The sequence below is a fragment of the Sciurus carolinensis genome, chromosome 11, assembly GCF_902686445.1.
Source record: "Sciurus carolinensis chromosome 11, mSciCar1.2, whole genome shotgun sequence".
NCBI lineage: Eukaryota > Metazoa > Chordata > Mammalia > Rodentia > Sciuridae > Sciurus > Sciurus carolinensis.
The window spans coordinates 76,461,646-76,604,253 of NC_062223.1; the positions used below are offsets into that span (position 1 = coordinate 76,461,646).

A 142,608-nucleotide genomic window follows, 5' to 3' on the forward strand; every position below is an offset into this window, starting at 1 on the left:
CTCAACTGTCCTGAGACAAGTCCCTTAATCTCTTGATGCATCAATATCTATCTATACGATCAAGTGATAGTTCCCCGCCAGGATTGTTCTGAGGAATAAAGTGATGTACTGAATATTAAGTATGGTGGCCATTCGATAAAAGTTGTCAATTACAAGGCTATCGAATGTCAGGTTCACATTGGGTCAGTCAGTTTTGAAATCGAGGTCAGAAGTCAAGATTTCCACGTTTTGTGCTAGACGCTGGATGTGCTAGACGCTGGAATGAATTAATCAGACGGATCTGAGTCCTTAAGGAACTCGATCAAATATGAAGCACAGATAGTAACAAATAAAAAATATACATGTATATATAGTTCAGCAGATGAGATGCCAGAACTGTGTGCAAAACACCCGAGCAATAGAGATGACAACCAATTCTGCTTGGAAAAACAGCAGTGAAGGTGACACTTAAGCCGTAGTGAGGAGTGGAGTATAGGGAGCATTTTTCGACGTTGAGTCTCGGAAGCTGCCGGAACCAAGGTGCTGCAGTAGTGGAGTGATTCTCGGTGGGATATTGTTGCCGGACCTGATCAAGGCCGTTCCGTCAGCATTTTCAGACGCAAAGGAATCGCGACTGCTGGGAGGGAGCTTCGATTTGCACCTTTAGAGATCGCAGCAGCAAAAAATGAACGGAACCCTGGGGAAGGTAACCTAGAATCCACGCAGGGCGCTGGGGAAAGCAGTGGGGAGAGTAGAGCTAGAGGATGGCGGCAGGCAGGCATCCGGGTACTAGACCTTGGGAGAAACAGGCCTTTCCCAGCAGTCTGTGCGGCGCTCGCTGTCAAAGGGGATGTAGTGCTTCCTCCGCCTCCGGTGCAGTTGTCTGCACAGGCCTAAGCCACGCCCCTTCCACGTGCCACCGTAGCCACCCAGTGTCTGGGAAGGGGAGAGCCCCACAAAGGAAAAGTTGGCACCGAGATATGGTCACCAGAAATTGTCTGATCTTGAACAGGTCATTTTAAATTTTATTTTGCATTTAATCACCTTCCAGAATTTTTCTGCTGAAAAAATTTTGTCTTGCTGAATTGGTTGGGACGTGAAGCTACCTGGTGATTAAGGGAAGAGTAATGATAAACTGCATTTTACTTTCAAAACCTTAAGTATCTGTCATAGAATCGTGTGAAACACCTTTCTTAAACGCATTCCACCCCTCCCACTCCCCGTATTGGGTATTCATCCTAGGGTGCTCTAACATAGAGGCTACCTCCCCAACCCTGTTTTGTTTTGTTTTTGAGACAGGTAACTGAGCCTTTCTTCGAATTTGCAGTCCTGCCTCAGCCACCTGAGTACCTGTAGTTAGAGTAACTGGGCTTACTGACATGCACCACTGCCCTTGACTGCCCATTCTTTTAACAGATTTAAGATTTCAGTTGGGTGGGCTCTTTTAGTTGTATGATGCTGCTTAGATTAATTTTTTTCTTGCAATTTACATTAAAAACTTATTTTAGGCATTAAATTGTAGAGACCATATCTCCATAATACAGAAGTCAGCATGCTCATTGCTGTTCATGGATCTGTCTCATTGGCGACTACTTTTCTGCTATGTTTGCCTTGGTTCTGTGGAATGCCCTCCGGGTATTTTTCAAGGAATACTATTTCCTTCCATTCCGTCCTCCAGAAGAACCCAAGGAAGTCTGTCCTTAAGGCCATCGTCTACAATACTAGGACTCCTCCAAGTCCAATTGTTCCCTTCCAGACTCTTTGATTTCTTACTTTATTCTTTCATTCTGCTCGATCAGCTAGTCTTCGCATTATTTTTCTTTCTTGAGAAGGATTCTCACTGTATTGCTTAGTCTTGTCTCCATCTTGTGAGCTCAAGTGAGCCTCCTACCTTAGCCTCACAAATAGCTGGGACAATAGCAGAGGACCATTTTGCCTGGGTGTCATTATTTTTGAAATGCTGAATTCCTGATTTTTTTTCAAAAATTTTTTAGTTGTCAGTGGACCTTTATTTTATTTATAATGCACTGCTGAGAACTGAACCCAGTACATCACACATGCTAGGGAAGCACTTCATCACTGAATTATGACCCCAACCTTGAATTCCTGATTTTTGATCTCGTGATTCCTTCTTACTTGGAGTACTCTCCCCCTTGGCACTACCTATTGAAGAGAAGTGGGACCTTGGAACCGAAAAACCTGTAGGAGGGGGTGCTACTTGCTTTTTAATAGACTGGGAACACCCCTCTTTAATTATTGCCTTCTCTTTCTTCCCCATATCCTTGACCAAGGGCAGCAGCATGGAGGTTAACTGTTAGCAACCCAGAGTGCTGAGGAGCACAATCTTGGGGGTTAACCATTAGAAACCCGTTGTTCTCTCTTTGACAACCAGTCATCACCCTCTCTCCACCTCCCTCCTTTATTACCTACACTGACTTTTGACCTTTGTGCCTGCCTCAGTTTACTGAGGAATGTGACATATCCTGTACATGTAGACCTGGTGGGGCTGCAGGCAAATTGCTTTTTGGCAAAGAAAGCATGTGGGGTCAGCATAGTGGGCCCATTTTATAGAATTATTCTCTTAACCTCATATTCCCACCATTCTCATCTATCTGTCCCCCAACAATGTGACAGTCCTTGCTTCAGTCTGTCTTACAATGTTAGTTAATTCTTTACACTTATGAAAAAAAAACTCATGAGATTTGTATCCGACCTGGGTTCTGTCTCTTGTTAGCTATATGATCTTGGGCAGGTTATTTAACCTCTCTGTGCTTCAGTTTTCTATCTATGAATTGCAGATAATGATGCCATTACATAGAATTGTTTTCAAGATTATAAAGTAAGTAGGAGGAAGTACTTTGTAAGGTGCGAAGGATAATGTAAGCAAAATATTGTTATTCTAAGGTTAATAAACTGCTATCTATTGCATGATTTTATTTGGTCTTCCCAATAGTATGAGATAATCCTGGTAGACACAAGAGATGAGGAAACTCGAATCAGGAGGATTATAAAACTTGTGTTCCTAACTGCCAGAAGAATCTATGCAGAGACAAACTTTGATGGATCAAAGACCTAGGATTTAGACCAGAAACTCTGCAAATGCTAGAAAAATATAGGGTCAAGACTCCAACATAATGACACAGGTATCGACTTCCTTAATAAGACTCCTGGGACTGGGTTGTAGCTCAGTGGTAGAATGCTTGCCTAGCATGTGTAAGGCACTGGGTTCAATCCTCAGCACCACATAAAAACAAAAAATAACAAAAGGTCTGTCAACAACTAGAGAACCCCTGAACCCCTGAACCCCTGAACCACTACATGCCTGACCCCGTATAGGCTCTAGTGTTTGAGGATACCCACATGGTATAGGTTTTGTCTGTGACTTTGATTTTTTGGTAACTGTGCAGTCCTTTTTTTGCTTCCTGGCTCCAGAGCTCACAGGACAACTATTTTTGTAACCCACTGTGGCAGCTGTGTCCTCATTCATTCATTCACTGGCATCACTAAACCTCCTCTTCCACTTGCAGAGCCAGAGCCACTCTTCATCTACTGATTGGGGGGAGGAAGTATTTATGGATTCAGTCTCAAAATAGATTACTTTTGTCCTGATAAATAATGCCAAGCATAGCAGAGGGAAGGAAGCACATTTCCCAGAGCTGAAGAGTTCACACCACAATTTGAATGTCTTCCAGAAAGTTGTCAACTGTTTAAGTCTAGCTTTTAGATAATTATATCCTTAGCTAGAGACTCAGAAATCTGAACAATTAAAATGAGGAGAAAGCAGACTCATCTGAATCTTTCTATCCGGTGCCTCTTCAGTATGAAATGACCCATTTAAAATATATATTCGATTCACTCCGATTTCCATTGTTTGTCATGGCTAAAAAAATCTTGACCAGAAGGAACTTCTAAGTTAACTGTTGTAACTTTGAGGTATGCGGCCTGTGATAGGGCAACCACCTGAGATCTCCAAGGGCTCTCAGTTCCCTGTTATGCTTGTTTGGTAGGTAAAATTTTTTTTTTTTTTTTTTTTTTTTTTTTTTTTTTTTTTGCGGTGCTGGGGATTGAACGCAGGGCCTTGTGCTTGTGAGGCAAGCACTGTACCAACTGAGCTACATCCCCAGCCCGGTAGGTAAAAATAATGCACAATACTTGCAAAGTCTTTGGTCTGTCATTTAATTGTGCTTTTTTGGATTAATCTATGCGCTTTTTGCCCTTCATTCTGTCTGCTCATGTCCTTCCCTATCTTAATGGCCTCACCTTCACTAAGAGACTTTTCCTAAGTTTGATCTTTTGCACTTATGATTTCCTAAGTATCACCCCTTCATTCATTTGAGACATGTTATAGAATAGTGGAGAAATTATAGACTTTGGAGTCAGAGAAACTGATAATCCTATATAGGTTTGATAGTAGCTGTGTGACCTTGAGTAAGTTACTTAATTTCAGTTTCTTCCACTATAAAATGGAGACAGTAATACCTCTTTTAAGGTTATGATTTAGAGACAGGGTAGGTCATGAAGAAAATAGATATTAGTACTTAGTAAATGGTAGCAATGATTATTATCCATTTACTACTTTCTAATTATTTATTTAACAAAACAAACTTTGATTATGAATCATTGCTTGAGAGGAATAAAACATGACCCTAGCCTATGAGGATCTCTATGCTACATATGGATCCTTGGGTGAAGTTAAGAGTTTTAGTGAATTTCTTAAGTAATATGGAAACTTTTTGTATATCCATGCTCTAGGCATTTGTTTAGGAAGAAGTTTCATGACTGAGCAGATCCTCAGCTATGTCTGTAACACTGCAAAAACTAAGAACTTTCGCCATATCCACCTGAATATTCTGCCAGGTGTGCTCATTATTCATGACACCTATTTTGACTTCACGGAATGACTGTGATATTGCTTGGCTCTTTAAAACAAGTATATCATTTCATCCCTCCAAAAAGAAACCCTATACCCCTTTGTTGTCATTCCAGCTCCCAGACTCTCTAGCCAAAGGCAATTGCTATTATACATCTTTTCTCTATAGATTTGCCTCTTCTGGATGTTTCATAGACAATATCTGGTCCTTTGTGATTGGCTCTTTTTGTTTAGTTTTTTTTTTTTTTTCTTTTTCTTTTTTTGGTACTGAGGATTGAACCCAGGGGTACTTTACCACTGAGCTACATTCCCAGCCCTTTCTATTTTTTTTATTTTGAGACAGGGTCTCACTAAGTTGCTGAGGGCCTCACTTAGTTGCTGAGGCTGTCCTCGAACATGCTATCTTCCTGTCTCAGTCTCTCCAGCCTTTGGGATTACAGGCATGTGCCATCATACCCAGCTTCTTATTTACTGTGTTTTCAAAGTTCATCCATGTTGTTACATTTTGTTTTTATATTCTCTTTAAAATTTAGCTCAGTAAGGCTGGGGTTGTAGCTGAGTGGTAGAGTGGGTAGCATGCATGAGCTACTGGGTTTGATTCTCAACACCACATAAAAATAAATAAAATAAAGGTATTGTGTCCACCTACAACTAAACCTAACACCATAGTCCACCTAACACCATAGTTGACACATAAAAGCCTTTTTAAAAATAAACTTGTTTTAGAATACTTTTAAATTTATAGAAAAACTGCAAAGATAATAGAGTTCATATATATCCCAGTATACTCTATTATTAATTTTTACGTTAGTAGGGTACATTTTTTTTTTTTTTTTTGCAGTGCTGGGGACGTGAACCCAGGGTCTTGTGCTTGTGAGGCAAGCACTCTACCAACTGAGCTATATCCCCAGCCCAGTAGGGTACATTTTTAATGAACCAATATTTGTCTTTTAATATGTTTTCTTTTTTAAGTTGTAGATGGACACAATACTTTTATTTTATTTTTATATGGTGCTGAGGATCAAACCCAAGGCCTCATGTATGATTGGCGAGTACTCTACCACTGAACCACAACCCCAGCCCTGAACCAATATTTAAACAATTTTTTTTGTTTTAATTTTTTTTAGCTATCAATAGATTTTTTATTTTATTTATTTATATGTGATGCTGAGTATCGAACCTAGGGCCTCACACATGCCAGGCAAGTGCTCTACCACTGAGCAACAACTCCAGCCTTAATGAACCAATATGGATATATTATTATTAACTCAAGTCCATGCTTTATTCAGATTTCCTAAGATTAAAATGATTTTTTTTTCTGGTCCAGGATTCCTTTTAGAATATTACATTATGTATAGTCATCATGTTTCCTTCAGTTCCTCTTGACTGTAACAGTTTCTCAGATTTTTCATTTTTGCATAATGGGCTTTTCACACATACATGTTGAAGGAATTGTTATTCATAGTGGGCAGGATTTTCTCTTTATTATATGGAACCTTAAGGATAGACATTTAGTATTTGTTATCTAGTTCATAAAAAAGGCCTCCTGTATGTTAAATACTTCTTTAGTAACTATACTACTGAGCGGGGCATGATGGGGCATGCCTGTAATCCCATGTGCTCTGGTGGCTGATACAGGAGAATCACAAGTTTGAGGCCAGCTTCAGGAACTTAGTGAGACCCTATCTCAAAGTGAAAAACAAAAAGGGTTGGGGGCTGGGCATGGTGGCTCATGCCTGTAATCCCAGTGGTTCCAGAGGCTGAGGCAGGAGAATTGCAGGTTTGAAGCCAGCTTCAGCAACTTAGCGAGGCTGTAAACAACCTACTGAGACCCTGTCTTAAAATAAAAAATAAAAAGGACTGGGGATGTGCTCAGTGGTTAAGCACCTGAGTTCAATCCCTGGCACCAAAGAAAAGTGTGGGGAGGGGCCTGGGGGTATAGCTCAGTGGTAAAGTGCCTCTAGGTTGAATCCCCCAAAAAAGACACTACTGATCTTTCAAATGGGTGCTAGCAGGGCAGGATGAGTTTTGGTGTGTGTGTGATGGGTATGGAAATCAGGGCCCTTGTGCATACTAGGCAAGCTCTGTACCACTGAGCCATGCCTCCAGGCCCCAGAGTGAGATTGAAATAAAGAGGGAAAGCTGCCACTGCTGTCACCTATCATTATTATTGTCTTGTCACTGTTGATATATTGTAATTATTATTGAGAGAGACAATGTGCTATAATAGAGGCATAACCTTTGGAGTAAGAGTCCTCTTAGCCTCTTCTCAACTGTAATTTTCAGACCTCACTTATAAAATTATCTTGTAGTGTTTGGGAATTAAAGATTTTAGAAAGCCCATCTTATTATGGCAGATGCATAATAGATACTGATTAGTATTAGAAAAACATAGATCAAATTGGAAAGGGGAAATAGGATGGGAAAGAACTTTTTGTTTTTGAGCATTTAGGAGAGATCATTACCTTGGTTGCTTGCATGTTTGGTATTAACTGTAGTCTACCTTCTTTGCTAGGTTTTTTTGGGTTTGTGTATTGTGGGTTTCCAGCCTCTTTGCAAAGAAGTACTTGAAGTCCTGTACAAGGTTAAGATTGTCCTAACATGACTATTTTGCTGTAGGTGCTGTGCCTGCGGAACAATACCATTTTTAAGCAAGGCTTTTCTCTCTGCAGGTAAGGATATTAGTAACAAATATAGTTAACAGTAGCATTTGTAGTTCACATAGCATTTTTCTTTCTTCATGTCCACTTCTATGTCTACTAAGCATCTTTTTAAAAAATATCTGTTAGTTGTAGATGGACACAATATCTTTATTTTATTTATTTTTATGTGGTGCTGAGGATTGAACCCAGTGCCTCATATGTGCTAGGCAAGTGCTCTACCACTGAGCTACACCCCCAGCCCTACTAAGCATTTTTAATCTGCTACCATCTTACTTCTTCCCCATTCTCAAAGGCAGTTCCAGTCATCTGGTTATAGATGAATGGAACTATTAGTTCTCTTATTTTATACCCAATTCTTCAACAAAACCTGTTGGCTCCACTTTTTTTAAGAAATATTTTTAGTTGTAGATGGACACAACACCTTTTATTTATTTATCTTTATGTGGCGCTGAGGATTGAATCCAGTGCCTCACACATGCTAGGCAAGTGCTCTACCACTGAGTCACAACCCCAGCCCTGGCTCCTCTTTTGAAATAGAGTCAGACCTTTTTTTTTCCCCCAATGCTAGGGATTGAACCCAGGGGCTCTCTACAACTGATCTGCATTCCCAGCCCTTTAAAAACAGTTTTTAAATTTTGAGACAGGGTCTTGCTAAATTGTTGAGGCTGACCTCAAACTTGTGATTTTCCTGCTTCAATCTCCCAAATTGCTGGGTTTATAGGCATATGCCATAGTGCCCAACTAAATCAAACTAATTTAAAAAATTTTTTTAGTTGTTGCTGAATCTTTATTTTATTTATTTATGTGTAGTGCTGAGAATCAAACCCAGTGCCTCATACATTGTAGACAAGAGCTCTACTACTGAGCCACAACCCAGCCCCTAAATCAAACCATTTCTGACCTTTGGTTTTTAGTCTGATGCTTTTTGGTTTGCTAAACCACTGGGGACCAGCTCTTCATCTTCACATCACTTTTGCTACCATCACCCTTTTTCCTAACTGATCTCCTTGTGTTTACTTTTGTCTTCTCTCCTTCACACTAAAATCAGAGTGATTCTTTCAAAACCAAGTTAGCTCACATCACCACTCTTCTGCTCAGAATTCTCCAGTGGTATCTCCTCTTACTCAGAATAAAATGTACAATCCTTACCATTGCCCACAAAGCCTTACATAATCTGCTCCCTCATTTTATGCTAGTTATTCAACTTTGACACACTGATGCCTTCCCATCCCTGGATGATCTAAGCACTTTCCCAGATTTTTGCACATTCTTTCTTCAGATATCCATATGACTCACCCTCTGACTTTATTCACGTTTGGGCCTGAACATCAGCTCATCGGAGAAGTCTTCCGTTACTACTGTATGTAAAATACCTCTGTCAGTCTCTGTCCCTTTACCTTGCTTTATTTTTCTTAATCAGATATTACTCTTTAATGCATTTTATACATTCTTCCCCTGAAGATAAGCATCATGGTGATAGAGATTTCATTAGTTTTGTTTACTGCCTAATTCCTAAGACTTGGAATGAAGTCTGGCAGTGAACATTTAATAAATATTTGTTTAGGGAATGAATCAACTCTCATAGTGACCTGGTAAAATGGGTGATAGTATCTGAATTATTTACATAAATAATTGAGGTCCAGAGACATCAATCTCTTTCTCTAAAATGACATAGCTAATATGAGTCAGAATTAGGGTTCAAACCCAAGTTGTTGTTTTACTGAACTGCTTATAGAGTATACCCTCCCCAATGTTTTTCTCTAGATACTCATGAAATGCATTTGGTAGTTTATTTCTCTATTCAGCAGATATTTATCAAGTGTCTTATGTGTAATAGGCACAGGATATAAACAATTAATTGCTTGTCTTCCTGGACATTCACATGACTTGATGATTTTATGAGTACTTCACATTTTGTTGAATCCTTTTTCTTATTTCCTTTTTGTCTCAATCTATTTTTTCATCATTAGCAGTCAGCTACTATTTGATAATCAACTACTAAGACCATGCTGGTCACTTTACATGTTACATATTATTCTCTTTCCTGTACTCTGGCTTCCAAATGCAGTATGACTATCATTACTGTTTTTTTTTTTTAGTTCTGGGGACTACCACAAAGCTATATCCTTACCCTTTTTTATTTTGAGACAGGGTTTTCTTAAGTTGCTAAGTTGCTTGGACTACTCTCAAACTTGCTATCCTCTAACCTCAGCCTGTCAAGTAGTTGGGATTACAGGTGTATGCAATCACACCTTCCCTCAGACTGTTCTAATAATGCAAGGCTTTTATCTTTTTTCTTCTGGGCTTTGGCAAGAACCACCTCACTTGTTTTCTTTTCCTCAGTCTTACTTCTTCCTGTTCTATCACTCACTTGCTTCCTATTCCAAAACACAAGCTCAGATATCACTCCTGTGCCTAAAATCTGCCAAGAGCATCCCATTGCCTAGAGAGAGTAAAGACCAAACTCCTTAGTATAGCATATGGGGTTCTTCATGACCTGGCCTCTGAATACTTCTCCAACTTTATCTTTTTACCCTGCCTCCTTCCCTACTACTTAAATTCCACTCAGAGCCTATTGCTTGCTGTTCCCCAAACATACCCTTTCATATTTCTCCCTAGAATGCCTTTCTTGCAAAGCTAAATAATTAACAACAGTTCCTTTTTATTTACTTATTTATTTCTGTGCTGGGGATTAAACCTAGGATCTTGTACATGCTAGGCAAGTGATCTACTATACCTCAGCCCATAGTTCCTCATTTTTGTTTTGTTTTGTTTTGTTTTGTTGGTACTGGGGATTGAACCCAAAGGTGCTTAACCACTGAGCTACATCCCCAGCCTTTTATTTTTTATTTTGAAACAGAGACTTAATAAGTTGCTGAAACTGTCCTTAAACTTGGGATCTTCCTGTCTCAGCTTCTCCAGTCGCTGGGGTTACAGGCCTTTGCCATCGCATCCATATATAGTTCCTCATTTTAAAAAACTCAGTTCAAATAGTTTCACCTCTTTGGTAGAGGTGACTACACTTTGCTTTGTATGTCCTATTGAATCCTTTTTTTTTTTTCTTTTGCAGTGCTGGGGATTAAGTTCAGGGCCTTGTGCATATTAGTCAAGCATTCTACCACTGAGTCACATCTTCAGTCCTCCTGCTGAATCTTGTACATGTTTCTGTTCTGGATCAGTACTAGCTTGCATTTATTTCCATACATCATTCCCATCCTTAGGAACTGCCACTTTGCCATCTAATAATAGGGGCTTAATAATGTTTGTAGAAGGAGGGAGTGAGGAAATATCTAGCATTGGCCTATCCTTACTGAGGCGCATACAAGTTTTGGTAACTTTGCAAATAAATGTGGATATCTAATTGTGTTAAACGTACTTTCTCCTTCTCTTTAGAGTCAGAGCTTTGGGAGAGAATTCCTCTTATTCTGCAGGTAAGTGGTTGTTTCCTTATGTGGTCTGCCTACTTTAGGTGACCTTCTAACATTCTATAATAATTTTGCCTGGAAGGATGCCTAACACATATTTGAGAGAGTGGCAGAGACAAAGCCCCACTCCTTGCATATAATAGAACCATGAGCAAAAACTTGAAGTAGATGATTACACAAATGGTATGCCTTTACGCCATGTACAAACAGAGAAACAACATGTATCCCATTTGTTTACAATAAAAAAAAAAAAAGAAAAAAAAAAAACTGAAGTAGTGGTTAAGAGCAAGTCTATAGTTAGTTTGTATTCCACCTCTAACATATACTAATTCTGTGATCTTTGGCTACTTCTCTGTAGCTTGGTTTTCACATTTTAAAAAACGGGGATAACTAGTAAAAACCGCAGTGAACTATTGGAAGATTCAATGAAATAAATTACATAATAACAGCAGCTAACTTTTTAAAATGTTCATAAAAATGATTACATGTATGGTGTAACTTTTAATTGTTCAAAAAAAGTTAGCTGCTGTTGTTGTTATTAATACTATTACTGTTTCAGACCTATCTTTCTTTTTTAATTAAAATATTTTTTATTTTTATAGACTGCATTTTGATTCATTGTACACAAATAGGGTACAACTTTTCATTTCTATGGTTGTACACAAGGTAGATTCACATCATTCATGTCATCATACATATATATAGGGTAATACTGTCTGTTTCATTCTATCTTTCTGTCCTTCACCCCCTTCTACCCCATTCTCCTCTACACCATCCAAAGTTCCTTCAGACTTATCTTTCAAGCCCACAATCTACCAGGCTAAGGTTTTTCTCCTAATATTTTATCCAGAATTAATGTCCATTTAATCTGATTGATTCAACTATTTTTTTTTTTCTTTTATGTGGTGCTAGAGATCAAACCCAGGGCAGGACCTCATGCTCAGAAAATGCCCTACCACTAAACTACATCTCCAGCCCAATTCAGCTAATTTCTTTTCTTTCTCTCTCTCTCTCTCTCCCTTTTTTTTTTTTTTTTTTTTTTTTGTGGTGCTAATGTGAACCCAGGGCCTCATGCATGCCAGGCAAGCACTCTCTCACAGCCATATTCCCAGCTCCTAGCTCAGCTAATTTCAATCTCTTGACCCAGTTACTTGCCATTTTTGCTTTGTCTATCATGTGGCAAATTTCAAAGCAATTGTTATAGTCTAATGCCATCTGTCATAGGACTAAATAGTGTTAGAGATAAAGGTTTACGTAAGGAGTGAGGAACTAACATGGACTCAGTGCCTGCTAGACAAGACAAGAGGCTTTTTATATGTTAATTATTTTAGAGAATAGTAACTTTGCTACTGGACTCAAAACTCAGTATCTCAAAATATGGGTTTTAACTTATTCATCCTTTCAGTAAACATATCTTGTACCAGGGTGTTTGTTAGGTGCCAGTGATATAAAATTAAGAAGATATGGTGGGCTGGGGAGATAGCTCAGCTGGTAGAGTGCTTGCCTTGCAAGCACAAGGCCCTGAGTTCAATCCCCAGTACCGCAAAAAAAAAAAAAAAAAAAAAAAAGAAGATATGGGACTGGGGTGGCTCAGTGGTAGAGCACTCACCTAGTATGTGTGAGACACCGAGTTTGATCCTCAGCACCACATAAAAAATAGATAAATAAAATAAAAAGTATTGTGTTTATCTACAATTAAAAATATTAAAAAAAAAAAAAAAGAAGAGGGACTGAGGCTGTGGCTCAGTTGTGGAGCACATTGGGTTTGATCCTCAGCACCACATAAATAAATAAAATAAAGGCATTGTGTCCATCTACAACTTTAAAAAAAAAAAAAAAAGGAAGAAGATATGGGCTAGGGCTGGGCATGGTGGTGCATCCCTGTAATCTCATGACTACAGGCCGAGGCAAGAGAATCACAAGTTTGAGGCCAGACTTAGCAACTTAGTGAGACCTGTTTCAAAATTAAAAAAACAAAAAACTGAAGGAAAACTGAAGGCATATCTCAGTGGGAGCACCCCTAGGTTCAATAGCCCTAGAACCCACCCCACACACAAAAAAAAAAAAAAAAAGAAGAAGAAGAAGAAGAAGATGTGGTCTGAGGATGTAGCTCAGTGGTAGAGTATACTTGGAGTTTACTTATCTTGCGTGTACAAGGCCCTGGATTTGATCCCCAGCACCCCTAAAAACAAAACAAAAACAACAACAAAAAGCAATGATATAGTTAGCCCTTGCCATTTAGAAGCTTACAGTCTTCTTTTTAGAATATTTTTTAGTTTAGTTGTCAATGGATCTTTTATTTAATTAATTAATTAATTAATTAATTAATTTATATGCGGTGCTGAGGATTGAACCCAGGGCCTCACACATGCCAGGCAGGTGCTGTACCACTGAGCTACAACTCCATCCCCAGCTTACAGTCTTATAAGAAATAATTTTTCTCTCCAGAATAATACAGTGAACACTTCAATATCCACCACTTGGATTTAACTGTTAATATTTTGTCATGTTAACCTTCCTTATCAGATATGATACATCATCCCTAAATATTTCAGCATGCGTAGGACATTCTCTATGTACTGTTAAAGAAACATAATGCCATTATTGCTCTAACAAAAGTTAATAATAATGCTCTAATATCATCTAGTATTCTATCCATTTTTCTTATTGTCCTTCAAATTTCTTTTCTGGGTGTTGTTTTTAACCAAAAGTGAGTGAAATTTCACGCCATTTGTCACTGTTAATCTAGAACAGTACTGCCTCTTTTCCTCTCTGACAATAGTGATTTTTTTCAATACTGGAGATTGAATTTTGGGCCTACACATGCTGGACAAGTGCTCTGGTTAGCACTAAACTACATCCCTAGGCCAGGAGTGATTTAAAAAAAAAAAAAATTTATGATTCTGGGGATTGAACCCATGGGCACTGACCACTGAGCTACATCCCCAGTCCTTTTAACACTTATTTTGAGACAGGGTCTTGCTAAGTTTCCCAGATTGGCCTTGAATTTGCTATCCTCCTGCCTCAGCTTGCAGAATCACTGGAATTACTGGCATGTACCACCATGCAAGTCCAACAGTGATATTTTTGATGAAACTGAACTACTTGTCTTAAAGAGTGTCTTGTCTTTTGCTTTGTCTGTTTTCTCACGGCATGGCATAACATGTTCTTCTGTCCCTCTCCTACTAGCTGGAAGTTAGATCTAAAAGCTTCAATTCCAACAATTTTAGCAAGAAAATGTCATAGCTAATACTCTAAATTTCATATTGAATTCTATCAGGAGAATTTTTAAAAACTAAGAATATATGATTATAAAATTAAAAAGTGGCCAGATGTGGGGGCACTGTATTTCCAGCTATTAGGGAAGCTGAGGCTGGAGGATCATAAGTTTGAGGCCAGCCTTGGAAACTCAGCAAGACCCTGTATCAAAATGTAGAAAGGGCTAGGAATGTCAGTGGTAAAGCACACCTGGGTTCAATGCCTAATACTGAAAAAAAAAAAAAAAAAAAGTAAAAAGCATTTCTTTTTGAGACTAGGGAGAACATACCTGCACCCACATCACACACACAAGAAGATGCTAAAAAAGATTATTATGTAACATTTTGGCACATATCTTAATAGGTTGCTTGCTCTATCTCTGCCATGACATTTTGTATTTTTTGCTGTGTGTGTGTTGTAGTAATGGAAACAAATGATATATAATGCTTTATAATCTTCTCTTTTTACTTAATTTATGGTGAACATACTTATACCAAAATAAATGTCTGCATCTTTATTTTGAATGGCTGCTGTATTAAGTGGAACAATTTTGGGGGCAAAATTTTGAATTTGAACACGTTGAATTGGAATGCCTGTGAAGATATTAAGTAGTCCATTGGATGTGCTAATCCTTAGCTCAAAATGTAGGTCTGGATTGAAAACTATAAGTTTGGAAATCATTATATTGTTGATTTTAATTGCAACCATGAGAGTGAATGAGATCACCTAAGGAGAAAAGGCAGAGAACTGATTGGGCCCTGAGGATTAAAGATGTTGAAGAAAGAACATTAAAGATGTGAGAAAGATGGCTAATGAAGTTGAGAAAGGGCGGCCAGCATGGAGAAAACCAGGATAGTATAGTTTCCTGGCAGGCAAGAGGAGTGTTTCAGGAAGGAGTGAATGCTCAACTATGCCACAGTTTCAATTTCTTGTGTTGAGAGATCAGGAAAGATATGAGTTTAACAATATTGTATGCATGTTAGCATTATAGAGATCATTGGTGACCTTAGGGAGAGCCATCTGTGCAGGTAAAACGGGTGGAATGAGTTGACAAGTAAATGAAAGTTCAGGAGTTAGAGAAAGCAACTATAAACAATGCTAAGAAGTGAGACTGAATTGGAAAAGAAAACAGTGGCCAGAGCTGGAGAAGGATGTGGGGTTGAGGGAAGGATTTGTGTACATGTGTGGTTATTTCTCTATTAATTCAATTTGAAAAATAAAAATAGAGGAAAGCAAAAATGGTCATATGTTCAAAAGCCCCAGTATTGGGAACTATTAACATTTTGTCAGATTTTTGTTATCTTTTGTTTTGTATTATAAACAAAACAAGGGTTATATTCAAATCTTCTTTATTCCTGTCCCTTAGTCTCATCTCTTATCCTTCAGCGAGAGGCAGACTTTGTTTGAAACAGGTACATATTCTGAGGAAGGATTTTTAAAAATTACTATTTAAATTATCAACTTTTAAAAATGTGAAATAAATATATGGTAAAAGTAAACATAAACCATACAAAAACAGTGTATGATGAACAATTAAATTTTCTTTATCTTTTCTTGTTAGTGGTATCTGCTGATATCAGTTCTTTATGTCTTTTTTGTGTGTGTGCTGAGGATTGAGTCCAGCATCTTGCACATTCTCAGCACACACTCTACCACCGAGCTGCACTCACAGTCCTTTTGTGTTTCAGGAAAGTTCAATGCACATGTGAAGATATATATTGTGTCTATGTATGACAGTATCTTAAAGCTGGACATTTAGGTTATTTTTAGTTTTTTGCTATTTCAAAAAATGCTGAAGCAACCATTTACATATACTTTTGTAAACTTATTCCTGTACATTTATAAGAAATTCCTGGAACTGAAATTGCTGAGTCAATGGATTATGAATTATAAACTTTGGTAAGTTTTACAAGATTGCCCTTTAGAAAAGTATTAACTTACATTTGTATTTTGTGGCCCAAGCCAGTTTTTTTTTTTGGTACTGGGGATTGAACTCAGGGATGCTTAACCACTGAGCCACATCCTCAGCCCTTTCTTGTATCTTATTTAGAGACAGGGTCTTGCTGAGTTGCTTAGGGCTTCACTGAGTTGCTGAGGCTGGCTTTGAACTAGCAATGCTCCTGCCTCAGCCTCCTCAGTCACTGGGATTACACGTGTGCACCACCCAAACCAGCTTTTATAAAGCGTTTTATTTAATTTTTTGCTAGGAAATACTATGTCACATTGTTTTAATTTGCATTTTTTGAGTTTGTCATATTTGTATGTGTTTATTGATCATTTAAATTTCTTTCCTTATGAACTTGAACTGCCTGTTTAGATTTTTTCCCCATTTTTCTATTGAATTGTTTACTTTTTATTTTTTTATTTTATTTTTATTTTTGGGACTGGGGGTTGAACTCAGGGGCACTCGACCACTGAACCACATCGCCAGCCCTGTTTTTTATTTTATTTAGAGACAGGGTCTCACTGAGTTACTTAGTGCCTCACTTTTGCTGAGGCTGGCTTTGAACTCATGATCCTCCTGTCTCAGCCTCCTGAGCTGCTAGGATTACAGGCATGTGCCACTGCACCTGGCTACTTTTTCATTTTTGATTTGTAAGAATTTTATAGATTTTATATATTAAGGAAATTAGTATTTTTATGTTTTATATGCTTTATATTTTTCCCAGTAATCGTCCTTTCACTTTGATTTTTGCAGAAGTTTACATTTTTATATAGTTAAGTTGTAATATTTGATTTCTAAATTTTCTTTCATGCTTTCAAAGATCTTCTCTACTCCAAGATTATTCTTAAAAATCTTTTGTATTATTGTCTGGTATTTTATTTTCCTTTAAATAAGGTGGACCATCTGGAATTAGAAGCTCTTTCCCCAAAATGGGTAGTGAGTTGTTTCAGCATTTATTCATTTTTTTTCTATTGGTTTGAGAATGTCACCTTTATTATATACTAAGTTTTCATATAGATATGTGACTGTTTTTTAACTTTTTTTCATTATTCTGTATTTTGGATGCCAGTATCAAACTTCTTTAATATTTTTGATTACTATACACAGTTTTGTTTTATATTTTAGTACCTGTTTGCTACCTAATTCTGAGGTTGTTTTTGTTGTTTTGTCTTTAAGGCCAAGATCAAATGGCATGTAAAGTGCTATTGAAAAAGATCTAATAGGGATCTTTTTGGGAAAAAAAGGTAGGGGATAATTGCATAATATACTAAAAAATGTCCTATTTGGAACAATTCAAGTTATGTCCAAGATTTTGCAGTGTAAACAACACTGTGAAGAACATTCTTGTACACTAATTTTTGTGCCCTTGTCTGATTTATTTAGGATACATTTCTAAAAGTAGAACTCTTAGGTCAAAGGAAATGTATATTTTTAGAGCTATTGATGTATATTACCAAATTGTTCTGTAGAAAGATTGCATCATTTAATATTACTTTGATATTTGAGAATCTTTTTATATACTCATCAACACTGAGTATTATTACTTTTAATATTTACTAATATTCATGTAAAAAGGCTGTTTTTGATTTGCATGACTTTGATTACTAGCTGGTTGAACATATTTTCATATATTACTGGTCATTTATCCTTTTCTTTGCTCATTTTCAGTTGTGCTCAGGAAATACCAGTCTCTAGAGGACTTCAAGACCTAGAATAACTTAACCAGTCTTGGCTTGCCAAGATAATTTTGCTTGAGAGAAGATAGCTTTTTTTACTTTTTTATTTGTTATACCAGGGTTCAAACTCAGAGTCTCATGCATGCTAACCATGTGCTCTACCACTGAGCTACATCCCCAACCATGCCATTTTTCAAAGTTTTGTTTGTTTGTTTGTTTGTTTTTGTACTGGGTATTAAACCCAGGTCCTTATGCTTGCTAGGGAAGTGCTTTTACCACTAAGCCACATTCCTAGTTCCTTCATATGTTCTTTGAGATATATTTAACATCAGAAATTTTCAAATTGAATTACAATGATGTTCAGAGAAAAAGAGTAAAAAGCAGTGCAGTTTCTACCTTTATCCATCTACTCTGTGAATGGGCCCCGTGTATCATCCCAGCTGCTTCTATCCATGGATGGGCCTTGTGCTAATCAGCTTTGCACCCCTGTGACCAAAATACCTGACAAGAGGGAAAGTTTATTTGGGTGCTCACAGTTTCAGAGGTCTTGTCCATAGATAACTGAATTCATAGCTCTGGGCCTAAGGTGGGGCAGCTGGTCATGGCCAAAGGGCATGGCAAAAGAAAACTTCTCCCTTCATGGCATCTAGGAACAGAAAGAGGGGGGCAAGAAGGGACCACAGGGCAAATGAACTCCTCTAGGGTTTCAGTGACCCACCTCCCTCTGGCCACCCCACCACCTGCTACAGTTACCCCCCTATCAGTCCATTCAAATTAGTATGAACTGATTACATTACAGCTCTCCCAATCCAGTCATTTCACCTGTGAACATTATAGCATTAACACAGGAGCTTTTGGTGGATACCTCATCTCTAAACCATAATTGGCCTAATACTGATAACCATATTTTTCTTACTAATTTGAGCACAATAGAAAGATAAAAGTAAGTATATTAAAAAAGACCTAAAGAGGCTAAATGAGTGGTACTTAGAGTGCTCTCATCACAGTGTGAGCAAAAAGGTAGTCAGAGAGACATGGTATATTCAAATCCAAGTAATTAGAACTAAAAGGAATATGAAAATAATTTTTAAAGAAAAAAAGCAGGCCAGGGAGAAATTTGCTAAGGACAAATCATTGCAGATTGTCTTCGTAAACTAACTCAAGAATTATTTATGGGGCTGGGGAGATAGCTCAGTCGGTAGAGTGCTTCCCTTGCAAGCACAAGGCCCTGGGTTCGATCCCTAGCACCAAAAAAAAAAAAAAAAAAAGAATCATTTATGGGAGCTGAGGTTGTAGTTCAGGGGTGGAGTACTTGCCTAGCATGTGTGAGGCACTGGGTTCAATTCTCAGCACCACATAGAATAAATAAATAAAATAAAGATATTTTGCCCAAGTACAACTAAAAAAAAAAAAAATCCATTTATTTTATTTTATTTATTTATTTTTTTAATGTATACTAACCACATACATTGTCAGGTGCTGGCATTGTTTCTGCCCTTGAGGGATTTATAGTCTAGCAGATGGAGAGAATATCCTGTAATTAGAGTCTTGGCTGGGGCCGTCCCAGTTTTTACCCCTTTCCCTAACCTGCATAACCCTGCTAAAATTGTTTGTTCCAATTTCGAAAGGGAAATAATTAAAACAAAGTTGTCTATTCCCATTCTAGATTGACAGGTTTAATTCTGGTATACATACAAGGAAGGGGAGCCATGTGGAAGAAATCAGTATGTGCTTTGGTAACTGAAAGTTTTTCAAATCCTGTTTTTGAGACATTAAGTTTTGTGTCTTTGTCAGTGAAGAGTGACCTTTTTTCTCAGGAGGTTGCGATGTTAATGTGACAGTAGGAAACCCAGCTTAGTAACTCAAGCAAAGGAAAAGAATTCAGTTGAATGTACTGGAAATCAGAGGCTTTCAAACTTACACATTTTAAAATTAAAACAACCGGCTAATTAAGCAGTTTAGCCAATGGTAGTTTGTCACAAACCTTTCATTTAAGGGGGAAAATGGTTAATTTAACAGTGGTTTAAACCAGCTTTTTAATTAACCAGCTGCTCTAATTATAGGAATTGCCTTAAACTGAATTTGAAAACGTCTCCTTGCCAAGGAATTCCTGCAGATGAGACTGACGCAAGCATTTTGCAGCCCTTTCAACTTTAGATGTATCATCATCTCAAAGATCAGTTTTCCTTCTGCTTTTTGATATCACTGGTGGATGATTGAGTGTCTGTGTACTTAAAGATAGTGACTGGCGACTCTGTATTCTCTCTCTCTCTTTTTTTTTTTTTTTTTTTGTACTGTGGATTGAATCCGGGGACGCTTAACTACTGAGCCACATCCCCAGTCCTTTTTATTTTTTATTTTAAAACAGGATCTGGCCAAGTTGCTTAGGGCCTTGCTAAGTTTCTGAGGCTGGCCTGGAACTTGGAATCCTCCTGTCTCAGCCTCCTGAGTTGAGGGGATTACAGGTATGCACCACCACACCCAGCTTGAATTCTCTTTTTTTTTTTTTTTTTTTTTATTGTAAACAAATGGGATACATGTTGTTTCATTGTACATGGCGTAAAGGCATACCATTTGTGTAATCATAAATTTACATAGGGTAATGTTGTTTGATTCATTCTATTATTTTTTTCCCTTCCCCTACCCCTCCCACCCCTCTTTTCCCTCTATACAGTCCTTCCTTCCTCCATTCTTGCCCCTTGAATTCTCTTTTTTATTTACACAAAATGTTTTATTATGTAATCCAGGCATGAGAGCTGTTATAGTGAAGTAAACTCTTGATCTTTGTATGGTTAGGGAAGTAGAAGAGTTTCACAGAGATGGTGACATTTTAGCTGGCCCCAGAGACTGTGTGGAATTTCCCTGTTAAAAGAGAGGTACAGTCCTTGTGTAAGGGGACAGTTCAGGAAGGCACAGAGGCATGAAAACTGCAGGGTTTATTCAGAAAAATCAGTATAGCTTTTTGGCTGAAAAGCAGGGTTTTCAAGACCTAGGAAATGAAATAGTCCTATAGAATCAGTGTTCTTAAATGCTTACCTAAAACTTCCAACTTTAGGCAGTGAAATACCATCAAATATTCAAACATTGAAAAATATGGCTAAGATCTCTGTCTCATTCATTATTGTTTGTGTAATGCCTGACAAATATGAAGTACTTTAAAAAAATTATGTGTGCAATGTATAAATGGTTGAATTTATGAAAGAACATAATTGGATTTGTGTTTTAGAAGAATTTGTCAGTTCTAGGGAATGGAAGAGGGGTGCACATGGGTACAGGAAAATCAACAATAGTTTTGCTCTGGTTTTTAATTTTCCTTCCATCTATACTCCTTTCCCCTACTCCTTTCACATAGCAACCAGAAGGATCTTTTAAAAATATACCAGGCACAAAGGTTTCCTGTTTATTGTTGTTCTGGATGAAATCCAAACCCTTAATAAGTCCCAATATTTTTGGTTCCAACCCACCACTGACTCTACTCTTTCGTGTGTCTCTCTCTGCTTCAGTCACTATGGTGGCCTTTCTGCTTCTTGAATATGCCTAGGTGTGTCCTGTAATAGGGTCTTTGCACCTGCTGTTCTTCTAGCTGAAATTATCATCCTCCATTTTTTCACCCAATAAACTCCTATTTGCCTGTTAAGTTTCTTATTTTATTGTTTCGAATGTATAATACATGTACACAGAACAAAATTTAAAAGGTGCAAAAGAAGCTAAGTAAAAAGTTAGTCTCAGGCTGGGGTTGTGGCTCAGTGGTAAAGCACTTGCCTAGCATGTGTGAGGCACTGGGTTTGAGTCTCAGCACTACATATAAATAAATAAATAAAATTAAGGTCCATCAATAACTAGAAAAAAATGTAAAAAAGAAATTAGTTTCGATGAGGCTGTAACTCAGTGGCACAGCACTTGCCTATCATGTGTGAGGCACTGGATTTCATCCTTAGCTCTGCATAAATATAAATAAATAAAATAAAGGCACAATGTCCATCTACAACTACCAAAAAAAAAAAATAATAATTAGTGCCCTTTTCCTTGTAGCCACTTCTTTCCCTGCCTGAAAATAATCACTATTAGCCATTTTATTCTGAATTCTGGTCTCAGTTCAAATGTCATTTTTTCAGAAACCCTCACTGATATGCCATGCTGAAATAGATATGCTTATTGTGTCATCATAGCCTTCTATGATTTCTTTTTTATCATTTATTGCAATTTGAATTTTATATTTATTTTGCGACTATTTCACTAGATTCCCTGCTCCCACTAGACTGGAAGCTCTAAAAACAGAATTTTGTTGGCATTGTCCACTGTTGTATAAGTACTCAATAAATCAACTCTTCCTAAGCCTTGCTTGTTTCTCTAGGTTCATCTCTGAACATCCTGTTCCTCATGCTCTGCTTTGAAATTCTCTCTGGCTCTTGCCCTCTCTATACCATGTATTCATTTTGCTAAATCCTGCCAGTCCTTCAAGTTTTACTTAAAAACCACCTGCTCCAAGACGCCTTTCCTGATACCTCAAGTCAAGTGAAGTGCTCCTCCCATGTGCAGACCCTATCATAAATAGACCTTATCACCCTACGTTGATGTACTCGTTGTCTCTCTAGGTGATAGGTTCTGTATTGTAGGGACTTTGTTTATTGTTACAACTCTGGCTTCTGGTGCAGTACTTGATACCAGTCAGGTCTCCATACATGCCAGGTTGGTTTAACTGCACAGTTTTACAGTTCTAGTGTGTGTCATTAACATAGCTGTGAGTGTACAATTGTCACTGGCTGCCTGGATGCATAATAAGTATTTGGTGAATGAATGAACATACTGGAGAGTTGAGTGCTTTTTTAGGAGGTCATATTTTGAGGTAATAAAATTGTGTTAGGTAGGGTTCATTTTTAAGGCTCTGGTCTGAGGATCATTATGTACCCATCAAGGAAATTTGGATATCATCTCCTTGGGTGGGGTCCCAGGTTGAAGGATCTAGAGCTCAATGCCTCAAAGGTCTTATATTCAGAGAGATACAATTGGGGCAGCAGCCAAGGACATCTCATTTATATTTATTGTTCTTTGGGAACTTCTGGCTGAAAACACCTCCCTCAGATGGGTGTGGTAGTACACACCTATAATCCCAGCTACTGGGGAAGCTGGCTCAAGTTTGAAGCCAGCTCAGCAGCTTAGCAAGGGAAGAAAGATCTCTTCATGGTAAACTCTCACTCCTCTTTCAAGAACAGAGTTATTGTATCTTCTGAACCCATTCCCCTGAACCCTGCACCCCTACCTCAAAAGCAAAGTTAATTTTCCCTTTGTGTACCCACAACATTGCTCATATCTCCATTTAAGTAATTTGTATACCATAAGATAATTAATTATCTGCTTTCCCATCATCCTTCCGTAGTAGACCTTAAGTGTTTCAAGGGAAAGTAGCATATTTTATTTGTCTTCATAATCATCCCAGTGTCTTCATAGTTGTTGGCATGTCAATGTAAATATGGACTAGTCTATATCTTGGGAAGGATCCATAATGTCCCTGGGTGGACTTGATAAAATAATGTTGATTGTAAGTGCAGGAAAACTCTGAAGCCAGGACTGCCTCTGATTGATCTGGCACAGAACTTCCTTGGAAGCCCATTTTAGAAAACAGGGGCCTAGCTGGGTGTGGTGGGTGGTGTACGCCTGTAACCCCAGCAACTTGCAGCAGGTGGATTGTGAGTTTAAGGCCAGCCTTAGCAATTTAATGAAATCAAATCTCAAAATGAAAAAGAAAAAGAACTGGGGATGTAGCTCAGTGGTTAAGTGCCCCTGGATTCAATCCCTGGTACCAAACAACAGAAACAAAAATGAAACAAAAAACAAGGGCCTAAAAATACCTTTTTGCTTGATGTCAAACTTCTCAATATCATCCTGTGTTATGCCTGACAGAGTGATGACCCTGAGGAAATGAGGACAGGATCACAGAAGCCAGAAGAAAAAAGAGTGGGAACCTAGGGTTAGTACTTCTCCAGAGAGTACAGAGAGCAGAAAAGACACAAACTAGCAGACTGGTTCCAGTGCAGGGCTGGTTCCAATGAACAGGTAGAGATAAGGAACAGAGACCAGAGCCAGGAAAGATCAGATCTAGCCAGATTTTGTATTCTGGAAAATCAGTTGTTATGATAGTGGTTATGGACACTGGCTTTTGTTGTTGTTGTTCACTTAACAATATATTTTGGATATTGTTTTATATCAACACAAATAATTCAAAATGGATGATTTCTGTTTGTGATGCTGGGGGTAGAACCCAGGAACTTGTGCATGTTAGGCAAGTGCTGTACCATTGTACTACATCCCCAGCATTAAATTTTATAGAACTCAGTGATTCTTTTCTTTGCTGGTTATTTTTGCTGCTTGCCTCTTTCTCTATACAGTCCTGACAAAAGGGTTATTGCCTATTGAGGGATAAGAAGAGATGAGAACCCCATGAAAATGTATTTTGTTCTCCTTATCCCAGTTACTTTTGTAGGAGAGAATTTCTCAAAGAAAGATGGGTGGTGGGAATTGGATATATTCCATGGGCTAAAGGGAGAGAAAAGGGGTACAAATAGAATTTGTCCAGAATCAAGAAAGACTTATGGTTATTTAAACAAACAAGATGCTCTCTGGCCTCTAAATATTCTCAGACATGATCTTTCTGTCCTTGGAAGAGCTTAGAAACAGATTTGTTTTTATTTTCTCTTTTAGGTGCCATTCTACTGGCTACCAGTCGGCATTATAAGACAAAGCCCACTCATGGCATTGGAAGATACAAGCACCTAATTAAAGAACAAGAGGTAAGGGGTGAAGAGAGTCCATTAGAAAAGGAGATGTGCAGCTTTTACAAAGACCTGAAGATCACATGTGCATAGGTTGGGAAATATTGGAGCTAGAAAGTAAAGGGGATTGTCCCTCAGTCCTCTTGTTATTTAGTTTGGGATTATTCAGATTGGAGATATTTCTGTAAGAGTCCAATCTTGTCCCTAGGCCAGATTATCACAATAAAAATAAAGTGGTTTGGTTTTATTATTTGTGATTCTTTCTTTTTTCTTTGGTATCAGGGATTGAACCCAGGGACACTTAACCACTGAACCACATCTCCAGCCCATTTTTATTTTTTATGTTTGAGACAGGGTCTCACTAAGTTGCTTAGGGCATCACTAAATTGCTGAAGCTGGCTTTAAACTGGTGTTCCTCCTGCCTCAGCCTCCCAAGATGCTGGAATATTTGTGATACTTGAAAAGATATCCTATTAGTTCAGTATGGAACTCAGAGTAGAAATTATAATATAAGTTCACTTTAGTTGAATGAATGATGTGTGGTAAATAGAGATGCATTTCTATTTTCAGCTGAATATCTAATTTTATAGTATTTGCAGATGTAGACTGTGGGTGTGCTTCTTGAATCCATTGTTGCTGATAACTGGAAGTTAGTTCTAAGTATTGTACAATTATTTAGTCCATTTCTTGGGCCCCAACCGCATAATAGCTGCTGTGGTGGTTAAGTTTCTTTGTGCATGCAGAGGAATTTGTAGTGGGGTAGACATGACACTAGCCTGAAAGTCAGAAGAGTTGGCTTTGAGTCTCAAGTCTATCACTTTCTGTAAACAGAACAGTTGGAAAGATTTTACTGTTGTACTTGGGAAGACTTCAGCATCTTTTGGTTCTTTGGCTTATTTAATGCTCCTCATATTCATGTATATCTCCTATTACTTCTCTGTCCTTGGCAGGGGTCCAACCTTCTGTATTTGGGTGTCAGAAGCCATTAAACTTGAGCATCGTCCTTATATCAAGGAATTTCATGAAAAGAACATTCACACTTGAGACCTGTGTCAGGCAGGTTTCCAGTAGGAAATATATGCCCTTTGAAAGTTGTTCCTTTGTAATGGAACTGAATTAGGAACTGAGTACTGAATTAGGGACCAGGAAATTTGTGTTCTAGGCTTGGTTCTGCCACTTTTATCTTTTTGAATTTGGGTAAATTAACCTAACTCCTAGGAATGATGGGGTCTGAAATTATATGTGGAATGTTTTCTGTTTGTGATTTTTTTCTAGGAAGAGAGTCCATAGCTTTTATCTGAAAAAATTTTTCCCCAGTGTTTTGAATTGAACCCAGGGCCATGTGTGTGGGAGATAAGCACTCTACCATTGAGCTGTATCTCCAGTTCTCATAGTTTTTATCAGACTGTTCACAAAGATTAAGAAATTTTAGGTTAGCACATCCCTAAGAGCCTTTCAACTTAGAACCTTGATGCTATAAAATATTTACTGAGCATTTAGTATATGCTAGGCCCTGTTGATACCTTGCTTGTTCAGAGTGGTTTGAAAAATCATTTTACAAAATGAATGAATAAGACCTGGTTCATGCTTAGAGGGAAATTGTAACAGCAAAGATACAGATTATTATGCTCCCAGGTGGTAAGTGACAAGTGCTAAAAGGAAGATATAAAGTGCTATTAAAATTCAGAGAGAGGAGTGATTTACACCCTTTTTGAGTTGTAACATCTTAGAGTAAGTTGTTGGAATTGTTTTATTTTAGGACATCCCACTTCTAAAAGTCTCACATAAATTAGCAGGAAAGAAAATTAGGATTTTTGTTGTTTTTGTTGTTATTATTGTTGTTTTGTGGTACTAGGGATTGAACCCAGGGGTGCTTTACCAACTGAACTTCATCCCCATCCCTTTTTTTTTTTTTTTTTTTTTTTTTTTTGGTGCTAGGGATCGAACCCCAGGCCTTGTGCTTACAAGGCAAGCACTCTACCGACTGAGCTATCTCCCCAGCCCCCCGGCCCTTTTTATTTTTTATTTTGAGATAGGGTCTCACTAAGTTGCCCCGGCTGTTTAAAGCTTGTCATCCACCTTCCTCAGTCTCCAGAGTTGCTGAAATTACAGCTACCACATTTGGCATTTTCTTCCTGTTTTTATAAAATTCCTTGGGATCCTCCAAGATAATTTTTTAATATACTTTTTTATAACTATTTTTATTTATTTATTTATATGCCATACTGAGGATCAATCCCAGTGCCTCACACATGTTAGGCAAGCACTGTACCACTGAGCCACAACCTCAGCTCCCCTCTAAGATAATTTTATGCATATGCCATGCTCTGACCTGCTCCTTACCTTGGTCTAAAAGTAAGTTTAATATCTTCTGTCCTCATCTTTCTAACCTCTTCTTCCATCTCACAAATACATGACTTAATTGTTTTAGGCCTCTTGCTTTCATTTACATTGTACTACTGTTTTAAGGCCTCCCACATACTGTTCCATCTGCTTGAAAGACCTTTTCTTTTTCACCTGGCAGACTCCTACTTAACCTTTATATTGGGACACAAATTAATCTCTCCTTCTGAAAACTCTTCTTAGATTCTCTGCACTGAGTTATTTTTCTTACCATGAGCTGCCAAAGTTTTCTGGGTTTCTTCTGTCCCAGGACTTACTATGTTTAATTGTCTAGACAACTATCTTCCCCTTGTAAGAGGCCTTGTCTCTTCTCTGTATCCTCAGTGTCCAGCACAGGGTCTGATATCAAGCAGGGGACAATAAATATTGATTGAGCTGAAATGTGATTATTGAAGCTGCCTCAAGGTTTTGTAAATCAGTGCTGGCAAACATGACTTGCTGTCTGCAAACAGCTGGCTCCGGATGACCTTGTTGTTTAAAGAGAACGGTGCTCTCTTTCCTTAGGGCTGTAGATTTTTCTCTGATGCCTTTCAGTGTTGCAGAGTGGCTAGCATAGTAGTGGTAGAGTGGTGGAAGCTGTTCCAGGCTCCTTACTTCCTGTGCAGGATAGCACAGTGAAAGCTTTTATCTGCCAGCTCACAGAGGTTCTGTTCTAAAAGTCTGTCACTTTTACTCTTCTGGATACCTGGACTGGATAAATTAGAAGGAATCTTGCATAGCCTCCTTTTCTTTTCTTTCTCCCCCTCCACCCCAAGCCTAGAACCAAGAAAAAACAATAAGTAGCCAGATTTCCATTTTTTCCTTTATTGATCTCATTCTGGCCCTATTTGAGCTCAGCATCCCTAACAAAAGTTAATTCTATACCCAGCACTTGTTCCATTTCTTTTCTTTAATTTTGTTTTTGTTTTTGTTTTTTATTTTGGAATAATTTCAGGAAAGTTGCAAAGATATTAGGGAGAATTCTCTAATATTAACATCTTATGTTACCATGGCACCTATATCAAAAGTATGAAATTTAGTATTGGTATATACCATTAACTAAATTATAGTCTTCATTCAGATTTCACATTTTTCCACTGATTTTTTTTGTTGTTATTGTTGTTGTTGATGATATTGTTCCATCAAGGGTATCACATTGCATTTAGTCATTCTGTCGTCCTAATCTTTAGCTGATGACATTTTCCATATTTCTCTGACCACAGTACAATTAATCTAGCATGTGTGATTTTTACTTAATTTATAGCAATTATTTTTCCTCCATCATATTTTTTCATCATATTCTCTTGGCATTAGTCAGTTTTTTTTTTTTTTTTGTGGTACTGGGGAATTGAACTCAGGGCCTTGTGCTTGCGAGGCAAGCACTCTACCAGCTGAGCTATCTCCCCAGCCCTAGTCAGCTTTTTGTTGCTGGGATAAAACACCTTTTTGTACTTTCATCTGACTTTATACAATTAAACTGGGCAAAATAATCTTAGCAAATCCACATTTCCTTTATTTATTTATTTATTTATTTATTTTTAGGTACTAGGGATTGAATCTAGGGGCACTCTACTACTGAGCTGCACTCTAAGCCCTTTTGTTTTGAGACAGGGTCTTGCCAGATTGCCCAGGTTGTCCTTGAACTTGCAATCTACCTGCTTCAGCCTCTCAAATCGCTGGGATTATAGGTGTATACCACAGCACCCATTTTAATTTTTATAGAATGTCTTATAGTAATCAAGATAATTACTCCTCTTAGAAACTTTATGCTCTTTTTACTGTTAACATCTAGATGTCTGCCATTCCTGACACCTATTTATTTTGTTGTAGCACCCATATGTAAATCAGCACTCGTGGCCACAAGTCTGTAAGGAAACTGGAATCATTCCCAGAAATGTCAGTTTATTTTTTTATTATATTTTATTTTATTTTATTTTGGTGCTGGGGATCAAACCCAGGGCCTTGTGCTTACAAGGCAAACACTCTACCGACTGAACTATCTCCCCAGACCATGAAATGTCAGTTTATGACAACAGTCCTTGTTTCCTGGGAACAAAAAGATTGGTTTTGCTGGTCTAGTGACTATAAGGTTAGACATGGATTACAGGACTGACTTAGGGAGAATTGTTTTATACCAGCATCTGCATTTTCCCTCAAGTCTACTTCTTGTAACTTAAAAAGAAAAAAAAAACCATCATTGAGCATTTACTGCATGTGAGGCATTGTGCTGAGTATTGACCATGCTCAGGTTAAGGGGACTAGGTATCTTCCTACAAAAAGCTTAGTTTACTGAGAAAGTTAGTCCTCCAAAATGTAGCTGAGTACATGTGGTAAGTACTTTGCAGGAGGAATAAACTCAATAATAAGAGATTGAGATACAGAAGTCATTCTATCATGTTGTATATGGTAAATACAATTATATCTGTCAGATTTCAAATGAATGAAGCAGTTCTCCCTGAGAGTCAGCAAAGGTGTCATGGAGCTTAGTGCAATAAACATTTATCAAATGCCACCTGTATTCTTGACACTGGGTATGTTAAGTTGAACCAAACACTCTTCTAGGAATTTTTAGTTGCTTAGGATAGCAGATAACAACACTGGATATAAAGAACATAGGAGAGTTCCTTTGGCAAAAAATAGTTCCCTTCTATGAAGACCTGATCTTTGACTGGGCCTTCAGAGCCCCTAGTCTTCAGCCCACTGGGAGTCTCACCTTGCTTCACCTGTCTGCCAAATTATGACCAAGTCAGCTATTTAGGGAAGTTCATAATTTGATATGAATAATAGTAATGATCCCTTTCCATTTTCAAAATGCTTTCACATCTGTTACCTCACTACCTCCAAACACCGGTGGTCCTTGAGCTGAACCCCTCTTCAAGTTTAATAACAATCTTCCCTATTTTAAAAATCATTAAGTGAATGAGCAAAATTATCTAAATTTCAGATTTATCCCATCAGTATTACTTGATGAAAACAAGTATTCACAGAGAAACTCAGACATATTTTCATATTTTTTGAGATGAAGAGAATTTCATTTATATAATGTAACCATATTTTCTGCTAGTAAAGTCTGCTTGTTATGTTTCAGAGGCACATTGGTAAATATTTTATGGTGTTTCACTAAGAGAAATGTGATTTTTTAAGGCCTTTTGCAAATTTGAAAAACTTTCAAGGCAAAAAAGCAGACCAACTGAGGAGCAGAAGTGATTTCTGTATGAAGACACTGCTAGTAAATGACAACTAGAACCAGAATTCAGTTCAATTTTAACTCAACATTTAATATTACTGAGCTCTAGGAATAGAAAGATGAATGAGACATCGTACCTTCTTTTATGAATTGAGATGATAGTTGGGCTACCATAATAGAAGACCCACCATAATAAGGGCTTAACTATAAAAGTGCAAGTGGATACTCCATCCCTCTTCTCTCCCATACTTCTACTGCTTTTCTCACATAGATGGCTCCTCCCTCTTCAGCTATCATGTCCACATTCCAGCCATCAGGAAGAGGAACAGGGAAAAAGGGATGTGCTGCTTCTCATTAGGAGTATATCCAAGAAATTACACATTAGCACTTCTGCTTATATCCCACTGATCAGAATTCAGTCACACAACCATACCTAGCAACAGATTAATTGGGGAATGTCATTTTTGTTATGAATGGTCATGTGCCCATTAAAAATCCAGCAGTTCTGATATTAATGGAAAAAGAGGGGTTAGATATTAAGGAAATTGATAGGCTCTGCACACTGTGCTTGGAAAAAGAGAGGTTAAGAAAAATGTCTTAGAATTAGGCAAACTAGAGTTAAAGATTCAAGCCTGATGTTAAACTTGTGTGTCCTTTTACTTTTCCAAGCCACAATTTCCATGACTTGGAGTAGGAAAGTATGCTTCCCAGTGTTGCTGTGAGGAATAAGTTAAATGAGAAAATTTTAAATACTTAAGTGTATTTAAAGTGTCTACAACATGGTGCCTGTAAGTGGTGACAACAATGGTGTTATCATTAGGACTTATTTTTATGATCCTATAGCATTCTACTCTTCTTTTTCCCAACAGATTGCAAGCTTCAGAGAGCAAGGACTATGCTGTCGTATTTACTATCATATCCCTAATACTAACCTAAATGTGGCTCATCACCAGTAGGCAGTAAACATTTGTGAAATGAGTAAATGTGATAAATGATAGCACTGGGTATGGGAGAATGCTGTGGGACCACACAGGAGAAATACCTACTCAAAATGAGGAATTAGGGAAGGCTTTTTGGAAGAACCTGAGCTGAGTCTTGAAAAATGAATAGGAGTTTCTCACAATTAAGAGTGTGGGCTGGGGAGTCAAAGGCTTTGCAGGGAGGGCAAACATTCTGGGCAAAGGTGAGGAGACATTGATCCTAGAAATGGAGTCGGGAAACTTTCAGCATTTTGTTAATTCTGGTATTTCACATGGGCATTTGGGAATGAGGAGAGATGAGACTGGAGAAGTAGGCAGGTCTGAATGAATTGGGGATTGAACCCAGGAGCACTCTACCAGTGAGCTACATCCCCAGCATCTCACTTCTTTTTTTTCTTTTTTTGAGACAGGGTATTGCTAAGTTTTCCATGCAGGTCTTGAATTCACGATCCTCCTGCCTCAGCACTCTTACTACTCCAAAACAAGTAAATTACATTTACTGAGTAACTACTCTCATGTGTCATGCCTAAAACCCAGGGATAGTGACTTTTCACTGCTTGTTCAACTGTACCTGCCTGAAATGGTTGTTTTTGGGTTCCCCTTATGAATTTAATTGCCATGGTACAGTCAAGGTAGCTTGTGTTAAAGTCACCTTACACATGGGAGGTAGGCTGCTTTTTATAATTAAATTGAGAGAACGTGTTCTTTTTGTGTATGTGTCCCTCACACATGCAAGGGGAGTATTCTACCACAGAGTTATATTCCCAGATATTTTATTTTATTTTATTTTATTTTAAGGCAAGGTGTTACTAAGTTGCCCAAAACTTGCCTCAAATTTTTTATCCTCCTGCCTCGGCCTCCTGAGTAACTGGGATCGTAGGTGTGTACCACCCTACTCAGCTAGGATGTGTCTTTCTCTCTGTGAGGGTGCTGGCACTGTTTTCTACTTCTTTGGAGACTTTCCTTAGTGTGGTTGAGCCAGCATTTTATACACAGCAAGTGCTTATTAATTTCTTCATTCTGCAAAACTTATCAAAAAGATATTGAGAACATGCTTACCTCTAATTTATAGTACTAATAATATCCTATCTGTGTACATTACTTTTTTCTTTCTTTTTTTTTTTTTTTCCTTTTTAGTACTAGTGATTAAACCAAGGAATGCTTAGCCACTGAGCTACATCCCTAGCCCTTTTTGTTTTTTATTTTGAGACAGGGTCTTGCTAAATTATTTAGGTCCTTGCTAAGTTGTTGAGGCTATCTTTGAACTTGTGATCCTCCTGCCTTACCCTCTTGAGTCATTGGGATTACAGGCATGAACCACTACACCCAACTGTATACATTGGTGAAAATACCAATTATTGAGTACCATATACCAGGTGCTCTAACTATTATGTGCCAGGCTTTAAAAACATAATTTCATTTTACAGTATTACAAGTGATATGTTTAATTTAATCCTCAGAATATTCTATGGTTGTTAAAGCCCCTGTTTGAGGAATCTGAGCCACAGCAAGATGAAATGACTTTCCCAAATGACTTGCTCAGAATCCATCTAATGTTTTATGCTATTTCCATTTTATATAAATTCACTATATTGAGCTTCACAATAACCTTTGCTGTAGCAGATGAAGAAACTGAGACCTAAAGTGGTCACCCAGTGTCATAGAGTGACTAAGCAGATAATTAGGATTTGAATTCAGATTTCCTTTGGCTTCCATCTGAGTCTGGTGCTCTTGATGCAGCCACAAGTTGTGCCACCTTGCCACCCCAATCAGAGTCAAACCTTCTGTTTGTATGTGTGTGTGACATTGAGTTATAAACATGCTCACACAGTTCATTGTGGACTGTTCAGAGAAAGACCAGCAAATCATTCAAGTCCCCAGTTGTAAGTTTTATTATTTTTATCACCAGAACTTTTGGAAGCTGAATATGCTGCAGGCATATTGGTCTTTTTGTCTGAGGATTAGGATGATGCAATTCCTTTCCAATTTTCACACCCTAAAGAGTGCCACCTATGGCTAGGGATATGGCTCAGTGGTAAATACTTGGAGTACTTGCCTAATAGGCAAGAGAACCTGGGTTCAATCTCCAGTACCACAAAGAGAGAGAGAAAAAAAGAATGCCACCTATTGTAATAGGCAGATACTTTCACCTTTCACTTTGAAAGAAAGAGCCTGGGGTTAGGCTTATAGACCCAGTTTCCAGCCCCGAATAGACATAAAGTGGTTACCTTTGCCATTTCCTTACTATTGTAACCTTATATATGTACATATATATGCTTATCTATTATAACGTGTGTGTGTGATAACGTGGACATTTCTGTAGAAAAGTGGTAGTTTATCCCATGATCCATTTGGAGGTTCATAGTATAATACTGCAGGGTCTTAAGAATGGCTACCATAGTCCATCCAATAATTAATCCAGGCCAGTCATAGAATGCCAAGGTTTGATGGTGGACAGTAGCTGGTCTTCCCTACTCCCTTTCTCCTAGCCTTCCTTCTTTTCTGCCTGGCTGTCTTCCATGTATAGTCAGTGTGGGCTTCCCAAAACAGCCATGTTTCATGTACATCCCTTGCACAGATATCTTTAATAACTCCCTATGGCATCATGAAGGTATGAACTCAGTCAGTAGGAACAGAGGAGGGGATGGATGTAAGAAAAATTGTACAGGTAAAACTACAGAAGCTAGAATCTGATATTATATGTAGTTAAGCTCTTGCTGGCTATGTTGTTCTCTGGCTCAGAACTGATATATAATAATATAACAATGGGCCCCTGATGATGTGAATCAGTCCAGACAAATCTAGGCCAACATGGAAAAAGTAAATAGATGCCAAGAGGGATACTGGAATCAGCTTTCTTTCTTTGTTCACCCAAAGCAACACCTTCAGAGAGCCCTGGCATTTTGCTAGGGTAAGAAAAACCTCCTAGGACTTCAGGGAAGCTCCTCCCTTCTCTGATGGAAAATTTCAGCCTCTCCCCATTGCATTTATACTTCAGAATTCTTTACAGCTCTTACTGCAGTATTGTCACAGTGAGAAGTCCTGTTGCTGCATTTGGTCATGGGCGTGGTGGGCTATGAACAAGAGAGAGCAAGGCCCTGCACCTTGATGGTTGATCTCTAGAGATTGGCTTCTCACTCATAGCAAGGTCTAGCATCCTGGTCTGGTCACCATTGTTAAAAACTTTTTTAATGCAGCTGGGTGTGGTGGCACATGCCTATATTCCCAGAAACTTGGGAGCATGAGGCAGGAGGATTGCAAGTTCAAGGAGAGCCTAAGTGAGTCAGACCTTGTCTCAAGATAAAAATTAAAAAGTGTGGGAATGTAACTCAGTAAAAAAGAACTCCTGGCTACCCACCTCTGCAAAACAGACAGACAAAAAACAACTTTAGTGGATGCAGTTAAAAAGGTTTAGGCTCTATCCTGCGTGCCTGTGTGACTTGGGAAGACATTCTGAATTCTCATGGCTTCATATTCTGTCCCCACAGATATGAAGAACTAGGACAAAAATCATTTCTCTCTCTCTCACTCCCCCCCACCATTACCCAGTACTAGGGATCAAATTCTGGGCAAGTTAATGTTTATTGAGTGTTTAAATATGTGTCACAGATTGTATTAACTACTTTACGTGGTATTTTGTTCAATTCTCAGAACATCCCTGCGAGATCAGGTTTATTGTCAGTATTACTAGCCTTGTGAAAGGAATATTTCTGTGTCTTCCCACTGCTTCTGCCAACTGGGTTCCTGCCCTCTTAGGCTGACCTGGAGAGTAGCAGTGTGGGGACACCATTCCAGATGCTCTGTCAGAAAGAGCTCTGCTGTGGCAGCCCATAGGCTGCCTATGCATGCCTATAATCCCAGAATCCCAGCTACTCAGGTGGGTTAAGATATAAGTAGAGATAGATTTGGCTATCTAGATAGCCAAATCTAGATAGAAGTGGCTTAAGATATAAGTAGAGATAGATTTTTTTTTTCTTTTCCTTTTTTCTTTTCTTTTTTTTTTTTTTTTTTTTTTCCTTAGGTACTGGGGATTGAAACCAATGTCTGAGCATGTGCTTTATTATTCAGATACATCCCCAGCCCCCATTTTTTTTCTTTAAAAAACTATTTCTACCAATAGTAAGACTAAATACATCTCTATTAGGACAATATGACTTTGTCTCAAGGATAGACAAATTGTCCAAGGGAATAAAATAAAGACTATAAAACAGATCTATATATCTGTGGATACTTAGTGTGTGACAAAGGTGACACTGCAGAGCAGTGGTGCTCTATCATTTGGGCTAGATGATTTTGAGGAAAAAAGTGACTTTTTTTTTTTTTTTTTTTTTGGTACTGGGGAGTTGAACTCAGGGACACTTGACCACTGAACCACATCCCCAGCCCTTTTTTATATTTTATTTAGAGACAGAGTCTCACTGAGTTGCTGAGGCTGGCTCTGAATTCACAATTCTCCTGCCTTAGACTCCTGAGTAGCTGGGATTACAGGCATGCATCTCTGTACCCGGCAAAAAGTGACTCTTGATTCCTGTTTTGTACTATATACAAAAATCACTTAAGAATGGATTGTAGTCTGAGGGTGTAGTTCAGCAGTAGATCATGTGCTTGCTTGGGGCCCTAGGTTCAAGCTCCAACACTCCCCCCCCCCAAAAAAAAAAAACAAAAAAAAAAACCACCCCATAAATCCAAGTGTAAATGTTAAAATAATAAAGCTCCTAGAAGATAAAAATAGAAGAATATATTCATTGTCTTAAGGTAGGCAAAGATTCCTTAAATAGGACATTAATAACTATAGACATAAAAGAAAAAATGATTAAATTGTACTATATTAAAATAACTCACTCTCATCAAGATACAAAGTAGTGGGCTGGGATTGTAGCTCAGTAGAAGAGCGCTTGCCTAGCATGTGTGAGGCATTGGGTTTGAGTCTCAGCACCACATGTAAATAAATAAAATAAAGGTCCATTGACAACTAAAAAATATTTTTTAGAAAATAGTGAAAAAGAAAGCTATAGGGAAGGAAAAGATATTTGCATATATGTGCAAGTGCTTATACCTAGACTATATAAAGAACCTGTACAAATCAATAAGAGAAAGACAACTCAATTTTTAACATGGATAGAGTAATTAATTCAGTGGTAGAACACATGGTTAGCATTTACAGGGTCCTGGGTTTAATACCTAGCAAGTAGAAAATCAAAATAAAATAAAAATAGACAAAATACATGAATAGGCAGGTTATAAAGACACTATCCATATGGCCATATATATATGAAGGTACTCAGGCTCAGTAAACATAAAGGAAATGCTTGTCAAAACCTCAGTACATTGCCACTACATATCCACCAAAGTGGCTAAAGAATACCAACTAACCAGAAAGCCTGACTTTTAAGTTTTAACAAGAATGCAGAACAATTAGAACTCCTATACACTGCTGGAGGGGGACTAAATTGAAAACTACTTTGTAAAACAGAGAGTATGTGTTAAGGATGAACATATGCAGACTTTACGGTTTAGTATTTCAGTTCCCAGATGTATTCCCAAGAAAAATGCGTACATATTTTCGGTAAGATGCTTACAAGAACATTGGTAGCAATGCTGTTCAAAATGGCCTCACACAACCCACATTCCCACCAACAGTAGAAAGAGTAAATAAATTTTATTATATTTGCACAGTGGACTACTAGATCATTCAGAAAGAAAGAACCATTATTGTTTTGATACAATGCATGACAAATTTTACCAACATAAAAGAGAGTGTACCATATCATTACATTTTCATGAAATTCAGAATTAGGCAAAATAATTATATGGTTATGTAACTCAGGCTAGTGATTACCAGTTTGGGGAAAGGCAGAGACCTTTTGGAGTAACAGTAAAGATCTATATTGTCTAGAATACTGATTACACAGATACTTTCGCTTTGTGAAAATTTATTAAACTGTATACTTATTTATGCATTTGGGGGTATGAATATTATATTACAGTAATAGCTTCCAAAACAGATTTTTTTAATTAAATTCTTTTTTATTTTTACAGACTGCATGTTGATTCATTGTACACAAATGGGGTACAACTTTTCAATTCTATGGTTGTACACAATGTAAATTCACACCATTCATGTAATCATACATATACATAGGGTAATACTGTCTGTTTCATTCTATCTTTCCATCCCCCACACCCTCCCACCCCATTTACTTTTACATCATCCAAAGTTCCTTCATTCTTCTCTTCCCCTATCACCCCCAACTCGTTATATATTGTCATGCACTTGTCAGAGAAAACATTCGGCCTTTGTTTTTTTGGGCTTTGCCTATTTCACTTAGCATGATATTTTCCAACTTCATCCATTAACTAGCAAATGCCATCATTTTATTCTTCTTTATGGCTGAGTAACATTCCATTGTGTATATAAACCACAGTTTCTTTATCCATTCATCAATTGAAGGGCATCTAGGTTGGTTCTACAATCTAGCCATTGTAAATTGAGCTGCTATGAATATTGATGTGGCTGCATCATTATAGTATGCTAATTTTAAGTCCTTTGGGTATAAACCGAGGATTGGATAGCTGTGTCAAATGGTGGGTCCATTCCAATCTTTCTGAGGAATCTCCATACTGCTTTCCAGAGTGATTGCACCAATTCGCAATTCCACCAGCAATGTATAAATGTGCCTTTTTCCCCGCATCCACGCCTACACTTATTATTGCTTGTGTTCTTGATAATAGCCATTCTAATTGGAGTTAGATGAAATCTTAGGGTGGTTTTAATTTGCATTTCTCTAATTACTAGGGATGATGAGCACTTTTTCATATATTTGTTGATCACCTGTATATCTTCTTCTGTGAAGTGTCTGCCCATTTCCTTAGCACATTTATTGATTGGGTTCTTTGTATTTTGGGTGTAAAGTTTTTTAAGTTCTTTTAAACTTTGGAGATGAGTGCTCTGTCTGAAGTGTGTGTGGAAAAGATTTTTTCCCACTCTGTAGGCTCTGTTTTCACATTATTGATTGTTTCGTGTGCTGAAAAAAAACTTTTTAGTTCGAATCTATTCTATTTATTGATTCTTGCTTTTATTTCTTGTGCTATGGGAGTCTTGTTAAGGAAGTCTGATCCTAAGCCAACATGATGGAGATTTGGGCCTACTTTTTCTCCTATTTGGTGAAGGGTCTCAGGTCTAATTCCTAGATCCTTGATCCATTTTGACTTGAGTTTTGTACAGGGTGAGAGATAGGGGTTTAATTTCATTTTACTGCATATGGATTTCCAGTTTTGCCAGCACCATTTGTTGAAGAGGCTATCTTTTCTCCATTGTAAGTTTTTGGCACTTTTGTCTAGTATGAGGTTACTGTACTTATGTGGGTATGTCTTCGTGTCTTCTATCCTGTACTATCATTCTTCTATCATTGATCCACCTGTCTATTTTGGTGCCAATATCTTGCCGTTTTTGTTACTGTTGCTCTATAATAGAGTTTAAGTTCTGGTGTTGTGATACCTCCTGCATCACTCTTCCTGCCCAGGATTGCTTTGGCTATTCTGGGTCTTTTGTTCTTCCAGATGAATTTCCTGATTGCTTTTTCTGTTTCTATGAGACATGTCATAGGGATTTTAATTGGAATTGCGTTAAATCTGTATAGTGCCTTTGGAAGTATGGCCATTTTGATAATATTAATTCTGCCTATCCAAGAACATGGGAGGTTTTTCCATCTTCTAAGGTCTTCTTCAATTTCTTTCTTCAATATTTTGTAGTTTTCATTGTAGAGGTCTTTCACCTCTTTGGTTAAATTGATTCCCAAGTATTTTATTTTTTTTGAGGCTATTGAGAATGGAGTTGTTTTCCTCATTTCCCTTTCAGATGTTTCATTGCTTATGTATAAAAATGCTTCCAAAACATAGTAGATTTTAAGTTTTTCTTTTGTTTTATTCTTTTGCAATGCCTTGGATCATGCTAGGCAAGCACTCTATCACAGAGCTATATACCAAGCCCCCAAATTTTTAAATATGGAAGGAAAGCAGTTAAAAAGACTTCTTCCCACTATGGTCTGGCCACCCAGGTCCCTCACAGGCAGCCAGTTTTACTAGTATTTTTGAACATCCTTTCAGAGATAGTTTTTGGATATCCAAGCAAATAAGTGTATATGTATTTATATAGACACACAAATAGATACATCTGTTCTCTCCCACCCACCCTATATATGTGGCATTATTTTGAACACACTGTTCTACAGTGTGATCCCATCATTTAATGTGATTTCATCATTTAATTATTTTAAAGGTCTTTCTATATCAGTATATAAAAAAAGTTTCTGCCAGGTATGGTGGCACATCCTTATAATCCCAGCTACTTGGAGGATGAGGCAAGAGGATTGCAAGAGTTGGAGGCCAGCCTTGGCAACATAGTGAGTGACACTCTGCCTCAAAATACAATTTCAAAATAGGAACTGGGGAGCTGGGAATATAACTCAGTTGGTAAAGTGCTTGCCTAGCATGTGTAAGGCCCTGGGTTTAATCTCCAGCATTATCAAAAACAAACAAATAAAAAAGGAACCGGGGATGTAGTCTAGTGGTAGAATGCTCACTTAGCACGCTTGAAGCCCTGGGTTCAGTCCATGGTACCACATGCACAGAAGAGTTTCTTATTTCTTCTTATAGCTGCATTCATTTATTTAACAAATTTCTCTTGATGGGCATTTTGGTCAGATTATTTTCAGTTAAGAAGCATTCTTCATCCTGATCTATGTTGTGTTAAAGATCTTTTCCCAGGGTTCATTTCAACTTTTTATAACAATCTGCACAGGTTCATATGTACTTAGGCAATACCTTATATAAAAGACAAAGGTAAAACTATAATAATTATTCTACCTCTCAGTTCTCAACTAGAGGGCTGTAGGTTGTGGAATTTCAGAGCTAGGAGGTCTGCTGAGACTCCCCGCTGTTGATCTCTTCAAGATTTTGATGAATGCGGGGCTGGGAAGATAGCTCAGTCGGTCCCTGGGTTCGATCCCCAGCACCCAAAAAAAAAAAAAAAAAAAAAAGATTTTGATGAATGCTAAGGATTCTCTCCTTGGAAAAGCGTACATGTAAAATTTTGCATATACATTTTGCAGCTCATAGACCTCTTAATTCATCTATGGAGTCTAGATTTAGAATCTTTGAATCTAAACTGAAGGTGTAGCTCAGTAGTAGAGTGCATGCTTAGCATGTGCAAGGCCCTGCATTTAATCCCCAGCACCAAAAAGAAAAGAATCTTAATCTGACATAACTCCATCAATTTGCAAATTGAGAAACAGAGCTAGAGATGGGAAGTGAGTCTCAAAACAAGGTGATGGCAGAAGACAGTCATGTGTATTCTTGTTAAAATAATGCCAGCAATTTTCTCTCTCCTGATGTTTCAGCCCAAACTGTTAAGGGAAGCCGTCCATTCCTTCCCGAGAGAACTTCAGCTTGTAGGTAGGGTAACCTAAGAGAAAAATGGTGAACAAATATATTTGAAAGACTGAATTTTTTAAAAAGATCCAAATGGTATGACTGGAATTTCTTGTACAATACTTTGATAATTATTTTCTTTCTCTTTTGTTTGTTTTCTGTTCAGCCCAAGAAGAAGGGAAAAGTGGAAGTGAGACCCATTAATTTGGGGACAGATTATGAATATGGGGTTTTAAACATTCACGTAACTGCATACGACATGACCCTGGCAGAGAATTATGCCCAGTATGTTCATAACTTCTGCAACCATCTCTCCATCAAAGTCGAGGAAAGGTATGAAGGGCACCTTTGGATGGATGTTCTTGATGTAACTTGCTCTATCTTTTTCATTAAATCAAGTTTTTTGAGAAATAATTTACATGTAGTAAAATTCACAGTTTTTAGGTATATCTTTTGCTACAATCAAAATTTAGTAAAATTTCCCATATCCTTTGGTATAGTCAATCTCCTTCCCTTGCCCCACTCAATTCCCTGGCAACCACTGATTGATTTTCTGTCCCTGTTGTTTTTAACTTCTTCAGAATATCATGTAAATGGAATCACACAGTGTATAGCTATTTGTCTGGCCTCTGACTTAGCAAAATGTGCCTGGGAGTCATTCATGGTTTGCAAGTTTTTATTTATTTATTGTTTTTACTTTTTGTAGTACTGAGGATTGGACCTTGGCATGATTTACCATTGAGCTACATCCCCAGCCCTTTTTATTTTTTATTTTGAGATAGTCTTGCTGAGTTGCTGAGGCTGGCCTCAAATTTGTAATCCTCCTTCTTCAACCTCCCAAATAGCTGGGATTAAGTTTTTTATTTTTTTAATTGTGGTAATATATATAAAGTTTATCATCTTAACTTTTTTTTCTTTTTTTCTTTTTTTTTTTTTTTGGTATACTGGGGATTAAACCCAAGAGCACTCTACCCCTGGGCTACATCCCCAGCCCATTTTAGTTTATATTCTGAGACAGGGTCTCGCTAAATTGCCAAAGTTGACCTCAAATTTATGTTTCTCCTGCCTTATCTTCCCGAGTCATTGGGATTATAGGCATGTGACACCCACACCTTGCTCCAGCTTAACTTTTTTTTTTTAAGTTGTAGATAGATACAGCATCTTTATTTTATTTTATTTTATTTTATATTTATTTATTTATTTATTTTTATTTATTTATTTTTAACTGGGTTCTAAGGATTGAACCCAGTGCCTCACTTGTGCCAGGCAAGCACTCTACCACTGAACCATAGCCCCAGCCATCTTAACTTTTTAATTTTCATTTTTGCAGTGTTGGGGACCAAACCCAGGGCCTGGCACATACTAGGCAAATGCTCTACCACCCAGCCCCTTAACTGTTTTTTAATGTACAGTTTATTACCCCGCATAGTGGCACAAGCCTGTAATTCCAGCAACTCAGGAGGCTGAGGTAGGAAGATCATAAATTCAAAGCCAGCCTCAGCAACTTAGTGAGACCCTGTCTCAAAATAAAAAATAAAATGGGGGCTGGGGTTATGACTCAGTGATAGTGCACTTTGCCTAGCATGTGTGAGCCACTGGGTTTGATCCTTAGCCCTACATATAAATAGAATAAAATAAAATCTATTGATGACTAAAAAATATTTAAAAAATTAAAAATAAACAAAATATGCTGGGAATGTGGCACAGTGGTTAAGTGTCCCTGGTTCAATCCCTGGTACCAAAAAATGATATGCAGCTATCACCACGAACCATCTTCTTAACCTTTTTCAAACCTTTTTCATCTTGTAAAACTAAAACTCTCTATACTCATTAAATAACAACTCCCCTTTCCCTTTCCCCCAGCCCCTACTATTCTATTTTTCTGTCTCTTCATTTTGACTGGTCTACCTCATATAAGTGGAATCACACAGTATTTGTCTTTTTGTAACTGTCTTATTTCACTTATAAAGTCCTCAGAGTTGTTGCATGTCAGAATCTTTCTTTTTTAAGGCTGAATAATATTCCACTGTGTTTATATTTCACATTTTGCTTATCCATTTATCTGTTGATGGACACTTGGCTTACTTTCCTGTTTTAGCTATTGTAAATAATGCTGCTATAAACAGGTATACAAAAAAAATTTTTTTTTTTTTTGGTACCAGGCATTGAATTCAGGGGCATTTAACCTCAGAGCCACATCCCCAGCCTTTTTTGTATTTTGTTTAGAGACTGAGTTTTTAAGGCCTTGATAAGTTACTGAGGCTGCCTTTGAACTCATGATCCCCCTGCCTCATCTTTTCAAGCTGCTAGGATTACAGTTGTTCACCACTGTGCCTGACTCATAGGTAATACAAATTTTTACAAGTATTTTATTGCTGAGTAATATTCCATTGAAAGGTTAGACCCTAATTGGCATACACATTCATCTGTTAATGTACATTTGGGCCTTTCCAGTTTATTGGTGATTATGAATAAAGCTGGAATAAGCCTTCTCATATACATTTTTAAGGACCATAGGTCTTCTTTTTCTTGGCTATTTAGCTAAGAATATGATTTTTGGATTGTTTGACTTTATAGGAAACTGCCAAAATGTTTCCTCAAATGGCTGCACCATTTTGTATTCCCAGCAGCAATGTAAGAGTTCTAGTAACTCTTTGTCCTGGTCAGCTCTTGATATTGTCAATTTTTCAAAAAGTCCCTTAAGCTGGGCACAGTGTTGCATACCTGTATTCCAAGACACTTGGGAGGCTGAGGCAAGATGATCACAAGTTCAAGGCCAGCATCAGCAGTTTAGGGGGACCTTGTTTCAAAATAAAAAATGAAATATAAAGGGCTGGGGATATAACGCAGTGGGAGAGCTCCCTGGGTTCAATCCCCAGTACCATAAAGTAAATAAATAAGTATAACTGTAAGCTTATGGCCCACAAATGACGGAGGAAGGAGATGGGAAGCAAACTTCGGATCAGCAAGTTTTCCTTTTTTCCGCAGCAAAGTCCATCCATCAGGCATGGGAGGTTCCCATTTTCCGGGTATAAAGCTGGCGCCCGAGTTACAGAAGGAGTCTGGGTTTTATAATTTCACTGGAGACTGCGGACGTGCAGTTGTGACAGTCAGGGGCTAGTTGTACAGTTTAGAACTTCAACTTAGGAGGGTAGTTGTAGAAAGGTTGAAACTCGTTGTCTGGGGAGATAGCAGTCCAGATCCTGAGGGATGAGTACTCAAATCTTGCCCGTTGTTTTACTTTCTCTGGGATCCATTGTTTTCCAGAGTTTCAATATTTGCTGTGCCTCCATTTAGGACTAATTTGCGATGAGGGAAGGTCAAAGTTCAGGGCCTAGCATTCAGTATTTGCCTCCTTCCTTCTGGATGCATTGGGGACGGGAAGGGGTAAATGTTTGCTTTTAGTGGAGATGCTGGGGATGAACCTGGGAAGGAATGAAAGTTTGCCTTATCCCCTCAGGACCCATTGTTATTGGGAAAGGGCACACTGGGAGAGGTTTAATGTTTGGCCGATTTCCCTCCCTCCTCCCAAGCTACACTGTCCTCCATTTTTCTTGGGGAGCTGTCTTGTAGGAATTGTTTTCCATAACCCTTCAATAGGTATGTAGTGGTATCTCATAGTGATTTTTTTAATACTGATTTTTATTTGCATTTCCCTAATGAATGAGCATCTTTTTATGTCCTTATTTGACATCTATATATTTTCTATGATGACATATCTCTTCAGACTTTTTGTTCTTATTAAAAATTGCATTTTTGGGGTGCTGGGGTTGTTGCTCAGTGGAAGAGCACTTGCCTAGCACATGTGAGGCTCTGGGTTCGATCCTCAGCACCACATAAAAATAAATGAATAAAATAAAGGTATTGTGTCCATCTACAACTAAATTTTTTTTTTAAAAATTGCACTTTTTTGTTATTGAGTTATAAAAATTCTTTATCTATTTTTAGCTATCCTTAGCTGGGCGTGGTGGCACATGGCTATAATCCCAGTGTTTGATCATCCCCAGTACCAAAAGAACAACTACAAAAAATTGATAGTTTCCTTTTTTTATTTATATTGTGTTCTTTTTAAGTGTGTGTGTGTGTGTGTGTGTGTGTGTGTGTGTGTGTGTGGTGTGTTTTTAAATGTGGCCCTAGGGATTGAAGCCAGGACCTTCCACATGCTAGGCAAGAACTCTACCCCTGAACCATATCCCCAGTCCATTTTGTTTCTGTTGTTGATATTGTTTGTTTTGGGTATTGGGTATTGAACTCAAGGTGCATTACCACTAAGCTACATCCACAGTTCTGATTTTCTTTTGTTTTGAGACAGGGTCTTGGTAAGTTGCTAAGGGTCTCTCTTAAGTTGCTGAGGCTGGCCTTAAACTTCCAATCCTCCTGCCTGGGTCTCCCAAGTTGCTGGGGTCTGTGCCACCATGGCCCGTTTCATTTCATATTTTATTTTGAGAAAGGGTCTTTCTAAATTGCCCTGACTGGTCTAGCACTGCGATCCTTCTGCCTAAACCTCCAGAATAGCTGGATTATAGGCCTGTACCTGCCTGCCACCATGCCCAAATCAGAAGTTCTGTTGTTTTAAGTTTTACAGTTAGGTCTGATCACTTGAATTACCTTTGTATATAGTTGTGAGAGTTAGTTCTTTCTTCTCCTCCTTTGCTGCCACTCCCCCCCTTTCTCCTCCTCCTTCTTTCATATGGTTATCCATTTGTTCTACCACCCTTTGTTAAAAAGATTTTTTTTTCTTTTTTGGGGGAGTGGGTACTGGGGATTGAATCCACAGGTGTTTTATCACTGAGCCATACCTCTATCCCTTTTTATTTTTTATTTCGAGACAGGATCTTACTAAGTTGCTCAGGGTCTTGCTGAGTTGCCCAGGCTAGCCTCAAACGTATAATCCTCCTGCCTCAGACTCCTAGACGTGCATCACCACACCTGGTTCTTTTCTTTTCTTTCTTTTTTAAATTTTTTCTTTTCTTCTCTTTTTTTTTTTAATTAAGATTTCTCCACTGAATATCTTAGCATCTTTCTTGGCAGTCAATTGACCATATATGTACAGGTTTATTTCTGGACATGATGTTACATTGATCTGTATATCTGTGCTTACATTAATGCCTTACTGTTTTGATTATTTAATTTTCCATAAAGAAATCCAGTGGCTTGGGAGGCTGAGGCAGGAGTATCACAAGTTCAAAGCCAACCTCAGCAATTCAGTGAGGCCCTGAGCAGTTTAGCGAGACCCTGTCGCAAAATAAAAAATAAAAAGGATGGGGGACTTGCCTCAATGGCTAAGCATCCGTGGGTTCAATCTTCAGTACCAAAAAAAAAAAAAAAAAAAAAAAAAAAAAAAAATTAGAATTAACTTGTTGATTTCTATAGAGAAGAACCTGACAGAATTTTTTTATTTGTTCTTTTTAGTTATACATGCCAGTAGAATATTTTTTGATATATTATACACATATGGAGTATAACTTCCCATTCTTCTGGTTCTGTATGGTGTGGAATTACATTAGTCGTGTATATGAACATAGGAAAGTAATTTCTGATTCATTCTACTAACTGCTTAATGGAATTTTGTTAGGATTGTGTTGAATCTTTAAATCAAGTTGGGGAGAATTTAAATCTTTTTTTTTTTTTTTTTTCAGTACCAGGGATTGAACCTAGGGGCACTCAACCACTGAGCCACATTCCCAGCCCTATTTTATATTTGATTTAGAGACAGGTCTTACTGAGTTGCTAAGTGCCTCCCCATTGCTGAGGCTGGCTTTGAACTGGAGATCTTCCTGCCTCAGCCTCCCAGCCACTGGGATTGCAGGCATGCACCACTGTGCCCGGCTGAAATCTTAATACAGTATTTTTCTCCATTTGTTTAGGTATTCTTTGCCAGTTCTGATTTTCATGTACGCATTGGATTTGCTAGGAAACTGTAGGAGAGGAGAGCTAATATTTACTCTTTCCTTCAGGCCAGGCCCTTTACATATCTCAGTGTTTCAGATGGCATAGGATGTACTGTGGTTTGCCTCAAATAACATTAAATAACATGGTTAGAAATTTCTTCCCTTTTTAATTCTCAATCTAATTGTATCAAGGAGAAATTCCCAGAATAGTATTTCTGAATAGTGATCTAGCCTTTCATAATCTTTGTAACAGAGGAGATCTCAGTCTTGGAATCTTTGAAAAGCACTAATATCTAGCTAGAATTTTAAAAATATATATTTTTAGTTGTAGATGGACACATACCTTTATTTTATTCATTTTTTTATTTTTTAATGTGGTGCTGAGGATCAAACCCAGTGCCCCATGTGTGTAAGGCAAGTGCTTTACCACTAAGCCACAACCCCGGACCTCTAGCTAGAATTTTATAACATTATTTTGTTTTTGTTGTAATTATTTACTTTTTTTTTAATTTAAAAAAAAATCGAGGAGCGGGAGGCCCCGGATGAAGAACGCGGCTGACGCTTAGACACCGCTTAGACACCGGCCGGGAAGACATCGCAGCCTAGGGCGGGGACGGGGGAGGCGGGCCGGGGAACTGGGCAAGCATGAGGCGGAGTTAGGGTCTGAACTGGGGCGAAGCTGAGACTGGAGCTTACGACCGGATGGAGGGCTCCACCAAGCTGAGGTTCAAGGTTGGACTCCGCAAGGAAGAGTCCCGTGGAAGAACCGGGCTGAGAGCGATGAGGGTTAGGACGACACTGACGATTGAAAGATGGACTGAGGAAGAGACTGGCCCCAAGACCCACATCTGGGACAAGAGCGAGAGTAGTGGTGAATGCAAGGAGACTGACAGCTACTGCTGGAAACACAAGCAGTGTGCTGGGCACATCATCCACCCCTTCTCTGACTATGGCCACCACAACCTACATGTACATGCTGTCAGCCACTGCGACTGTGATACTAGGTGCAAAAGCTACAGGCCTGTCTCTATGGCAGTGATCCACCATCCCATCCACCATGAATGTGGGGCAGATGACCTAAATGAAGAGGAAGAGGAGGAGGAAGAAAGTAGGCCTCTCATCCCAACTCAGGTGGGACCCACCACAAAGCCCACTGAACCAGGCACAGTCACTGGGACCCCTGACTCAGCAGCGCCCATCACCATCTGGCACTCTGAGAGCCCCACAAGAAAGAGCCCGGACATCAAGGTGAGCAAGAAGATAAAGAAGAAAAAGGAAAAAGACAAGGAGGAGGAGATGTCAGATGAGAAGACAAAGCTGAAGAAAAAAACCAAGAAGGGCAAGTTGACTAAGAAGAAGAGCCCAATGAAATCAGAGTCTTCACCTCCAGACTTGTGCCCATCATTAAGCCCAAGAGTGTTGACCAGGATGTCGGAGTCCAGCCCAGAAAGCCCGGAAGACCTGGAGAGTAGTGAGGTCAGTTACAGTGACCGGGGGCAGCAAGAGCCCTCCAGTGAGGACATTGTGGAGTCATCATCATCCAGGAAGAGAGAGAAGTGCATTGCCCAGATCAAGAAGAACAGGGCAAAGACCTCACCAACCAGGAAAGTGACCAAGAGGAAATCTCCCCCAGTGTCCAACCCCAATCTCTGTTGAGACCAGGGTGCCCAGGGTGAAGAATAAATGCCATCAAGCCTTTAAAAAAAAAAATTTTTTTTAGTTGTTGATGAACCTTTATTTTATGTATTTATTTATTTATTGTGCTGAGAATCGAACCCAGTGCCTCACAAATACTAGGCAAGGACTCTACCACTGAGCCACAACCCCAGCCCTGTTGTATTTATTTTTAACTCACCTTCTATTAATGGTAGCTAATTTCCATTTACAATCATAATATAAAGCCAGGCTTACTGAGGTATAATCTACATTCAGTAAAATTCTCCTTTTTAGTGAATAGTTCTATGAGCTTTGACTAATGTACATAATAAATACCATCATAATCAAGACTATGAATATGAAATCTATAACAAAGATGAAATACTATGATATTTCTGTCACCCCAAGAAGTTACTTCCTGCCTCTGTAGTCAATCCCTTTTCTGCCCTTAGTCCCTGTTAACTACTAATTTCTGTCCCTATAGTTTTGCTTTTTCCAGAATGTCATATAAATGAAAAAATACAGTATTTTTCCTTTTGAGTCTGGCTTATTTCACTTAGCATAATGTATTTGAGATTCATTTATGTCATTGCCTGTGTTAAGTTCTTTGTTTCTTTTGTTGAGTGGCATTTCATTGAAAGAATGTACTGCAGATTATCCATCCACTAATTGAAGGATATTTATGTTTCCAGTTTTTGCAATTATGCATAAAGTCATTTCTTTGGAAGTGTGATTGCTAGGGCAAATGTAAGTGTAGTATATGTTTGCATTTATTAGAAACTCCCACTTTTCCAAAGTGGCTGTACCATTTTATTTTCTCATCAACAATGCATAAAAGTTCCAAGTTGTTCTACTTCTCAAGTTTCTTTTTAAAATTAATTTTTAAAAGTGAGTTCATTTAAAAAAATGTTTAATAAATAATAGCTTAGCTAGTTTGCCAATCTGGAAAGGTGGTACACTGCATAGTATGTGGATATGCAAAAATTAAACTTTCCTATACCTAAAATATTAGTATATTCCTTTTTTTTTTTTTTTTTTTTTTTGCGGTGCTGGGGATCGAACCCAGGGCCTTGTGCTTGCAAGGCAAGCACTCTACCAACTGAGCTATCTCCCCAGCCCTATATTCCTATTTTATAGATGGGGAAACCAGAGATTTGAAAAGGCCAAAATTCACAGAACCAATTAAGTTGTTTGGATTTATGGGAGTCTACTTGACTTCCATATTTTTAATTATATAGGATTTTATTTTAAGTCTTTAAGCCAAATTTGAACTTTTAAAACCTTTATAACTTAGAGTGCAACTGCAAAAAGTGCTCTTTAGAAGATTTGATAATATGCTATGACTTTAGCTCTCACAGCTGACAGTATTTCAATAATTGTTTAAGCCTAAAAATGTACTTTATCTCTTTCTGATGCCCCAGAGGGTTAGTTGCTCTTTCAGACTTGACATGTACCTCTGTCGTGTCACTTAGTGCTCAGGGCTCTAATGATCTGTTCAAGTGTCAGTTCTCCTTCTCTCTGACGTTGCATTCCTTCCAAAGACGTGTTCTTTGTTTAGCACCTAGCACAAGGCGTGCCACATGGGAAACATTCAGACTCTTCAGTATGACTACACAGTCCAGCTGTAGGGTATACATTTCCTAAAGTTTAATGAAAGTACTTTTAATTAACTGAAATGATTGACTTAATTAATTTAAAAATCTTGCTACCTGGTGGGCACTGTACTAGACATTCTCACTGGAGGAGTGAATACTAGGGTGTTTTCAGGGAGCATACACCCACATAGTGCATGTATACATACATGCACATACACGTATATGCACATACATACACACCAAGAGAAATAATTACAACATAATGTGGAAGGTGGTACATGGAAGATAAAGTGCACTGTCAGTTAAAAGTAGAAGAGTAGCATAGTAATTTAGAATGATGTTTCTCAAAATACCACTTCAAGAAGATCTCAGGAGGGGCTGGGGAGATAGCTCAGTCGGTACAAGGCCCTGGGTTCGATCCCCAGCACCCAAAAAAAAAAAAAAAAAAAGAAGATCTCAGGAGTTTATGCCAAAATGTATATTAATACTTTACTTCCTTCATCAAGAAAGACTTGCTGTTTTTAAAAAATGTCTGAATTAAAGTGTGTTTAGTGACTGGTACTTCTTGTTGTGGACTGTTGATAGTTTGCTCACTGGCAAGCTTGTCTATGGACCATGGTTGGAATGACAAGTGGTTAAGAATACAAGGTTTAGGGCAGGGGTTGTGGCTTAGTGGTAGTGTGCTTGCCTAGCACATATGAGGCACTGGTTTCAATCCTTAGCACCACGTAAAAATAAAAATAAATGAAATAAAGATATTGTGTCTATCTACAACTAAAAAAATATTTTAAAAAATGCGAGGTCTAGAACCAAACTGCCTACCTTCAAATTCTAGCTTTACCACTTATTAGTAAAATGACTTTGGGAATTTCTGAACTTCAGTTTCCTCATCTATATGTTAAGGATGATAATTTTTCTGTTTCTTTGAGTTCTGCAATTTCAATGAAATAGTACACTACAGCACTTGGCACAGATACTGACACATTGTAAACACTCTAAATAATGTATTATTATTCATAATTAATGAAGGTATTTTTTCAACTGGCAGGGATTGGGGTAGCTACTCAGAGCTGGTGACAGCAAAGAAGCATGAAATGTCATACACAGATGTTATTGTCATACCTAGAGTGTAGTAGTTCCCTGAAATATTGTTTTAAGTTATCAGGACTGTTTTTAAAGATGTCGCCTTTAAAAACTCAGCTGGGGCTGGGGATGTAGCTCAGTGGTAGAGTGCTTGCCGGACATGTGCCCATAGTTGCAGCTACTAGAGAGGTTGAACCCACGTGTTAAGGCCAGTCTGGACAACATTGCAAGACCCCATCTCTTAAAAAGTAAATAAATAAAAACACATCTACAAAAAGCTCTGTCCGCATTTGAGTGAAGGCAGGAAGTCAGTAGTACATGTTAAATATGAGCACTAATATCATCCAGACACTTGAAAGGTTAAGTATTTTTTTTTATTGTCTTACTTAATTCAGACACGCACCTTGTACCTATTTTATCAAAGCATCAGTTGTGGAGCCAGCCTGCATTCTTATTCTGCTGCATTCTCGCTGTGTGACATTGGCAGTTTATTTAACCTCTTTTTGCGTTGATTTCCTCATCTGTAAAAGGGCTTAGTAAAAGAACCTACTTAAAAAGGATATAGTGAAAATTAAGGGATATAATATATGTATATTTATTTATTTGCAGCACTAGGGATTGAACCCAGGGATGTTCTATCACTAAACTATATCCCCAGGGTCTTGCTAAGTTGCCCACACTGGCCTTGAACTTGGACTCCTCCTGCCTCAGCCTCCTGAGTAGCTGAGGGAACAAGCATATTTTTTAAAAAGTATATATATTTTTAGTTGTAGAGGGACAACATGCCTTTATTTTATTTGTTTTTTATTTTTTTTATGTGGTGCTAAGGATGGAACCCAGTGCTAGGCAAGCTCTCTGCCACTGTGCTTTAGCCTCAGCCCAGAACTAACATATTTAAAGTGCTTAGAACTGTGCCCAGCAACTCTTTATTGCTATTATTATTATTATCATTAAAACTTGTCCATAGTCCTACACCTAATTAGTGGTAAGGTCTGGATTTGGACCCACTTCCCCCTCCTCTCCATAGTACTCAATTCATCTAACCGGTTTTCCACAAAGCATTTAGGGTAATGTTTCTAGAATGGAAATATGATTATGTCTCCCCTGCTTAAAATGCTTCCCACTCCTTCAGAATCAAAATAAATGTTCCTCCCCTGGCTTGCTAGTGCTCCATGGCCTGGGTTTGCCCCCTTACCTTACCTTACACTTCTCTTCCCTTTCCCTGTGCATCCACTTATTGTTTGTTTTTGCTGATTTCTACTTCAGGGCCTTTGCATATCTTCTATAAAAGCTTAGAATACCCTTCACCTCTACATTTTTCCTGGGCATCATCTTGAATATTACATCTTCAGGAAAGCTCATTTAGTTAGGTCTTCATGTTATATATTTAGGAGAAATAAAGGGTATATAATTCCCCTTTCATAACATGCATTCTCTAACCTTGAAGTTGTTTGACTATTATTGGTCTTTCCCATTAGACTCTGAGCTCTGTAAGGCAAGGACTGCTTCTATCTTTATTACTAGTCTAACCCTAAGACCTAGTCTAGTACCTGACACACTGTAGGCACTGAATAAATATTTATTGATTTGGATTGAGTTCTAACTGGCATGGACATTTCCTAGAATAGCAGAATGACTGATACACTGCTTTTTTGCCTCTTTCCTGTCTCTGCCCCAGATGGCTTGGAACATAAAGAACTGTTTATTGTTAACAACTCCTCTGATTGATTGAGGTTTTCAGCCTATTGTATTGTTAATTATTCTCATTGCCCGGGTTTTCAGAGATGAGATTGTTTTCTTCTGATTTTCATTTCATTTGGTCCACTTTCCCTCTGGAGCTGAGAGGGAGGCGAGTGCTCACGTGTGTGTGTGTGTGTGTGTGTGTGTGTGTGTGTGTGTAGGGATGGTAGCTATGATCTTGAGTTGGAATTGGGCTAAAGAGGGAGCCATGTGCTGGATTTTGTTCTGCACATGTTTTGTTCTGTATGTGATCTTCCTGCTGCAGCTGCAACTCATGAAGGAGAGAGGAAGAGCCTCTCCTGTGGGCCTCTTCATTGGCCTGCATTCCTTCCTGGGAGCAGCCTGGAGAGATGGAATCTCACTCACTTGGGAGCAGCTTCCATGCCTGAAGCTGACCAGCCCTGTGCCCTGTGGAGAATGAAGTGTCACTCAGCATCTCTCATTGTGACATTACTCTCTCCTCTCTTATTTTTTAAAATCCACTTACGATTTTCAAAATTGTTATGTAAGTTTAACTTATGTAAAGTCAAATCCCCAGATTCTGAGTCTCCAGCTCCCCAGTAGTTTCCTTGAGTCCTTCGTAGGTGACATTCCCAAAAGATAGCATGGTTTGTCATATTGGGTTGACCCTTAAAGTTTAGTTATTTCATTTCTTCCCTTCTGTTTTTACTATCTGATTATCCAAGTAATGTTTATTGCAGAAAAAGTGGAGAGTACAGAAAAAATGTAGGTCCTAAAGAAAAATTACCTGTACTTTTTTTATTTAACAGTCCGTTCTACTTTGAAATATCCAGAGTTCCCAGTATTTCTTTATCAAAGTATGTGTGGTTTGTGTTGAATCTCTTTGAGGGCTTCTCCTGCCCCTTGCCTTTGTAGATACTGCCACACCTTCTTGGAATGCCCTCCAGAAGCACCTGTACTCCTTCCTTACACCTTGATAAAGCCTTCCACGAGTTCCACTTCTCTGGCCCTTGTCCCTACATTGTTCACATACTGTAATGGCCCCTGTCTTTCTGCAGTGCAGATATGTATGTGCTTACCTGTTTCTGAAATGCGTAGTAAGCTCCTTGAAAACAGCCTGCATTTGCCCCTAGGACAGAACAAACTGTTAGTAAATGTTTATTGAATCAAATAAATAAACAAATCAAGGAAATCTTAAATGTTGCTTAAATGTTGAAGAATAAAATCCATGATTAATAGCAGGAATAGATATAACACCTACTTTAGTTGATCTGATTTTTTATTTTATTTTATTTTTGTATGTGTGTGCTAGGGATCAAACCTGGGCCTCTTCTGTGTTAGGCATGCCCTCTGTCACTGAGCTACACCTCTAGCTCTTAGTCAGTACTGTCTGCAGAATGCCATAAAGGAAAAGTAGCATTTTAGGGTGCGCTTTTTTTTTTCCACTTTTCTGAAAGCTACTACATAATTATTTTATTTGGTCTTCTATAAGCATATGTAGTCTATGATTATATCCCAATTTTTTCATAATGGGAAGTTATCACTAAATTTGAATCACGAGGAGATCAGAGATTGTATTGAAAAGTGGAAGAGGATGTTATTTAGAGAGGCTTCCTGAAAAATGTCACAATACCCAGCATTTGCTGACTGTTTATATGAGCAAAGAATACATGGATGTGGTATGCCAGGCAAATTACTTATGTAATCTAATTTAATCATTGCAACAACCTTGTGAACTAAGTATTATTATTCTCATTTTATAACTGAAGAAATTGAGACAGAGAAAGCTATACATCTCTAAGTTCAAGTAGGTAATAAGTGACAAAGTCATTATTTAAATCCATGACCTTGATTTTTCCATTTCATTTTCTATTATATTTAACTTTCTTTTGCAGCAGTCTTATCTACACAGGACCATACTCCTTGCTGTTAAGTGATGAAACTTTCTGAAGCATGAAAAACCAGGATTCCTACTATTATTATTATTTCATTTTTCATTAATTTGATCAACTTTTTGATCAGATGAACACACCACTAATACAATATTACTGCATAGCCTGTCCTGTCGATTCCATTTGCATCACCACACCCAGTCTTCACAATTGTGTATTGATATAGGCCCGGATTGTAATTGCATGTACACATGAGGAATTGGAGGCACCAAGGGGAGAGTGACTTACCTCCTAGAGTAAATATTGCTTATAAATGGCAAGGCCAACACTTGACTCCCAAGTCCAGTGTTCTTTTCACTGCAGCATGTGAATCTACTGAAGCTGATTATATTAAGTGTAAAACAGTGGTTTTTTATCTGGGTCATTGAGATAATGTCTGGAGATAATTTTGTCACCATTTGGGGGGTACAGGTGACATCCAGTCAGAAAAAGTGGGAATACACAACAAAGAATTGTCCAGTCTGGAATATCAGTAGTGCTCAGATTGAGAAAGCCTGTTCTAGAACAACTGGGTTTCATGCCTTATTTCTCCAGGATAAGTGAAATACCCAAGGTTAGTCTCCAGAGCATACCTTGTGACTGATTTGATTCTTTTGGAACTAGCTATTCATCTGTAGCAGTGAATACTTATTCATCACTAGGTTTCATTCATAGTGTTATAGTGTTGTATTAAAGAATGATTGGGGCTGCAGAAAGGTATTAAACACAGTGTGGTTCCTCAGGAAGTTTAGGGACTTCAGGAGGAGGTAAGGGATATCTGTTACTTTGCTTCTAGAAAGCTATTCCACGAAGTGGTGGCTGTATGCATAGACAACCCTGACTGAAGTAGTGCTGCTGGCATAAATGAATGCTCCCAGCAGTTGACTCTTTTTTCCACAGTTATGCGATGCCCACTAAAACCATGGAGATACTGCAGCTGCAAGAAAAAGGCAGCAAAATGTCCCTGGACTCAGTTCTTACTATCCATGAGCGAGTGATTCAGGTAGGCATGTGATTCAGGTAGGCATTCTGGGAGGACCTGAATGTATTTACCTCTCTGGTTTTCTCTTTTCATTTTTTTCTCTTTCTGGGGTGTCCTGTTCTTCCTCTTGCCTGCCCTTGAATGATGGTATACTCCAGAGTTTAGTTCTTGATCCCTCCATCTTTCCTTTTATGCTGTCTCATTCATTGCCCTGGCCCCAGAGGTCATCATAATGCAGTGATAACCTTCGGATGTATATGTATATTTCTGCATCTGGTCTGTTGGCTGAACTTCATTCCCAATACCCAATTATCTACCAGAATTCTCTACTTAGATGTTCCACAGTGCTCTCTCTGTCCCAGTGTGTGCAAAAGTAATTGTAGAGAGACAGATTTTCTTTTTCTAAAATCTTCCCCACCTTTGAGCATAATGCTTGACCTTTCATTGTCCTCTGATATCCATTCATTCAATAAATTTCTTGGCTTCTACCTCCTAAAACTTTCAGATCCATCCATTCACTTTACCCTCATACCAGTGTGATCATGTCATTTTTCTACTTAAAACCTCTTGGTGGCTTCCTTTTAACTCTAGCAATTATCCTGCTTTTTTTTTTTTTTTTTTTTTTTTTCCCTGCAGAGATAGATGGGTGACAACCACACTGCCACGAGGGTACCCAGAATTATTAAAAATTCACAGCATACTAGCTCTAACATCAGTCCCCTTTTTATAGCAACTTTATTGAGATAAAATTGACATCATATAATTTACCCATTTAAAGTATACAATTAAATAGCTTTTAGTGTATTCAAAGAATTATACATCCATCACTAAATCAATTTTAGAACATTTTCATCACCCCAAAAAGAAACCCTGTATCCATTAGCAGTCACTCCTCTTTCCTGGTCCCCCACATCCCCTGCAACCACAAATCTACTTTGTCTTTATAGATTTACCTCTTCTGGGTATTTCATTTAAATGGAATTGTACAATATATAGCCTTTTGTGTCTGACTTCTTTCATTTGGCATAGTGTCTCAAAGGTTCGTCCATATTGTAACATTATTAATACTTCATTCATTTTTATTGCCAAATAATTTTCCATTTTATGGGCATTTCCCTTTTTTTGATCTACTGAAGAAACATACCAGTATCAGCAAAGTGATAAGAAGAATGTTAAGGTGGGAACACTTTAATTCTAAATATACTAATGTAAAAACTAACTAAAGAATATAGAAATCATTTGTTCTCTAAATCTTACCAGCAATAAATTATTTACAGTACATCTTATACTATATCTTACTTGCCACTGAGACTCATAGAATAAAGTATAAACTCTTTCGCATTCAGGTGCCTTCATGATTCTTCTGCTTTTCCTCTTAATGTCTCATTCTCTCTAGCCACCCAGGAACTCATTTTCTTCCCTGACACTGTATGCCTCCACATTTGCTCAATACTGTTTCCCTTGTCTTGACAACTCTCCATCTACTATTGAATTCTCCCGGTTTAGTCCTGTTTTTCTTCAAGACTCCACCCAGACGTCACCTTCCCTGGAAGCTTCCTTTACCCTCCCACGTGTTGGTAGGTATTTCTCTTGTGGGTTCTCACAGAACCCTGCAATCCTTTCTACTACACATTTGATTTGCCTCTAGATTCTCCGCACAAGGGCTGATACCAGTCAGCAGTCTGTGTGGGTAAACCTGGGTTTGCATCAGAAAGTCATTCTGGTCTTGATAACTTCTTGGTCCAATTATGACATCCATTGCCTACAGGAACAGATATTGTCATTGGCCATCTCAGCAAGCAAACACCTTGGCGAATGGGAAGAAAAATCTTACAGGGGCCAGGCTGAGAAACTAGCTCTAGGTGTTAATCTTACCCTACTGGAGCTGGCATTTGAGCCTGCCACGTCTGCCCGATCGCCTGGCTTTTAGCGCCCTCCCTTAGAGTGTCTTCTTTCATTTTGCAGATCAGCGGTTTGAGCGCCACATTTGCAGAGATTTTCTTGGAAATACTCCAAAGCAATCTTCCTGAAGGAGTCAAATTGTCAGTAAGGGAGGTAGGTGATAGTTTGGGAAGAGGCCTCCTGGTGGCTTACTTTTGCCTGAAATAAGGATAAGAACATCAGTGGCAGAGTGCTTGCCTAGCATGTAAAAGGCCTGATTTGATCCCTAGCAATGGGGAGAATAAAAGGGGTGGGGAGGACTGCCTGGTTTTAGAAGCAACAGAGACATGTGGATAATGTAGCCCAGATAATAATCAGGAAAGGAATGCAATCTGGTGGAACTGTGGTCATCACTGGTTCTTCTGTGGCATCAGGGATGATCTTTGTGGACCATGGGAGCTGATCTCCATCACATCATCCTGATGTTATTGGTGAACTCATGACACTTCAAAATTAATTCCTCTCAGGCAGTTGTATAGTGGAAAGAACATAGTTTAAGATTATATACAGCAGGGCACAGTGGTACATGCCTGTAGTTCCAGCTACTTGGGAGGCGAAGGCAAGAGGATCACAAGTTCAAACCCAGCCTCAGCAACTTAGCAAGACCCTGCCTCAAAAATAAAAATAAGAAGAAGGTCTGGGGTTGTAGCTCAGTAGTAGAGCATTTGCCTAGCAGGCTAGAGGCCCTAGGTACAATTCCCAGTACCACTACCACCACCACCACCAAAAAAAAGAAAAAAAATTATGCATAGTTTAATAAATCATAACACAAATATGAAAATGTACTTTAGAGAGAAGTGTCCAGAACTTTCAAGGCATGACTATTTTTGTTTGTTTGTTTGTTTTAGTTGTAGGTGGACACAATACCTTTATTTTATTTTTATGTGGTGCTGAGGATCAAACCCAGGGCCTCGTGCATGCTAGGTGAATGCTCTACCACTGAGCCAAACCCCAGCCCTTGACTGTATCTTGACTGAATATATTTAGTAAAGAATGTCAGTCAGAAGGAGGTTTGGTTGGGCAAGGAAATCTTGCAAAACATCAGGAACTTTAACCTGAATACTGGGTATTCAAGTTCAGTGACTATAATGATTCTTCTAATGACACAGACACATCAGGCCATGTGAGACTGGTGCCATTGCTGCATCCAGCTCTCCTTGTCCTGAGTCTATACTTGTTAAGCATCTGGTTATTATTTAGGTTTCACATAGATTTATGTATAGAGAGAAAATGTGCTGGTCATGCTAACTTAAAATATTCCAATCCCTGTGATGTTATTGTTACTTTTATTTATTTATTTATTTGTTTGTTTGTTTATTTATTTATTTTTGCAATACTAGGGATTGAATTCATTGGCACTGTACCTCTGAGCTCCATCTCTAGCCCTTTTAATTAATTTATTTTTTAAATTTTGAGATATGGTCTTGCTAAAGTTGCTGAGACTGTCTTTGAACTCGTGATCCTCCTGCCTTGGCCTCCCAAGTAACTGGCATTATAGGTGTGCCCCTGCCCCCTGGCCCAATTGATATTTCCTATTACTAAAGGATAATTTTTATATTTTAAAAATTACTTCTAGGCTGGGGATATAGCTTAGTGGTAGAGTGCTTACCTAGAATGCATGAGGCCCTGGGTTCAATTCCCAGCAACACACACACACATATATGCTTCTATTGTTATACTTGTAGCGTCTATAACATTAGTTCCTTTTATGTATGTCTTCTTGCACCAAATTCTAAGTACATTGAAGGCAAAGAATAAGCTTGAGTCAACTCTAAACCTATGGTACTGAATATAAGTCCGGGACGTAGTAGATATTCAGTACGAGTTGGCTAAATCTGAATCATTCTGTGCAGAGTTAGCCAATGACTCACTTTGGGTGTTGTGCATGTAAAGATAACTAAAAGTTCTATAGTAATTACCACTTATTTTCTTTTCTACTCCACAGCACACTGAAGAAGACTTCAAGGGAAGGTTCAAAGCTCGGCCAGAACTAGAAGAGCTATTGGCCAAGTTGAACTAGTTATTGCAGATCCTTTCATGCCCCAGCACTGATGATATTAAGTGTCAAGGAGAAGAGCTTTCAGATGGTCAGGGTTAAGTAGGAGACCCTGGCCCTTAGATTTCATAAGTACCCATTCCCACATCCTCTGTAGCATGGCTGCACTTGCCAGTTCTTACCACATACCTTTGTGATAACACAGGGTATCCTCTAATAAAAATCTGCTACTGCTGATGCTTGTGTGTGGGGGGGAGCAGAGAGAGACAGAAAGACAGTAAGTAAGAGAGAGGAGTGGTAGGAGGAAAAAGGCCATCCTGCCATCCTGTGGAGCATTTTTAACTAAGGGATTCTCTTTTCTCTTTGATGCTTTTCTTTCCCCTTCAGTTTAAAGCAATCTTTCATGGAGTCCTATAGTGAAGTGTGGATGATAGCATGAGTATAGTCTCTGTATTAGTTTGTTTTCTATTGCTATAATGAAATACCTGAGGCAGGGCTTTTAAAAAAAAAAAAAACTTTTATTGTAGATGAACACTATATCTTTATTTTATTTATTTTTATATGGTACTGAGGATTGAACCCAGTGCCTCCCACATACTAGGCAAGCACTCTACCACTGAGCCATAAACACAGCCTGGCTTTTTTTAATAAAGAGGTTTATATAGCTCACGTGTTCTGAGGTTCAAACATGGCACCAGCATCAGCTCACCTCTGGTGAGGGCCCCATTTGCTGGGTTACAATATAGCAAAAGGCATCACATGAGAGCACATGAGAAAGGGAGAAACCACACGGCAAGACAGGAAACCAGAGACCTGAGAAGGGCTAATCTTATACTTTTTAAAACAACTCTCTCCCTCCCTCTCTCCCTTCCTTCCTTCCTTCCTTTCTTCCTTTCCTTCCTTCCTTCCTTGCGTTCTATTTAACTATACATGACAGCAGAATGCATTTTGATTCATTGTACACAAATGGAGTACAGCTTTTCATTTCTCTGGTTGTACACGATGTAGAGTCCCACCATTCGTGTAGTCATACATGTACATAGGATAATGATGTTTGTCTCATTCCACCATCTTTCCCATCCCTATGCCCTCTCCCCTTCCCTCCCCTCTACACAATCCAAAGTTCCTCCATTCTTCACTTACCCCCTTCCCTGCCCCATTATGTGTCAGCATCCACTTATCAGAGAAAACATTTGGCCTTTGGTTTTTTGGGATTGGCTTATCTCACTTAGCATGATATTCTCCGACTCCATTCATTGACCTGCAAATGCCATAATTTTATTCTTCTTTATGATTAATATTCCATTGTGTAGATATACCATAGTTTCTTTATCCATTCATCTATTGAAGGGCATCTAGATTGGTTCCACAATCTAGCTATTGTGAATTGAGCTGCTATAAACATTGATGTGACTGCATCACTGTAGTATGCTGATTCTAAGTCCTTTGGGTATAAGCCAAGGAGTGGGATAGCTGGGTCAAATGGTGGTTCCATTCCAGGTTTTCTAAGGAATCTCCACACTGCTTTCCAGAGTGGCTGCACTAATTTGCAATCCCACCAGCAATGTATGGTGTACTTTTCCCCCCCACATCCTCACCAATACGTATTGTTGCTTGTATTCTTTAGGGGGGGCTATTGCATTTATATTATTAAGTCCTTTTTCTTCTAAGCCATCTGTTTTATGGGATTGGGACCAAAGTTAAATCTTGTTTTGGCAATTAAATTTCTGTTTTGTGATTTTAATGAGGGATGTGAAAATATAAAATGTACTTATCTGTAAACTGGTTGTAGTGGCTGTGGTGCAGACCTAAAAACTCATGGGGGACTTTTTAATATTAAATCAACCTGGGCCCAAATTAATGCATTGGGACAGAAATTTATTACACTACCTCCTGAATTCACTACTGTTTTACAAGGTGTTTATTCATCCTCATAAGGATGAGTTTTTAAAATGAAAAGGTATTTTCAATAGTCAAGTTAACATAATTAACTTGATCAAGAAACAATTTCAGAAAAAAATTTCCATCAAAGAATATAAAATTAATTTACATATCTGTGCTTTCAAATAAACTTTACTACTTAAATACCAATTAGAAAGCATTTACCATATCTGAAGCACTGTCCCATACACTGTGAGTACTTGCTATACTCAGCAAATTCTCACAACAGTTTGAGATTCACCTTCACAGTTGCAAATGGTTAACAGGTTGTTGAACTTCAGGATTCTGGTTCCTAGCCTTTCTGCTATACTACCTAGTTATTATCAACACCTTTGAAAGTTGTTTCTGCTTTCATTTAATAGTTTTTTTTTTTTTTTTTTTGCAGTACTGGGGATTTGAACCCAGGGCCTTGTGCTTGCAAGGCAAGCACTCAACCAACTGAGCTATATCCCCAGCTCTCATTTAATAATTTTGATCCCTATTATTAGCCATTTGCCTATACAATGGAAGAAGGCATTGTCCATATGGAACTCTGGAAATCATTAGCACTGTTTATAGAACCATAACTGTGAAAAAGCTTGTGAAAAATCCAGAATGATTAGGAAAACCATATCTCATTCCAATATTTACTCCTATCCCGTATTTAGTAAATCAACTTTGAAATAAAGATCCTTATTTCATATGAAATTAATATTTTCATAATTAGAATAAAGCAAACGCATTCTTGAGTCCATTATTTTAGATGACTTATGATATAAAAGACTGCCATTAATGAGATTCCTGTCATTTTAATATCTGTCTACATGCTTCTAGGAAGCTTCTGTAGCCTTTTCTTAGTAGGAATTCCAGTTTTTTCTGAATCCTTCCCTTTCCTTCAGGTATTCCATTTTGCATGCTTCATAAAAAGCTGGATCATTGTAGTAAGCAGTCAGACATTCTTTCAGTGAGAATTTTCTTTCTGGCATTTTACTACCATAAGGATGCCAGAGTTCTTGCAACATATGGTAAAATCTTGAACTTGTTCAGAACACCTCTTTCTGGCCTTTTCTCTCATTATTTTTGGAATCAAAACATCTTTTTCGACATGTCTGAGATGCTGTGGGGTTGAGCGCCATCTCGGTAGGGAAGGGAGGCTCTGGGCAGGGCCAGGAAGGGGAGGAGCCTGGGCTCGGATGCATGTGCACCGCCCCAGTTTCCGCCCTGTATTCTTGATTGTAGCTATTCTAATTAGAATGAGATGAAATATTAGGGTAGTTTTGATTTGCATTTCTGTAATTACTAGAGATGTTGAACATTTTTTCATATATTTGTTGATTGTGTATATCTTTTGTGAAGTGTCTGCTCAGTTCCTTAGCCCTTTTATTGATTAGAACATCCCACTTTCAAAGGCTCCCAAGAGAACTACATTAATCCCTTCCCAGGGCAAAATCCTCAGTGACCTAAACATCTTCTACTAGGCATTACCTCTTTCACTTCTGGAAATCACCACACTGGAGAACAAGCTTCCAGCGCATGAACCCTTGGGAGACACATTCAAACCATATCCAAATCCTAGCACTATCTTTGGCACTCTCTAAGGGTACAAGTCATGGGAAGGGAGATTTTGGCATTGTGTATGGAAAATTCTCCATGTGGAATTAAGGTCTACCATATACAAAATAAATTCTTTGAGGGTTAGTGAGTGAGGACATAAGTATTCAGGTAAAGTTTACATAACTGATAAGTATGCCTGGAATGAGATTAAGCAAACATTGAAAGTTGATATTAAAAAAAAATTTTTTTTTGTTTGCTAGTGGACAGCATGTTTTATTTTTTATTTTTATGTTGTGCTAAGGATCGAACCCAGTACCTCACAAGTACTAGGCAAGTGCTCTGCCACTGAGGTACAGCCCCAACCCTGAAAGTTGATCTTGATCAAGTGTCAGCAATCAACTGTCCATGAACCAAATCCTACTCACTGCTTGTTTTTTTTTTTTTTTTTTTTTAATAATTTATCAATGGGGCTGGGGAGATAGCTCAGTTGGTAGAGTGCTTGCCTTGCAAGCATGAGGCCCTGGGTTCAATCCCCAGTACTGCAAAAAAAAAAAAAAAAAAAAAAAAATTATCAAAGTAAAATTCACATACCACAAAAGTAGCCATTTTAAAATGAATAATTCAGTGGCATTTAGTACATTGACCATGTTGTGAAAAAATTCCACCTCTTACCTCGTTCCAAATTCCCATTCTGTTTTTGTAAATAAAGGTTTATTGGAACAGAGCCATGCTTATTGACTTAATATTATCTATGGCTTCTACAATGATAGAGTTGAGTAGTTGGAACAGAGTTCATAAAGCTAAAACACTTACTTTCTGGTCTTCTGTAGAAATGGTTTGTCAGATTTTGTCTAAATGATTGATTCTCAAACTTTTGCATACATCGGGATCTCTGGGAGTGGGTTTTAAAGCACAAATTGCTTGATTTCATAGGTACGGAGTGAGGATCCAGAATTTGCATCCTACATGAGTTCTCAGGTGATGATGTTGCTACTGGTCCAGGATTACCTGTGAGAACTAGTAGTCTAGGTGATCTCTAATATTCTTTCTCTTCTGAGCCTTAGTGCATTCATACTTTCATGCAGAATAGCTATCATTTATTGAGTTAGACCTTGTGCTAAGTACACATTCACTCTAATCCTCTCACTAGTCTTCCAGGGTGTGTGTGTATGTGCCTGAGTATATGTGAGTGTTTTAGTCAGGCTTTTGGCTGCTGTGACCAAAAAGACCTGACAAGAACAATTAGAGAAGGAAAAGTTTTTTTGGGCTTATGGTTTCAGAGGGCTCAGTCCACAGAAGACTGACTCCATTCCTTGGGTCTCAAGGTGAAGCAGGACATCATGGCGTGAGGGTATGGCAGAGGAAAGCAGCTAGAGACATGGCTCTAGTATACAGAGAGAGAGAAAATATATACCCCAAAGGCATGCCCCCAATGATCCACCTCCTCCAGCCACACCTTACCTGCCTACAGTTACCATTCAGTTAATACCTATAAGGGATTAACACACTGATTGGGTTAAGGCTCTTATAACCCAATCTTTTCACTTCTAGACCTTCTTGCATTGTCTCACACATGAGCTTTTGAAGGATACCTCATATCTAAACCATAACAGAATACATGTATCCATGTCTCTGGCTCACTCATTCTCCTATTTTGCTGCATACATTATACAAATTATCTTTGAGGTTATTGGTATTATCCCAGTTTTATAGATGAGAAGTGACTTGGTAGGGTCAAACAGGTAATAAGAAGCAGAACCTCTTTATCATCTACTTCTTGCCTTCTCTGGGGTATCCCTAACCAGATGTCTGTGGGAGTTCAGAGTCTTCTCAACATTGCATGTACATTTCTGACACTCATAGCTTCAGTCCTGAAGTTATTTTGGGTTTTTTGCTTGATCTCCACAGGCAACAAGAGGAAACTCAGATTTCTTCCCAAGGTGAACACTAAGGGAAGGCTGTCAAGATAGCAGATAGCAGATGCCCTTAAATTAAAATGCTTCTCTGGCCCAGCACAGTGGTGCATGCCCAGCAGCTTGGGAGACTGAGGCAGAAGGATCACGAGTTCAAAGCCAACCTCAGCAAAAATGAAGCACTAAGCAACCCTGTCTCTAAAATACAAAATAGGGCTGGGGATGTGACTCAGTGGTCAAGTACCTGTGAGTTCAATCCCTGGAACCAAAAAAAAAAAAAAAAAAAAAGACACAGCAGGCCAGGACTTCCAATTGAACCCCAATGGGAGTGTGGACAGAATTTTCCAGTAAAGACTGATATTTTGATTTTATAATTCCCTATTTCTGGGCTAAGGATGTGACTCAGTGGTAGAGTGTCCGCCTGACATGCATGAAGCCCTGGGTTCAATCCCTAGCACCTCAAATACATAAGTAAAGATATACAACAGTGCTTCCTGCTTTGTGTAGGTACCTGTAAGTAAATAAGCAAAAAAAAAAAAAAAAAAAAAATTATTAAAAAAAAAGAATTCCCTATTGTTAAATCTCCTTTATGGACTATAAAAGAGCAACAGCTAATGGGATGAATGTGAAGCTGGGGGATATATAGTGATATGAAAAGTTAATATATGCATATGTATACACACATATTGTCCCCATAGCATATGGGCAATGCCACATGGGTTCCATTTAGGAACCTGAGAAACACATCAGATTCCAGTTGCCCAGTTTTCCTTGTTATTAATATGTGGAAACAGGACTTACTTTTGTTAAATGGATAAGATACTGGAGCAAGTACAGGTTAGAGGCACAGAGAAAGCAGTGCCTTGCCCCAAGTCACAGGGCATCTGATGGGAGAATAGCAGCAGAATTCAGATCTAATGTCCCAGTTCATTCCTTTCCATCATATCACTGTGGGATGAATTAGGTTTATCTAAAATAGGAGAGAGCTGTATTCTATCACTTGAAGCTCTTGTGTCACTAACCTAGTTGATGATTTATCTTCTCACTGGAGTCAAAGAGCTTTTGTTGCTCTTAATGAGTCTACTCTAAGAAATGGAAATTGCTCTTAATGTTCCATCCTGGTAAAGGACAGGAGATAGTCTGATTGCTATAACCTCAGGGTTATAAAACAATTACAAGCTTCATTTGACTCTCTAGAGTGAGGCCCAGGGGGATATGGACTTTCTTAGGATCACATGGCTGTGAAATCAAATGGAACACAAGTCTCCTGGTTCCAAGCTGAAAATATCTTTCCCTCCCTTCTTTAGGCAACCTATTATAAGAGGCAGACAAACCTGGATTGTGCCTGGGTCTCTACATTTATTAGTTTTAAGGTCCTTTGTGAGTTTGTTTTCTCTGGTGAATTAATATCATTGAACCTCAGTTTTCTGATCTATAAAATGGGTAATCCTTTTTTAGAGTATGAGATACAGATCTATAACAGGCTGGCCAAGTGCTTGGTAAACGTGATTTTCTTCCCTTCTAAGCAACTTCAGTAGGGCTGGGGATATAGCTCAGTTGGTAGAGTGCTTGCCTCGCAAGCACAAGGCCCAGGGTACATAATCCCCAGCACTGCAAAAACAAACAAACAAACAAACAAACAACAAAAAAAAACAAAGACTAAACAACTTCAGTAAATATTTTTAAAAGATTTCTTTGAGATCTAATTCATACAGAGTGAAACACAGACCTTAAGTGTATATTTGATCAGTTTTGAAACTGATTTTTTTTTTGTTGTGGTGGGGCGGTTGGGAGAGGCACCAGGGATTGAACTCAAGGGCACTTGACCACTGAGCCACATCCCCAGCCCTATTCTGTATTTTATTTAGAGACAGGGTCTCACTGAATTACTTAGTGCCTTGCTTTTGCTGAAGCTGGCTTTGAACTCTCAATCCTTCTGTCTCAGCCTCTCAAGCTGCTGGGATTACAGATGTGCACCACTATGCCTGGTGAAACTGATATGTTTTGAAACATGCATTTACCCATGAACCCCACCATTCTATCAATTACTCCAGAAAGTTCCCTCATATTCTTTTAGTCATTCTCCTTTAAAAGCAACCACTAATCTCATTTCTATTGCCTTATCTAGTACTACAATTAACCTCACACAATATGGCTCTCCTGTGTCTTACTTCATTTATCCATTTTGTTGCATGTATCAGTATTTCATTCCTTCAGCATACTTTTAGTTTTGAATGCCCCAGTTAAAAAATTCCTAGTAGGGGCCTGGGGATGTGGCTTAGTGTAGAGTGTCTGCCTGCCTTGTATGAAGTCCTGGGTTTGAAACCTAGCATTGCAAATAAATAAAGATCAACAACAGTGCTTCCTGCTTTGTGTAGGTACCTGTGAGTAAATAAGAAAAAACAAAACAAAAAAAAACACAAAAATCCTAATAGGACAATGAAAACACAAGGAGAGGTCAGTGGATTGGAAATCAGAATAGCTGGGTTCTAGGATTGGCTCTATCAATACATAACCTTTGGGATAATCCATTTTAGTCTTCATTTTACGCATGAGTTAACTGGCCCAGGGAGGGAAATAGACTTGTCTAAAATCAACCATTTAGCCATTGGCAGAGTCAGGGATTGTTCCACGTTACTCAATTCCTAGTTCATTGCATATAATAGATATTTAGAAGTGGATTTTTATGTAGATCAATAACTTTCAAGGACAGGATGCCTGGGTCAAATGGGCAGTTTTCTTAGTTAAGGTCAGCAGATTCCTCAGCTACATGTTTTAGTCCTTTCCCTTTTGGTAAGGATGTCTGTTCTTCTGCCTTGGAAACTTGAGAAATGGCCAGCTGTGAATTCTTTTTTTTTTTTTTTTTTTTTTTGGGGTGCTGGGGATCGAACCCAGGGCCTTGTGCTTGCAAGGCAAGCACTCTACCAACTGAGCTATCTCCCCAGCCCCCGCCAGCTGTGAATTCTAAAAGGGTATGTTTTAGTCAATGAGAAATTAATCTGGATATTTGGACACTAGCAATGCTAAGACCTCTGTCTCCTGTGTCTAGGACAGAGTGTAATTAAGGAAGGAAAGCCGTCTGAGCAGGCATTAGGCATGTCTAGAACTAGACCAGCTGGAAAGACACCACAGGCAGAAAGTGGCGAATGTGTCTTGGGTTTATTTAATCAGTACTTTGATTTCTTTTTGATGTTTTCTTCTCCAATTGTCTGACTGTCCTGCAGAATCTGAAATGATTCTTTTAGCTGTTTCATTCCCCCTGGAATAATTTATTCTCAGACATTTCGACTCACTTTAAGGAATCAGCTCACCATTCAGGCAGAACGCCCAGGCTCTGAAGAATGAATATTCTTTAAAAGACAGCTGCTAAAAAGGGAAGAATCCTTTCCACTTACTCTGCCTCCTGTAAGTCTTGCAGAGAAAGGAGCCCTGGCTTTCTCTACAGAGGGCAAGTGTTAAGGTTTCAATCTGGACTCACTCCCATTCTTTTGGATTTCTGAAGTCTAACAACTTCACCTGAGGGAGGGACAAAAGTATCTTCTTACTCATCTAGTAAAACACATTGCAGTGTACCTACATACTGAGTACGAGGCCAAGTCCCTGGTCAAGAACCTTGCAGGGAAGAGCTTAGCCTCAGTATGCCCTAGGTCTAGTCAATACACACCCAGCCAAGAGGTCTCTCCACTCATTGCTGGCATTGCACCTCTTCACAGGAGTGACCCAAAAGTGTCAGAGGTAAGTGTAGAGTATATAGGGAGAAGCACAGAGCAGAGAACAGTCTAGACTTTAGAGCAAGATAAGCCTGGAACCCAATTCTTAGATCTGACCTTTATTTCCTCCTCTGTAAAGAGAAATGAATGCTATGTTGTGAGGATTAGACAGCCTACCTCGAGACAGTTACTAGCACACAAGGATGGGGTGCCAGACACTGTTTCTAAGGTCATCGCCAATATTAATTCTTTCAACAATTCTGAGGAAGGTCTAAATTCATTAGCTTTGAAGCCTGTGAGCAAAGCATACAACACACACACACAGGAGAAAAAAAATTTTGAGATGGTAAGTAACTTTTCCAGTCAGGTGTGGTGGTGCATGCCTGTAATTCCAGTAACTCAGGAGACTGAGGTAGGAGGATCACAAATTCCAGGCCAGCCTCAGCAACTTAGTGAGACCCTTTCTCAAAATAAAAAATAAAAAGGGGTTGATGATGTGGTAAACTGCCTTAAGGTTTTATCCCCAGTACTTAAAAAAAAAAAAAGTGTCCAAAGTCACACAGCTTCAAGTAGCATAACTGAGACTTGAAGACAGTTTATCATATGGATTGAGAGTACAGATGCTAGAACTGGATTGCCTGAATTAATATTCAATAAATATTAGTTAAAATAATTCAATAAATGGTAATAATTTTTATTCATTTATTTTTTGTTACTGGGGGTTGGACCCAGGGTACTCTTACCACCAGGCTACATCCCCAGGTTATTTTTTAATTTTGAGGCAAAGTCTCACTAAGTTGTCCAGGATGGCCTCAAACATGTGATTCTCCTGTCTCAACCTCCTGGGCTGCTGGGATTACAGGTTTGTGCCACCACACCCAGATTTTTTGTTGTTGTTTTGTTTTATTTGGTGTTGGGGATTAAACCCAGGGGTACTTTACCAGAGCTATATCCCCAGCCCTTTTTTATTTTTTATTTTGAAACAGGGTTTCACTAAGTTGCTGAGAACCTAGCTGATTTGTTGAGGCTGGCCTCAAACTTGCAATCCTCCTGCCTCAGCCTCCCAAGTCACTGGGATTACAGACCTGCACCATCTTACCTGGCTCCAGCTATCTTTTTTTTTTTCTCTCGTGGTGCTGGGGATTGAATCCAGGGCCTATACATGCTAGACAAGCACTCTACCAACTAAGCTATATCCCCAGCCCCTTCCATCTATCATTTTTAAAGGCTCAACTCCACTAACGCCTTCCTCTTCTTTGAGATTCTTGGTGACAGCTCTAGAGCACACTGCTTGTTCCCTTTAATGACCCACAGCATTGAGGCACACATGGATCTACAAAAATACATGTTTATATATTCGCCTGATCATTCCCTTTGGCCTAAAATAGGATTCTGTTGTTTCTTTAACTCCTCATATCTTTTCCCCACTTCTTTCCCTCTTCCCTAAAAATACCAACACAAAGGTTTACATTTTAGGGCCTACTATATTTCAGGTTTAGGTTTCTAAAATGTAGGTACTCAAAAATTATGTTATTACTAATGATGAAAGCATTCTAACTTTTATGGCTGGAGCCACTCTCCCAACCTCCCTCCCTTTCCAAATGCCTTAAGGGGCTATTGAGTAATAGTGGGTGGTCTCAGTGAAGAAGAGTGAGAAGTGATGGCAACAGTATGAACAGGACACACGCCCTTGTAAAGAGGCAGTATTATTCAGCACCAGCTATTTGTAGTTAAGTAGGAATACAAGCTTTGTGTTGACAGCGTCTGCAGTTTTCAAAAGCTGGAAATTTGTATTTTAATGTCAAACATAACTTTTAAAATATCAGGCAAATTTTCCGTATTGGTTGAGTTGGGGAAAGATTCTGCATCTGTTACTTCAACAGAGTCTGGCACATATCAGGTACTCAATATTTGTTGAATAGGTTTCCATGTTTGCTTTCTTCCTGTACTAAATGGAATATAACATCCAGAGTAGGTGATAAAAAGACAGAGGCACTCACATCACTTTTGGAAATCAGTTAGTTGTTCCAGTACTATTTCCAACTCTCAAACTAGACCCTAAGGAACATGAAGGCAGAGGTCACATTCCAACACAGTGCTATTATTGAACTTATGACTGAAAAAATGAACACCTGATTATGTAACTAATTTAACCTCAGGTTGTGAATTTATTTCTAAAATCAAAATGTCCCTGTAATCATCTTAGTACTTGGTACACTGACCCAAGAGGTAGGTGGGGGAGCTTCCTTTACCCACCCAATTCTTTGTTATACGTGGCAAATGGTGGTGGAACAAGAAAGGTGAGAATGTTTGAGATCTGACGATTAAAATGTGGCAGCTCAGTGTGGTAGTCATGTCCAAACTCATGGTGTCTGGCTCTTTACCCTAGTCCCAAAGACCATCCCCCAGTTTCACACCTCCTGGCCCATACTCCCAGCATTTAGAATGGCATCCTCCCATGATCTATGTGCTGGTTTCTGCAAGACCACCCTCTGGGACAGGTGATTTGGGGTCTCAGCGGTGGGCACTGGCTTGTTCTTTCCTTCTCTGAAGCTCCTCCCGCCGCTTTGCCTGTTGTTCACTCATGCAATCCCTGAAGGCCTGCACCTGCGGCTGGCATTGCCTCCAGTCCTGGTGCTGGGCCATGCACTCCTGCACTGCAAAGTGGGAGGCAGCACAGCCAGAGCGGGAGATGAGCTGGTCCAGAGGATCTACTTCTTCATCCTCCTTCTTCACCTGTCGAGTCCAGGTATGGCCTTGAGGGACTGAGGTTGACATCCCGAAGAGTCTAAAATACCAACAGAGACTAGGTTAGAGTACAAATATGATTATAATAAGGTCCCAGTGTCATAAATAGCACCAACTAATCTGCACTATTAGAACTTGCTTATGTATCTATCTCCCCTAGAAGACTAAGTTCTTTGAGGACAGATACTGAGCCTGATTTACCCTGGTACCCCCAGCATTAGGCCTGGCAGAGAACAGGCCTGGAACATGTTCTGTAATGATTGACATATATTTGAGAGTGCTTTAAACAGCATTCAATAAGCTCAATGGATTCTGCTAATGGAATATGAATTAGGTGAAATGTCATCTTTTTAGAAAAGCCATCTCTGACCTACCTGAAAAGAATTAACCTTTATTCTTGTTGCCTATTGGCTTTATTCTATGCCAGAAGAAGAACTAAGTTTGTGGGATGGTACCCAAATATGTGTAGGTTTTGACACATGGGAGGAATGGAAAGAATTCAGTGTGGATGCAATAGAGCATTCAGAGGCCAGGGAAGAGTTGAATCTATAGAGTAAATGAAAATGCTTTGTCAACTATGCCCTAATGTGAGATATATTTGCTCAGACTACATCCCCAAGATCATCTGCTTCAGAGCATCCAAAAGAAAGTAGTAAGAGCCGGACGCAGTGGTGCATGCATGTAATCCCCATGGCTGGGGAGGCTAAGGCAGGAGTACCCTAAGTTCAAAGCCAGCCTCAGCAACTTAGTGAGGACCTAAACAACTTAGCAAGACCCTTTCTCTAAATAAAAAATAAAAAGGGCTGGGGATGTGGTTCAGGGGTTAAGTGCCCCTGAGTTCAATTCCTGGTACAAGAGAGAAAGAAAGAAAGAAAGAAAGGAAGAAAGGAAGAAAAGGATGGAAGGAAGGAAGAAAGAAAGGAAGGAAGGAAGGAAAGGAAGAAAGGAAGAAAGGAAGGAAGGAAGGGAAGGAAAGGAAGAAAGGAAGGAAGGAAGGAAGGAAAGAAAGGAAGAAAGGAAGAAAGGAAGGAAGAAAAGAAGGAAGAAAGGAAGAAAGGAAGAAAGAAAAGAAGGAAGAAAGGAAGAAAGGAAGAAAGAAAGAAAAGAAAGGTATGAAGAGAAATGACTCTGGCCTTTACACAAATTTTGCCGTGATGGGCTGTAAAAGAGAGTTAGGACCCTTGATGCCTCTCTTGTGTCTCGTTGATTCAACAGATGAATTTTTTTTGTGTGTGTTGCTGGGGATGGAACCCAGGACCTCACACATGCTAGGCAAGTGCTCTTACAACTGTGCTACATTCTTAGCTCCAAAAGATGATTTTCGGGTACTTACCATGTACCAGTCACTATGCTAGAATATACAGGGGTGACCAAACAAGATACAGCTCCTGTCTTCATGGAGTTTACAATCTAGATAAGTAAGCAGACAGTTTACAACAGTGTGTACAGATAATTAGGATTTGGAACACAGTGGATGGGTAGACACAGGGCAAGAATAGGCACAGAAGACTTCCTGGAGGAGGTGATTTCAAAAATGAGACTCAAAGGGTAAGTGGAAATTAGCCAGACATGAGAAGAATATTTCTGGCTAATGGAAGACAGAGACAGAACTTGACACCAAATTTGAACAAAAGTTCAGTGATGGGCCTGAGGGTGCAGCTCACTGGTAGAGAGTGTGTCCTACAAATGTGAGGCCCCAAGATTTGATCCCCAGCACCACAAAACACACAAAGAAAAAAACCTTCACTAACTGGAGAAAACATGAGAATGTGACAAGAAATGAAAATTGGTAAAATGACTAAGCACCTGATCACAGAAAGGCTTTGCAGGCCATGTTAAGGAGTTTAAGACTTTGATCCTAAAAACAATGGGAAAATCACAAGAGGGATTTCAGTGTTCTACATATCTACACAAAATTCATTTGTTCTGGAGGCAGTGTAATTTAAGGGAGGAAAGGAAATGGCTTTGAAATAGACATGGATTGGAAACCTTGCATTGTCACTGCTTCATTCGATGCCCTTGTACAAGTCACTTAGAAATCTCTTCTGAAAAATAGAGATGATAATGCTTGTCAGGAGACTGGCACGAACAAAGGTTTCAAAAAATGATAGTTCCTATTTCTGTACGTTTCCTCTTCCTATGACACTATGAGCTCTTCAAAGGTCAGTGGATGGGAAAGTACCTTGAGATCCAAATTCGAATCCCAACACCATCCCTTACCATGTAATAATTTCCATTTTCTCATTAATAATACTTAACTCGCAGAATTTAAGTATCAATATAATGAATGAAAAGTGATTTGGGCTACAATTGGACTCTGTAAACGCTACTAAGTTTTTCCACTCCACCATCCTGGCTTCAGTCTCCTCTGGAGTAAAATGAGGACGACCCCTGCTCAGAGTTCAGGGTCGGCCCTATGGTTGGCAACGGAACCGTGGAGGCTGGCCTGAACTAGGAAGGTACGGAAAAAACGGGAAAGCAGAGAAATCCTGGACAGGTCACCTTAAAAGCCTCTGCCACTTTAAGGAGAGGACGCGTGCGCGCGCGGTCACCCAGCGCACCCGCGGTCCGTTCGCAGTGCTTCCGGGCGCAAGGACTAGGAATGTGGTGCTCACGGAAAAGGTGGAAGGAGAGGACCCGAACCGAGCGTCGGCGTAGGTTCTGCAGTCAGATCTCAGCGTCTCTCCACAGGAACCAGCCCTTCATGGTAGCACGCCCACGGAAAGGCAAGGTAACTCACTCTGCGTTTTCATTGGTGGTTTCTCGGTGTAGATCCCGCCCTCCGTTCTCACCGCCTGTTTTGGGGATCCACTTCCGGGAAGGGGCGGAAGAGGCGGGCTGGTGGAGGCGGGGTCAAGATGGCAGCGCCTTTGAGGATTCAGAGCGACTGGGCCCAGGCCCTCAGGTGAATCCAGACTCAGATCAGGGCTAGAGGAGGCGGGTAACGGATGTTGCCTTAGCGTCAAAGGAGAGCCATTCCTGGTCCTGGATATCCACAGGGCTTAACCTGTCAATTCTTGAGGAAGCTGGAGGGCACAAGGTCCAGAAAAAGAAGTCCCAAACCCGCATGGTCATTGCTTTTCATTCTTTGCAGCTGCCCTGAGGTCAAGGGAATACCTATGCACTGTGTTAGAAGTATGAGTAGGACAAAGGAAAACTGGGAGCCAGGAAGACACTGGCCAAGTAGTCGTTTAGAAAATGTTGATTGGTTATCAGTTATTTGTAAAAGTTCCAGTGCTCACCACCACTTTGTGTATGTTATGAACTCTATTTTCGTGGACCCCTAGCGCTGTATTAGATGTATTGTACAATTCTGTTCAGGAAACCACGTAACACCTGCCATGCCCAGGTTCTATCAGCTCAGCGGAGCTCAGATGTATATTCTAAATTGTTTTAAAATTTTTTTTTTTTTTTTTTAGTTTTCAGTGGACCTTTATTTAATTAGTTAACTTATTACATGTGGTACTGAGAATCAAACCTAATGCCTCACACATGCTAGGCAAGTGCTTTACCACTGAGCTACGACTCTAGGCTGTGTATTCTAAATTTAAGAGATGGTTCCTGCCCTTCAAGAAGGTGACATTTTAATTGGAACTACGCAGCAAACAATTCATTCGTTTAATATATATTTGTTGATCATATATTGTGTCAATTATTTCTGTAGGCATCAGGATGAATACAGCAGTGCCATAAATGACAATTGTTATTAATTGATTAGTAACTTATCACCATTGAAACAATGGTGAAAATGAATAAAACACTGCCTCCTGCATTTAAGAAATTTATACTTTGGTAGGTGGGACTAAACCAAAATAGAAATTACTTATTATAATGCAAAATTTGACAGGTTATAAAGGAATAACAGTAAGTACCACAGGTAACCTAGGCAATAATGCAAGCTCAGAATCAGAGGATAAAACTTGTGTAAGATCATGTAGCTGCTTATGTGATAGAAGGCTTCTATAAACCTAGAGCTTTCTGTCTTAAAATTCTAGGTCCTTTCCATCATACCCTAAGGGATCAGGATTTATAGGATTTGGGGAGGTACATTCTAAAACATGTAAAAAGTCAGCATGAGGTTTTAGAAAGAACACATATTGTGTACCAGCTCCAGATTTCAGTTCTTACTTAGCTAGGTGGTTTGGGGCAAGTCACTTCTCCCAGAGCTTCAAGTTTTTGCATTTAATATGGGGATGATAAAAGGTATCTTTGATTGTTGTAAGGAATAATTATGCTATATATAAAATACCTAACACTTCTGTTTTTTAGTGATCTCATTAAATACCTAAATATAAATAATCTCGATTTTTTTTTCTTTTTTTTTGTAGTGCTGGGGATCGAACCTTGTGCTTGCAAGACAAGCACTCTACCAACTGAGCTATCTCCTCAGTCCTGATTTTTATTTCAAAGTGAGCTCCTTATTGGTCAAAGTATTTGAGCATTGATTTAACAACTGAAATCTGTTCATTAAATACTTAATCCACAAATATTTCTTTCACAATAAAATTTGTCTTAAAGTAATGTTTGCCTGGATGGAAGAATGGGCTAGATCATGTTTAGGTATGATGAACAAACTGAAGATTATATGACCTTTCTCCCCAGTAGCATTCTTTTCAACTTTGTGTGAGCCTAATTAGGCTTTTGTCTCTCTTCATAGGAAAGATGAAGGGGAGGCCTGGCTGAGCTGTCACCCTCCAGGTAATGTCTATAAATCTGTTTGTTCTCCCTTTCAAGAAAGATTTACTACCCTTAAAACAAAGCTTCCTCTTTTATGCTGGCCTACTCTTCTGGCATAATGCTTTTAGTTTACAAACGTGCTTGACCAGTTTGTGTTTTACTGACATAATTCCCACTCCTGTATTCTAGAAGGGCTTCAGATTGAGTTTTCCATTTGGTAGCTGCACATGTTTATGGAGATATTATTAATGCTTTTGTGTGTGTTTGTGTGTGAGAAAGAGAGAGTGTGTGTGTGAGTAAGATATTGGGGATTGAAACCAAGACCTCTCATAATGCTAGACAGGTGGTCTACCACTGAGCTACATCCCCAACCTTTTTTTTTTTTTTTTTGCTGTACTGGTGATTAAACTTAGCCGTGCTTTATCACTGAACTACATCTGCAGCACTTTTTCTTTTTTATTTTGAGACGGGATCTCACTAAGTTGCCCACACTTGTCTCCAACTTTTTGATCCTCTTGCCTCAACTTCCCTGGTAGCTGAGATTACAGGTGCCATTGCACCTGTGCTGATGCATTTCAGCTAGTCCATTAGCCTTGATGTGTTGTATCTACAGTTTTTAAAAAATTTTTTTTGGTGGTACCGGGTATTAACTTAGGAGTGCTCTACCATTGAGCCATATCTCTAGCCCTTCTCATTTTTTATTTTGAGACAAGTTCTCACTAAATTAATGAGGCTGGCCTTGAACTTTTATCTACCTTCCTTAACCTCCTGAATAGTTGGAATTACAGGCATGTGCCACTGCATCCAGCTGAGAAAATATTTTAAACATAAAATCTTTGTTGAGGACATTACTAAACTGTATGAATGGAGAGAGTGGTAGCTAGAAGTCTCACAGTCCAGAGTTTTGTTTTCAAAGATGGAAAATAATTTAAAAAAGAACAATTTTTAAAATACTGCTAGATGTGGTGGCACATGCCTATAATCCCAGCAACCTGGGAGGCTGAGGCAGGAAGATGGCAAATTTGAGGCCAGCCTCAGTAGCTTGGCAAGGCCCTAAACAACTTATCTAGACCCTGTCTTAAAATAAAACATAAAGACTGAGGATGTATCTCAGAAGTAAAGTGCTTCTGGGTTCAATCCCCAGTACCTAAATAATAATAAATAAAATGTAGTTTGAAGATAAAGGGAAGAAGGATTAACTGAATAACCAATACTTTAGAAGAAAGAGAAAGATTGAATTAAGTCTCAGAGACTAAGATGAATGAAGATTAGGATAAATGCAGATGTAGGTAAATGTGCTGGTATGGATGTGGAAATTTGAGGGTGTTTTATAGCCTTGGTTTCCTTTATGAAGTTGGACCAATGGTCATCTCCTAAGGAAGAGGATTTATTATTATTATTATTATTATTAGTGTAGTTGTAGATACACAACTTGCCTTTATTTTATTTGTTTCATTTTTATGTGGTGCTAAGGATTGAACCCAGTGCCTCACGCATGCTCGGCACACACTCTGCCTCTGAGGTACAGCCCCAGCCCCTTAGATAACAGCTTTATTGAGACAAAATATGTACTATATCTAGTTACTTTACATATATTAATTTGCTTCATACCACTTCCCTGTCAAAAGCTTCTTTACTAGTTGTTTTGGTAGTGCACATCTGTAATCTCCACTACTTGGAAGAATGAGGTAATGGGTTCATGAGTTCAAGGCCAGCTTGGGCAACTTTGGGAGATTCTGTCTCAAAAATAAAAAGGGGGCTGAGGTTGTGGCTCAGTGGAAGAGCGCTTGCCTAGTATGTGTGAGACACTGGGTTCAATCCTCAGCGTCACATTAAAATAAATAAAATAAAGGTATTGTGTCCATCTACAACTAAAAATATTTTTAAAAAATAAAAATAAATAAATAAATAAAAAGGACTAGGGAAGTAGCTCTGTGATGGTTATTTGCCCAGTGGGCATGAGACCCTGGTTTCAATCCCCAGTACTACCAAAAAGAAAAAGGAAGGAAAGAAAGCTTCTTTACTAGAAGAAAAGTTTTTTAGACTTCTACACAAGATGATTAGTTGTTCCATGAGTTTTTCCATGAATTACCCTTCAGCTATCTTTCTATGACTGCTGTAATAGATGATACGTCCTTCCCTCTTGTTCTTTTGCGGCGCTGGGGATCGAACTCAGGGCCTTGTGCTTGCGAGGCAAGCAGTCTACCAACTGAGCCATCTCCCCAGCGATAATGCCTCTTTTTGACTTGGGAGTTTTCTTTCCTGTCCTTCTTAACTAGATTCTTTCTTTCAAAAACTTGCTCAATTCACCTTCTCTAGAAAGCCCCCTTTCTAGAGAAGTCTTGTGTGACTCCATGATGATTTTACCTTCTCTCTTGCTCCTAGAACTTTAGTTTGATACAACAGTTATTTACTGAAAAAAATTGTAACTAGTTTCTAAACTCATAAGGCTTCGTACTCCAGCCAGGAAGTTAGACATGTAAATTGTTACATGGGCTGTCATAGATGTAAATATATAAAGTCCATAAGAATGGATAAAGGTGTTCAACTTCATTCTAGTGTCTGCATATATTTATATATAGGACGGTATTTTATTTAGCTCATATGACTGCAAAATTTCTATGTAGGCTATTTTCCAGATTACTGAAGCTTAATTATTTATGATGTGTTAAATAATATATATACTGTGGATAAATACATATGATGATTTTCACCTTTCATCCTGGAAAAATTCCATTTCATAGCCAGAAAAACAGGGCAAGATCACTTTAGCAGCTTTTTCTACAAATGTTTATCTCTGAATCTTTGTTCCTAACTTTTAAGTCTTTTAGTGTATTCACTCCCAAATTAGGTTTACTCTTTCCACTTCACCTGAATTTCAGTATGGGTATCTGTTTTTCTTTCATGGGCCAAATTCATTGCAGGTTCCATCCATCTATGTAGATACCTAAATTGGGTCTATAAGAAGAAAAATACTAAGTTCTTAAAATTTTTGAGATATAATTTTTTTTTTTTCCATGTAGGGAAACCATCTTTGTATGGCAGCCTGACTTGTCAAGGAATTGGCCTAGATGGTATCCCAGAGGTTACAGCCTCAGAAGGATTTATTGTGAATGAAATAAACAAGGTAAGTTTTTGTCTTCTAGATGGCACACTATTCAGAAGTGTGGCCATACCCCTATATCTACTTCAGATATTTATAGTTATCTTTTTTTTATAACACTATTTTGTTTTATTATTTTTTTTTATGTCTTGCTGAGGATTGAACCCAGTGTCTCACATGTGCTAGGAAGGTACTGTACCACTGAGCCACAACCCCAGCCCCCTATACTGTTATCTTTATAGTTATCTTTATATATGTGTCATACTGTTTGCTGCCTTTGAATGTCAAGAATTTTTTGTCTTTAATTATGTTTACTTTAAAATGGAAACATTTCTTATTTACCTTACACCAGCTCTGATAGTGACAAACTACATATATAATTTTGAATTTTCTACTGGCCACATTAAAAAGGTAAAATAAATAGGTGAGCTTAATTTTAATAATATACCTTACTTATCCCAATAGATCTAAAATATTATTTTAACTTTTAATTAATATACAGACTTACTAATGAGATATTTTATATTACTTTTTAAAATTTTCAAAATTCTCTGTGTTTTTATAGCACATCTTAATTCAAATTCGAATTTTTTATTAGAAATAACTTGATCTGGGATTGGGATTGTGGCTGCAGTGATAGAGTGCTTGCCCAGCATGTGTGAGGCACTGGGCTCAATTGTTAGCACTGTATATAAAAAAATAAAGGTCCATTGACAACTAAAAAAAATTTTTAAAAAGAATATTTACAAAAAAATGACTTGATCTGTGTTTACATTTTATAAGATTTACAGCTGAGCTGGTGGGGTAGTGTATTCAGTCACATTCTAGCAACTCAGGTGGCTGAGGCAGGAGGATCACAAGTTCAAGACCAGCCTTGGAAATTGAGGGAGTCTCTCTCAGAAATGAAAAATATTTTAAAAGGTAGACTGGGCAGGCTGGAGTTGTAGCTCAGTGGTAGAGCACTTGCCTAGCACGTGTGAGGCACTGAGTTTAATCCTCAGCACCACATAAAAATAATAAGTAAAATAAAAGTATAAAAAAAGTGAATTGGAGATATTTAATTCATGTTGTTCCAAACATACCTAAAAGTTTTCCATTTTCTTTTTCAGTACTTTACCACTGAGCTAAATACTCAGTTTTTTTTTTAAGTTGTTGATGGACCTTTATTTTATTTATTTATTTATTTATTTATATGCGGTGCTGAGAATTGAGCCCAGTGCCTCATGCATGCTGGGCAAGCATTCTACCACTGAGCTACAACCTCAGCCCAACTCAGGCCTTTTTTTTATTATTATTTAAAAATTTTTTTTAGTTGTAGATGGACACAATATCTTTATTTTTTTATGTGGTGCTGAGGATTGAACCCATTGCCCCACACATTCAAGGCAAATGCTCTACCACTGAGCTACAGCCCCAGCCTTCCCAGGCCTTTTTATAATTCATTTTTAAGACAGGGTCTTGTTAAGTAGCTTAGAGCCTCACTGAGTTGCCAAGGCTGGCCTTAAAACTGCGATCCTCCTGCTTCAGCCTCCTGAGTCTCTGGGATTACAGGTGTGTGCTACCCTGGCTAACTGAAAGTATAACAACTGAATCATATATCAATTTTATTTAATTTATTTATTATTTATTTTTTATTTTTGGTACTGGGGATTGAACCAAGTGGTGTTTAACCACTGAGCCACATCCCCAGCCATTTTTGATTTTGAGACAAAATGTCAAGAATTTTTGTTGACATTTAATTGACATTTTTTATCTTATTTTATTTTTTATTTTTTATTTATATTTTATTTTAAGTTGCTGAGGCTGGCTTTGAACTCTGGATCCTTCTACCTTACCTTCTGTGTCACTGGGATTACAGGTGTGCCACCATGCCCAGCTTTGATTTTTAAATTAAATTTTAAGTGAAATAAAATTTTTAACTTAGTTCTTCATTTGCACTGGCCATATTTCAAGTGTGCCTAGGAATCTACCATATTGGATAGTATAACTTTATAATTGTATCTTGCTGGCCCTTGGTGAAAAGTGTACATTAATAGTACTAACAGGGCTGGGGATATAGCTTAGTTGGTAGAGTGCTTGCCTTGCAAGCACAAGGCCCTGGGTTCAATCCCCAGCACTGGAAAAAAAAAAAAAAAAATAGTACTTAATAGTTTTTCTCATTTGTTTTTGAGGTGAGTAGATGGCTAAAGTAAGTGTTGTAGAACTCATGATCTGCCTTTCCTTATTTATTCTAACTGCTATAATCAGCATGCTCTGATGAGATGATTCCCAAAGGGGGAACCAGCCTTTTATTTATTTATTTATTTTTCTTTTTTGTGTATATTTTTATTTTATTTTATTTTTTGGTTTTAAAGTATTTGAGTATACTGACAAGAATAGAGAATACTTTGTTATTTACATAAGATTTTTAAAGTAGCTATGGTTGTAGAAAGTATCAGAAGACCTGAGTTTATGTCTTAGTTAACTCTGATACTTATTAGGATTGTGATTTTGGACAAATAATAATTCTCTAAGCCTCAGTTTTCTCATCTAGATTACAGAAATACTGTACCTCACAATCGTTAATGGAGAGTTAGACTACAAATGGACAAAACTGTAGAATACTGCCAAAATTAGTTATTGATTATCATAATCCTGTGGGTTTGGCATTTTAAGTTTCCATTTTGCAGAGAAGGAAACATTCAGGTTAATTAATTCCTAATAATCAAAGACCATGCTGGAATTCAAACCCAGTTCTATTGATTCCAACTTTAACACTACCTTGCAAGTCTGTGGTTTTCCCAGATATTTTGCCAGTATCCATCCACAGCCTGGGTACTGCTGACTTTTATCTGCCTTTTTTCTTAAGTTTTCAAAATTCTATGTATATTTTATACTTGTAGCACATCTCAATTTAGACTCTTAAGTTTTTTGAGAAATATTTGATTTATATTTCTTCCCTTCATACTTAGGCCTGGATACAATCCTAATCTCTTCAAACATCATTGCTAATTTCTGCTGTGAACCTGCTGGGTGGGTTCAGACAGTAAGTGCTTATGGTTGAACATTTATTTGTTTCCTAACTGCCATGAGTCACTTTGCTATTTGATGTTGCTACAGTGTTTTGTTAAATGGTAGATCTGTCAGCTTAAATGCCTAACCCTGAAGTATTAAAAAAAAATTTGACTTTGAATTTCATTTTAGTGTGGCATACTCACTTTTCCCCCCTTGGATTTGTCTGTTTTGATATCTCCTGCAGCTTTCTTTTAAATTTTCTTTGATTAACAGCATGATTGTCTACTGCTGACATTGGAAGATAGTTCACTATCTTCTTCCATAGTATGTTTATGGATTAAAGGTTGATTTGCAGGATTGGTAAGCAGGAGAAAAGCACTGATTCTTGAAATCTTTCATGTAATTTGCCTCAAGAAATGAAGTCTTCTGAGAGCAAACCCAGTTTTTATAGAGGCCTGAACATTAAGCTTTTGGAGTCCTTGCATCCATGCTGGTATGACTGTTCAGCCGAGAGTTTAGCTGACACTTCCATTTCTGGTATAGGAGGTAGTTCCAAATCCAGGTCAGCTGTCTTGCAGCTGTATGGGCTTTGTCGCCCAGTTAGAAGCAGAAACTACTTTAGTGAAAAGATTGTAGGCAGCCAGGCATGAATATGCTGGCTAGGAAAGTGCTGTTTGTATAGATATTCTAATTGTCTTTTAAAAGGAGTGGATGACCTGTAATGAGAACATATTGATTTTCAGTAATGAAAATATTATAAGTTTGAAACTTTTCTTTCTATTGAAGTATGAGAATCTGTGCCTGTTGGAAATAAAGAGGTTCAGAAAATCTTGATTATCAAAGGCATTTTCATTGTCCTTCAGAATTTCCAGAAACTCTGAGGTACTGCTACAGAAGAGATAACAGGTTAGGGGCCCTTTAGTGAGTTAGCTCCTTATAGGAGATATACAGTTAAGTCATATTCTGTTGTTTAGAGTATTCTTTGATTACAGTAAGTGATGTCATATTGCAAGAATCTTTGAGAAGAGGTTGACCAAACCTTTTATTAATCTACTACTTTGATCAGTCAACTACCTTGAATTGCCAACATACTTGGGAAAATTTTTACAAATGACCTTTAGCCTAAAGTCCCATATCACCTGAATTTAACATCTGGTTCTAGGCATATTTTCCTACACTACCAACTGAAAGGCACATGATCATGACTAGTCAAAACCCATGGGCATCATAAAACAACTGTGGGATGATGGCCAATCTATGATCATGTACTCAGTTTAAGTGCTAGGTGGGAATGGGCACTACAGTTCTGACCCAGACCTACACATTTATGGGTGTACCATAATTTACTTTACCAATTACTCTGGTAACTGTAAATGTTAGTGATCTAACAGTTTTTGGTTTGTTTGTTTTTTTTAATTCTTATTGGGAAGACTTTTCATTTAGACCCTAGATTTGGGGGCTGGTGCTAAATTTCCTCACATCTCTTTATGTACTCTCCTGCTGATCCTGTTCCTTGTCCCATTGTTAATTGAGAATATTGAGATTTGATTTTATTTATAAAAATTAATGCTCTTGCTTTTCAGTTGTATGTTATTGTTGGTCTGTCCTCTATGGGACCATTTACTTCATCATAAAAACAAAATGGCCTCTCAGTGATACTAAATTACATTGTAGCACTCTGCAGTGAAAGGACTTCTGAACCAAGGGAGAGTGCTAGTTTTGTGGACTGGGGAAGAATTAGAATAAATACACTTAGAAAATGAGAATTTCCTGTAGTCTTAATGTTTTCTTTGAGAGGTTTTAATTACTTGGGAATAGCTTCACTGACAGATTTCATCTTTTCCTCTTTGTTTAGAAAAGCATTCATATTTCATGTCCAAAGGAAAGTGCATCTTCCAAGTTTTTGGCACCATACACTACTTTTTCCAGAATTCATACAAAGAGTGTAAGTATTTTTATAAATTAAAAAGCATAATAGCATGCTAATTCTTTCACTTTATCTGCTTTTCTAATGCTATAAACATATTCATAATTAATGAGTCATTTACTCTGCACTGTAAGATGATATAGTTGATGAAGTGTGGTGTGGGGCAGAACTGGTGCTAGGGTCCAGAGTATGTATACAGATGTGCTTAGAGATCGTATGAAATTTCCTTAAATATATTTTAGCAGAGTCACCAGCTTTTGGATAATGATAAAGTAGTCGATGTTTGCATAATTTGTCACTACTCATATTTCATTACCTTGCCTGCTAGACAGGAACATTTTCTCAGTTTTCTACATATTAAAGCCCTTTCTACATTTTTTAGTTTTTTTGAAACAAAAGTGAAAAAGTGGTAGATAAACTGATTACATTAAACTATCTACATTTTACAGTGTGGTACATTTTTTTAAGGCTATTTTTTGGTGAGCACAGTGGCCCACAACTGTAATCTCAACTACTTGGGAGACTAAGGCAGGAGGATTGCAGGTTTGAGGCCATGTTGGTCAACTTAGTGAGACCTGTCTCAAAACCAAATAAGAAAGGACTGGCATACATTTGAGTGGTAGAGCACGTACCTGGCATGTGTGAGGCCCTGGTTTCAATCCCCAATACTGCAAAATCAAAATGTTATTTTTTATATATTTATAAAACTTTATTTTGCTTTTACAAAACTGAAATAAGTTACTTTTTACCCTTATTGCAAAGCAAGTAAATGTTTAGAGATAAAATTAGGAAATGGAAAGTAAAAAAATTACTCCTGTTTTTATATTCTATAGATTACTATAGTGAACTTTTATTTTATAGCCTTTATTGATAATAATAATAGCAGTGATAACTAACATTTATTGATTGCTTGCTATGAGCCAGCTCCATGTTGAACTCTACACATCATTATTTTACTTTATCCTCTTAGTCTTTGGGAAACTCTTAAGTAGGCAAATTTATAACTTGCTTTTTATTTCTTAATAATATGTACATTATTCTATATCATCTCATCTTTCTAGTGTTCTTATAGGAACTGCATAGTATTACATTGTATGACTCTACTATAATTTATTTTTCTAGTCTTATATTACAAAACATGCAGGTGTTTCCACTTTCTTCACTTGTATTATGAACATGGGAGCTATATCTCCATTTATACCTTTATAGAAATGTAGATAGAAATATCTTCACTTTTACTTGAATCCTTCTGGTGTATCTTGGAAGATTATCTTTTGTGTGAGTTACTAAGAATTAGAGATACGCTAAAATATAAAATCATAAATAATGGAAACTATGGAAACAATATAGGGATAGGGAAAACCTTTTAGTTAGAGCAGGACAGTAGAGATGATTACAGTAGGTAAAGGGTATTTATTCCAGTCTTGGGAGGTTGGTGATGAAAACGACTTTTCATATCAAACAGGTTCTTGCTTTTAGAAGCATAGTCTTGAAGAAGATTTGGAAGACTATGAAACAAAGGAGGTTTATAACATATTTCAAGGAAATAAGAGCATTCTATTGTTTGTAACATAAATTGTTTTGTCTGTTGAACAGATAACATGTCTGGACATTTCCAGCGGAGGAGGTCTTGGCGTGTCTTCTAGTTCCGATGGTAGCATGAAGATCTGGCAGGCTTCCAATGGAGAACTCAGAGTAAAGGAATTGGATATACTTTTGGAGTCTTAAACATGAAGGGTGGTCTGAGAAACCTTGGATTGGGTCATGAAAGGAAGAATAGCCCATTGTAAATATATAGACCACTGTACTTGAGTTGATCTCTGGTCTCATATTTGTTAGTGGTCTCATATAAGCTTAGTGATTTACCAGACAGTGGTACTGCAGCAGTTGAGTCAGACTAGTAAGTGTCTTAGGTGGGTGTGCCCATGGTTTGAACTGCCTTCAGTGACCAGTTTCTAACACAGAGTAGCTATGCTATTAGGTTGAGTGTGGCTAAGCCTCATCCTATACAGATGATTTTAAGAAGAGATGTGGAAGAGTCTCTGAGTCTCCGCAACTCATACTTAGAACTAGAACTAGGGATGGCTGTGAGAGCCATGGAATTTAATTCCATAACATCTATAGCTCAGTCCCTGGAAAGGAAGCCAGCCAACTCTTAGAACACTATGTGGTAGACAAATGATCTAAAGAGTCCTTTGGGCAGCCTTTTAAAAAATGTAGTATGAGTGCTAGGTGCACTGGCACATGCCTGTGATCCCAGCTTCTTAGGAGGCTGAGGCAGGAGGATTACAAGTTTGAGGTCGGCCTGGATGATATTAATGAGATTCTGTCTCAAAAAAAAAATCTAGTATGAGCTGAGGAGTGATATTGGTCAAATTATATTGTTATATTGTGTACATGTACAAATATGAAATAGCAAATCCCATCATTATGTACAACTATAATGCACCGATAAAAATGTGGAAAAAAATCTAGTACAAGGCATGTACATATTTCATATAAGGGACCAAAGATATGGGAGGTCAAAGAACATCAAGGGATGGATAAAAGAACTAGCATGGCACTTTCTTTTGTTTTTCCAGAGAGTATTGGAAGGACATGTGTTTGATGTGAATTGTTGCAGGTTTTTCCCATCAGGCCTTGTGGTTCTGAGTGGGGGAATGGATGCTCAGCTGAAGATCTGGTCAGCTGAAGATGCTAGCTGTGTGGTGACCTTCAAAGGGCACAAAGGAGGTATGAAGAGCCTTCTCTAATGATCTCCACAGATGAATTACTGCCAAGATAGGAACAGTAGCTGTTCACAAATGCACAAATAATTCATCCAACTGGCCATTTGGATGAGCTGCTATTTCCCCAAAGACTGGAAATTTCTTTGAAAGTCAGTCTTGTTATTGCTATCTAGAATGAACAGTCTTACACAGATAGTTGTTTTCCACAATCAATAGGGAAAAAAAAAAATTATCCTCCCAGGAGATTTTATGCTTGTGTGCTGAGAGAGAGAGACAAAAAGAGAGAAGGTCTGCATCTTATTAGTCCTTTGAGGTGACATTAAAAGCTGGGTGGCAAATGGCTGCATAATCAGATATCAACATTAGAACTCAATACTGTGTCAGTAACCATGAATTTAAGTTAGTCTTCATATTTTAAAAATAAAAATAGGTTAGCCTTATAACCAGATAATATTAGATTGCAGAGATTGTGATAATCTTTCCTTTGTAACTGATTAGTTGGTATGTTGAAAAAGACATAGAATTTAGAGATGTTTTGTCCTTAATTAGAATATTAAGAGGGTAATAAATATGCTATTATAAGTTTGGATACTTCAAAAAATGTTTTGACATCCTCAGTTCCTTACCTTAAATCCCTCCATAGGAACCATAATAACATTTTCTGTGCTGGGTATGGTGGCATATGCCTATAATCCTAGTGGTTCAGGAGACTGAGCCAGAAGAATTGTAAGTTCAAGGCCAGCCTCAGCAATTTAGCAAAGCTGTAAGCAACTTGTTGAGACCCTTTCTCAACATAAAAATAATAAGGACTGGTGGTGTGGCTCATTGGTTAAGTACCTAAAGTTCAATCCTTACTATAAATAAATAAATAAATAAATAAATAAATAAATAAGAAAGAAAGCTGGGGAATGTAGCTTAGTAGTAATTTTTTTTTTTTTTTTTTAATGGGCTGGAAATATTGTAGCTCAGTAGTAGAGCATTTTCCTAGTAAGTGTAAGGCCCTGTGTTCAATCCCTACTACTGCTGGGGGCTGGGGAGAATATATATATATATATATATATATATATATATATTTTTTTTTTTTTTTTAATTTTTCTCTCTAATTGTATTTTAATATGGACAAAGTATTTATATGTTCTTTGCTTAACAATCAGAGGTAAGGTTTTTGTATATGTTCTGAATCTTCAAATACAAAGATAAACTAAAAGTAGTATTGTGTTTGTAATATATGAGTTTAATAAGTAGCTCTAAAATGTATTTTAATCTGTTTGAAGTTAAATTACCCAGGTTATTTAATTAAAGTTGGTTCATTTGGAGGTATCTATTTATAATACTAATTTTTGTAATAAACATTATACTGTATCATTCATAATTTATGAAACATTGAGACCAAATTAAATTCCATTTCATTGGACTAGTTGTTGAATTTGCTCACCAGGGTAGTGGATATGCTTAAATTTGTAGAATAATTTTAAGAATTCCGGTTGCATTTTCATCACTTTGACCATTATTTTCAAACTCTTAGAAATGTTGTATGTTGCTTCTAAGTAATAGTAGGACTTCAAACCTCTTTTATTCCAGAATCTGAGTCAAACATTAATATTCCCATATACACATTGTTCCCAGAAACATTAAAGACAGCTTAATATGATAGTAAAACTAGATAATTTTAATAGAGTAAACTTGTCAAAAATATACATGTAGAAATATGAAATTTGCTCTGTCTATAGGTATTTTAGTTGTAGTTTTATGTAATGTTATATGTGAACTGTCTGAGATGCTTACAAGTGAAATCTTTTCTTGAAGGTTTGCCTTGATTTATATTCTGAAGACTCGTATTTATTTGGTTTGATATATAAAGCCTTTTGTAACTTCCAGGTCTTAGCTGTGTCTACTTCTCTTACAAAGGCATTCTTGAAATTGCTACTTTCATAAGCTGCTTTCTGAAGTAATTTCTCAGGGTTCCCATTTTCTAGGGCTCTTCTTTCCTTTTATTCTTGTCTAGTGTGAAGAAACGCACACTAGATGCCATTTTATTGTGATCACATTTTATTAGAGAGAGTGGTAATTTTCCATGCAACTTTTATAGAAAGGGAAACTTCACAAGATGGCAGCTCTTTGCTGAGTATTACTTGAAATTTGTGCACAGTTAATACTGTTCATAGCTCCCTAGATACAACTATAGCTTCCCTGCCTGGGGTATATACATTTAAAAATTGTTTTTTAAAAAAGCTTTTATCACTTTTATGGAACTGAGTAACATTTTAAAGTAATGGGAACTTTAGAATGAAGACAACCAGATCTTTGCTTGTGTAGGCCTCCCAGGCCCAGTGGGTCCAGTGATAAACACCTATAATCCCAGTGAAACTGGAGGCTGAGGCAGGAGGATTGCAAGTTCAAAGCCAGCCTCAGCAACTTAGTGAGGCCCTAAGCCACTCAGAGAGACCCTGTCTCTAAATAAAATGCAAAATAGGGCTGGGGATATGGCCCAGTGGTTAAGCACTTCTGGGTTCAATTCCTGGTACCAAAAAAAATAAAGGAGATATAGTCCCTTCCTAATGGTGATTCTAAAAACTCTAAGATCCTTTTTCTAGCAGGATCTTTTAACATAATGATTTGCAAACTGAATTCCCCAAGATGTCTACTTAATTTTCTTCAAAAAAAGGAGTGGGTAGTTTGAAGCCAAAATAGTAAACTTGAAAACTACTGCTGTAGAACACTACTAAACATTAAGTCCAGAGCTTGGTTTTGTTGTCTGTCTCTCACAACTAATATTTGAACCTTAGGGACTCTATTTTGGCACTTAAAAAAGCCCAGCATGTAGGATATGAATGTTCATGTTCAAGGTATGTTCATAAAGTGATAAAGTCATTTATGCAGCTCTATCTTCTCTGCCCTTATAGTTCCTTTACCCCCTTCTCCATCCTAAGGTACTTTTTTTTTCCTCCTGCCAGGTATCTTGGATACAGCCATCGTTGATCGAGGGAGGAATGTGGTGTCTGGTTCTCGAGATGGAACTGCACGACTTTGGGATTGTGGGCGTTCAGCCTGCCTGGGAGTCATTGCAGACTGTGGTTCATCCATTAATGGAGTAGCAGTGGGTGCTGCTGACAACTCCATAAACCTTGGCTCACCGGAGCAGACACCCAGTGAGCTGATAACGATATATGAGTTTGTTTTGTTTTCTTAAGCTCCTGTCAGTGTTTGCCTTAATGTCTCTTTTTTTCCCTCATCCCTTCCTGTTCTGTGGCTGGCATTACTATTTTCACTGTAAGATTACCATTTATTTGTGTTCCTACTATAATGCTGTTGCTTTGGAATCTACAAAGGAAGTATATGTTATAATTACTGTATTTGAGTAAGGACAATGTAAGTTAGTAGATAAAATTAATGCCTATAAAATAATGTTTTGACTAAAATAAATTAGTCATTCTTATTGCAAATATAGTAAGTTTTCAGAGGAAGGGTGTGTTGCAGGTTAGTGTAGATGGAAAAAGTGTCACAGATTAAGTTGGCTTAAACTTCAATGGGTGGGGGGGGTAAGGTTGTAGCTCAGTGGTAGAGCTTTTGGCTAGCATGCACAAAGCCCTGCTTGGCTAGCATGCACAAGGCCGTGCATTCAATCCCCAGCAGTGTGCCAAACAAACAAGCAAAACCTTTACAGATGAATTCCGGTTGAACAGATTAGAATGGGAAGGGTAGGAGAATAGGCAGGGGGTAGGTATAGAGGCAGTTGGCCTTATAGCGTGGAGGTGAGGTTGAGTGTTATATAAAAAGATACACCTAGGCTAGAAGGTTGAATTCAGTCAGGTTGAATAACTCTTAGAATAGTATAGTCCCAGTAAGGCAACTTTCATTTTTATTTTCCCATGATAATACTAATAATTGCTCCTCTGTTCCATAGGACCACTTTTCCTGTCATCTTAGCTGCTCACATTTTAAAGACTTTTTTAGAGTAGTTTTAGATTCACAACAAAATTGAACAGAATATAGAGTTGTCATATACCCTCTGTCCCACCTCTCACCCCCAGATTGCCTCCCCTGCTGTCAATATCCTAAAGTAGTACATGTGTTTCAATGTATAAATCTACATTAGCACATCATTACCACCTAAGGTCTATAACTCATGTTAGTGTTCACTCCTAGGTACACTCATAGGGTATACTTCCTGTGGGTTTTTACAAACATATGATCACATATATCTGTTTTTTGTTAGCTTTTATCATTGCTTTGATCAAAAATACCTGACAAGAACAACTTACAGGAGGAAAAGTTTATTTGGAGCTCACAGTCCAGAGGAGGATGAATCCATTGCTCTGGGCTAAAGTTTGGGCAGCACATCAAGGGGGAAGTGACCAGAGGGAAGACTCCTTTTTCCAGGGCACACCCCTGGTGCCAGTCACGCCCCACCTGCTTTACAGTTACCACCCAGTCAGGCCATTTAAACTAGGATGGACTGATTCCATTAAAGTTTTCATAATTTGGGCTGGGGAGATAGCTCAGTTGGTAGAGTGCTTGCCTTGCATGCACAAGGCCCTGGGTTCGATCCCCAGCACTGAAAAAAAAAAAAAAAAAAAAGTTTTCATAATTTAATCATTTAACCTCTGAATATTCCTGTAGAAACACAGGAGCTTTTGGGGGCCATCTCATATGCAAACCATAACACTACCATTATAGTATACAGAATAGTTTTACTGTCCTAAAAATCCTCCATGGTCCATCTATTCATCATTCCCTCCCCAGATCCTCTATGGTCCATCTATTCATCATTCCCTCCCTAGACCCCTCTATACCCACAGATCTTTTGACTGTTTCTGTAATTTTGTCTTTTTCAGAATGTCATGGTTGGAATCCCTTAGCCTTAGCCTTTTCAGATTGGTTACTTTCACTTAATAATATGCATTTAAGATTCCTCTATATCTTTTCATGACTTAATAGCTCATTTATTTATTTATTTATTTATTTTGGTACTGGAGATCAAACACAGGGACACTTTACTATGAGCTACATCCCCATTTTTTTATTTTTTGTTATGCAACAGGGTCTTTCTAAGCCACCAAGGCTGACGGACTTGCAGTCCTCCTGCCTGCTTCTGAGTAGCTGGGATTAAAGGCATGCACCACCATGCCTGGCTTCACTCATTTCTCTTTAGCACTGAATAATATTCTGTTGTCTGGATGTCCTCCAGTTTATCCACTCACCTACAAAAGGACATCTTGGTTGCTTCCAAGTATTGGCTATTATGATGAAAATTGCTGTAAGCATCCATATGCAGGTTTTGAATTCATTTGGATTAAGCTTGCCCCTTGCTTTTACACTGTAGGTGCTCCTCCCACCTCTTAAACTTCCCATGTAGATGCACCATGGTAGAACTATTACCATTAGATGTTTCCTGGCCCCTCTTTGGAAATTAATGGATTAATAGGGAGTATTTGTTTCCTGCATGCATTACATGTACAATTAATGGTTAATGAAATCATTTCCCACAGTACAAATTTTTAATTATTAAAATATTAATGTAATATTTATACTTCAAACTTAGGAATTTATAGACATATTATTTTAAAACACTGTTGTTTTCAAAGATTAGTTGATGATTAATTTAAATGAAAATATTCTTTTCTCTCCTTCATTTCCTATTTACTCTTCAATCCATCCTAGGATGGTTTATGCCCCAACTACTTGACTGAAATGACTCTTGTCAAGGTCATCAGTGACATCCATATTGCCTAATCCAATTTGACTTCTCTGTGCTTGTCTTTCTGAATGCAGCAGTGTTAAATATAGTTAAACCTCTTTCTTCTAAGCACTTCTTTCTTTGCTTTTGTATTTTCTTCCTATCTCATTGACTGCTTCTTCTTAATCTCCTTTTAAGTCTCCTCTCTTCTACCTTTAAATATCAGGTCCCACTGTTAAGTACTAGGTGCTCAGTTCTGAGTATAGAATCACCCTAGGCAAGCTCATCAGTTCCATAGCTTCCAGACCTCAGCAGTGCTCCCCTGCCTCATGTTACACCAGCCTCTGTGAGGCCTAACGTGTCTTACCACCCTCCTTCTTTGTTCTTCCGGCGCAGCGAACTGTCTTCTCATCTCAGCTTCCTAACCTTTGCTGCCCTCTTCCCTTAGTCTGGAATATACTTCCCAAAGCTCTTCACATGACTGGTTTTTTTTTTTTTTTTTGGGGTGCTGGGGATTGAACCCAGGGCCTTGTGCTTACAAGGCAAGCACTCTACCGACCACATGACTGGTTTCTGTCCACCATACAGGTCTCAAATAAAAATTACCTCCACAGAACCTTTGTAAAGTTGAACTTGAAAGTCACCTTCCCCTACCCGACTTCCCACCATCCAGTCATGTTTGGTAACATTTTCCTGTTTTGGTTCCTTTGTAGAACTTATTACTCTGAAACCATCTTCTTTGTTTCCCTATGGGCTTATTTCTCTGGAGTCCTCAAGAGGAAGGACCTTGTTTTTTCCGTTCATCACCACTGCCCAGTAGACCCTCAGTGAATATTTGTTGAGTGAATGGATAGAGTGATGAGTGATAGACAACATTTGTGTTGCCTTCATTTCCTTCCGTCTGAGATCCTAGAAGGCAGAGACTACTTTGTTCAACATTAACCCCTATTTCTGGTGTGGTGTCTTATTACATTACAAACAACTTAAGCTTTTTAAAGTTGGGTTTGTTGAGGACTCTTTTATATATAGTAAAAGTCACTCTTTAATGCACAGTTTTTTCTTTTTCTGGTATTTTTTTTGGGGGGTCCTGGGATTGAACCCAAGGGTGCTTTACCACTGAGCCACATCCCCAGCCCTTTTTATGTTTTATTTTGAGACAGTCTCTCTAAGTTGATTAGTTAGGGCCTTGCTGAGGCTGGCTTTGAATTTGCTATCCTCTTGCTTCAGCCTCCCAAGTCGCTGGGATTACAGGTGTGCACTACTGTGCCTGGCTAGTTTTGTAAATTTTGACAAATGTGTACCATTGTATTAAAAATACAACAATGAGAAATAGAACGTGACTTTTTAAAGAATTAGTGAATCCCTAGCAAAGTACATTCTACTAGTAACTGGCCATCAGTGTCTGTTGTATGGGCACACCAGCACATCAACCTGGTTGTCATTAACATGGCTTCTCTGTCATGCAGGTGAACGGGAGGTTGGAACAGAGGCAAAAATGCTGTTATTGGCCCGGGAAGATAAGAAGCTTCAGTGCTTGGGACTACAGAGCAGGCAGCCGGCAAGTTGTTCTACATTTTCCTATAAGACCTTTTAACTCTGAGGTCACTATGATTCTTGTCAAGCTATTTTAGAGATAGTTTCTGTTCACTCCCTGTGTTCACATGTTGAGGAGGCTGCATGGGTGAGTGATTAAGAGCATGGGATATGGAATAAGGCCAACATTTAAATCCCAGGTATTCCACTTAATAGCTCATGACATTGGACAGTTTATATGACTTCTTCAAGCCTGTTTCCTCATCACTAAACTGAGCATAATAGGATTTCTAGGGTTGGGGAGATAGCTCAGTCGGTAGAGTGCTTGCCTTATAAACACAAGGCCCTGGGTTCGATCCCCAGCACCGAAAAAAAAAAAAAAAAAAATAGGATTTCTATAGGGTTTTGGGATCAGGATGAAATGCTTTAATGCTTTGTGACCTTGTTAAAGTCACTTTTCCTCTCTGGGTCTTACCATGTTATATGTAAAATGAGGTTGGATAAATCCTCTTTATGGGTCCTTCTGTTTTTAAGATAACATGAAGAAATTCTTATTAAAGGGCTCATGCATTTGGGATTCCTAATCAGTTAATGACCAGAAGATATTTTAAAGAATTGGTTGAATTTTCTTCTTGTATTCTGTGAGGTTTTGTTGGGCAAATTGTACTCTTAACTAAACTATGTGTTCCCTAAGATTAGATAGATTTTAAAAAAATTTTTTCTAGTTCCTTCATTATCATCATCCAGAATAACTTTACTGATTTGGTTTGGCTACAACCTTTGTATTTTCATTTCCTATTGTTACTCCATGTGCTAGTGATGTTTTCATTTTCAAAATTTGTCCCAAGAGCATCACCATTTTGTTAGCTTTTCCTTCTAAAGGAACATTAGAATTTTTCCTTCTAAAGGAACATTAGTAATTTTTTTGTTTATTTATGAGGGGGAAGTGATCAGTTTGAGCTAATGGTATGGGATAAGAGAAAAATATAATTTTTTTGGATACATCGGAAGAATTGTGATTCATTAAATTGTCGCTTTAAGTTTGTTTGTTTGTTTCTTTTTTAGTGGAGGTTGGGTGCTGGGGAACCCAGGGCTTTGCACATGCTAGGCAAGCACTTTATCACTGAGCTGCACTCTCAATCCTTTTTTAAAAATTTTAATTTGAGACAGGTTCTCTTTAAGTTACTTAGACTGGCTTTGAACTTGAGACCCTCCTGCTTCAGCCTCCTGAGTAGCTAGTTAAGCTTGTTTCTTTTCCTGCAAAGTACTCCTTCAAAAGGTCACTGGAAGTGACATGAAGCAAAATTAAATATGGGAATTATAAGTGAGATTCCTATGAGTCAGAGTGTTGGGTAATGTTTTGTTACTTAAAAGTATGGTGTTATATAAACTACTCAAGTCCTCATCTAGCCTCAGGTCCTGAAACCCTGGGACAGCTTCCTTCTCAGCTATGAGTGAGTGTTTTGTTTCCCATTCAAGACTGCTTAAAGAGGGAAGATACCTCTAAAAATAGTAAAATTTCCCCCTTTTTTGGTGTCTGTTTATTCCTGGAAAGAAATTAATCTTTAAACAACATTTGTGTCGCCTACATATTCCCAGGTGTTCCTCTTTATTGGCTCAGATGCCTTCAACTGCTGTACTTTTCTCTCTGGCTTCTTGCTGTTGGCTGGGACACAAGATGGAAACATTTATCAGCTAGATGTGAGAAGTCCAAGGTGAGTCATCCTTCCCTTACATGATGCAGATCTTCTACAGAGTGGAATTTCTTATTGGCTTTTTAAATTGGTTTAGCCTAACATATAGATGACTGTTGAATTAAGAGTATATTTTTCCATCATTAAAGTCTTCTGGTGTGAATTATCTGATCTTATTATTCCTGGAATCATATTAAAAGATTAACTTGAACTTGATTCCTGCTGTCCTGATTATCCAACTGCAATGATTGCTTTGAAAATTAAGCTTAAATAAGAACTAACATTTCACTTAAAATGATTTTCTAGAACTTTTAACTTTAAGGAACTCAGTAATTTTCTCTAAGCTGTTAGACCTGCACTGGACTTAGATTGAATGCTAATTTTTAATTCAAATTAGCTGACTCTGTTTCTTATTTAGCTTTATCATGACCTAAGATGTAAAGATAACTAAAGAGAATCATACAACCTCTCTTTTAACCATCTCTACTATTCTGACCTTTCTTTATTTCCTTCCTTTGTTGACTAATATTTATTGAATGGCTCTGTAGCCACCATTTTTATCTTTTGTTTTAGTATTCGACAATTTAATATATCACACCTAGTTCTAATTCTGTCTTTAAATAAAAAGATTAACACGTTAACATTTTTATCTTCAACCCATGTCAATCCTCCCCTAAAAACTTGAGATGTTGCCTGACATGATGGCTCACACTTGTAATCCCAGCAGTTTGTAAGTATGAGGCAGGAGGATTGCAAGTTGGAGGCCAGCCTCAGCAACTCAGCAAGGCTCTAAGCAACTTAGCAAGACCCTGTCTCAAAAAAGAAAAAAACAACAAAAAAAGCTGGAGATGTAGTTCAGTGGTAGAGCACCCCTGAATTCAATTCCCAGTACCAAGAAAAAGAAAACCTGAGATTTTGGTGGTTTTCATGTTTAGAGACACATTTTTTACTTCAAGGTGATTGTGAGTTACCTTGCTCTGCCAGGTAAGGATCTTGCCAGAAGAAAAATCATGTAAATGTTTTTAATCTCTCTCCACATTTGTCCTGTTTCCTTTTATGTGGTTAGTACTTTATGTTGGATATACTTAAGCAGTGCTTTCAAAAAGAAAGAGTGAAAGTAAAATGTCTCCTTTTACTTTAAATCCTAGGGTTCCGGTACAAGTCATCCACAGATCAGGAGCACCAGTTCTATCCCTGCTGAGTTTCAGAGATGGATTCATTGCTAGCCAAGGTGGGTCCAGGGACCAATAAAGAGAGATGGTTTCATCTTGTTCAATTAATTAAACATAGTTGTAAGTGGCTGATCTATGGCTGAGTTGGGGGATGGTCCTCCATCATTCTTCGGTGTATTGTGCTTACCATGTAGTGTTTGTCACTCTGCTTTGTAATCGTCTGTATTTCCCTCTAGTTTAAGCTTCTTGAGATAGTAACTGTACCTTATTCATCACATTAAACCCAGCATTTGTTTAATGCTCACTAAGTAGTAGGAACTCAGTAAACATTGGTAAAGCAAATGTGTGGTCCTAAGTTGCAAAACAGTGAGGATTCAGTAATCAATCAGTTATGTTCTTGGCCCCAAAGGAACTCACGATTAGTATAGCAGACATGTGAATATGTGATTGTAGATGTCAATAGTAGATGTCATTTTTTTCTTGCTGAATGGGGTAATAATGGTGAGAAAATGACAAGAAATCATGGCTGGTTTCCCACTATAGCTTAAAGGGAGATTTTTGAGACAAAAGGAATGTGGACTTTAAACCTAGGGCCATATTGTGGCACATGAACGCTTATCGTCTCAGAGGCATCTCTGAAGTAACAGAGCTTAACACAACCCTGACAGCCTGCAGATGGGCCAGGAGGGCCTTGATATTTCTTCACTCCCTGCCCCAAGCCTTGGGCCATTTTATTATATATGAACATATCTGTTGCAGAGCAGTGGATGGGTTAGAGGAGGGGTGACAGGTGGAGAAGAGCTAATTCCTGTTTTTCTACTTTTTGTAACTCTTTTCTGCTGGAAAGAAAGCAAAGCATAACTATGTCACTAATAACTGAAGGCAAAGGGAGTAAAAGTATAACAGTTTGGGAGAAAGTTATCAGAAGCCACATCTCAGTTATAATGAGGAAGCACTTTCTATTCCTTGAGAAGGAAGCTGCCACTGAGGTAGTGAGCACCCTGACTTGAGATGGATGAGCACGGCTGGTGGCTACTCTGCAGGGGAATTCTATACTGGTTTAGAAGTTAGGCATATACAATCTTTGAGCTCTTTGGAACTCTTTAGCTATTAGTGAGGAGATTTTTTTTTTTTTTTTTTTTTTCCCCTTTCAGTACTGGGAATTGAACTGAGCTATATTCTCAGCCCTTTTTCTAATTTTATTTTGAGACAGGGTCTTTTTAGGTTGCTGAGGCTGGCCTTGAACTTGCAATCTTCCTTCTTCAGCTGCCTGAAAAGGTGTGATTATAGACATGTGCCACCACACCCAGCTCCTGTACAAAGTCTTTTTTTTTTTTTTTTTTTTTTTTTTTTTTTGCGGTGCTGGGGATTGAACCCAGGGCCTTGTGCTTGCGAGGCAAGCATTCTACCAACTGAGCTATATCCCCAGTCCTGTACAAAGTCTTAATACAAAAAAGAAGATATTCCTTTATGCAGCGTGCCTTTAACCATTTAAAATATATATATATAGTTGTAGATGGACACAATGCCTTTATTTTATTTTTTTATTTTTATGTGGGGCTGAGGATTGAACCCAATGCCTAACACATGCTAGGCAATCACTCTTCCACTGAGCCACAACCCCAGCCCATAAAATTTTTTATTAAGATTGAAAAAGTGTGGGCTGGGGAGATAGCTCAGTTGGTAGAGTGCTTGCCTCGCAAGCACAAGGCCCTGGGTTCGATCCCCAGCACCACAAAAAAAAAAAAAAAAAAAAAAAAAAAGATTGAAAAAGTGGATCAAAATGTTAATATTAATTATCTTCAAGTGATAGATTATAGGTAATTTACTTCCCATGTTTTATTTTTAATGTTCTCTTCAATGAGCAGGTATCACTTTTATATTAAATAAAGCAACAAAAATCACTGTATTAAGTAGTTTACAGATTATCTCAAGTTTCATTTGTCCTTACTTTTGAGAAAATGAAGTTTAAGATTAGATATAGTTAAAAAAAAAAAAAAAAGATTAGATATACTTAACTTTTCCCCCTGTGGTACTGGGGATTAAGCCCAGGGCTTTATACCTGGTAGGCAAGCACTTTACACTGATCTCAATCCTAGTCAAGATTAGGTATACTTTTATTTTCCTCCTTATCCTAGAGTATGTAGCCAAAATCATAATTTTTTTTTTTTTGGTACTGGGGATCGAACCCAGGGGTTTTTAACCACTGAGCCATATCCCCAGCCCTTTTTTTATATTTTATTTAGAGACAGGGTCTCAGTTGCATAGTGCCTTGATAAGTTGCTGAAGCTGGCTTTGAACTTGTGATCCTCCTGCCTCAGCCTCTCAAGTTGCTTTGATTATAGGCATGTGCCACTGCACCCAGCCCAGATTCATAATTTGAGGAATAATTTGGGAATATAGATTTTTCTTAAAACATTTTTATAGACAGTTCTTACTAAAAAGCATTGTTAAGTTTGCAAATAAACATATAAGCCTACAGTTGCTTGCTCTGTGCTTTTGGTAGGCAAATCAGATGGCCCTTCTTCCACTGACTCTGCACTTGACCTTCAAATCCTCCCCAGCCAAGCATTCTAGGCAACCACTGTAGGTCATTGTAGTAAGCTCACATAGTAAGACTTAATTGTCATTTTGCATCTTAGGACCATCTTTTTTAGGCTACTAATCTACAGAAATAAGTCAAAATATGGAATTTTTAAAGTCTGTGGGGTTCAGCATCTTTTTAGTTATCTAAATTTTCTTTCTACCTTTTAGGAGATGGAAGCTGTTTTATTATTCAGCAAGACCTAGACTATGTCATTGAGCTCACAGAAGCTGACTGTGACCCCGTGTATAAGGTACAAACCTGAAAGGACACCAGACCTGGGTGATTCTCTCCTGGGATCTGGGGCTTTGAAAGGACTGAATCAGGCTGTCTTATTAGGGATGTTTAAATACTGCTTATTGTATAAGCAGTATGGAGGGATGGAAAGAAATCCAGGTTTTGAGTCAGAACTGATTTCATCACTTACTGACTCTAGAAAATTGAAAAATTACTTTACCTCCCCTCTATCTGTAAAATGAGGACAGTAATGAGATAATGCATATGAAAGGTTTTTGTTTTGTTTTGTTTTGTTTTAAATACTAGGACCAGGGGTGCTCTACTACTGAGCTATATCCCCAGCCCTTTTTAAATTTTATTTTTAGACAGGATCTCATTCAGTTACTGAGGCTGGCCTTGAAACCAAGGAACTGGGATTACAAGTGTGCACACCACACCTAACTATAAATATATTCTTTACATTTTAGCAGTAATTATTATTATAGGTGAAGACTGATTCTCTCATTTGATTAGAGTGGAAAAAGAAAAATGAAAGATGAATAATACTTATTGACCAGACATTATATTGAATATTTTGCAAATATTATCTCAGCTAACCTTTGTTACTTTTCCTTGAGATATGGGTATTATTATTTTGATTTTTTAAATTTTTATTATTGTTTTCAAAAAGTTATGCCATTAATACATACATACCTATAAAAAGTTGAACAATTACATAGACTAAAAAGTTAGCTCTAAGGCTTATATAGTTCCACTGTCTTTCTAGCAGTACCTAGCATTAACAGTTTTGCATGTCTTTTAAGACTATTAAGAGTATTTGTACATTTTTATCTGTGTATTTATGCACTTATATAAATTAGTTTTATCTTTAGTTTGCATATAATTGGGATTATTCCATAGGTATTTCTCTATGACTTATTTATTTTTTACTTAACATCTTGGAGCTTTTCCCAGGTGAATACATCTAAATCCATTTCATTTTTTAAAATTCTTGCATAGTCATCTATATTGTGAAACAGCGTATCATTTCCATTTTACAAAGGAGAAAACTGAGGCCAAGGATTTCTCAAAACGACTGAGAAAATTGCCCCAAGCCATGCAGTTATATGGTAGCAGGCCCTGGATTAAGTTAATTTCAGATTGTATGCTATTTCCATAATGTTAGTGTTTCTTACTTTCTTTGAGAAGTTAATGAAATCCTCCTCAGGAACTTTTTCACATACAATTTTATGAGGTCAGGGATACCCAAACCCATCTATGGATCATCTATTCCCCAGATGGAGACCCTCTGAAAGAAATCATGCATAACACTAAGAGGTTTGCATTTCACTTAGACTAATTAGTTTCTCTATTCTGTAGTCTTAAGTGTTCCCTGACCTTGGCCAAAGATTTTGTAAATATGTATTATAGATGTAATCTTCTCTTGCCTTCAGAGTCTGTGAAGTTTCTCAGGCTCCTTTGGATTAATGTGGGTCAATAACAAGCTTCCACCATTTTGAAATGAAAGAATCCTAGGCTTCCTTTGAGCTGTGAATTCTTGTGTTCCAGGTAGCCACATGGGAGAAGCAGATCTACACATGCTGTCGAGATGGTCTTGTGCGACGCTATCAACTTTCTGACCTCTGACCCTTTTCTCAGTTAGTGAAAAGGATTAATGCTGATCAACAAAGAGTGGAAACATCATCAATCCTTCCCAAGGTCTATGGCCCTTTAGTGTCTTGGGCACCCCTTGAAAGTCACAGCAAGTCAGCTGTACTGGCCCATGTGGAACAATCATCCCAAGACCTACTTTGAACTGAGTGAGAAGCTCACTTGTGGTCACTGCCTTTGAGCTTCTCTTTGTGTAAACTCACCCCACAACACAGGGTAAGGATCTGGAAGCTTATATTTTGTTCTCTCACCAGTTGTGTTAAATGTTTACAAGGAACAGAACACTAAAGCCTGTTTGCTGGAAGAAATAAAGAACATATGTTTGGAAGAGCCTGAGTTTGGAAAACTTTGTTAAATTCTCTTACTCAAGCAAAAAGAGAAGACAATGGAACTCCTTCCTGAGCAGTCCCTATTGACCTGGCCCTAGATGTTCGGCAGTAGCAGTAAATATCCTGGGAGAGATTCTTAGGCAAGGTAGCAGCTGTCCCTGTTTGCCCAGAACTGAGAAGTTGGGGCAGCATGGGACTTCAGGTGCAAAACTGGGGGAGTTCCAAGCAAACCGACATGACCTGTCAGCCTCTGTATAGGTGAGGAAGTTGAATCATGATCATGGTGAAGGCAGGGGCTGTCATTGTGTTCCCTGGAATAGTGGTGTCAGTATCACCCAGGAACTTGTTAGAAACAGAAAAGTTTGGGTCCCACCCCTGACCCGAGTCAGAAATTCTATGAATTTAGCCAGCACCCTACATTCTAACACACCTCCTGGTGATTCTCATGCGTGCTCAAGTCTGAGAACCATCGACATCTGAAGGGCACTTTAGTCATAGGAACCAGGGCTTATAGGATGCGGAGATGTGACAAGAGAGACAAGCAGGGCCAAATAGTGAAGGAGCTCGAATGTCAGTCAGGTCAGGAACTTGGTCTTGGTCAGCAATGGCAAAGTAGTGAAGAGTTTTAAGTAAGAGAACGGCATGGTCACCTCTTTTTTCCTAAACATAAAACACTTATTTTCCCCAAACATAAAAATCAAATTGTAGTGTGTGTGTTCCATGGTTTTCACTTTGTATTTCCAAGGTCTTTCCATCTCAGCACATTTAGACCTTCCTCATTGTTTTTAATGATGCCAAGCATAGGGATACCCTATTATTTACAGTTTAGAGATTATTATAGAAAGGATTCTTGGAGGATGCAACACTTGAACTGCACCACGCCCGCTAAGATTTTGGTTTATTTAAGGGAAGAAAGTTATTCCTGGCTAGGGTAATAACATGGTTGACGAGTTCTTAAAGATATATTCTCAGCTGGCATGGTGGTGTGCCGAAGTAATCCCAGCAACTCCAGAGGCTGAGGTAGGAGGATCAGAATTTCAAAGCTAGCCTCAGGCACTGAGCAAGGCCCTAAGCAATTTAGTGAGACCCTGTCTCAAAAAAATGTAAAAAGGGGCTGGGGAGATAGCTCAGTCGGTAGAGTGCTTGCCTTGCAAGCACAAGGCCCTGGGTTCGATCCCCAGCACCGCAAAAAAAAAAAAAAAAAAAAAATGTAAAAAGTGTTGGGGATGTAACTCAGTGGTAAAGGGCCCCTGGGTTAAATCCCCAGTACAAAAATATGTATATATATATATATCTTTTTAAAACTACACTGTGACATTTAGAGGTGAAGTAATTAGTTTGCCAAGTGTCGAGAGCACTAATTTTATTTTATTTTATTTTTCTTCTGCTACCAGGAATTGAATCCAAGAGTGCTTAAACACTGAGCCACATCCCCAGCCCTTTTAATTTTTTTATTTTGAGGCGGGTTCTCACTAAGTTGCTCAGGCTGACCTCTGATTTGCTATCCTCCTGCCTCAGCCTCCTGAATTGCTAGGACTACAGGTGTGCACCACCACACCAGGCGAAATTTATCTTACATCTTAATTTCAAAGTGGATTGTTTTCTACAACACACTGTTGCTTATGCCTAAACCAAAGTGTCAAAATACTGCGTTTCTTTGAATATCTAATGAGTATCTGCTCTGTTCTAAATATTTATATATTTATCATCCTCATAATAAACTTTTTTTGGTAGTATTGGGAGTGAACCCAGGAGATTCTGCATCTGAGCTACATCCCACCTCTTTTTAAATTTTATTTTGAGACAGGGTCTCATTAAAGTTTCCCAGGTTAGCTTCAAACTTAAAATCCTTCTGTTTGAGCCTCCTGATTCACCATGCAGCTCTGTGCTATCGAGCCTAGCCATCCTCACAACCCTCTTAAAAAGCCAATGTAATTCCTGTTTTATTCAGATTAGGAAACTGAACCTCAAGAAATTACATACCACAGCTTTGATTTGGCCTTTGGCCAGTCTCCAAAACCTGTGTTCATGTAGTCACAAGCATCATGTAGTCATGAGCAGGTGACACAAGAGAGGTGACTACAGTAATTTTTCTTTTTCTTCTGTCGTACTGGTGATTGAACCCCGGGCCTTGCTCATGCTAGACAAGCACTTGACCACTGAGCTACATTCTCAGGCCTAGAGCAATTTTTTTTTGAGGGGGTGGAGGGCTTTGCTCTGCTTAATTGACCTCAGAGCATTCTGGATTCAGTTAAGCTCACATACACAATGGGAAGTGGAACTGGATTCAGGTCAGGTGCCACTTGACCCCAGAAGAATTCCCTGAACAAAGTAGATTTATACAAAGTGCCAGAGGAAAAAAATGAGGCAATGTGGTGCTGAGTCCAGGCAGGGGTAGCCAGTTGGCAGAAGAGCAGTCTGACCGTGCTGGCCGTTCATGCCTCTTTCTTGGAAGTGTGAGCGAACACTGCCCTGCCGCCGAGGAGTGTCAGCATGAGATTCCCATCACTTAGCTCCCGCACAAGTGCAGTCTCTTGCCCGTTCCACTTCTGCACATGGACAAGTTTTCCTCCATCCAGCATCACAGTGGACTTGACCTCCCTGACATCTGCTGTAATCTCATCCAACTCCACCCCCAGCTGAAAGTTGATCTCTGTGTTCTTAAAGGTGCTCTGTGTTTTTATGATGATGTGTCCCCATTCTTTTCAATGATTGTGGTAGGCTTGGTCATGCTGGCCATTTGCCTGGTAGCAAGTGACTTCATGTAGGTAGTCATCAAAATTCTTGCTGTTCACTAGTTTCCAGGTGCCCACAAAGGTGTCCACCGTGGTGAGTCTGGGCTCGGCTAAGAAGGGAACTGGGAGGAGATGGGAGGTGTGCAGAGACTCCAGGACCAGTCAGCAAGTTCATTTTAAGGAGTGATTTTTGAAAGGACCAGGTAAACCAGAGAGGACCTATTCCAGAATTTGGTGAACGTAGGAGGCCAAGGGGGAACTTTCAGAAGTTCAAGAAAACAGGATGGCCTGAGCATGGTGGCACACACCTGAAATCCCAATGACTCAGGAGGCTAAGGCTAGAGGATTGCAAGTTTGAGGCCAGCCTCAGCAACTTATGACACCATCAGCAACTTAGTGAGATTGTATTTCAAAATAAAAAATAAAAAAGATCTGGGGATGTAGCTCCGTAGTAAAGCACCCCTGGGTTCAATCTTTAGCCAAGAACAAACGAACAAACAGGATGAGGGCAGATATGGGTGAGTTCACACAGCAAGTGACAGACCCCTGAGTTCCCACTCTAGGGCTTACTCCTCTACATTGCTGTCACATTCACAAGCTCCTTTTCATAGGTCTCCAGAATTGATGTCCTGGTTGTGAGAGATATAGTGACCCTTGACAGCTGCTCTAAAATCCAGACCCAAACAGAAGGAGCAGAGGCCAGGTCCCACGTGCTCCAGAGCCTTGTGTGCTGTGAATGGAAGGAGCTCCGGTTTTCAGCCAAGTGTTTTTTCCCTTTAGGATTGAGGAGTGCATTCTGTGTAAAGAACAGTGTAGTGTAGCTCCCATCGATCATGACAGCGCAGGTGCAGTGAAGTCCTATGGTGGATCTTGTTTCTTGGCTTTCAGATGCCCTCTTGTGACTTCTGGTGAGAAGTACCTCTTTCTCTCAGGCCTGTAAACCTCAGTGGCCTCTGCTACTGAACATATCCTCTGTGCCAGACAATTCTGGCAATAGGTAAAGATTTCTTTTTTCAGCAAGCTCTTTGTACATATATTTTATATTCTTTGATTTTATTTTTTATTTTGAAATAATATCAACCTTGCAAAAAAGTTGCAAGAATAGCACAAAGAATTTTAGTATGCCCCTGTTCAGATCTCCCAGTTGTTAAGCTTTTTAGTTGGTTATATTTGTTTTATCCTTCTTTCTATGAGTGCTGTATGCATGTTTTCTGATTCATTTGGGAATATGTAAATGTCATGTCCTGTTCTCCTAAAACTCTTTAGGTTACATTTACTAAAACAAAGGACACTTGTTCATTACCACAGTGTAACTGTAGAACAGGGAAATCAATATTGACCCTGTTCTGTCAGGGTCTCATTCAAGTTTTGCCTGGTGCCCTTTATAATCACCCTTTCCTCTGTGGTCCAGGATCTAATCCAGCATTGAGTGTTGCATGTATTTGCTTCCTATTGGAAGCAGTGTCTTAGTTTTTCCTTTTCCTTCATGCCTCTCTTGTTTTTGGAGTATAGGCCAATTTGAGAAAGAAGCCCTAATTTGGGTTTGTCTTAGTTTCCTCATGATTAAATTTAGGTTATGCATTTTGGTAAGAACACCACAGAGGTGATTCTGTGTCCTAAGAGCATCATATTGGGAGCTGTATGCTGTCCATTTGTTCCATAACTAATGATGCTTATTTTTTATTCTTTTTAGGTATACGTGACAGTAGAGTATATTTTGACATATGTACATGGAATATAAAACTTATTAGAATCCCATTCTTGTGGTTGTACATGATGTGGAATTTCACTGGTGGTTGATGATGCTTATTTGTACAAACAGCACAGGAGGACACCAGCCCAGGTGGACAACAGCCCAGGGGCACACTATATATACCTTTACTATGGACCCTTCCTGGGGGCCTGGCTCCCTTTGGAAGTCTGAACTGGAGATGCAGCTGCAGCCTGGGACTGAATCTTGGTCTGAGCCTTTGCTTTGACCTTTGCCTGGTAGATCCTGAAACTTTGGCAATGTGGACACAAGGACACTTCTCAAGCTTGGGTAGGCAAGTTGATTGAGCTCACCTTTGGGATCTTGGGCTTATCCTCACTGGGCTATATGAGGGCCCAATAGCTTTGGCACCTGCACTCATGACCTTGGTCTTGCTTGCCTGCCTTTGCTTTAGGCTCATCTTGTACTTTTTGGCTAAATACATGTTCCTCGGGAACTTGGGTTCTATCTTTGTGATTGGGTCTTCCATGCCATTTCTGTGCCATTTTCAGAACTGGTTGTGTGTGGGTTCTTGGACTTGGTATATCTGCAACATAATCCACAGCTCCTGAAGCACCTGGGATCGGAAGAGGAAGGGCATCTCATATGCTTCAGCAGCCAATCCCTTTCCTCCAGCCCTGGCAACCACTAACCAACTTAGTGTGGATTTGCCTATTCTAGATATTTCATTTAAATGCAATCATGTTATATGTGAACTCTCGGGTCTGGCTTTCTCTTGGTAGAGTTCATCCATATTGTAATACATATCAGCACTTTTTTTACCAAATAATATTTCATTTGTGATGGTTAAATTAATGAGTCAACTGAGATACTATTTTACTCCTACTTTAATGACAAGCATTTAAAAACTTGACATCAAGAGTTGGTGAGGAGGTGGAACACAAGGAATTCTCATACACTGCAATCGTCGGTGTAAATTAGAATAACCACATCAGAACTGGGCATGGTGACACATGCCTGTAATCCCAGCTCTTTGGGAGACTATGGCAGGAGCATTGCAAATGCGAGTTCAGCCTCAGCAATTTAGCCAGCCTGTGTCTCAAAATAAAAATGACTGGAGGTGTAGCTCAGTGGTAGAGCACTTGCCTAGTACACCTGGGTTTGAGCCCTGGGTTTGATCCTTACCACTTGGGTTTATTCCCTACCAACAAGCAAATGAACAAAAAGAAAAACCACATCAGAAAAGTGGTATTACCTTACAAAGTTGATGCCATACCCAAATGTTCATTAACAGAGTAACGTACCCTCTGTACAAATAGGTCATACACACAGAGATACTTTTTCTTTGAATAAATTATACCACTTATATAAAATTCAAAATATTAAAAGGTAAATATGTTGTTAGAAATAAATGCAGTGAGCCAGGCGTGGTGGCACACACCTGTAATTTCAGTATCTCAGAAGGCTGAGAGGCAGATTGCAAGTTTGAGACCAGCCTCAGCAACTTAGTGAGGCCCTAAGCAACTTAGTGAGACCCTGTCTCAAAATAAAAAATAAAAAGGGGTAGGGATTTGGCTCATTGGTTAAGCACCCTGGATTTAATCCCTGGTACCAAAAAAGAAAATAAATATATGATATAATAGTGATATAATAGAGCTGGTTTGTACCAGTTTGGAAAAAATATGGCAAATGCCACAAATCAGACTCTTTTGACCCTTCTAGGGAGCCAGTTGTTAAGCACTTACCAACATACCACGGATATATGCATATATAGTAAAACTATTTTTTAAAAGAGTAAGAGAATAATAAACAGGGAGGGAGACACAGGGTCAATATCCCTTCAATAAGGAATGCTCTAATACTGCTTTTTTGTGCATACAAAATTATTTCATAAAAAGGAAAAAGAGGAGTTTGCTAGTTGGAGGCCAGGTTCATGGTGGAAGGTGGGGTGCTGTGAGCAGAGGTAGCAGCATAGTGAATGTGAGAGAGAATTCAGGCAGCATAAGTGCTGTGGTCCATTCTGACTAGCGCAGGGCCTGTGTGCCAGGGCAAGCAGTTTCACTCTGGGCCACGCAGAGTAGGGTCTTGGCAGGAGAGACAAGGCAGGTCAATGGTGAGGGAGCTGTAGGGGTCTTGCTAAAAGATGAAGCCAGGGCGTGGCCATGGCGGTAAGAAGTAAGAGCAGAGCAGGGGCCTGAGAGATGCCCAGGAGGCAGAACAGACAGGATGGGGGATGTGAGTGGAAAACAGGGCTCTGCTACCCTCAATGAGGTGGAGCGTAACAACATCCTGGGAGGGTGGGCTGCATGGTGACTTCCTTCCAAAGAGGGCAAAGTGAAATGGGGAGAGAGTCACTCTACAGTGGAGAAAACTGACAAACACTGCCTCAGCCAGGTGATGCACGTTCACATCATCTGTGATGTTTTGTTGATGGTAGGTGCCTTTGAAGTGCTGGGATAAAAATGGCACTTCACCTCTGCATCTCCCTGTAAGTCAAGTCTAATTATGAAAAAAATCATCAAGTAAATCCCATTTGAGGATCATATATCTCAACAGCACTCCTTAACCTGTTTAGGTCATCAAAAACATGAAGAATCTAAGAAATTGTCACACCAAGAGGAGCCTAAGGAGACATGACAACTGATATGGTTTAGTTGTGGTTTATCCTGCAAAGGTTCATGTGTTGTAAGTTTGGTGCCATTAAGAGATGTGGAGTCTAGGGGGAGGTGATTGAATCACTGGGGTACTGCTTTTGGAAGGGATTCTTGTGGGACCCTGGTTAGTTCCTGTGTGAGTGAGTTGTTATAAAATGGTTAGCACTTCTCTGACTTCTTGTCTCATTGTGTCGTCTCTCTCACACATGTGTTCCCACAATGATGCCTGCCATCTATCATGAAATGACAATCATGGGTTCCTTGCATGAGCCAGCACCATGCTGTTTGGTTCTTTCAACTTCCAAGATTGTGAGCTAAATAGCCTCAAGTACTTTGTTATAGCAACAGCAAATGGACTAATACAACAACTAAATGTAATGTGGTGTCATGAACAGAATCTTGAAAGATACTAGGTTAAGAACTAGGAAACCTCAATAAAATATGAACTTTAGTTCATAGCACTATATCAATATTGTTCATTATTTGTGACAAATGTACCACACTAATGTAAGATGTTAATAGAGAAAATAATGTGAGATATATAGGAACTCTCTCTACTATCTTTTCAACTTTTCTGAAAATATAAAACTATGCTAAAGCAAAAAGTGTATATTTTAAAAATCAGCTAAATGCATTTGTTCTAAAAACTTTTAGAGTGATAGAGGTTCTTCTGCCTTGTGTGTGCAAGGCCCTGGGTTCAGTGCCCAAAACCAAACAAACAAAAAAGTAATTGCTGCTCTCCTTAAAAATAAAAATACAGTAGAACAAACTGTAGCTCTGTAGTGCTCCAGTTTCTGAGCTGAATGACCTGGGACACAGAAGCAGCCCCAGTTCTCCCAGTCCTTTCACATTCCTCTTCTTTGAGAGTCAAGCCAACAAGGTGGTTGGATAGTAAGGAAGGACTACAACTCCCAGAATGCCCTTGGGCAGTTGTCAGGAGCAACCAAGGAATGCAGACTAACAGCCCTGCTGGAGTGTAGGAGTTTAAGGACTACTAGGACTCACTGACTGCCAACCATGGGCCAGGATTATTACTCTGTGCTCCAGATCACTCGTAATGCAGAGGATGCCCAGATCAAGAAGGCGTAAGTTGAAGTGACCTGGGTCTGAGGGCTGTGTAGGCCGCCCCTTCCAAACCCAGCTTTCCTGCATAACTTAGCAGACAAGATGAGCCTTGATCCTTCTCTTGTCTCTCTTTATCCTGGTTTGGGGCTGGTCCAGGGAAGGGTCTGGAAATTTGGACACCTTGTTTCTCAGGGGGTTCCCAGACCATCTCCCTTTATGCCCTGGGCCATGTCGGCTCTCCAGGGTGCTTTAGCTTTCCTAGCAACAAAATTGGGACAAAGGATCTATTTGAACTTTATCCTGAATATTATGGAGAACCAAGGGATTGTGAACAGGGGAATGAACTGGCCAGATGATGTGGATATGTTACAGATTTCATTCTGGTCAACATTTGTTTGTTTGTTTATTTCTTTCTTTACCGGTACTGGGGATTGAACCACAGGCCTCCTGCTTGCTTCATATGGATTTTTTGTCTTTGATTAAACTTCATCTCTGAATACTTCCCTCAGGTCACAGTGACTTTTTGGTCCATTCTTAAGAAAATTGAGGCTGGCTGGGTGTGGTGTTGTATACCTGCAATCCCAGCAATTTGGGAGGCTGAGGCAGGAGGATTACAAGGCCAGCCTCAGAATTGGAAAGAACAGAAGTTCACTGGATTAGACAAAGGGGAATAAAAGGAAGGGAGAGGGAATGGAATAGGAAAGACAGTAGAATGAATCAGACAGAACCTTCCTATGTTCATAAATGAATGCACCACCAGTGTAACTCCACATCATGTTCAACCACAAGAATGGGCTCCTAATAGAGTAAGTTATACTCTATGTGTGTATAATATGTCAAAATACACTCTACTGTCATGTGTATCTAAAAAGAACACAAAAAATGTAGTGAGATCCTGTCTCAAAAAAAAAAAAAAAAAAAAAGAGGCTGAGGATGTATCTCAGTGGTAGAATGCTCCTGGGTTCAATCCACACTACTTTAAAAAAAAAAAAGAAAAGAAAAAGGATAGGTTAGGAGTAAGCACATTTTCTGACACACACACACACACACACACACACACACACACACACTGCAGTACTGGCAATCGAACCTAGGAGCACTCTACCTCTAAGCTACATCCCCAGCCCTTTTTATTTTGAGACAGGGTCTCACTCAGTTGCCAAGGCTAGTCTCAAATTTGTGATCCTCCTGCCTCAGGCTCCTGAATAGCTGGGATTACAGGCATGCATCACCATACCCAGCTTGAAAAAAAATTTTTTTGTTTGATCTTTTAAATCTTTTTTTCTTGTTTTCTTTGGACAAAAATTTAATGAGTATTTGCTGAGCACTGATCATCTAGGTTAGGAGCAGTGGTAGCAGCGTGGAGATCTAACAGTCATCGGACAGACATGTCCCCTTCCCTCAGGCAGCCTAATTTTGTTGATGAATACAGATATTGATTACGTCACCACAACTATGATGACTGTCCCCAAAGGGAAGGAGAGAGAGTTCTTAGGAGGCTATTGTAGTCATGAAGACAGAAGTCAAGACTTGAAGAAGGACAAGACCTCTTCAGGGGGTTGCAGGGAAGGGAGGGATTGAACTTGGCAGTTCACTTGCCCACTCAGGAAAGCAGGTGAACCAGAGTGATGTTACTGCAGAGAGAGAAGCAAGGGCTTAAATCTTTAAGGGAGACCTTTGGATCATATGCTGAAAATAAGACTACCTGTGAAGGGTTTCAGCAGGGAGTGATGTGGTCACAGTATTTTAGGAGTATGAGAAAGAGACAGACAGACAGAGGGAGGGAGGGAGGGAGAGATCTTACTTGTTGGCAGCTCACAAGATGGATTGCATTGGAGAGGGGGACTACTGGATAGAGAGGGACATTCTACATAGTTGTAGGGATGAAGAGGCAGGAAGGGAACATTTAGAAGGAAAAACTGGTATGACTTGGTGATTGACAGGATGGGGGAGGAGGGAGCAAAGAAGAAGTTGGAGTTAAAGGTGATGCTCAGGTTTTTGGCTGCTGTCCCTGGGAGGCACTGAGATGTGCTCTTGCTTGGGCTGGCTGAGTATGAGGTGCTGTGGGACCTGGAGAGGTGGCTGCATAGAGAAGGCGGGGATCAGGGGGGTCACCAGCCCTGTGAGAGCTGAGCTGTCCCCAGAAAAGAAACCGTGGAACCCTGGGCACACCCATGAGAAGGTGAGGCTGCACTGGACCCAGCGGGGGGCCGTGTGTGCTCCAACTGGGACTTGAGAGTCTGGACCTGGACTGATTACTTCCTTTTGCCTCTAAAGTTCCCCTCTGCATCCTGCCTGGCCTGCTTGGTGCTCTGGGAGGCTGAGGGTACAGGTTTCCTTGCGCTTGGCTTCCTGGTGCATCCTGCTCAAGGGGAGTGAGTCAGGAGAGTGGTTGGAGGAGAGCAGGTTGCAGTCTTCATTCCCATACTCCCTTCCTAGGGGGTCTCTCAAGCTGCCTAGTCCCCTCAGTGAGGGTCTTGGCTCCTGCCACTGGGCCTGTCCACACACTCCTTCCAAATTTCTGTAGCTGCTCCCTCCTGTCACTCCTACAGGTTTCGTGATGGTCAGGTTCCTAATCTCTGGGTACTGTCCCTCATCTTCTTCCCTCTGCCTGTGCCTTGGTTAACAGCCCCTTTCTTAACTCTACAAATCTTCCAGTCCCGCTATCCCTTCCCTCCTGGGATACTGACAGTGCATGTCCTCAGATGCTGCTGGTATCCTGTGACTGACAGGTGGGATTGGCAGACACAGAAGCAGGCAAGAGCAATGAGGGCAGAGCGGGAAGACCTTGAGGACCTGACAGGTGCACAGTGCCTCTCTGTACAGGCCCTTCCCATATCTGATTTTATCTTTTCTCCAAAGAAATCTGTGGGTCAGTTTCAGTCCTCTGAGAAGCAGACACCAAGATGGGGTTAAATGTGCACAGAATAGGTCAGGAAATCCCAAGGAAGGAGATGTGTGCAGAGGGAAGCTTCACGCTGCAGAGCAGCCTGACACCTGTGCCAGGAGATGGGGAAGAAGGGCTTGTGTAGAGAGAGCGGCGGCACGGCCCGAGGATCTCAGGCAGGCTTGTCTTTTGAAGGGGTCCCATGCTCCCAGAAATGGGCCACTATGCTTAGGCATTGGCTGGGAGAGCTTGGGGAACAGATGCCCACCGGCAGCTCCTGGGCTGCCAGTCAGCCAGCATCCCTACACCAAGTTCTCTTCAAGGAGATCTGAGCAGTGCATCTCAGTGGCTGCCACAGCCTGTGAGATCATCCCTGATTCATAGCTAGGCGGTTGACAGCAGTGTCTGCTTGGAACCATGTCTGCCCCTCAGGAATTAGGACTTGTAAGGGATCCCATAGAAACCACGCTGGACACGGGAAATCACATAAGGGAGTTTATTAAGCAAACAGAATGTCTCCCTGCAGGGTAAGAGAGAAAATGAGAGGAAAAGAAAGGGAATGAGAAAGGGCGCACGCAAGAAAGAGTGTGAAAGCCAGGAGGATAGAGAAAGTGAGGAGGAAAGAGAGAAGGGTGAGAAAAGATGGCGAGGTAGCTACTGTGAAGCAGTTGAATCCCGGTGAGCTAACAGGGAACCAATAATGGAGAAGGATACTTGCAAGCTGACTGATGAGCCAATAGCTAGCCAGGATGTTCACAGACTGACAGTAGTTGGGAGGCGGGGAAAATGGCTGCACCAGAAAGGTGGTGGCGGGGAGCAGCTTTGTACATTACAGGACTCACATTTACTTTCTCTCCTCTAGGTACCGGAAACTTGCCCTTAAGACCCACCCGTTGAAATCAAGTGACCCCACAGCACCACAGACCTTCAGGCAAATAGCAGAAGCCTATGACGTGCTGAGTGACCGTGAGTGACTGTGGGACTGCTCCAGGAGATTTCTGTTGTCCTCTTCTTTAAGATCGTTCCTAAGTCTCTAGACTCTAGACGGTTGAGTTTTCTGAGGGGGTTCAGAGAGAATGAATATCTGTCCTCCCTGCCCACTATCTAAACAAGCTGAGAGAACATCAAAAATTGCCTTTTTCAGTGGACACAAGCTAAGGAGAGAGATGAGTGTGCAGGGGCACCAGGCAGGGCAGGAGCAGGGGCACATTCCCCACACCCCAGGCCCAAAAGATGGAGCCTTCCCCAAGGAGAGGAATGGAAGGAAATGCTGGCTACCAAGGGGAAGAAGGCCACAGAGGAGCAGGATGCCATTCATCCTTCCCAGCCAGCTGAGGAGGTGTCCACCTCAAGGACACAGGAGCAGGAAGGGGCAGAGAGAGGCCAGGAGTCTTTACAATTCTGTGTCCTAGGGGAGCCAAGAAGCATGGGGCAAGTGTGAATCATGGCCCCAGCCCTGGGCAGTGCCATGGCGACTTCCTGAGGGCTATGTCCTGGAGACTGATTATGGATGCTGTGCAGGATGTCTAGGAGACCACTAGGGTTTCTCCAGTGCTGGGTTTTCAGGACTTTTATAGCCTCAAACTCTAGGATTTCAAAGCTCCAGGATTTGGAGGCTTTAGAATTCTTAGATTCTAAAATTTCAAGATACTAGGATTCTAATTACTCCCATTAGGACAGCAGCTGTGAGGACTGAGTTAAGCCAAACTCCAGGTCTGTAGCCTGACCCCACCCCACCCCACCCCCAGCAAATCTATTCTTATCTCTCTTCTGGGCTATAGGGATCCTGAGGCCACTCAAGAATGAGTCGCCTCTAACTTCTAGGATCTCATTCCAGAGACTTTGGCATAAGCTGCAAGCACCTTTTTTTTTTTTTTTTTTTTTTTTTTTTTTTTTTTTTTTGGTGGTGCTGGGGATCGAACCCAGGGCCTTGTGCTTGCGAGGCAAGCACTCTACCAACTGAGCTATCTCCCCAGCCCAGCTGCAAGCACCTTGGTTGCTTTGTCCCATCTTCTTCCCCAGGTCTTCCTTCCCCCTATCCCCCCCAAGGCTGCACCCCTCCTCAAGATCCTCCTGTTCACAGCTGTGAAGAGAGCCATCTATGACAAGTTCGGAGAAGAAGGCCTGAAGGGCGGGATTCCTCTGGAGTTTGGATCCCAGGCCCCATGGACAACTGGCTACGTCTTCCACGGCAACCCTGGAAAGGTGTTCCATGAGTTCTTCGGGGGAGACAACCCCTTCAGTGGTAAGAGATCTTCCTCGGCTCCTTGCCTCACCGGGAAAGGACATTTTTCTCTTAAGTAGTTTTGTTTTGTTTTTTCACCCTAAGAAATATATATAGTGTATGTTGTTTTTTTTTTTTTAAAAAAGGTAAAAGATAACTTATTGAAAAAGAAATAAATTCCAGGCCTCCATTTCCTTTCCAGAAGCAGTCTACATATCCTTCTGAAAATTTTCTATGCCTTAATAAGCACATTTTTATGTTAGCCCTTTCTTTTCTTAAGGAATTGGAAATACATTATACACACTGACTTTTTAAACTTAACATATTTTGGAGATTATACTATAATACATTGTGTTATCTATAGATCTACTTTATTCATTTTTTTTCCCCCTTTGTAGTACCGGGAGGTACTACATACTAGGTGGCATACATACTAGGCTAGTGCTATATCCCCAACCCTTTTTAAAATTTTTATTTTGAGACAGGGTCTTGTTGAGTTGCCCAGGTTGGCCTCAAACTTGCAATCCTCTTGCCTTAATCTCTGGAGTAACCAGAGAAATGAAAAGTTGCACTCCATTTGTGTACAATTGATCAAACTAAATAGAACCAACAATAACCTCCTGAGTAGCTGGGATTATAGATGTGGACCACCATGTCTGTTTATTTTATTCCTTTTAACGACCACATAAGAATTCATTGTACAGATGTGTATAAGTCAGAAATCAGTTGCAGGCTAGGCACAGGGCACATGCCTGTAATCTCAGTAGCTCCAGAGTCTGAGGCAGTAGGATCGCAAGTTCAAAGCCAGCCCCAGCAACTTAGCAAAGCACTAAGCAACTCAGGGAGACCCTGTTTCTAAATAAAGTATAAAAAAGGGTCGAGGATGTGGCTCAGTGGTTTAGCCCTCCTGTTCTATCCCTTGTGCCAAAAAAGAGAAAAGAAAAAGAAAAAAAGAAATCAGTTGCAGAAACATATCCCTTCTATCCCAGCAAAGTAAGTAGGAGTCCAGTATAGGGAATTAGGTGGTTAAAAAATCAGTGGAAGGTCTGGGTGTGAGGGTGCTAGGCTGAGCCTACTAGGAATTCCTCTGAGAACAGTACCCCTGAACTGGCTCACAAGGAGAGTAACTGTCCCTGCCACAGAGGGAATGCTGAGGGGATCAGGAAATACCTTGTTGTGCTCCATAACACCATCATAGCTATAGGCACGACTTAACAAATTTGCTTCCATTGCTGCTCTACTTGCCCCCTCAGGCCTGTCACTAGTGTGGGGAACACAGAATTGTTGCTGCAGAAAACTCCAGTATCTTCTTGACAGTGCTCACCAGCTCCAGCAAAGCCCCAGAGAGACGCCTGCCTTCCCTCTTTCTGCCCTCCAAATGGCTTGGTGTTTACCTCTTGAATGGAATTCAGAGCCAGAGCCCTAGCCAAAAAAAGGTCTGGGAAGCTAGGTGCCATGGTGCACTCTTTTTTTTGAGGCAGTATTGAGGATTGAACTCAGGGACACTTGACCACTGAGCTACATTCACAGCCCTATTTGTTATTTTATTTAGAGACAGGGTCTCACTGAGTTGCTTAGTGCCTTGCTAAGTTGCTGAGGCTGGCTCTGAACATGCGATCCTCCTGCCTCTGCCTGCTGAACTGCTGGGATTACAGGTGTGCACCATGGTGCCCAGCATAATTACTCTTATTGATGGATATTTAGTTTCTTTCCAGTCTTTTGCTAATGCTATGTGGGAAGATGCCCTTTGTCTCTTTTTCTGTTGAATTACAGTTAGTTTCCTTGACATGCTTGTCTCCCTTGGACTGGGAACTCCTCCAAGTCTGATTGATCTCTGAGGTTCAACAGCCTAGTATCTGACAAGAATGAGTGGATGGGTGGGTGGGTGAAAGGCTGGGAGGAAGGGTAGATGGACAGAGGAAAGACAGATGAACAGATGGGCGTGTGGATGAGAGGGCAGATGTGTGTGTGCATGGGTTGGTGGTAGATGGGCAGATGGGTACATGGTGGGGGGTGATCCCAGTCCCAGACAAACACACGCTAAGCCTGTGTTCTACCACTGAGCTACACTCCCAGCCCCCTTAGAATCATCTTGCAAAAGCAGTTGGTTTTCAAGATCTGTCTTCCTGCTTCTAGTTATGCAACTGGTCTAGATTCTCACACCTGTTTCCTCCCCCACCCACTGGCCCTTCTCCCAGGCTGTTCTACAACCTTTCTGCATTCTGAAAGTTCTCTTCTATCTTCTCCATGTTAATAAGTGGGCTTGAAGTTCTCACCTCAGAGACCACATCCACTGTGCTATGCCCTCACAAGTTGACCAGAGGAGGCTGAGTTTATAAACTCCATGTGAGACTGGAAAAAGCAAGGGAGTTGGAGGCCGAGGACCCATTTCAAATCCATGCACCACTGTGCATGAGCTGTGTGATCCCGGGCAAATTTACTCCCCTCCCTGAATCCTCAGCTTCCTCACCACTAAATGGCCATAATAAACATGTCTCGGGGCTCACTAGCAAATGGGATGATGTTTATGAAACTGGGCTCTGTGGTTAGAAAAGGCATATATTGGACCTGTTTCTCCTAGAGGCAGATGCATAGAAAAAAGTCAGTTCAAAGGAGCCAGGAACCGGGTGCAGTGGTGCACACCTGTAATCCCAGTGGCTCTGGTGGCTGAGGCAGGAGGATCCCAAGTTCAGTCAGCCTCAGCAATTTAGTGAAGCCCTAAGCAACTTAGGGAGATCCTGCATCAAAATAAAAAACAAAAGGACTGGGGATGTGAATGTGGCTTAGTGGTAAAGCACCCCTGGGTTCAATTCCTGGTACAAAAAAAAAGGAGCTAAGAGAGTTTGCAGGCCATTGCTTACTTGTCAAGGAAAGTTGGCCTCTAGGTTTGGGGGTTCCTTAGGCACTGTGACAAGGCACTATACTACCACAGAGCTCCACTCCAGGGTTCTTTTGTCCCTTCTCCCTGCAGGGTCAAGGGGCTGGGTTTGCTGTAGCCTTGCTTTTGGGGTGTCTACTACGTGCCACACCATAGGTGTTGGGTGAACAAATTCAGTAGTGCAAGAGCAGACCAGGTAGTTCACAGGCCTCTTTTTTTTTTCTTTTTAAGAAATATTTGTTTATTTACATGTGGTGCTGAGGTCAAACCCAATGCCTCATACGTGCTAGGCAAGTGCTCTACCACTGAGCTGTAACCCTGCCCCTAGTTCACAGGCCTCTTGATGAACTATCACATCTTACAGGGACATAGTGTGAAGCCACTTCATCCCTCTGCCTAAGGTCGCTGCATCATTTTAACCTGCAAATTTCATTCCATGGCATTAACCATGAGAGACAGTGTGCATAACAGTGACCCCTAATTTTCCAGTTTATGAAGGGCTTCCACATCAACTATATAGAATAGTGGTAAGATTTTTTTTCCTGTGGTCAAATTGTCCAGGTCAACTTCTTCTAGGTCTGGGAGTGTGAGAATTTTGTATGGCCTCTCTGGTCCAATGAAATAAAAATGAAGGACTAGAGGCATAACTAGGTGGTGGAGCACTTGCCTAGCGTGTGCGAGGCTGTGGGTTTGATCCCCAGCAATGCAAAAATAATAAATAGTAAACAAATAAATAAAGCCAAATGAAAATGCAAAATGCTGAACACAGTGCCTGCTGCAGGGTAAGCTCTCAGCAAGTTTTAGCTCTTTACCATCTTAATGGTGGAAGGCAGGTCACTGGCATTATTATCCCCATCCCACAGACAGAAATTGAAGGTTTGAACAGTACCTCAGGGTCTGGTCCAGGATGGGGCTTCCTTTGTGCACTCAGATGGAAGGGTGCAGGTGAGGAGCAACAGGGGAGGTTATGGATGTAGAACTGGACACTGGAGCTGAAGAAAGAGGACTTTGGGGTATGCTGGTGACCTCTCAGACTTGCCAGGAACTTGCCTTTTCCTTCTTAATATCAGCTGATAACTTCATAGAAACTTGAGTCTGGGATCTCTAGTGGTCTTGGGCTGGACAGTGAGGGGAATTGGAGCCTAGGGAGGGGTAGGGAGGACTCAGCTCGGACCCTCTGGGAAAAACAGATGCGTAGTGCTCTGTGGGCACTACCAGGATCTGCCACTAGAGGGCGCACATCACCTCGCTGAGACAGCCTGCTTGGTAACTTCCCAAGTTGTGGAGAGGTTGATGGGGTGGAGGGCAGTGTCCAGAGTGGAAGTGAGGCCACTAGTGGGATCTGGCAGGGATGATATTCACTGGTCTGCAATTGAGGATTGAATCTCGATCTGACCAGTCTGAGTCTGAGAGGTGGGAATGGGGTGCTGGCGTTATACCTGGGTCACTAATATAGGGGTGGGGAATGTGTGTGTGTGTGTGTGTGTGTGTGTGTGTGTGTGAGAGAGAGAGAGAGAGAGAGAGAGAGAGAGAGAGATGGGGAGAATCAGATCTTTGGACATAATTTTTCTTATTCGTCTCCCTATCTTCTGTAGAATTTTTTGATGCAGAAGGAAGTGAGGTGGATTTGAATTTTGGGGGGCTCCGAGGCCGAGGGGTCAAGAAGCAGGATCCCCCAATTGAACGGGACCTCTACTTGTCCCTGGAGGACTTATTCTTTGGCTGCACCAAAAAAATTAAGATCTCCCGAAGAGTGAGTACTCGGCTTGCTCCTTCTGGGAGTCACTATCTGTTCCTCCACCCGCCCTGTCACCTTCTTCCTTATCCTAACTAGGGAACTTGGGAATGGAGTCTTAGATCGAGAGACGTAGGATCTTAGAATTCTAGAATCTGAAATTTGGGACAACTGAGGGGATTAGCCTGTTTCCTACAGCAGAAGTCCCCCTGCAGCCCCCTAATTGGGGTAGGACCCCTTCCTCTCAGTTCAGCCCCTTCGCTGTGGGAAGGGAGAGGACTCTGAGTGGGAGGAGTCTCCTGTGAATCCTGCTCTCTGGCATTACCTGACCATGCCCCAGGATTTCATCAGGGGCATGCCTCATTAGTAAGAGGGAGCAGTGTGGGCACAGAGGGTTGGCCGTGACAGTCCCCAAGGTCACTTATTGAGGAAGACCCTTGTGAGTTCTTGGTTTGATGCTGTCTTATGTGCCAGTCCTCTACCAGGTCCCCCTCACCTTTGTCCAGCAGAGGACATGCCTTCCATAGGTGGCACCCCTGTGGGCATATGATTAGGGATGGATGGACAACCTAACGGAAAATGCATTGGGTGAGGGCCGAATCTGTTGCCTTCCATGTTCTTTCTCCCATTGGGACTAAGAGAACTGCCAGAGGCTAAGGTTCAGGACGTCTGGGATTTGGAGAGAGGACATTTTCACTGTGCATCTTTTAGTGGCCAGGGCTGGAATTGTAGGTCTGAGCAACTCACAGCTTCTCTAGTGGCAGCTCTAGCCCTAGGACATGCCCTGCCACCCTAGAGTCAAGTTCTTAGCACCATTGGCGACCATTCAATGGATATGAATGACTGAGGGCAGATCTTCCCTGTGCTAGGGAATTGAGCCTGAGTACCAGTTCTGCAGAGCATCTTCCATGCGTACAGAAGGGCTCACAGGAACCTGAGTTGCCCACTCCCACCGTCTCCCTGCAGGTGCTCAACGAGGATGGGTACTCCTCTACCATCAAGGACAAGATCCTGACAATCGACGTGAAGTCTGGTTGGAGGCAGGGCACACGTATCACCTTTGAGAAGGAAGGGGACCAGGTGAGAGGGAGAGACGCTGATTAGCACCAGTCACCAGGCTCAAGTGGTGGGGGGACTGAAGGAGAAAGAGACGATGGTTTTTCCTGTCCCTGTGTACCCTGGTCTGGTAGGGAGACCACTCTGCAGAGTTGGTGAGGTGATCCCTACTGTCCTGTCCCAGAGATACAGCCTCACAATGCCTCTGTCAGTGGGCATCTTAGGGACTGTCCCCATTTTACAGAGTGGGAAACTAAGGCCCAGAGAGAGAAGGAACTTATCCAGGGCAAGAGCTGAACCCACTCTTACCTTCAGTGCTCCTACTGATTTTCTTCAATGATTTTCTGTATAGAGCCCAAGTACAGGAGCTACTCAGAACCCTTACTACTAATAATTTTAAATCAAAGATTTATGTACATCAAAATATGAAATTAATGTCCTGGGCAAGTTGAGTCCTAAAGTGTTAAGAAGAGGCAGAGCAATGGAGTATTCAGAACCAAGAAAGAATAGCTCCTCTGCCTGCACTGCTTGCCCCTTTCTCACCTATAAAACATCTATTTCCAAAAAGCACCCTTCAAGTTGGGCACAGTGGCACATGCCTGTAATCCCTGTTACTTGGGAGGCTGAGGCAGGAGGATCACTTAAGCCCAGGAGCTTGAGGTCAGCCTGGGCAACTTAGTGAGATCTCACTTCAAAAAACAAAAGAAAAAATAGCCTTAAGGACCCACCTGGAATGTTCCCCTTCTGGGCAGCCTTCCCTGGCCACCCCACATGGGTCAGTACCTCCTAGGAGCCCTTGCCTCTGGCCTCCCTTTATCCTGGCCTTGAACTTGCTGAGGATTCACTCACTGTGTGTTTATTTCCCCATTCGACTGGGAGCTCCCAGGGTGAAAGGGCTGGTCTGATTCCTTAGTCCCCATGCCCAGAAGGGACCTCAGCAGTTTTGATGACTTGGTGAAGCTTGGGTAGCGGTGTCACTCCTGAGTTATTATTAGCAGAACAAAGATGTGCAGACATTGCCTGACCCAGCTCAATGTTCCCACTGCCTTCTGAGGAAGTCCCTCCCTCTTCCCTCCTGCTGAGTGCATCCATGTTGGGCGTGATCAACAGAGCTGTGGTTCAGGGAGGACTCATCTGGGTAAGCTTCCCAGAGCAGGGTCTCTGTGTCCTCCCCAAAATCCTGGTCTGATCTCCCCATTGTACAATGGAGGACATGGAGACAAGTAGAGGCTGGAACTTGGCCAAGTCACACAGGCAATTAGTCCTTGTCATCCCTTGACCTCCCCTGCCCAGGGCCCCAACATCATCCCTGCAGACATCATCTTCATTGTGAAGGAGAAGCTCCACTCTCGCTTCCGCAGGGAGAAGGACAACCTCCTCTTTGTGTATCCCATCCCCCTGGGGAAGGTGAGTGGCCACAGTGCAGGAGCGGGGCCGGGCCAGACCAAGTCCCACTGCACCAGCCTGGCTCGGCCCCTCCCCAGTCGCTGCGTCCTGGGGTTCCAGCCCGCCCCCACCCGCTCTCTACTTCCTCTCCTTGTTAGTCCCCACCGAGCGGTTCTGTGCAGCGTCCGATCTGTGCGGCAGGCCTGTCCCCCCACCCACCTCTCTGGGCTCTTTCCACGTCCTGCACCTCCACTCTCTCACTTTTCCTGGACCCTCTGCCCACAATGCTGCCTGCCCCCCTCATCTAAGAAGGTGTCAACTGCTGCCACATGCCGCCTTCCTCCACTCCAGAATGGCAAGGGGCCCCTCCTGGTGCCCACCGACCCCATTACTTCCATCTCTATCATATCCCTATATTAGATCACCATCAGTCTGACCTACTGATTGAACTCCTGGAGGGCAGGTGGTGAGCGGGGGCATGACCTAATAGTTCTTGAACAGCCTTTTGTCTCCCTAGTGTTCAGCTCAAGGTCTGGCACCAGATAGGCTCATCAAGTGCCTTCTAAGTAGGATGGCCATGGTGACCCTCCCCACTCCCATCTTTTGGCCTTGACCTCCCCAGGCCCTCACCGGCTGCACTGTGGAGGTGAAGACCCTAGATGATCGTCTACTCAACATCCCCATCAATGACATAGTCCAGTGAGTCCATCTGCCTTGGGCCCTGGTAGGCAAGAGAAGGGCCGGCCTGGGCCTTAGAGTGTAGAGTCAGAAAAGCCTGCTCAGTACAGTTGTGCAGGCTGTACCCAGCACGAGGGTCCCTTGCTGAGAGGGTGAGAGAAGACCAAAAACAGCCCATACTCTGGTCAAGCCGTGGGCTGCACCCCCTGACCAAAGGAATGGCTTTTCTAATTGAGCCACAGGAGAGACTAGAGGCCCCAAGTGTTGGGCAATCCCTGTTGTTTTCAGCCCCCCAACAAATTCTCACTAGCTTTAAAATGCACTACAAAACTGTGGTAACTCGGAGTTCTGAGTTGCATCCCCTAAGTTCTGTTCTGAGAAAGGCCCTCTGCCTGGGAAGGTTTGCTCCGCAGCCTGGCACCCCCACTTCCCTGCGCTGTAGCCCATACCTAAAACAAGACTCCTGGGGCCCTCCAGCAGAGACCTACTGTGAGCGGCTTTCAGGGAGCGTGCCCTTTGGGACAAGATCTCCTCTCCCACCGTCTTGCTGTTGAGAGTCGCCCCCTGGTGGAAACTGGGGTGCCGGGTGCCCTCTCAGCTCCTTCCTTCATCCTTCCTTCAGTCCCAAGTACTTCAAGAAGGTGCCAGATGAGGGGATGCCTTTGCCCGAGGACCCCACCAAGAAGGGGGACCTCTTCATCTTCTTTGACATCCAGTTCCCCACCCGCCTCACACCTCAGAAGAAGCAGATGCTGCGCCAGGCATTGCTGACCTGAGTGGGGGCGGGAGCGGTGGAGGAGAGGCTCCGCAGTCTTACCCACCCGGCCCCACAGTGCAGGCTGTGAGGAGGGGGAGGATGGTGGGGAACCTAAGCTGACATAATAAAGATTTATTATCCTCCATTTTCACCCTGGAGAGTGCTGGAAAGGAGCTACTTGCTTGGCTTTTTTTTTTTTTTTTTTTCCCAGTGCTGGATGGGACCCAGAGCCTCATGCATGCCACACAAGAACTCTACCACTGAGTCACACCCCCAGCCTTCTCACGGATCCCAAGAAGCTGGACACCTGGCTTCGTGGGTATGGGCAGGTCCCTGAGGATTCAGCGCCTCTGTGCTCCACCTTGGAAGCACAGGGCAGTGCTGTGTGGCCTCAGTTCTCAGCTCTGTCTTTTCATGACACGCAGTCTTTAGAAGGGCCATTTTCTGGAATGTGGTATGTCACATTATAGAGACAGGAAAGTGAACCACAAATATGTTTGTCCCAGCTTCCTGGGGTGGCAGAGCTGATAGCAGAGCAGCCACTTCCTTCTCTCACCAGCTTAGGTTAGAGGCATACACAGAACACAAGCTCTGGGAGGGTTTTGCTTTCTACCTCCCCGGCTTTCATTCTCTTGTCTGTGAAATGGGTCCTGGGCTTCTCTAACAGGAGACCTGGGTTCTGGCCCCAGCGCTGCCTCTGCCTCCTTGCTCCAGTTCCTGCCCTCGTCTTGTCAGCAAAGCAGAGCTCATACCCCGTCATGGACTTGAGGATCAAGTGAGATCATTGATGTGAAAGTGCTTGGTGAACTCATGCTTAGGTTTCAGGGAGCATTAGCATTGCTATTGATGTGGCCTGGAGAGGTTCTAACCTCCAGGCCCAGCTAGGCCCATGTGGCCCACACCTGCCCTACCAAAGCCAGCAACGCAATGGGGCATCATGTTCATCTTCTGTGCTGGGGGTTAGATTCCCCTCTCTGGAGTCTGAGTTTGGGCTATAATAGGTCCAAGGTCATGAAAAGTAGGCACTCTTCTGTGGGGTGTCTTCAGAGATGCTGGAATAGGTCCCTTAGTATCTACATATCTTGGGATCCCCCCACTCAAAATACCATATTAAGCTTGTTTCTAAAGTGGGAACTCAGAACTTGGCAACTCTTTTTGTTTTTGAAGAGATGGTGCTGGATGCAGTGGCACACACTTGTAATCCCAGAACTCAGGAGGCCAAGGCAGGAGGACCACAAGTTTGAGGCTAGCCTCAGTAACTTAGTGAGACCGTTTCAAAATAGAATATAAAAAGGGTCAAGGAGTAGCTCAGTGGTAGAATGCCTCTGGGGTCAATCCTTAGCACTGAGTGGGGGAAAAAAAAAGACAGGACGTCACTATATTGCCCATAATCCTCCTGACAGCCTCCTGAGTAGCTGGTACTGTAAGCATTTGCCACTGTGCCCTGGTTCACCAGCCATTTTTAAACCACCATGGAGAAGGCGGCAGCAGAAAGACCTTGCGATAAAGACTCCAGGGCTAGGGTTCAAGGACGCATTTCAGCACAGTATCCAAAGTATGTGAGGAGTCAGACACACCTGTGGAATACAGGGCATGCGACCTTGGGCAAATCACTTCACCTGTGGCCCTATTTCTTACAGTAAAGATTACAACCTGTAATTTGCAGGTCATCTGTGAGACCAGATGGAGTGAAAGACTGCCCTCTGAGGCCCGACCCAGGGGGAAGGTATAATGGGAGGCTCCCAGTTCCGGGTGCAAGCCTTGGGTGGGTGAGGGCAGGGCCTGGTGAGAACTCCAGAACCCCAGGCCTTCTCCAGGACAGCCGCTTCTGATCCTTATGGTGGGCACCGGAAGCCTGGTCTTGGGCCCAGCGACAGACCTTCACGAGATCTGTTACCAGTTTCAGTGCTGGCTTATGAGTCAGGCAAAGCAAGCTTGTCACAGGCCATCTCACAGGTACTACTGAGGCCTACTGTGCTTTCCAGTGATCCCTCCCACCTCTTCCAGCTCATCACTCCAAGGTTAGGCCCGGAACTACAGGGAAGTCTGATAGCCTTGTGCTCATCCCAGTGTCTGGGGCACAAGGCTGGTGAGTGAAGCAGTCGGGGCAGTTCACCCCCCGCTGGCCTGCTTAGCTCTGTGAACAGACATGCTTACGGCAGCAAACGGTCCCTTTCCTCCAGTGCAAAACAGTTAACAGTCCACCTCCCACAATAATGTGAGGGCACACAGGGCAGTGGCCAGATCTCCATTTGACTTCTTGCAGCAGAGCAACCTCTGAGCTGAGGCCAGAGTTTCAGGAAGCATTTCCAGTCAGAAGTCCAAAATTTGTGGGGAGTTGAAACACATGTGTTGGAATCCTGGGTGTGCAACCTTGTGCAAGTCACTTCACCAGTGATTTGCTGGTGCCACCCCATCCAGCAGGCTCCCCCAGCCTTGCTGCCTTATGGCACTCGACCCTATGCCTCCTGGGGACTGTGAGGTCTCAGCTCAATCTGCCAGAAGGTGGGAAGTAAGATGAGGAATCCTGGGCCCTCCTTCCCTGTCTACAAACCAGTCTAATATCCTGGACCTCTTGGCCAAGCACAGAGAAGCTTAGCCTGTGGCTGACCCACAGGCTATTAAGGACAGGAAGCGACGGCTGCTTTAGGCGGGGAAAGGACGGTTTCGTTCTCTGGGACTGGCTCCATGCCGCAAGCACACATCCCTAAGGACCTCCGACGCTGGTGCCCGGGAAGACTCTAGCAAGGAGAGAGGGAGCCGAGTCCCAGCCCAGCTGCCAACTGTGTGTGTCTACCAACACAGTGTGTCTCAGTCCTCAGACACCTGGGTGACTTAATTCTAAGGGCCCAGACCTATGCTGGGACCTAGGTTCCTCACCCCTTGAAACAGAAGTAGCCCTGCCTACCTGTTCCCCTGCCTGAGGATAGAGGCTGAAATCACTGTGCAAAGTCCTGACTTGTCAGCGCCTCCTTGGGATCCCTAGTCTGAGGAGGGAGTGACACGCTGAGCCCAAACCCGCAAACCCAGGCAAGCATATGCTGGAACCCAACCTGCAGCCTGAACCAATCCTGTGACGTCAGGGCCCGTCCTGCCCAGTTCAGAACACCACCTCCTACGGGCGTGCCCATGGAGGGTGGGAGGTACCCCGACTTGCTCTAGGATTTGAGGGGTGGGTTTGCCACTTTTAACAAAAAATAAAATAAGCCCACCGCATCTAACATTCCCAGGGTCCTCTAAACCTCCAAGTGCAGGACATGCAGGGCAGAGAGCATGCCCACTCTGCAGGTCAGCAGGCCTGGGCCATCTGGGGGCTGGAGGTAAGCACTGGGGTACCGGGTTCAGCAAGGGATGGGGAAGCAAGGACTAAGCCACTGCTGTCTCTTTGGGCTGCTCCTCTGCTTGCCACCTCAGCCCAGGGCCTGAGACTGGAGTGAAAAATGAACTAGGGGCCCCCGTGGAGGTGGAAGGGGGACTTCACTCTCTTTCATAGGTGGTTCCTCCCCAACCCACCAGGGTCCACTGGACTAAGACCTCTCGTAACAGCTATGAGAGAGGGAGGAGACACCAAGGTTGAGCTTGCTTTATGGGTGACAGGCTGGCTGGGGGTGAGGACAATGAGTCAGGCTGAACTTCTTAAGGGACTGAGGGCTTAGGATCCTGGCTGGTACCAGGCCTCTTCACTGCCAGACGGGGTCAACTCCCCCACACTGAGACAATGAGGAGATGAGGTAGGGAGGGGTGGGAAGGTGGAGAATGGGAAGGGAGGAGGGAGGAGGAGCAGAAGGAAGAGGTGGGGAAGGGAAGCAGGGCAGCTGGAGGAGAAGCCAAAGCCAGGTGGCCAGGTCAGCAGCAGGAGAGGTTCAGAAGGGAGCCTCCCGGGAAGTACAGGCAGTCGTGAGGGCCCTTTTCAGCTGCTCGTAGGTGACAAACATCACCACGTTCCAGGAGCCCAAGCGGAGAAAGGAGGGCATGAACCTAGAGGAGAGAAAACAGAGGTCACAGGGGCACCTCTACTTCTGGCTCCTCCCACTGGGCCCTTGCATCCAGTCCAACCTGCGTGCTCTATTCCAAGGAGGACTCAGTGAACTGAGCCCACCACTGTGCCTATGGGCACGAATGCCCACCCCATGTCCCCCCCCACCCCCAATGCTGGGCATTAATTAAATCCAGGACCTCACACATGCGAGCCAAGCCCTCGACCACTGAGTTCACCCCTAGCCCTGAGTACTCATTTTAACATCTAGATAGTAACTCTGGGAGGGTGGACACTTCGTCATCCTTCACCTCTCCCACCTGGGAAGGTATGGGTTGGATTTGGGTGGTGGCTGGCTGGGCAGGATCAGAGGCTCACCCTTTGTAGAAGGCTCGGGGCCCCTCCTTCTGGAGCATGGTAAGGGCACAGTGCCCAGCGCTGCTGTACTGGCCCAGGGCAGAGTTCATGTATCTCGTCTTGACTACGTCGACAGGGGAGGCAATGACAGTGGTGCAGAAGCCCGCCCCAAAAGCGGAGGTGAAGTGGCAAGGGAGGTCATCTGCCAAGAAGCAGCGGGCAAGGACTCAGCACTCCTCACCCACCATCCCAGAGGCTAAAGGACTAAGAAGCTAAGACGTTCATGGTTTTAAAAGACAGACTCCATTGTGAGACCCTAAAAAGTCATTTTGTCAATCCAGCTTCAATTCCTCAATGTGCCAAGTAGGATCTCCATCCCAGTTGGCTTCAATATGGCAAGTAAGAAATAAAACGCACTCCACAAGCAAAGGGCAGACAGAATGAGAAGATGTGGCCTTAGGCAACCAGTCCCCACACCCACTCCCGCACCATCCACCCTAACTCACCCGTCATGAGGTTGGCCTTCAGGAGGGCATCCTTGATGAGGTCATAGGTCACGAGTTCAGCACAGTTGACAATGGCATTACGGGCAACATTGGGAGAGGTCCCTACAGCGGGGAGAGCCTGCATGAGACCAGGGAATGCAGAGGAGGAAGAGAGAGAAGGAGAGACCTCTGGTACACACCTTTCCAGAGTCCCCGGAACCCTTCCTCTCGGGCGATGGTCTTGTAGGCATCAATTGTGCTTTGGTACCTCCGACCGGCCCCAGCACGGGCCTGCGCTTGGAACCGAACCTTTACCACATCTGTGGGCTGGGCCACAGCGACAGCCAGGGCACCGGTGGTGCTACCTGCCAGGAGGCGGCTCCCAATGCTGGCATCTGTGGGCAAACTGTGGTGTCAGTGGCCGGCTGGTCTTGCCCTCATGTCTCACCTCATCTCTCCATCCTCAAACCACGTCACATGGTCTGACTTTCAGGAAGAAGGTCCAGACCAGTGCTTGCTCTAAGAACTTCTCGCATCAAACACAGTACCGCTGTGAGTGTCTACTGTTTGCTAGGATGGAGTAAGGAGTAAGACAAAAGTGAGACTTAGGGCTTTCTTTTACAAAACACTTCATTTAACCTGCTCCACAGCTAAGAGAAATCAGAATTGTTTCCATTTAACCAATGTAAAAACCAAGGCTAAGAGAGGTGGGTTTCTGATAGACTGGGACTCCTAAGACTTGGGTTCTCAGCCCAGATCTACTCCTTGCCAGGTGATTCATGGGTAAAATGGAGGGTTTCCACGGGCATGCCACAGCAGTGAAGTGAAAGAGAGCTGGCCTGGGAGGCAAGAGTCCTGCTGTTTTATGGCTCCCCACTGTGTGCCCTTGGCCAAGTCCTGCCCCGACTCCAAGGCTCAGTCTTCAGCTCTAACACTGCACCGACTCGACCTACTTCCACTGTGAGAACCGTCATGGGATGATGCCCTGTTCAGAACCTGGCATCGCCCAGGCCCTCAGAAATCATTAGAATTAGGGTCCCCCAAATTCCCCATTCCTCTAACCCTCCTGGGGATCACGGGGCCTACAACTGCTATTCAGCTTCATGAATTAATATCATTAAGAAAAAAAAAAAAAAAAAAAAGAGGCTAGACCAAGCTACACACTCACGCTCAGAGCCCTTAGTGTAGAATTGCTTGACAGAGTCGTAGAGGCCGATGCGGACAGAGGCAAAGCTCATCTGGCGCTGCAGGCCGGCCACCAGTCCATTGTAGAGGCTGCGGGGGCCCTCGGTGCGCACCATGGTCAGGATGGTGCCCAGCACGCCACGGTACTGGGTACTGGCTGCAGTGCGCACTGACCCCTGACTTTCTCCTTGGATCTGCAGGACCAAGATAGATGGCTAGAGAAACAGGCAGGCTGCCTCCCTATCTCCTGTCACTCCTATGTTCCCAAACACCCCGCCTGCATGAGGGAGCAGATCAGATACCATCAGAACCCCTAGGTTTTATTCCCTCACCTGCAGCCGGACTTTGGCAGTATCCAAAGGAAAAGTGATGAGATCTGCAATGCAGGCAGCTGTGCCTGCCCCCAGGAACTTCACGGTGGCAGTAGGGGGCACATCTGTGGCCTTGAATCCAACCATGATTCTGATTTCCTGCTACCTCCCAGGAGATGGAGAACTGGAGAAGGGGGTACCTTCAATCAGCAAGAGCAGCAAGACGAGATAAAGGAACTCTGCCGGAATCTAAGCCAACAGGAGAGAAGACCCATCAGCAACAGTGCCCCCAGGGCCCTGCTCACCACCCCACCCACCTTCCCCAACAATCCCGTAAGCAGGCCTTGGCAGCCCCATGCGGGAAAACAGGAGTGAGCTTCAGGGTTACTCAAGTAGGGGCTAGAGAAGCAATTCCTGTCCAAGGAGTTCAGATTTTGTGAAGGACTCCCTCCTGCTTCTTCCAGGAAGTCGGGATCCCAATGATCCCGGTGCTGCGTCATGAAAGCCACTGACCCCGCTCCTGGTCTGCTGGAGCTGACTGCGCCACATTTCTGCTCATGGAGCTAGCTCTCTGGAGGGCAGGCAGAAGTGGGAAAAGGTTTCTGCCAGACCATGATCTGACAAGAAAAGACCTACAGGTTTCTGTTCTAGATTTTTAAGCAGGAGAGATTCCTATGGGTCTGAAATTACTGAAGAGAAGAAAAGGGAAGGAGGAGATGACTAATTTAATCCTTGCAGGCCCCACACAGCTCAGGTTCTCCAGTCATCCTTTCAACAAGACTGCTTTGTTGGGCACTGGTCCACTGAGACACCGGGCAATATTTACCCTGGAGAGGACAGACAGAGATTCCAGCTGCTGTGGGGCTTGCAGGACATGTTCTCAAAATGTAGAGGAGAAAACAGGGGAAGAGATAAGAAAGAGGGGTGATCAGACCAGGTAACATTTAGCTGGGTCTTTTTGTAGCCCTATTTTGTATCTTATTTTAGAGACAGGGTCTCACTGAGTTGCTTAGTGCTTCATCATTGCTGAGGCTGGTTGTTTTTTTTTGTTTGTTTTGTTTTTTTTTTTGGCGGTGCTGAGGATTGAACCCAGGGCTTTGTGCTTGCAAGGCAAGCACTCTACTGAGCTATCTCTCCAGCCCCTGAGGCTGGTTTTGAACTCGTGATCCACCTGCCTCAGCCTCCCCAGCCACTGGGATTACAGGCATTCGCATGAACCACTGCCCAGCTTAACTGAGTCTTAAAAGATGCTGGGCAATTCCCAGGCCTGAGAATAAGCAACAAAGTGTTGGGCTCCTCCTGGCCTATACTTTCCTTCAACATAGGTGGAGCTGGGCTGGGGTTGTGGCTCAGTGGTAGAGCACTTGCCTAGCATGTGTGAGTCACTGGGTTTGATTCTCAGCACCACATATAAATAAATGAATAAACCATCAATAATTAAAAAAAATTTAAAAACACAAAAAAACAACATAGGTGGATCTGTTCCTCCACAAGAGAGGTAATCAGAGTTATGAAAAATGATACAGGAAACCAAAAGCTCCATTTTGTTCTGAGTTGGAACAACACCCTCCTCTGCTGCCCCAGGAGGAAGTGAGCCCAGCACCCTAGTGGGGGAGGGTGACCTGCTTCTCCTTCCCCTGAGCTCACTTTTCTGATTTAATAGGAGCAGCTACTCTGAACTCAACTTGATTGGCTGCACCTGTCACTGGGGTTCAGGAATTAAGGGCTGGATGATGGAAAGAGGATGCCGTGGGAGTTGTGACCCCTGGAAACAGCTCACCCAGCTTCTTCCTCCTTGGTTTCACCCCAGATGGCTGGGGCAAATGGGGAAATCAAGATGCAACTCACCAAAACAATTGCTTCAAACACTCCTACTGGGGCAGGGCTTGATGTGATCCACGTTGCCATGGAGCCTGGTTATATGAGGCTTAGTGAGACTGGTGCTCAGATGGCACAATGGGCTGATGAAGGTGTTCCTTGTCTCCCCAGCTTTCCTGCTGACATCCCTTCTCCCAGAGGGTGCTCCATGTCTTATCCCACCTCACTGCCCAGACACTCTATTAGCTCACTTAGACCTCCCAGCTGCCATGTGAGGCAGCTGCACGTACTTCCATGTTAGACAACTTGGGAAGCGCAACTCCAGGCTCCAAAGTTTATGCTGTTTGGCACTGCTGCCCAACTTGTCATTTCTTTCTTCCTGTTTTCTCAGCCCCAGGCACAGATAGGGCCTTTCACAAGGAAGTATCTCTCATGCCAATTAAACAGTTCTGAGAAGATTCAGGCAGCTGATGTACCTTCTCTGGGCAACATATATGAGTCTACCATATACCTAACCTGAAGCTGGATGGCAGGGTGTTGTGGAGGCTAGCCACTACCCAGTGCAAAGGCAAGTGGACTGGGGTTTGCCAAAGATCAGTTCCTTGAGAGGGGTTGGTATAGTGTCAAAAGTACTAAAGCCCTACTAAAAAGAGCAAGTATAACTCAGGCCTAGAAAGAGTTAATCATATTTTATAGTCCCAGGAAAATAACCAGTTTCAGAGCTCAAAAAGTACACTCCCTTGACTACTAATCTCAGTCACAGGGATGGTCAAAAGCTGGAGTCAACAATATGAAGTTTGAACAACAGATTCTTGTTTCAGTTCTCCTGCTGATTCCCAGGGTGACTTGAGGCCATTGACTATGCCACAGAGGTCTCAGGTTCTTCCTTTATAAAATGGGGACCACCATCTTTGGCTTGTCAAGGTTGACTTAAGGGCCACAGGAGATCAGGCATGATGAAAGTGCTTAGTGAACTGTGAGAGCCACTTTACCTGGGTAGTAGAGGTAGTTATTTTTGTCAATGTGCTGTTGACACACTGACAGGGCACAGAGGCAACAGGAGACCACTCCCTTACCCTGGATTCTTACCCGGCTTTGCGAAGGTCTCAGGCTGAGGCCTCCAAGATCAAGCTTCTCTAAAGGCGTCCCATTCTTCAAAGTTGCCAGCAGCTATCATGGTCCGATTCCCTTGGTTTTCCATAGAAAATGGCTGGAAGACGAAACACCTAAAGGACATACTATGTGTCCTGGGGGTGAGGGCAAAGGAAGGAAGTTTAGGAGAACCTTAAAGGACCACACCCCAGCAAGGGCCACCTGCCCAAGCCACCTCAGCCCTTGACTTGGGGGTAAGGATGGGGTCCATTTCACCCAAGCAGCCAGGGACTAATTAGGTGCACAAACCGGCTGCGGTGGGGGGGAATCAACTTAGGAGTCCTCTTTCTCCTGTCCGCTTAGTATCAGACCTTCCAGGCTTATTTTCCTGATAGTCCCTTAGACTGGTATCACTCAATAGTTAGCAGACTTGCTGAACAGGAGTGTGGTGAGGAGGTCCCGATAGGACAGTCCCTCTCTGGTAGTTGGCTAAGGCCCAGACCTGGGCTTCCAGGAGGCTGGAGCTGCTGGTAGTGGGCCGGGAGAAGTAGCTCAAAGCCTCCTTCCAGCAGCAACGCCCCTGTGAAGGGTCATCCTGACCATCACAGAGGCCCGGAGGACCCCCACTCAGGGCAAGTTGGGCATCGTGGCCTAGGAGGAGCAATCAAAGGCTTAAATTACAGCCAACTAGACGCAAGAGGGGAAGAACAAAAGGGGGTTGGGAAAAGGGCAACAGAAGAGGGATAAAGGAAAAGCACAGGAGGACAACGAGAACTACACACTAGGCTGGAAGGAGAGAAGATAATCAAAGAGTAAGGAGCCAGGGGCAGGTGTGGCGGGCGCAGAGCTGGGGCTGCGCTCACCGGGCTGCGGAGAGAACACGAGAGTGCAGACGACGCTGTCGGCGGGCGGAGGTCACGCGAAAGCTGACACAGAGCGGTCCCAGTGCGCGGCTTGGCGGGGCTTGCAACAGGGTCCGCGCGGGCGACAGCCCGCTTTAAGCCTCGGGGGCGTGGCCTGGGGCGGGGCGGGGCCAGGCAAGGGCCACCTGCTCCACCAGTGGGAGGGGGCACTCCCGAGCCACCGCCTTTCCACAGGGGCTGTTCCGCCCGTAGCTTCCTCCGCACCTTCCTCCACTCCCATTTCCGCGCGGGCTGATCACCGAATTTACCCTCTTTTCCCCTCAGAGGGTCGCCCCTTTGCGCCTCCCACTCTCGCGGTCAGCCAGCCCGGAAGGAAGAAGGGTCTCGTCCAGGCCTACAGGCTTCTGGCTGTCGGCCAGGGCGCCTTCCACCTGCGGCCCAGAGGCGGGCGGACTAACATGCACTGCCTTTCTACCGGCCCAGCCCGTGACTCCCGGCTGCCGGCCGAGCGCGGGCTCCCGCGGGGCGTGGGAGGAGCCAATCCGGCTGCAGTAGCAGGTGGCCCGGCAACGGTCGCCGACAGCTGGGCGCGGCTGGTGTTCCCGCCTTCCTCTGCAGTGCTAGTCTTGCCCCTGGGGACACAGGGAATAAAGGGCCGGGCGGGGGCACCAAGCGTGACATCCTGTCTCCAGGCAAGGAGGAGTTAACTGGCCGATGGCGCCAGGAAAGGAAGGCAGAGCAGGGCTCGGGCCATCTGTGTGCCCAGCCCTGGGCAGGGACCTCAGCTGGCGGATGATCTTGAGGGGTTGAAACACGGAAACAGCCGATACGTGGGTCCTACGTGGGTCCGGTGGCCAGGACAACACATGTATTTGAGGAATAGAAGAAGGAAGTCTGTCTGTCCTTGAACTCCCTGTCCCTACTTCTGTGTACCCTCTGTCCCTCTGTTTTTATTCTTGTCTGCTTCATAGTATTTAACTATTCATTCAGGACATGGAATATGTTTCCTGGATTACATTGTGAGCACTCCAAGAGCAAGACGCTATTTCCTTTGTTTATGGTGTCACTCCCTCCAAGGTCTTACATAGGGGCTAAGTAGAGTTTTAACTGCTGTGGAAAATGCTTTGTAGAAAGTTCATTTGGGAGTGAGATAGTAAGGACAAAGGGCAAATGCACTCCTGGGCCTTGGCTCATAGCCTGACAGCCATTAAAAGGTCCCACCTCAATTCAGTTTGTCAGATACCAAATGAACCTCATTTATCCACCCTCAAACAATACCAGGCACACCATTAGAGCTAGGATACTTTCATTTAACTCTTTTTTATTTTAATTTTTTTTTTTTAACTCAACACAGGGCAAGGATGCTTGAGTTAAAATACCCTCACAAGCAGAAGTGCACCTAAAGCCAATTAACATCTAAAATCCCAGGCCACCCCTGCAAGCAACCAGTAAAACTAGCTCCCATCTTTTATTCCAGCATGCCAATCTGACACTTTTTTGTCCTCAGAGCTGTGTCTCCCTTCCCAAATGAAGGACCCACTAAAAGTTTTGCCTGTATATTTGAACTCAAGTGACTCAGTTTCATTTTTGTCATCAAGTCAAAGTTCTCAGTATCTAGCATCAGGAGGATAGGGTGGAGTGGAGTATTTGTTGAGGACAGTTACTATGTGTGAGGTTCTTTGTGATTATTTCATTTTGAAACCAGTATTAATAGATATGGAGAATGAGAAATCCCCAAGATAATGAGGCCTGAGGAAAGGGAGTGAAAAAGAAGGCCATGCACCTTCAGCCTTTATCTCCCAAGACAAATGTTTTCCAGTTGCCAGCTGCAGACAGGGAGGAGGTGTTTAATCACCCTTAAAGAAACAGTCTCTAGGAGGCGTTAATCTCCTCCAAAGTAAATCCTCTCCAGACACTGCCCACAGACCACCACCCCACCCCAAAAAGTTCAAATTCCTGAGTGCCCAAAGAAACTGATAGTTTCACCCCTCAAAATAACCTATATAAATCTAGTCCCTTTCTTTGTTCAGTGGCTCATTTTCCACCAGGAAAGTGGGTCCACGGGCACCATTCCATCCCTGCATCCCCTGTTCTGGTATGAAACTGTTCCTGAATAAACAGCTGAGATGACTCTTGCGTCCTGCCTGGACTTTTTGCGCTGACAAGTATTAAGTTTTATTTTGTAGACGAGGAAATGGAGTCCCAAAGAGGATTGTTACCAGAGTCCCTAGGACAAAGACCCTGGCTCCAGGGATCCTAACATACCAGGCTTGGCCACCCAACCCAATATGCCAGTCAAAAAGATGAGCAGTGGTAAGGGGTAGGAAAGGAGCTTTAATCAGCATGGCTGTGCAGGGAAGAACAGGTAAAGGGGTTCAGTAACTAAAGATTTGTCTTTAAGAGGCTCACAAGAACTTTGGGGTTTTATAGAAAACAGGAACAAATGCAAAGGTCCCAGTCTTCAAGGCTGGGGGTTTTTCATAGCTGGCAGAGTAGGTCATCTTGTTCAGATCACGATCTGGTTGATTGTTATGTCAGGACTGTTTCTGTGAAGCTCCACAACTCCAGGAAGGTCATGGTCACTGGAAAGGGTGATTCAGTTCCCATTATGAAATGACTGCTTCTGGTTAGGAGCGAAGCCTGAGTTTTATCAGGGGTAATCACACTCACTTGTCGGGGGACAGTCTCATGGATGATCTGTCCCTGTAGTTTGGGTCCCTTGTCATAACTATGCTTAACAATCAGTCCTATTGTTCCTGGAATCCAAGGTAATGCCAGAAGAGAGTGACTCAGGGAAAAAAAAAAAAAGAGAGAGAGAGACAAATGGAGCTACTTGGGAGGTTAAGGTAGGTTCAAAAATTCAAGACCCATCTGTTCTGACTTAGCAAGACATTGTCTCAAAATAAACATTTTCAAAAAATGAGATCGTAGCTCAGTGATAGAGTGGCCTTGAGTTTAATCCACAGTACTGCAAGAATAAAAGAAGAGACAAATGGAGTCAGAGAGGGACAAAATGGAGTTGGTTAGGTAAGTGATTGGACCCTTTGGGGGATGGGGGCAAAAAGACAGTCAGTGTAGATAATAAATAATTGGGTCTGATTGGGAAGATGGGGCTGATTCAAGAGGAAAGAAAATAAAATGCTAATATCTCCAAAGCCCTTTCTGTTCCTCCTCCACCTGTTGCCAGGGTAACCTGCTTCCAGGGATTGTTCCTCCCTGAAGGGAGTTGTAGAAGTTGTTAATGAAGTACCTCCTGGGCGGCTCCTTTCCTGCCCTTTGGACTGACACGGAGAGGCACACCTGGAAGGCTTCTTTACCACCTTTTGTCCTACCTTTTGTCCCTGGTCAGTCACCATCATATAGGCAAGATAAGGGGAAAAGAAGGAGGGCATGAGAACAAGGGAAGTGTAAAATATATAAAAGTGGTAGGCACTCCCACTTCCTCCAACACCCAGCTCTGGGATCCCCTTCTCTGTGGATAAGTCTGTCTCTGTTCTATCCCTTAAATAAAACTTGCTTTCTACACTTGTCTGTTTCTCAGGTGTTCAATCTTCACATCTGGGGTAATGGAACTCAGCCCTGATTCTCATCACTGCCGTATTACCTCCTTCAAAATGACTTACCTAATGTCACACACAGTGGTGAGCCCCGACTTAAATCCTGGTCAATCTGGCACCAGGTTTTTTCCACAAGCAGAAGGAATTGTTAGCTAACAGCTGAGGAAATCAGCTGGAATAGGACTAGATACTTGTAGCAGGAAAAAAAAACACATTGAGCACATGGTTTTGGCAGAAGCAGAGGGGACACTCAGAAGTTAAGACTGAAAATCATTTCTGGCTCTAAGGAGTTTCCCATCTACTCACTGATCTAGGTTTTACACAGAAGCTTCTTCCTGTGACTGTGATGAACTGATTGCCAGAATATTGGCATCAAATTTGCTATTTTGCTGCTGCCATTATTCTCCCTCCCCCACACCACTTTAAACCCAAATTGTTAGCCTGGGAACTTCCTAGCCAGTAATTGGTCCAGATTGTTAGCAGGGAGAACTGTCCCGACCCGCGGGACATCAACACGGGACCGCAAACCTGAGAGAGAAGGAATGAAGGGACAAGAGACGCAGGGAGAGGCAGCAAGACAGGAATTCTGATCAAGCTGCAAATTTTTATTGTTCACACAGGGGTATTTATACTGAGGGAAGGAGGGGTGTGACAAGGTGCAGGCTGGTTGGCTGTGTTCTTCTGCTGGGTTCCTGATAGGGTGCAAATTCGCGCCGGCCGGGAGGTGAGGTTCGCGCCGCCGGGAAGGTGAAGTTTGCGCCGGCGGGAAGGGAGGGGCGCTGCTGCTTATTGTAAAGATCAGAATGTTCTCAGAATAAGAACTTCTTGGTCCCTGACATTTCCCCCTTTCTTATATAAAATTATTGACCATTTTTCGATAGCCATATTTTAAGGGGGTGATAGAGGCTATGCGCTGAGGCGGGGGCGCGGCTTGCCCGAACAGGTACAGAGCTGGAGTGACAATCCCTCGGGAACTGCGCCTGTCTTAGGTTGTCCATGGCAGAGCAACATCCTTACCCGTCATTGGATAATGAGGCTCTAGCCCTCATTTCCTGTCTTAGGTTGGTATGAGCTCTCACGAATCTTACCCGTCATTGGCTGTCCAGTTCAGCTCACAGGGGTGATGGTCTTTTAAGATCATCATCACGATCCATCATCTCCAGTCGATGGTAATGAACCTGAATAGGTTTCGCCTGTATAGCCTCAATTTGAGCTTTAAGAAAAGCCATGATCTTGTTGAATATCAAAGGACCTATAGATACAATAAGCAGCAAGCAAAGGAGGGGACCTAAGAAGGGAAGAAGATAGGGAAGGAGTCCACTGAATCCAGTCCATAGTGGATTATCAGCCAGTGCTTGTCGGCGTTTTTCTGAGTCTTCCTGCAGCTGTTTGATCTTGTCCTTAACAATTCCTGACTTGTTGGCATAGAAACAGCATTTTTCCTGCAAAGACAGACAAATGCCTCCCTGTTCGGCAGTTAGAAGGTCTAAACCTCTCCTATTTTGTAGGACCACTTCTGCTAAGGAATCCACCTGATCTTGAAGATCTTGTATGGTGCTTGAGAGTATCTGTACATCAGAAATCAATTGTCTGGATAATTTTGTATATTGAGTAAGAGAGACCCCCAAACCAGCAGTACCTGAGGCCACTGCTGTAGAGGTTGTGCAAGAACAGGGTCTGTCATTCAGGGGATTTTTCGCATAGATTGTTAGCTGCATCTATAAGAGAGGAAGATTCATCCTCAGGGGGAAGGTTTCCGTCCCTGGGTTGTGGTAAATCATTGACCTGTTTGACCAGGCGTTCTGGTAACCATCTTGGGGCTGCTTGTTCTTGATCTAAAATACAAGCTGAGCCTCGTCCCCAAATGAGGACGGGATCTGGGCCTTTCCATTTATTTGTTAAAGGATCGCGCCACATAACAGATGGGCGAGCAGAACTAGAAGAGGGATGCCAATGTCTGTCTGCGGTCGAATGTCCTTCATTGTCTAGGGTAAGAAAGTTAAGAGCAAATAATGCATGATTAAGGCGATCCCTGGGAGTGGTAAATGCAAGGGAAGAGGCCTTAAGGCGGGTAAGCCAGGTTTTTAAGGTGAGGTGTGCACGTTCCACAATGCCTTGACCTTGAGGGTTATATGGAATTCCAGTAGTATGAGAGATTTGAAGAGTGGCACAAAACTGTTTGAACTTGGTACTGGTATATGCAGGGCCATTATCTGTCTTAATATGTGCTGGCTTTCCCATTATGGAAAAGGCTGAGACAAGATGAGAAATGACATCCTTGGTAGCTTCTCCGCAATGCGGTGATGCAAAAATAAAGCCACTAAAGGTATCTATGGAAACATGTATGTACTTTGTTTTCCCAAATTCAGGAAAGTGAGTAACATCCATCTGCCAAATCTGATTGGGCAGTAATCCTCGAGGGTTAACACCCAGATGTTGAGTAGGAAGGGAGACAACGCAAGCAGGACACGCTTTTACAATTTCCCTTGCTTGTTGCCTGGTAATTTTACAAAGTAGCCGAAGGCTCTGAGAATTTAAGTGGTGAAGTTTGTGTAAATCTGTGGCCTCTCGGATGGATCCAATAAGAACTGGGAAAAGGGACCGAGTGGCTGCATCAGCCTGAGCATTACCCCGTGATAGGGGACCGGGAAGATCAGAATGTGCTCTAATGTGTCCTAAGAAAAATGGATGTTTTCTAGCCTGAATTAGTCGTTGAAGCTGGTTAAACAAAAAGGCTGCGTTGGAGGAAGCCTTAATGGCGGGTGAAATCTCCAATAGGGGCACAGAATGGGCAATGTAAGCACTGTCTGTATAAATATTAATAGGTTTATCAAAAAATGTCATAAAGACTTGTGTTATAGCAAACAATTCTACAAGCTGTGCTGATGGATAGGCAGTGTCAAAGGTGGTGGGCTGATTATCAACAACAAAGGCTGCACGGCCATTGCTGGAGCCATCTGTAAAAACAGTAAGGGCTTGTGGAATAGGAGCCTTCCGAGTAACCCGAGGAAAAATAAATGGATGTAACTGAGCAAAATGCAAAAGGGGGTCATTGGGAAGGTGGTTATCGATTATTCCCAAAAAGCCTGATAGAGCAATACCCCATTCATCCCTCGTCTGTAGCAAAAATTGGGTTTGATCCTTAGTGTATGGAATCAGAATGCTATCAGGGTCTTTGCCAAAATGTTGTCGAGAAAGCAAGCGACCTTTAATAATGATAGAAGCTACCTGAGCAGGATAGACAGCAATAACTTTAGAGGATGTGGCGGGCAAATGAACCCAAAGCAAGGGGCAACCTTTATTTTTAAAATGTGGATCCCGCTGCCAGAATAGTCCCGTGGGTGTATGAGGGGTGTGTAATATAACCAAAACCAAAGGAAGGTTATAAGATATTTGTGTAACAAATTGTTGAGCAATGGCTTCTGTGACTTGAATTAATGCTTGCTGTGCCTCGGGAGTAAGCTCTCGAGGAGAAGAAGGGTCAGAATCTCCCCTTAAAATATCATTAAGAGGCAAAAGCACATAGGTGGGCAGTTTTAAATATGGTCTTAGCCATTGGATATCCCCTAGTAGTTTTTGGAAATCGTTAAGAGTGTGGAGATGGTCCACACGCAATTGTATATTAGGGATTTGAATTTGATTAGTTTGAAGTTTGAGGCCCAAGTAGGTGTAGGGGTCCTGTGTTTGAACCTTATCAGGGGCTATCTGAAGCCCCAAGGCAGTAAGGGCTTTATAGAGATCCAAATAACAATTATTAAGATCATAGGTATTAGGTGCAGCAATTAACAAATCATCCATATAATGTAATATATAAACTTGTGGCCACCGCTCTCTCACAGGGTCTACTGCTTGAGCAACATATTTTTGGCAAAGACTAGGGCTGTTAGCCATACCCTGGGGAAGGACCTTCCATTGAAATCTTTGCATAGGGCCCTGAAAATTGATGCGGGGGAGGCTGAAAGCAAAATAGGGTCTGTCATCAGGATGTAAAGGAATAGTAAAAAAGCAATCTTTTAAGTCGATGACCATTTTATAATAGTCCCTAGGAATAGCTACCGGTGTAGGGATGCCTGGCTGTAGTGCCCCCATCGGGCGCATAACCTTATTGATAGCGCGCAAATCCTGTAAAAGGCGCCATTTGCCTGATTTCTTCTTAATAACAAAAATAGGAGTATTCCAGGGTGAGGTTGAGGGTTCCACATGGCCGGCTGTCAACTGTTCCTGTACTAACCTAGAGGCAGCCTCTAATTTTTCTTGGGTAAGGGGCCACTGATCCACCCACACAGGAGTTTGAGTTTCCCAAATAATTTTGTCTGCATGGGGTACAGGAGGGTCAGGGACCGACACTAAAAATCCACATACCCAAGTCCAAATTTGTCTGTTTTTTGTATGGGCTGTACAGGCTCAACCTGTCCTTGTCCTAGCCTCCCAAGGCCTGTACCAGGGATAAAGCCCATACGAAGCATTTGATGAGTGACTAAAGAGTCGGGACTAGCAAGAATAACTTTCATTTGGCTTAGAATGTCTCGTCCCCAAAGGTTGACAGGGAGATCAGGAACAACAAAGGGGGTAACGGTTCCTTTATTCCCTGTGTTATCTTTTGTGTCAGTCCAATTAAGCACCCTGGAGCTAACTAAGGGGTTTCTTGATTGCCCTATTCCTTTAAGGTCAGTTAGTGATGAGGTGAGGGGCCATTCTGATGGCCAATATTTTTGAGAAATAACTGTGGCATCCGCACCAGTATCTAGGATCCCTCGGAATTTCTTTCCTTCAATAAATAAGGTAAGAGTGGGTCTTTTGTGGGAGATAGGTTGGACCCAATACACATCAGAGGAACCTAAGGAGGCTGTGTTTCCTGGTGAATTTCCTGAATTGAGGGGAAGGAGTATTAATTGTGCAATTTTTGTTCCTGCAGGGATGGCAGCTACTCCGTTAACAGCTGTGGCCAGTATTTTAATTTCTCCAGTGTAATCATCATCAATGATGCCAGGGAAGACCTGAACACCTTGTAAGGTGGTAGGAGCTCTCCCAAGAATAAGAGCACACATATGAGGTGGAGGGGGGCCTACAACCCCAGTGGGTATTATTTGAGGTCCTTGCATAGAGTCTAATATTGTATCGGTGGAGGCACAGAGGTCCAATCCTGCGCTGCCTGGGGTAGCACGTTGGAGGGAGGTGATTGTGGAGAAGGACAGGGAGCCTGGATTGGGCTGGGAGTCTGAGAGGGAACAAACCTTATTGCCCCTGGGTTTGCTCTGGGGGTGGTCGGGGCCAGGGGCTGGCCCCGAGAGGAGTTTCCCGAGAAGTTAGAGGGAATAGGCTGTCCAAGGGCATTGGTCTTGGATCTACACTCCTTGGCCCAGTGGCGACCTTTACCACATTTAGGGCAAAGGGTGAGCGGAGGTGGTTTAGCCCCTGTTTGAGGAAATATGGGTCCTTGACCCAGTTTCCCTGTTGGGCAGTCTCGCGCAAAATGGCCAGGTTGTTTGCAAGTAAAGCAAGTACGTGGGCCAGGGTGGTGAAGGGCCTTGGTGAAGGCGGCACCAATGGCGAGACCCATGGCATGGGCTGTTCCTACCCCGGCACACAGCCTAATGAAGTCAGAAAGGTCCCCTTTATCTTTGTGGGGCCGAAGAACATCTTGACATATTGGGTTGGCATTTTCAAAGGCAAGATATTTTACAAAGGAGCTCTCGTTTTCACTTGG

At 41.1% G+C, this 142,608-nt stretch overlaps 6 protein-coding genes and 2 pseudogenes across 14 annotated transcripts; 4 read left to right on the forward strand and 4 right to left on the reverse strand.

Moving 5' to 3' along the window:
• The first annotated feature begins 531 nt into the window (after positions 1-531).
• Mrpl48 (mitochondrial ribosomal protein L48) lies at positions 532-59,891 on the forward strand. Its single transcript, XM_047516975.1, has 8 exons — positions 532-685; positions 7,469-7,521; positions 10,906-10,943; positions 24,516-24,604; positions 40,731-40,897; positions 55,322-55,424; positions 57,369-57,458; positions 59,290-59,891. Exons 1-8 carry the CDS (start codon positions 665-667, stop codon positions 59,362-59,364), a joined length of 636 nt encoding a protein of 211 aa, XP_047372931.1. The 5' UTR covers positions 532-664; the 3' UTR covers positions 59,365-59,891.
• Positions 47,034-48,681, forward strand: LOC124958663 (protein PROCA1-like). Its single transcript, XM_047516974.1, has one exon. It carries the CDS (start codon positions 47,158-47,160, stop codon positions 48,109-48,111), a length of 954 nt encoding a protein of 317 aa, XP_047372930.1. The 5' UTR covers positions 47,034-47,157; the 3' UTR covers positions 48,112-48,681.
• Positions 59,892-62,080: 2,189 nt separating the features above from the next.
• On the reverse strand, positions 62,081-62,374 carry LOC124958912 (COX assembly mitochondrial protein homolog; annotated as a pseudogene).
• A 7,239-nt stretch (positions 62,375-69,613) lies between these two features.
• LOC124959950 (cytochrome c oxidase assembly factor 4 homolog, mitochondrial) lies at positions 69,614-73,940 on the reverse strand. Of its 6 annotated transcripts, none has more exons than XM_047518455.1 (3): positions 73,747-73,907; positions 72,519-72,595; positions 69,614-71,225 (listed from the first exon to the last, which is right to left on the reverse strand). In XM_047518455.1, exon 3 carries the CDS (start codon positions 71,213-71,215, stop codon positions 70,952-70,954), a length of 264 nt encoding a protein of 87 aa, XP_047374411.1. In that variant the 5' UTR covers positions 71,216-71,225; positions 72,519-72,595; positions 73,747-73,907; the 3' UTR covers positions 69,614-70,951. The 6 variants fall into 6 exon arrangements, with proteins under 6 accessions (XP_047374411.1, XP_047374408.1, XP_047374410.1 ...); XM_047518452.1 differs by having other exon boundaries at positions 73,688-73,907; XM_047518454.1 differs by having other exon boundaries at positions 73,801-73,868.
• Paaf1 (proteasomal ATPase associated factor 1) lies at positions 73,847-101,492 on the forward strand. Of its 3 annotated transcripts, XM_047518450.1 has the most exons (13): positions 73,847-73,916; positions 75,843-75,883; positions 78,886-78,989; positions 81,917-81,990; positions 83,815-83,904; positions 85,483-85,581; positions 86,469-86,619; positions 89,570-89,764; positions 93,759-93,850; positions 95,425-95,540; positions 96,668-96,750; positions 99,446-99,528; positions 101,061-101,492. In XM_047518450.1, exons 6-13 carry the CDS (start codon positions 85,546-85,548, stop codon positions 101,136-101,138), a joined length of 834 nt encoding a protein of 277 aa, XP_047374406.1. In that variant the 5' UTR covers positions 73,847-73,916; positions 75,843-75,883; positions 78,886-78,989; positions 81,917-81,990; positions 83,815-83,904; positions 85,483-85,545; the 3' UTR covers positions 101,139-101,492. The 3 variants fall into 3 exon arrangements, with proteins under 3 accessions (XP_047374406.1, XP_047374403.1, XP_047374404.1); XM_047518447.1 differs by lacking the exons at positions 73,847-73,916; positions 81,917-81,990 and adding an exon at positions 74,029-74,090; XM_047518448.1 differs by lacking the exons at positions 73,847-73,916; positions 81,917-81,990; positions 89,570-89,764 and adding an exon at positions 74,029-74,090.
• Positions 101,493-103,926: 2,434 nt separating this feature from the next.
• Positions 103,927-106,421, reverse strand: LOC124959592 (fatty acid-binding protein, heart-like; annotated as a pseudogene).
• Positions 106,422-109,542: 3,121 nt separating this feature from the next.
• Positions 109,543-123,419, forward strand: Dnajb13 (DnaJ heat shock protein family (Hsp40) member B13). 2 transcript variants are annotated; one of them, XR_007104114.1, is made up of 8 exons: positions 109,543-109,676; positions 113,406-113,509; positions 114,627-114,788; positions 119,241-119,398; positions 120,347-120,460; positions 121,730-121,843; positions 122,340-122,521; positions 123,123-123,192. XR_007104114.1 is itself a non-coding variant. In XM_047519649.1 (8 exons), the coding sequence occupies exons 1-8, from the start codon at positions 109,609-109,611 to the stop codon at positions 123,274-123,276; spliced, it is 951 nt and encodes a 316-aa protein (XP_047375605.1). In that variant the 5' UTR covers positions 109,543-109,608; the 3' UTR covers positions 123,277-123,419. The 2 variants fall into 2 exon arrangements, 1 of the variants encoding a protein (XP_047375605.1); XM_047519649.1 differs by having other exon boundaries at positions 122,445-122,521; positions 123,123-123,419.
• A 3,406-nt stretch (positions 123,420-126,825) lies between these two features.
• Ucp2 (uncoupling protein 2) lies at positions 126,826-133,496 on the reverse strand. Its single transcript, XM_047519349.1, has 8 exons — positions 133,345-133,496; positions 132,479-132,636; positions 129,593-129,820; positions 129,244-129,454; positions 128,276-128,470; positions 128,097-128,198; positions 127,612-127,792; positions 126,826-127,235 (listed from the first exon to the last, which is right to left on the reverse strand). The coding sequence occupies exons 3-8, from the start codon at positions 129,716-129,718 to the stop codon at positions 127,121-127,123; spliced, it is 930 nt and encodes a 309-aa protein (XP_047375305.1). The 5' UTR covers positions 129,719-129,820; positions 132,479-132,636; positions 133,345-133,496; the 3' UTR covers positions 126,826-127,120.
• Positions 133,497-142,608: the final 9,112 nt, after the last annotated feature.

Excerpts from the sequence above, each read along its gene's own strand:
- Mrpl48 (XM_047516975.1), top strand. The coding sequence starts at position 665 with ATGAACGGAACCCTGGGGAAG. Across the intron at positions 24,605-40,730 it reads ACCTAATTAAAGAACAAGAG|CCCAAGAAGAAGGGAAAAGT; the intron begins GTAAGGGGTGAA and ends TTTTCTGTTCAG. Across the intron at positions 57,459-59,289 it reads TCAAATTGTCAGTAAGGGAG|CACACTGAAGAAGACTTCAA; the intron begins GTAGGTGATAGT and ends TCTACTCCACAG.
- LOC124958663 (XM_047516974.1), top strand. The coding sequence starts at position 47,158 with ATGGAGGGCTCCACCAAGCTGAGGTTCAAGGTTGGACTCCGCAAGGAA.
- LOC124959950 (XM_047518456.1), bottom strand. The coding sequence starts at position 71,215 with ATGTCAACCTCAGTCCCTCAAGGCCATACCTGGACTCGACAGGTGAAG.
- Paaf1 (XM_047518447.1), top strand. The coding sequence starts at position 74,044 with ATGGCAGCGCCTTTGAGGATTCAGAGCGACTGGGCCCAGGCCCTCAG. Across the intron at positions 75,884-78,885 it reads GCTGAGCTGTCACCCTCCAG|GGAAACCATCTTTGTATGGC; the intron begins GTAATGTCTATA and ends TTTTCCATGTAG. Across the intron at positions 96,751-99,445 it reads TGGATTCATTGCTAGCCAAG|GAGATGGAAGCTGTTTTATT; the intron begins GTGGGTCCAGGG and ends TCTACCTTTTAG.
- Dnajb13 (XM_047519649.1), top strand. The coding sequence starts at position 109,609 with ATGGGCCAGGATTATTACTCTGTGCTCCAGATCACTCGTAATGCAGAG. Across the intron at positions 120,461-121,729 it reads TTGAGAAGGAAGGGGACCAG|GGCCCCAACATCATCCCTGC; the intron begins GTGAGAGGGAGA and ends TCCCCTGCCCAG. Across the intron at positions 122,522-123,122 it reads CCCATCAATGACATAGTCCA|TCCCAAGTACTTCAAGAAGG; the intron begins GTGAGTCCATCT and ends TCCTTCCTTCAG.
- Ucp2 (XM_047519349.1), bottom strand. The coding sequence starts at position 129,718 with ATGGTTGGATTCAAGGCCACAGATGTGCCCCCTACTGCCACCGTGAAG. Across the intron at positions 129,455-129,592 it reads CTGCCAAAGTCCGGCTGCAG|ATCCAAGGAGAAAGTCAGGG; the intron begins GTGAGGGAATAA and ends TTGGTCCTGCAG. Across the intron at positions 128,199-128,275 it reads GTTCCGGGGACTCTGGAAAG|GGACCTCTCCCAATGTTGCC; the intron begins GTGTGTACCAGA and ends TCCCCGCTGTAG.